We start from the raw sequence: 106,554 nt of genomic DNA, 5'->3' as shown, positions 1-106,554 counted from the left end.
ATGTGTAGGGCATCATTTGTACAGACACCATGCTGAATGTGCATAAGGAGTGAGGGCCAGAAGGCATGAGCATGGAAGATGCTGTTCCCCCTTTCCCTGCTTATTCAGAAAATGTCAGAATAGTGCCAAATGCCCCCCCCCGAACAGAACATTCCTAAACTCAAGATTTGTTACAGACCAGCACATTATCCAATTCAATAATCTTATTCAGAAGTAGCCATTTGTAGCAGCCATGCCCAAGACAGCCAGAGAGTTATAATTTTCTAGCTGTTTCATGATTCTGACACTTAATGCCTCAGCTTTTGCCAGGCTCATTCTGTTTCTGTTAGGTTCATTAAAGGAGGGAGAAAAGCCTTCTAGCTGTGGCTTATAATAAAGTTGGACTTAAAATTTTCTTTCCCAGACATCTGCTGAAAGTCTGGTTTGCTATTCTGGGCTCAGGTTCATTCAGCTAGACCCTCACTTAACATATGCGCATGTTGGGCCTGGAACACCAAATCTGCCACACAGAGAGAGACACACATTTTGCTCACTGCAGAGACTAGAGCACAACCTTATTGTTCTCAATTGTCTTTCGTCCTCTTCTTAAAATAGTATGATGTTCTGACATTCCAAATACTCACAAAACTTACCCAAATCTAGAGTAAAATAAACTTTTCACTAAAGCATCATGAAATATGCCCAGGATCAAAATGTAATAGGATTGCTAACTTTGCAACTAGCCCTTCCAGCTATGCCTTACACAGTGGTTAGATATGCAGGAATTAGCAGGTCACACTTCAGCTAACTGCTGCAGATCTGCCCTAATCTCAGTTGCCCAACCCAGCTGAAATGTTGACAAGTTTAGATTTATAAAATAAATCCCTGACGTGTTGTGCATCACACAATTACTTCCTGCCAATATAGAGGAATCCCACAGAGCTGGTTCTGATTATGCTTCCACACATGGGCATAGCCAAGAGGGGGCGGGGAACAGCTGCCCCCCCATCAAGTAAAACAATAGAAATACATAACTAACTGACTAATCACGTCGGTTCTGCCTCATTAACAAACATCTTGACTATGCCCCTGCTTCCACACACCCAATTTGCATACACACACTCATGTGAGTGGCCTGCTTGTTTGAACAGTATAACACTAGAGTGTTGGATTCACATGAGAACATGGCTCCTCTTCTGTGCATTGGAAAATGCAAGCCATTTTTCAATACATGGAGAAGGGTTGATCTCATGTGAGTCCATGGCTCTGATATAGTACTGCTTACCAAAGTAGACTGCATGGTGGGGTTTTGTGAGGTGTCAAAAGACAGCTGCGCTCTTGCTCTCCCATGCTCTCTCACTCTCCCTTACTCTCTCTCACACACATATACACAGAATTGACAAACCTCTTCGTATCAAGATGTTTTGCCTGAGGTCTCCTCTTGTGTAACTTAATCACATTTAACCCTCCCTTCTAAGGATTCACCATTTTTGTTAAATATGGTGGTGATTATTGTTTTTGTGCAGCCGGTATCAGGTCCCCTGTAGCCATCATTTGTAACACCCTGGCTGTGACCCACAAGCATGAATGACCAGGGACAGCCTTGGTGGCTGTAATTTAGAAATACGTTTATTCAATCAAGAGAGGGATGAATGGGTTTTTGGAATTGTGTATTCATGGGACCACTGCATTTTCAGATGGTAAAAGCTAAGGACCTCTTCTTCATTTTGAAATCCTGGCAAAAACTCACAGCTCCACCCCAGTTCATATTCAAAAGTATCTTAACTGTTCAGTCTTTTATAATCCTTTGGTTGCCAATGTTTATCTATACGTAAGCTCATTAGCAAAATACAGTCATCTTTTTTATCCAACCAGAAAGGCACCCTACTTAGGGCCTCCTTCCTGTATTATGGTGGGTTTTTTTAATTAAAAAAAAAGTGTACGCCTAAAAATGTATAGTGTGGATGTGATAAACAGGTGTTTGAAAATATGTGTTTCAGACGAAGTACACTTGTTAGAAGATGGTGGGTGAGCTGCAGCCTAGATGTAGCTTGAGGGCCATTTGAGTGTACACTTGGGGCCAACCACTATTTTGTTGCTGCGTAATGTGTGAAATGACCTCCTTGCGGGTCAGGCTTGATGTTCTGTAAGATACAAAAAAAAAAAAACAATCCTGATTCTGTGTACAGTCTCTCTCTCAGACCTCTGTGTAAATACCACCCACTGCTCATATCTTCCTTTTGAAATTTCCTCACCGGCATGGTCGCTTGATCGGAGCACTCACATGGTGGCATCCTGTTATTCAGATGCTTCCTTGAGCCGCCACCCCATGCAGTGGTTCCCTCCAACCTTGAAAAGACTGTAGGACATTGTTTTGTTGTTGTTTTTTTTGCTCCGGAAATTAACAAATCTGAAAGGGCTGCTAATTAATCCAGATAAATTTGAATTTATCTTAGCCTTTGGAAAGATAACTCTTCTGTTCCAGTAGTTTGCTTTAAAAGGGCAAGAGGAGCTGATACTAAGAGAATCGCAGGCCCACGAGCAGCATCCAGGAAGTGGAATTTCAAAGGCTTCTTCCTCCTGGCTGTGTTGCAGACTTTGCAGAAGCGCTGACTGAGGGGTTGGGAAGATGAGGTCATTTTGCCCAACATCAGAAAAAGACCAAACTTCAGTTTCTTTCATGGGGAATCATTTTTAAAGAGCTATTTTTTTTCCTTTTGTCTGATGAGTTTTGTTCTGTACAGCAGTTGTTGTGATTGTACTTAAATGTGAGTGAGCACTTGGTCACAAGCAAGGCAGAGATTATTGTTCCTTTCCTCTTCCCTGCTCCACCCCACAGCAATTTATAATTTGGTGGTTAAACTCATTCTCTTTTACCTTTCCGTTCCTTACATGACTTGTCCATGAGACATGGGTCTCTGAAGATGATGACCACATTTAAGTGAACATTTCACGGCAATAAAATCTATGTTGATTTATGCACTTGGAAATAATTTTTGTATTTGGGATTTCTAAGCAGAAATAACATGCTGTCCCTCCCTCTAGCCTTCTGTGTCTTTAACACAGGTGTGGGGAACAGGATCACATCAGCAGACCAGAGTGGGCCACTTTGACAGGTGGGTAGGGTCACTCACCAATTAATCATCTGATGTCACCAACTACAGCCAGAAATTCGGGAGGTGTAACTTTCCCCCATTACTGACTCTCTGTGCCACAATGAACTTCTGCCTGCCACATAGCCTTGGAAACACACTGGAAACATATGCAGCAGTAGGAAAATCTGGTTCTGTGCATATCTACTCGGAAGTCCTATTTAGTTCAATGTGTACATAGTTGTGTAGGTACCATCAGGACAGGACTCTGGGGCATAAGCCCAAAGTGCTACTCTGTAGAAGGAGCAAGCGGCCTCCATAGAATCATAGAATCATAGAGTTGGAAGAGACCACAAGGGCCATCGAGGCCAACCCCCTGCCAAGCAGGAAACACCATCAGAGCACTCCTGACATATGGTTGTCAAGCCTCTGCTTAAAGACCTCCAAAGAAGGAGACTCCACCACACTCCTTGGCAGCAAATTCCACTGTCAAACAGCTCTTACTGTCAGGAAGTTCTTCCTAATGTTTAGGTGGAATCTTCTTTCTTGTAGTTTGGATCCATTGCTCCGTGTCCGCTTCTCTGGAGCAGCAGAAAACAACCTTTCTCCCTCCTCTATGTGACATCCTTTTATATATTTGAACATGGCTATCATATCACCCCTTAACCTCCTCTTCTCCAGGCTAAACATGCCCAGCTCCCTTAGCCGTTCCTCATAAGGCATCTCCGAGTGCAACATCTCCGAGTGCAGTAGGACTGCCTTACCCCATCATGGCACTGTGCTGCCCTCCCAGGTGTGGCCATAGTGCTATTCACCGGGACTGGGATAGGACGGGATCAAATATTTATTTGATGTCACTTGCTCTGCCAAGATACAAAAAATAAATAAAATGAATGTATTGAAATACTCCAGCCAGCATGCGGCAGCAGAAAAGGCTCCCACAGTTCCTTTTTTGTCTCTATAGCTTTACCATAAAGAAGGCAAACCCATGTGTGGTTCCAGCCAATAGAATGTCTTTCACAAGATCACTGCTGTAAAACCTAGCAAACTTGTTCAGCACTGCTGTCAAATTTCTTTTCAGCTCTTTAGTATTCACTCCACAGGTGGAGAGAGAGCAGTTCATCATCTCACCGGCCTTTCCTGACCACAGCTACACTGCTGATCCCCAAGGCCACATTGCTCAGGGTGATCCAGGGTGATTAGTTAATGAGGGTGGCTGGGAATGAGTCACAAACATTCCAAGCATCACTTTATTCATCAACATATTGCAATAGCTACAGTTAAGCAGCTCCACCAAACATGCAAATAGTCTCCCTCAAAGTGATAAATTTGGGGGGAGGGTTTCTTACAATAGTGCTTGATGACTTTGCCTCCAAGCCACCCCACCAAAAAGAAATTCTGAAATTAGCCTTCCTTTATGGCGAGGTGGAGGAATTGTGGTCCACCAGCTGTCCAGGACTCCAGCTCATGGGGCTGAACCAGGTCTAGAAATGCTTCCCATGAAAATGAAGAATCAGAATCTTAGCATTGGAAGGGACCCAAGGATCATCTAGTCCAACGCCCTGCTATGCAGGAATCTCAGCCAAAGCATCCATGACAGATGACCATTCAATCTCTGTTTAAGAACCTCCAAGGAAGGAGAGTCCACTTCCCGAGGAAGTCTGCTTTACTGCTGAACAGCTCTTAATGTCAGAATTTTTTTCCTGAATGTTTAGTGGGACTCTCCTGTAACTTGAAGCCATTGGTTCGAGTCCTACCTTCCAGAGGAGGAGAAAACAAGCTTGGTCAACCTTCCATGTGACAGCCCTTGAGATATTTGAAGATGGCTATCATATCTCCTCTCAGACCCACCTTTCCAGGCTAAAAATACCCAGCTCCTTCAATCATTCCTTATAAGTCTTGTCTTCTAGACCTTTGATCCAACTTGTCAACATCCTTCCTAATTTGTGATGCCCAGAACTGGACACAGTCTTCCAGGTGTGGTCTGACCAAGGCAAAATAGAGTGGTACTATTACTTCACTTGACCTGGACACTATCCTTCTGTTGATTCAGCCTAAAATATTGTTAGGGTTTTTTGATTCTGCAGCATGACCCTGTGGATTCATGTTCAGCTTGTAGTCCACCAAGACCCCTAGATCCTTTTCACATGTACTGCAAGTAACCCAGATGTCCCCCATCCTATATTTTTGCATCTGGTTATTCCTGCCTTATATTTAGCTCTATTGAAATTCATGTTGTTACCTTGTACCCAGTTCTCCAATCTGTTAAGGTCATTTTGAATTCTGATTCTGTTTTCTGCGGCATTAGCTACCTCTCCCAGTTTGCTGTCATCTGCAAATTTGATGAGCGTCCCCTCAATTCCTTTGTCCAAATCATTTATAAAGACGCTGAACAACAACGGACCCAGGACAGAACCCTGTGGCACCCCTTTTTCCCAGGATGCTGAGAAACCATGAATGAGCATAGCTGTCAACTTTTCCCTTTTCTTGCGAGGAATCCTATTCGTAATAAGGAAATTTCCCTTTAAAAAAGGGAAACATTGACAGCTATGTGATTGAGTACTCTTTGGGTTCGGTCAGTAAACCAGCTACAAATCCACCTACCAGTTACCTCATTCAACCCACATTTTACCAGCTTCCTCGCAAGAATATCATGGGGGACTTTGTCAAAAAACCTTACTGAAATCAAGATACACTATGTCCACAGCATTCCCCTGATCCTCCAGCCTTGTAACTCTATCAAAAAAAGAGCAGAGATTTTCTGGTATGACTTACTTTTTAGAAATCTATGCTGTGTCTTAGTAATCACATCTTTTTCTAAATGCTCACAGACCGACTGTTGAATTATCTGCTCTAGGACTTTTCCTGGTATCGATGTCAAGCTCACCGGTTGGTAGTTACCTGGGTCTTCTTTTCCCCCTTTTTGAAGGTGGGGACAATATTTGCCCGCCTCCAGTCTGCAGGAAACTCACCTGTTCTCCAAGAATTCTCGAAGATCATAAATAAATGCTCTGAAATTACACCTGCAACCCTTGGATGCAGTTCATCAGGCCCTGGAGATTTGAATTCATTTAAAGTAGCTATGTGTTCCCTTACTACCTCTTTTCCTATATTGAGCTGCAGCTCGTTCACATTATTTATTCTGTTATCACCAGGTTGGGCATCACTTTCCTTTTGGGTGAAGACAGAGGCAAAGTAGGTCTTGAGAAGTTCTGCCTTCTCTCTGACACACAATAGCTTTTCTCTGTCTTTTCCGTGCACAGGACCTACCACTTGCTTATTCTTCCTCTTACTTTGGACTTTGCCAAAGAAACCTTTTTTATTTAAAGGTAGGTCGACAACATGACTGGACTAACGAGCCATATTTTAGTTTGCAGGTTAGAGCTAAGTAGGCTCTTTTCTGGCAAATGCCACGATCTCCTCAATTTCCCTATTGCAGGTTTACTTGGATTTCCAACATGGTGTTTATAATTAGCCATAGCTGAGGTAGCTTACAGTGCAACTGAATTGATTTCTAAATCAACCGCATATGAAGGTCTCAGCTCTCCTATAGCACCAAAACACACATATACATACATTATCGGCCTCGTTTTCCAACACCTCATTGTAATATAGCTATGACCATCTGCTCACTTTCTTCTCCACTTCGCTATGCAGTCTTGGAGGAGAACACTGCATGTACTACTGCCCTCTACTGGAATATGTAAACCACAACAGTTCACCTATACAGTATTGTCTGCAAGAACATTGCAAGTACACAGGCTCAGAAATAATAAGGCAAAGGACCCATCTTTGGCTTTAAATAAGGATTTGTTTAACTGCATTCAGTGATCTGAAACGGAAAAAGCACATTTAGTTTCTCACAGGGCAGGCAATCCCCTAGCTGAGGCTGCTGAGGTTGCATTTAAAGGCATAGTTTGGCTGTGGCTGAGATGAAATATAAACTGTATGATGAACTATACAGAAAATCTCCAAGCTGCCAATGGATCTTGCTTATATGCTTACCCACACATAAAGAGGAAAAGCGGCTTAAGCACTTCACCTTCTGTTAGTAATTGCAATATGTAACTTGTCTTTTTTGTTTTTTTGTTTTTGTGTTTCAGAGATAGTTGGATGAAAGTTCGCAAGCCTACTGGTAAAGAACTACCGGTTAACAACTTCTTTTGTTAAAGATCAAAGCAATTTTGGTAGCTTGTCAAAAACAAAACAAGAAAGCAGGCTTTCCTGCCCCTGTTGCTTTAACACAGGAGTGGGGCACATTGTCCTGTCTGAGGAGCACATTCCCTCACTGGGAACTTTCCATGGTCTGTGTGCCAGTGGCCAGAGGCAAACTTTGGTGGAGAAATGGATGTGACTCTGACCTTTGTATTATATAGACGATATTGCAGGACTGAGGTTTCTACACAACCATGGGCATAGCCAAGGGGCAGAAGGGGGGCAGCTGCCCCCCTAAATTAAGCAAATAAAAATACTTAACTGAGGTTCTGCTCCTCCCCCCCCCAACATGAAGCCTGCCCCCTAACATAAATCCTGGCTACACCCATGTAAGCAATATAGGGAAGCACAGCACATGTCATTAGAGTGTGTACACAGGGATTTTTGTTTATTTGCTTATTTATTTCAATGTGAAGGAAGTCGGGAGGGGAGAAATCAACAAGACAAATAAATAAGGACAAAATAAAAAAATTCCTTCCAGTAGCACCTTAGAGACTAACTTAGTTTATTATTGGTATGAGCTTTCGTGTGCCAATCTCCAATTCCCACCACCCTTCTGAGTAATACCCTTCCCCACCCTCTCGCTCTATATAAGGGTCTGGTGACTTCTGTTTCTGTGTATCTGAAGAGGTCTGCATGCACACAAAAGCTCATACCAGTAACAAACTTAGTTGGTCTCTAAGGTGCTACTGCAAGGATATTTTTAATTTTGTTTTGACTTCGGCAGATAAACACAGCTACCTACCTGTAACTAGAAATAAGGAAGAGGCAAAGAGGCAAAAAGCTGACATACCAACTACAAGTGGTCTGGGATCCAAAGCAAGATATTCTTCCTTACCAATAAAAAGACCTGTGTCCATGGGCATAGCCAGGATTTATTTTAGGGGGGCAGAAATTATGTTGGGGGGGGCAGAACCAAGTTATCTGTGACACAACTGGTCAGTTAGTTAATTATTTGTATTTATTGATCGGGCGGGGAGCTGGCTATGCCCATGCCTGTGCCAGTGTGCCCAGCTGATGAGACACATGGCACATCTGGAGGGTCAAGGGCAAGATGGCTCCCCTTCCTCCTCGCTTGTGCTCCACAAAAGCAGCTCCTGACTGCCACAGATCTTTTCTGCAGAGGACGGCAAGCAGAGATGAGATGAAAACAACCATGAGACAGAGACAGGTGCAGGCAGAATACAAAGATTGGAATAGATTTGCAGAGGAGGAAGTCCCTCCACCTCCTCCCTCACTGCCTCTGCTGGAGCCAGTCACCCATTGCCACTTATGGGCACAGGTAGAAGCTACATATCTGTTCCAGATCAATTCCAGCCTTTTTATTCTGCCTGCATTTCTCTCTGTCTGCTTCCCTCTATCCCCAGGTTTTTTTTAACATTCAGGTTTGTCTGGGCACACCTGGCGCACACCCTGCGCACACTTAGGCTATACACAACACACTCATACACACGTTTCCATCCATCCAAAGAAGACACAATTCAAAGGCATATTCTATCCAGACAAAAGCACCCAAGAAGTGTGAAGAGCAGGGCTATTGAGGGGTGTGGTCAGGGGAGAGTTCTGAGGGCTCGAACCTCAACTTGATCTGCAGAAGTCAGAAGTAAAGCTTTTGGATGAACAATATCACTTTCTAATGTCTGCAAAGCAAGCTAGGGCATAGCCAAGGGGCAGCAGGGGGCAGCTGCCCCCCTAAATTAAGTAACTCCATGACTATTATAGTAGTCTATTATTTAAAGGAAACAAAACAGAGTGTGAAGAGTTCATTTCAGGTATATATTGGCCAAAAAAAGGCCAAAGTGCAGAAAACATTCCTTCTTTTATTTCCTTTAAAGACAAGTTCAAACAGACGTGGACTAGCTTCTTCCTCCATAGTTACAAGGTAACCTTTTAGAAAATACTTTTCCTTTGTTTTCCCATATATATAATAATGTTCCTTGTTTTAGGAATATACTAATGATGGAACTGAATCCAAATGAATCCAAAGCACCTTAAAATTTCATTTTGTTTGTTTGTTTGTCTATTGCATGTGCTGTACAGAACACAGCAGAACAAAACATCAGGTCCAAGGCTAACAAAGCAGTGACAGCAGTTACTCTTTTTTAAAAAAAAGAATTCATTTTGATAGTTTATGTTATTTTCCAAAATATTAATATTTTAAAGTTTATTTCAGTTATACAAAATAAAGTGAAAAAAGTGCAACATATGCTATTATATATATGACTCTTACATATATACATATATACATATGATTATTAACCTACTATATTCTGTATAAACCCATTCCAAATATCAATATATCTACCCAAACAATGTCTAATCTCTAAGCAGTCTGTTCATATGCTGTGAGTGCTGCCATGTCTCCAGTCCATTGATTAAAGGGGAGTATATCTCTGTTCTTCCAGTTCATCAGTCCCAGTCTATTGGCCATCATTAGGGCACATAGGATCCATTATCGCACTGCAGTTGTCGACAGCCATATAAGAGGTAGATGATTCAAAAAATAGTTCCCTCTGAATTTTTTATATTTTCCTGTACAGTCAAGTTTATACAGTTCAACACTTTCTTCCAAAACTTAGTGAGACTATGACACTGCAAGCATGGGTGTAGCCAGATTTGGGGGGGGGCAAATGGGGGCAGCTGCCCCCATCAAGTAAATAAATAAAAGTACTTAAGTAACTGACCAATTGCCTCACAGATAACTCATCTGATGCATCTGAGAAATTATATGTATCTCCTAAAACACTATACATATAAAATTCATCTTTCTCATCTATCAGTTGATCCAAAGTCAATATGCCCTCTTCCATCCATTTTTTCTAAATTACCATCCTTTTTCCAGTTCATAAAATTGGGTTTCCCCACAAAGTCAATTTACCGTGTGAAAATGGATCAAACTGGTTTTTATTAGACATTGTATTCCATATCTTTCTGGCTTGTCTCCCAAATTTTCTAATATCTTGATCCTAGTATTGTCCAACCAACTAAAGCTGCTGTATTTGTGTGTTGCATAAAGTTGCCCAGATTGCCCAGGTTGCTGTATATGTTTGTTCTAAAGTTGCCCAGGTTGCATAGTTAATACCAGATACAGTGAAACCTCAGCTGTCAAATGCAATCAGTTCCGGAAGACTGTTCGACTTCCGAAATGTTCGACAACCAAGGTGCAGCTTCTGATTGGTTGCAAGAGCTTCTTGCACTCAAGCAGAAGCTGCGTCGGACATTCAAGTTCTGAAAAACATTCAAAAACTGGAACATTTAATTCCAAGTTTTTGGCATTCAGGAGCCTAAACACACCATAACAAAGGTGTTCGGGAACCGAGGTTTGACTGTAGTAGGTTTCCAATATTTAGTATTTGACAATAAATAAGCACAATGGTCTAGTTCCAAATTCAGAATACCAAATCCACCTCCATTAATTTGTACAGTAGTTTCATTTTTTGCAGGGATATTCTTGGAGTCATGTAAAGCATCCTACTAAAAGAACATATAGATTTTTCTCAAGTGTCCATCAAAAAATGTTCTGCTATCAGGGACCATGCTGAGGAAGGCTGCACTGAGGAAGAAGAGTGGGAGCCACCCCCTCCCCCTGATCCTGATCCTGAATTTCCCAGGAGCAAGAGGACAGTATAGATTTGGAACAGTGGTTTGCAGAGGGGCATAGTTCAGAAGGCAGAAGCTGGGAAATACTAGAGGGGGAACAGCTAGGAGAAGAAACACTGGGAGAGAGAGTTAACAGATTCACAGTCTCTGGACAGCATTCCTCCAGCACCCTCCCCAAGGTCAAGAAGAGCTCAGAAAGTCTCAGAACAGACCTTGAGCTTGTTTGGAGGTTCTAGCAGGGGAGCGCAGCTATTGTATACCCTTGACCGAAGAACGGTACACTCCTTCTATCTGGGATGGTTGTCCTCTTCCACCGAGCGCGCAGCTTCGGGAGGGACGCAAATGGAGCGGTGAGGGAGGAAGGGGACACCCGCCTAGCCAGCCAGATCAGCCGAATCAACCCTGGCGATCAATGGGGTGACAGATGTCGCAGCCAGATCGCCCTCACATCCTCACATATGAATTAAACAAATAGAATTTATGCTCATCTGTGTAAGTAAGACAGAGATATTGGGAGGATGGTGAACAGCCAGGTAAAATTTTGGCTAATTGATTAAAACAAAAGAAAGATAAGGCAATGATCCCAGGAGGGGAAGATGAAGTCTATAAGAGCTCAAAAGATATTAATGATCTTTTTTTATATAAAAATGGAATTATATACCATACCAAAAAATGTAGTGGATGAGATGATATAGAAGCTTTTTAAATTAAATTAATCTACCACATCTGGGTGATACACAAAAACAAATGTTAGTTGCACTAGTATCAGAAGCAGAGATTAAGCAAATAGTTTTTAAAATGACAAGTGGTTTTGAAATAAATAAAAGAATGTCATCAGCAAAGAAAATCAATTTATATTCAACTGAATTGTGAATTACTCTGTAGATCATGCTATGTTGTCTACTAGAACAAGCCAGGGGTTCTAAGCAATTATTTTTTAAAAAAAACCAAGGGTGACAAAGGAAGTTTTCTAATGCAAGCCAAATTGCCAGAGCATTACACATTTCACACTGTTTCCAGCAAATGTTTGCTTAAAATACCAGGACCAAGTGCATAAGTTCAAGGTCCCTGATAATGCGGAAGCCAATCTATTTGCAATCAAATCAAATCTTTGCTGTTTTGTTTTGTTGCTGGGGTTTGTTTGTTTTTTGGTTTTTTGGTTTTTTGTTAGCTTGCCTCTGCCACTAAAGCACACTAGCTCTTTAGGCATTTTTGGAAGGATGCAAGAAAAACATACCTTTGCTCCGTCTTGAAGACTCAGTCTGATAAGCTTCTTGATTTACTGCCAGCTAGAGAACTTTTTGCTGTTAAATGCTCAGAAGAAGCACTCTGAAAACTTTTACAGTGTAGAGAGGACCTTTTTTTGTGACGCTGACACATTCAGGAAGTCATATTTTTACTTTTATTTTCTATTCTTATTTTTCCTTTTTTATGGTATTTTGCTTACTATTTTTATTAATTGTTGCACTTTCCTATTTTTTCTAATTTTAGGTTTTTTCCTATTTTTCTTTATTTTTCTGTTTCTTTCCTTTTTATTCTTTTAAGGATCTTTTTTATACTTCTACTTTCCTTTAGTATTTTTTTATATCACATAATCATGTCCCCATTTTGTTGTTGTAGAAGGGGACAACAGAGGACGAGATGGTTGGACGGTGTTCTCGAAACTACCAGCATGAGTTTGACTAAACTGTGGGAGGCAGTGGAAGACAGAAGTGCCTGGCGTGCTCTGGTCCAGGGGGTCACGAAGAGTCGGACATGACTAAACAACAACAAATTATATATATATATATATATATATATATATATATATATATATATATATATATGCAGGTTTTGGTGTCCTCGGGTGTCTTCCCGTGTAAAAGTTGGGGTGTCTAGGCGACGTTTCGACGAGGTCTCACTCGTCATCTTCAGGCTGGTGCTTTCGGCTTCTTGTTACTGGAACAGAGCAGGATCTCAGTGTTTGAGTTCCTATAAATACTGTTGAGGGGGTGTGGTGTATAGCCTCCAATGTTCTGGGCAGAGAGGAAGTTCCCAGGCTAGTGTGCCTTTTCTTCTTTTGTTCCTTAATTACTTGAGGGATATCTTGAGTGATTTCTTGAGTGATATCCTGAGTACCACTTAGGTGGGTCATTAGGTGTGGATTAGTTGCTAAAGTCTTTGTGTCTTTTTTTTTTTTATAAAAATTTTTATTAAGATTTTTTACAGATACATATTTAACAAACAAAATAGGTTTCATAACATCTTTTCATTCTATTGCGGACTCCCTCACGTCTCCCGCTTCCACTCTCATCATTAAAAACGAATTTTCCAAGCAAATTATCATCTTGTTTATACTCTTAAGTGCAATATTTAGGTTAAACTCAAATAAAAAATTATAATTTAATGGTAGACAGTTATTTCTGCTCTGGCTTCCTTGTTAGGATTCAACCAAATTACAGTACTTTTGTAAATAAATCTTAAATTTCTTCCAGTCTTCTTCAACCCTCTCCTCTCCCAGGTCGCGGATTCTGCCAGTCATCTCAGCCAGTTGCATATAGTCCATCAGCTGCATCTGCCATTCTTCCAGTGTTGGTAGATCTTGGGTTTTCCAGCTCTTAGCAATAAGTATCCTTGCCGCCGTTGTAGCGTACATAAAAAATGTTCTATCCTTCTTTAACACGTTCTGGCCGACCATGCCTAGAAGGAAGGCCTCTGGTTTCTTGGTGAAGGTATACTTAAATACCTTTTTTAACTCATTATATATCATTTCCCAAAAGGCCTTCACTTTAGGGCAGGTCCACCAGAGGTGAAAGAATGTTCCTTCATTTTCCTTACATTTCCAACATTTGTTATCAGACGAATGGTATATTTTAGCCAATTTCACTGGGGTCATGTACCATCTATATATCATTTTCATTACATTTTCCTTCAGAGCATTACATGCTGTGAAGTTCAGCCCGATAGTCCATAACCTTTCCCAGTCCTCAAACATAATGTTGTGCCCAATATCCTGGGCCCACTTTATCATAGCCGATTTAACCAATTCGTCTTGTGTGTTCCATTTCAGCAGCAAGTTATACATTTTTGAAAGTACCTTGGTCTTAGGTTCTAGCAGTTCTGTCTCCAGTTTCGATTTCTCCACCTGGAATCCTAACTTTTTATCAATCTTAAACACTTCCTTAATCTGAGCATAGTGTAGCCAGTCTCGCACTTTATCTTTCATTTTCTCTAAACTCTGCAGTTTCCAATTGTCTCCATCCCTTTCTAGTATTTCCCAATATTTTGGCCAATTGGCCTCCATATTGGGTCTTTTTCGGGCCTTGGCCTCCAAAGGTGACAGCCACCTCGGTGTTTTGTTTTCTAATAAGTCTTTGTATCTTGTCCAGACATTAAATATTGCTTTTCTGACAATATGGTTCTTAAAGACCTTGTTGATCTTAACCTTGTCATACCATAAATATGCATGCCATCCAAATGCATTGTTAAAACCTTCCAAATCCAGCACATCCGTGTCCTCCAGAAGTAGCCAGTCTTTTAGCCAGCAGAAAGCTGCGGCTTCATAGTACAACTTTAAGTCTGGCAGGGCAAAGCCCCCTCTTTCTTTTGCGTCCGTTAATATCTTAAACTTAATTCTGGGCTTTTTGCCCTGCCAGACAAATTTGGAGATATCTTTCTGCCACTTCCGGAAGCACTCCGTTTTATCTACAATCTGCAATGTCTGAAACAAAAATAACATTTTTGGCAATACATTCATCTTAATAGCAGCTATTCGACCTAACAGTGAAAGTTTCAATTTTGACCAGCTATCCAAGTCTCTCTTAATTTCAGACCAACATTTTTCATAATTATCTTTAAACAGACTCAAATTCTTTGCTGTTATGTTTACCCCTAAAGTCTTTGTGTCTTGACCTCTTGAACTTTGTGAAGAGTTTTTCTGAGAAGATGGCTGTACTGCACTTAGTTGTGCTCTGGCTTGGCTTCGTGTATAGGGGCGAGCTGTGGTTTTGTGGCCTGTGTCAGCCAGATCTGTGTAGGGATTGCAGGGGGGTGCAGCATCCGGAGGTGCCACCATGGTTTGGCTACTGGATGGTGTCTGTAATTTATCTGTGGAGAGGGTCTGGGTTTGGGTCTGGTGTGGTTGATTGGTGATGGCGTTCTGTGTGCCTCTGGATCTGGTGTCAGTTTTTGTGGGGAGGGCTAATTTCCAGATGTCTGGCAAGCGGGATGTGTCGTCACGCTTGTTCATGTTGTGAGGGTGTTTCTCTATCTCGATGGCTTCCATGATTATTCTCTTGTGGTGATGTTCCATGTTAAAGAGCAATTTGGAATCTGCAAAATTAATTTCGTGTCCTGTTTCTTTCATGTGTTGGAAAAGAGAGGAAGTTTTTTCTTCTTTTTTGACGGCATTCTTGTGTTCTGCGATACGTGCATTTATTCGTCTGTTTGTTTGTCCAATGTACGTGGCTGGGCAGACTTTGCAGGGTATTTCATAGACCCCTTGGTTTTCCAACTGGATTTTATCCTTGGGGTTTCTGAGGATATTGGCTATTTTTTGGTTGGTGCAAAAGGCTGTTTTGATATTGTGTTTATGGAGGATTTTGCTAATTTTATCTGTAGTGCCCTTGATATCTCGAAGCCATCGAGATAGAGAAACACCCTCACAACATGAACAAGCGTGACGACACATCCCGCTTGCCAGACATCTGGAAATTAGCCCTCCCCACAAAAACTGACACCAGATCCAGAGGCACACAGAACGCCATCACCAATCAACCACACCAGACCCAAACCCAGACCCTCTCCACAGATAAATTACAGACACCATCCAGTAGCCAAACCATGGTGGCACCTCCGGATGCTGCACCCCCCTGCAATCCCTACACAGATCTGGCTGACACAGGCCACAAAACCACAGCTCGCCCCTATACACGAAGCCAAGCCAGAGCACAACTAAGTGCAGTACAGCCATCTTCTCAGAAAAACTCTTCACAAAGTTCAAGAGGTCAAGACACAAAGACTTTAGCAACTAATCCACACCTAATGACCCACCTAAGTGGTACTCAGGATATCACTCAAGAAATCACTCAAGATATCCCTCAAGTAATTAAGGAACAAAAGAAGAAAAGGCACACTAGCCTGGGAACTTCCTCTCTGCCCAGAACATTGGAGGCTATACACCACACCCCCTCAACAGTATTTATAGGAACTCAAACACTGAGATCCTGCTCTGTTCCAGTAACAAGAAGCCGAAAGCACCAGCCTGAAGATGACGAGTGAGACCTCGTCGAAACGTCGCCTAGACACCCCAACTTTTACACGGGAAGACACCCGAGGACACCAAAACCTGCATATATATATATATATATATATATATTTGCTTTCGTAGATTTTCACGGGTACAGGAATGCAGGTTTTGGTGTCCTCGGGTGTCTTCCCGTGTAAAAGTTGGGGTGTCTAGGCGACGTTTCGACGAGGTCTCACTCGTCATCTTCAGGCTGGTGCTTTCGGCTTCTTGTTACTGGAACAGAGCAGGATCTCAGTGTTTGAGTTCCTATAAATACTGTTGAGGGGGTGTGGTGTATAGCCTCCAATGTTCTGGGCAGAGAGGAAGTTCCCAGGCTAGTGTGCCTTTTCTTCTTTTGTTCCTTAATTACTTGAGGGATATCTTGAGTGATTTCTTGAGTGATATCCTGAGTACCACTTAGGTGGGTCATTAGGTGTGGATTAGTTGCTAAAGTCTTTGTGTCTTGACCTCTTGAACTTTGTGAAGAGTTTTTCTGAGAAGATGGCTGTACTGCACTTAGTTGTGCTCTGGCTTGGCTTCGTGTATAGGGGCGAGCTGTGGTTTTGTGGCCTGTGTCAGCCAGATCTGTGTAGGGATTGCAGGGGGGTGCAGCATCCGGAGGTGCCACCATGGTTTGGCTACTGGATGGTGTCTGTAATTTATCTGTGGAGAGGGTCTGGGTTTGGGTCTGGTGTGGTTGATTGGTGATAGCGTTCTGTGTGCCTCTGGATCTGGTGTCAGTTTTTGTGGGGAGGGCTAATTTCCAGATGTCTGGCAAGCGGGATGTGTCGTCACGCTTGTTCATGTTGTGAGGGTGTTTCTCTATCTCACTCAAGAAATCACTCAAGATATCCCTCAAGTAATTAAGGAACAAAAGAAGAAAAGGCACACTAGCCTGGGAACTTCCTCTCTGCCCAGAACATTGGAGGCTATACACCACACCCCCTCAACAGTATTTATAGGAACTCAAACACTGAGATCCTGCTCTGTTCCAGTAACAAGAAGCCGAAAGCACCAGCCTGAAGATGACGAGTGAGACCTCGTCGAAACGTCGCCTAGACACCCCAACTTTTACACGGGAAGACACCCGAGGACACCAAAACCTGCATATATATATATATATATATATATATATATATATATATATATAATAGTATTGAATTTACACAATAGGCTAAATGTCAATGGAAGACTTATATCTAAGCAGTGTTTTTTTTCTGGGGGGACACAGGAGTACACATACCCCTAAACATTTTGTGAATCTAAGTTTGGCCTCATTGAGGGAGGTATTTCAATATGAGTAGGAAAATGAGAGCACTCCTAAACATTTTTTTAGGGGAAAAAAGCACTGTCATTCCAAATTTTACCAAATCAGCCATGAATTAAGACAAATTTAATACAATTTCTCCAAAAACTGGTTTCCTGCACTCCATTCTTGACATGTCCAAACTTTCCTCTTGATGATGCTTTATTTTCCTAGTTGTTTCTAACTGACATTACATTCCTTGCAGTTAGCATTATATTACAATAGCTTTTCGTTGTTTAAGATTTTAGTTACCCTTAACCATCAGTCATCTTTGTGCTCTGCTTCTGCCACCAAAGTAGCAGGTCGGATAGAGATGCTGAGTCTTGAACTCTCCATCACAGAGACAACAGCCAGCAATAATCCACTCTGTCCCACTGGTATATCCCCAGCTGAAAAGAAAATGGCAAGGAGTGGGCTGTTTTCAAGCAAAGCACGCAGATGATTAAATACTCCTTTTCAGCTCACAAGAGCTCTGTGTTGCCTTTTTTCCACTCCCCAGAACTTCCTTTGATCTTTACATCTAAGATTTAACCAATTTAAATTACATTCCAAGTCCTCTCAGTCTTCTTCCTTTCCATCTTGTTTTATAGAAAATGGAGAGTAGGGGATTGGCTCTATATTTCCAACATAGTCCATTCAAAAATTAGTGTTTCCCTCCTCCCCCCTCCCTGTTGTTGTTTAGTCGTTCAGTCGTGTCCGACTCTTCGTGACCCCATGGACCAGAGAACGCCAGGCACCTCTGTCCTCCACTGCCTCCTGCAGTTTGGTCAGACTCATGGTGGTAACCTTGAAAACACTATCCAACCATCTCGTCCTCTGTCGTCCCCTTCTCCTTGTGCCCTCCATCTTTCCCAACATCAGGGTCTTCTCCAGGGAGTCTTCTCTTCTCATGAGGTGGCCAAAGTACTGGAGCCTCAGCTTCACAATCTGTCCTTCCAGTGAGCACTCAGGGTTGATTTCCTTCAGTATGGAGAGGTTTGATCTTCTTGCAGTCCATGGGACTCTCAAGAGTCTCCTCCAGCACCATAATTCAAAAGCATCAATTCTTCGGCGATCAGCCTTCTTTATGGTCCAGCTCTCACTTCCATACATTACTACTGGGAAAACCATAGCTTTAACTATACGAACCTTTGTTGGCAAGGTGATGTCTCTACTTCTCAAGATGCTGTCTAGGCCTGTCATTGCCCTTCTCCCAAGAAGCAGGCGTCTTTTAATTTCGTGGCTGCTGTCACCATCTGCAGTGATCATTGAGCCCAAGAAAGTAAAATCTCTCACTACCTCCATTTCTTCCCCTTCTGTTTGCCAGGAGGTGATGGGACCAGTGGCCATGATCTTCGTTTTTTTGATGTTGAGCTTCAGACCATATTTTGCGCTCTCCTCTTTCACCCTCATTAAAAGGTTCTTTAATTCCTCCTCATTTTCTGCCATCAAGGTTGTGTCATCTGCATATCTGAGGTTGTTGATATTTCTTCCGGCGATCTTAATTCCGGCTGGGGATTCATCCAGCCCAGCCTTTCGCATGATGAATTCTGCATATAAGTTAAATAAGCAGGGAGACAAAATACAGCCTTGTCGTACTCCTTTCCCAATTTTGAACCAATCAGTTGTTCCATATCCAGTTCTAACTGTAGCTTCTTGTCCCACATAGAGATTTCTCAGGAGACAGATGAGGTGATCTGGCACTCCCATTTCTTTAAGAACTTGCCATAGTTTGCCGTGGTCGACACAGTCAAAGGCTTTTGCATAGTCAATGAAGCAGAAGTAGATGTCTTTCTGGAACTCTCTAGCTTTCTCCATAATCCAGCGCATGTTTGCAATTTGGTCTCTGGTTCCTCTGCCTCTTCTAAATCCAGCTTGCACTTCTGGGAGTTCTCGGTCCACATACTGCTTGAGCCTTCCTTGTAGAATTTTAAGCATAACCTTGCTAGCGTGTGAAATGAGTGCAATTGTGCGGTAGTTGGAGCATTCTTTGGCACTGCCCTTCTTTGGGATTGGGATGTAGACTGATCTTCTCCAATCTTCTGGCCACTGCTGAGTTTTCCAAACTTGCTGGCATATTGAGTGTAGCACCTTAACAGCATCATCTTTTAAAATTTTAAATAGTTCAGCTGGAATACCATCACTTCCACTGGCCTTGTTATTTGCAGTGCTTTCTAAGGCCCATTTGACTTCACTTTCCAGGATGTCTGGCTCAAGGTCAGCAACTGCACTACCTGGAGTATACGGGACATCCATTTCTTTCTGGTATAATTCCTCTGTGTATTCTTGCCACCTCTTCTTGATGTCTTCTGCTTCTGTTAGGTCCTTTCCACTTTTGTCCTTTATTATGGAAATCTTTGTACGAAATGTTCCTTTCATATCTCCAATTTTCTTGAACAGATCTCTGGTTCTTCCCATTCTATTGCTTTCCTCTATTTCTTTGCATTGCTCGTTTAAGAAGGTCTTCTTGTCTCTCCTTGCTATTCTTTGGAAATCTGCATTCAATTTCCTGTATCTTTCACCATCTCCCTCGCATTTTGCTTGCCTTCTCTCCCCCGCTATTTGTAAGGCCTCATCGGACAGCCACTTTGCTTTCTTGCATTTCCTTTTCATTGGGATGGTTTTCGTTGCTGCCTCCTGTATAATGTTACGAGCCTCCATCCATAGTTCTTCAGGCACTCTGTCCACCAAATCTAAATCCTTGAACCTGTTCCTCACTTCCACTGTGTATTCATAAGGGATTTGACTTAGATTGTAAGTCCCCCCTCCCTACTTCATTTCAAATCACACACAGTCTTCATTGTTGTTATTTGTAATTTCATGTTACCCCCACTTCTTCCATCCTCACTCCTCTCTCTCTCTCTCTCTCTCTAACTGCCAAATAATAAATGTAGAGAAGAAACTTAGTGGGCTTTCCTCTCCCCAACCGACTTTCCCACAGAATTAAATCTTATCTCAGTTCAAACCTTAGAACCATGCAGCTGAATGTCCCGCAGTTTGTAATCGCATGTCCTCCAGCACGTGCCTTTACTTTAATTGCCAAATAAAATCCAGTTAGTAGGATAACCTCTGCTTCCAGAAGCAGAGTCGGGGGGTTGCAGCAGACAAAGTGTTCTTGCACCCGGTGCCTTTGCCTGCTCTCACATTCCATAGGGAAGCGAGTGCCAGAGCACATGCGGGTGAAATCCCATTCCTACCATGCCCCAAGAAGAATTCAGAGAATGGTTTAGCCCCCACCATTCTCTTTATCTGCGTCTCCCTGCAATGTCAAGGGAGTCATCCATTCCGTGTCCGCTTCTCTGGAGCAGCAGGAAAAAACCTTTCTCCCTCCTCTATGTGACATCCTTTTATATATTTGAACATGGCTATCATATCACCCCTTAACCTCCTCTTCTCCAGGCTAAACATGCCCAGCTCCCTTAGCCGTCCCTCATAAGGCATTGTTTCCAGGCCTTTGACCATTTTGGTTGCCCTCCTCTGGACACGTTCCAGTTGGTCAGTGTCCTTCTTGAACTGTGGTGCCCAGAACTGGACACAGTACTCCAGGTGAGGTCTGACTAGAGCAGAATACAGTGGCGCTATTACTTCCCTTGATCTAGATGCTATACTCCTATTAATGCAGCCCAGAATTGCATTGGCTTTTTTAGCTGCCGCGTCACACTGTTGGCTCATGTCAAGTTTGTGGTCAACCAAGACTCCTAGATCCTTTTCACATGTACTGCTCTCAAACCAGGTGTCACCCATCTTGTATTTCTGCCTCTCATTTTTTTTTCAATGGATGTACAACAGACCATCACTGATGATAATGGGTACTATTTACTTTTATGTGCTAAAATAGCAGGAAATGTAATGGCTATGCTCAATATTTATGCACCTAATATGGGTTCTCCTGATATGTTCTATGAATGTTTTAGAAATTTGAATGAGTGCCTCCTTCCCTTCAAATTAAAAAATCTTAGAGCAACCCTGAAAATCACACTTTTGTGTCTCATATATCAGTTGTTGCTGGACCAGTATTAGTTTTGAGTTTTCCACACACACCACAAACTTGAAGGGCAAGGCAGAAACATTATTGGTCCTCATTTTAAAGTAGGAAAGTGTAAGTAATTTCGGGGGGGGGGATTATCTTGGGCCTATTATACAGTCTACATTTGCACATACCTAATTTCTCCTTTTTATACTCTGTCCTTTACCACAGTACTAATATGGACATAATGGGATGCGGGTGGTGCTGTGGTCTAAACCATTGAGCCTACGGCTTGCTCATCGGAAGGTCGGCGGTTTGGATCCCCGCGATAGGGTGAGCTTCTGTTGCTTGGTCCCAACTCCTGACAACCTAGCTGTTTTGAAAGCACGTCAAAGTGCAAGTAGATAAATAGGTATCGCTCCGGCAGGAAGGTAAACAGCGTTTCCGTGCGCTGTTCTGGTTCGCCAGAAGTGGCTTAGTCATGCTGGCCACATGACCCAGAAAAACTGTCTGCAGACAAACGTCGGCTCCCTCAGCCAGTAAAGCAAGATGAGTGCCCCAACCCCAGAGTCGTTTGCGACTGGACATAACTGTCAGGGGTCCTTTACCTTTACCTTTTTAATGAGGACATATTACTTTCTGACCTCCTTTTTGGGAGTTCTCCAGTGCTCCCTACTGGTAACTTTGCACTGCTTTACAGTATCAACTTCTTTTTAATTAAATTCACAAACTCCTCATCCTCCTTCTTCTTTGGTTATCACTCATAGCTGAGGAAGATTGTCTTCCATGAACATGGTCTTATCAGTGAGTCTGTGGAGGCCAATTTTGGATCCATACATCCTTTGACAGTGGGGACATAGGTTTCCAGGTGGGAGTTGATCAAGGTGGGAGTTGATCAACTATACTGTAGTCCACAAACTAGAGGTGTGTGGGTGCTATGACTGAGGCTGCTTTCTATTAATATCATCCATGCTCACTTTTTACTCATCACAGAAACTTGGCAGCTGCTATCTGTTCATATCTGAGAAGAAACTGCTGTAGTGAACTCCCTGGAAATAGGACTTGGATTCTGTAGGCTATGGAAGAGAACCTGTTCCATTCTTTCAGCGCATCTTCAACTGCTGGCTTCCAAATTCGATTCAAGGGACTGCTTAGCATCTCTAAAGCCAAGTGCCTCTTGAGCCGGCACTTCTGACATGGGTTGACCCTAGTGGTAGAAGTTCCAAGTTCTGAAAGCAAGCTATACTGAGTTCAATAGGACTTGCTCCCAGGTAAGTAGGTATAGAATTTTAGCCAAACAGCACAATCCAATCCATCTCTCCCTCTGCTGCAAAGAGATGGCCTGTCTCTGTCTTGTTAAGGGAGGGAAGAGCCCAGTGGTTTTTACAAAGTCTTTTTTTATTCTTTAAAAATTCTGTTTAAAACATTCAGTTAAAAGCACTATCCTATGCATGTCTACCTGGAATGGGGCTTACTCCCAGGTAAGTGGGTATAGGATTTCAGCCTAAGTTCTACACGTTAATTTCTAAGAACATCATTGAAGTTATCAGACATGTTCTTTTTCAGAAAGTAGAAGTCTGAGAAAAACAGAAAGGACAGCTTGTAAAAAAAATTATCATTGGTCATAATCATTTTTCTGCATAAGTTACTTCAAGATTATATGGACTGATTGATTTATTCCACATACTCATCAGTTAGGCCACTTGCTGCTATTGGTAGGTGCAGATCTGTTGAATTCTGAGTAAATGAGCTCCTAAGAGAGAGGAATGTATGTATAATAGAATTATACATATTGGAGTTTCTGCTGGTTTTGTGTAAAATGTTTTGCTGTTAAGAATGGGTTTCTGTTGTTTTCAGATGAGGTAAGTTAACTGAGGGACACAGGTGGCGCTGTGGGTTAAAGCCTCAGCGCCTAGGACTTGCTGATCGAAAGGTCGGCGGTTCGAATCCCTGCTGCGGGGTGCGCTCCCGCTGCTCGGTCCCAGCGCCTGCCAACCTAGCAGTTCGAAAGCACCTCCGGGTGCAAGTAGATAAATAGGGACCGCTTACCAGCGGGAAGGTAAACGGCGTTTCCGTGTGCAGCTCTGGCTTGCCAGAGCAGCGATGTCACACTGGCCATGTGACCCGGAAGTGTCTCCGGACAGCGCTGGCCCCTGGCCTCTTAAGTGAGATGGGCGCACAACCCCAGAGTCTGTCAAGACTGGCCTGTACGGGCAGGGGTATCTTTACCTTTACCTTTAAGTTAACTGAAATTACATAAGTCATAAGAAAATTTGACAGCTTGAACTTGAAAATCAGATCTGCAGCTGAACTTTGTTTTTCATGTGGAAAATGTTAAATATTATTCAAGAATGGAAGTTATAAAGTACACCTTGGACAAAATGCAACAAGGTTGTATTTTAAATTATCAAACAAACAGATCACACAACTATGTGAGAGAGGACAACTGCCTGATCCTATACATACTTAAACTAAGTCCCACTGAATTCAATGTTCTGAATGAACAGGCCCAGGACAAGATTGTAAACATACTTACTTGAAAATAGGGCTCAATGACAGCTAGGCCCAGAATACCTTTTCTTAGTGCCAGAATTTAGCAAATGGCACCTATGTGTGAATAATTAAATGAGTGCTTTTGAACATGCACAGAGTGCATTCATTTATTTTTAATTAACAGGATTTACATACCAGTTAATAACCAAAGATCTGTAAGTAGTTTACATAAAAAGAAATAGGATAGTCAATAAAAATGCCAGGAAAAATCAAGTGTTAAAAACAAGTTAGTTGACCTAAAATTCATCAAAATATAAATAATATCAGTTTGAAACAAATTTTCAAAATACATAAAAAAATCAAATTATATGTTGAAATCCCATGTCTGGGTGGGCTTGCCTAAACAAACAAGGTTGTCAGTTCGAATCCACATGAGGGGGTGAGCTCCTATTGCTCTGTCCCAGCTCCTGCCAACGTAGCAGTTCAAAAGCATTCCAGCACGAGTAGATAAACAGGTACTGCTGCAGTGGGAAGGTAAACGGCGTTTCTGTGCGCTCTGACACTCATCACAGTCCTCTGTGCTCCAGAAGTGGTTTAGTCATCCTGATCACATGACCCTGAAAGCTGTCTGCAGACAAACTCTGCCTCCCTCAGCCTGAAAACAGTGATGAGCACCACACCCCATAACTGAATTTGACTGGACTTAACCATCTGGGGTTCTTTACATTTACCTTGAACTATTAAGGGGCAGGGAGTTCCAGAAAGCTGGTGCTGCTGCCCCAATGAAGTATTGATTCCTTACAAGTGCAGAATGAAGATTCTTAAATGTCCCAGTTTTGCAGAATGAAGCAGTGAAGTGGGCACCTATGGGGTTAGGCGATCCTTCAAGCATACCGGCCTCAAATAGTTGGGGCCTTATATACTAATAATAACATCTTCAACTGCACACCACTTTCAAATCAGACAGCCAGTGCAGATCTCAGAACAGGCATGTAACATGCTGACAGGACATCTCTCTTGTCAGCCGTCATCCTGTAGCATCCTGCACTAACTGCCGTTTCCAGATCAAGCAAAAGGGAAGCCCCACATAGAGAGCATTGCAGCAGCCCAGTCTTAAAGTTGCCAGTGCCTAGACTACTCTAGTCAAACTCTCCAAGAACAGCTGTTGCTGTTGTGGCAGCTGAAGGTAATAAAAGATGCTTCTAGTCACTGAGGCCACCTGGGCCTCCAAGGACAAATCTGGATTCAGAAGCACCCCAGACTGCATACCTGCTCCTTCCAGAGGAGGCAATTGTCCAGGACAGGCAATTGTTTGATTTCTCAGACATGGAAATGACTCATCTAAAGTGCTTCTGACTTGCCAGGATCCCCTCATCCAATTCAGCACTGCATCCAAGCCCTGACCCAGGGCTTGCACACAGTGGCGTAGCGTGGGTTGTCAGCACCCGGAGCACTGCAGTGAGAGAGAGAGAGTGAGCCAGGTAGGGGCTGCGAGTGCCCCCCCCCCCGATGTTGCGCCCGGTGCGGCCGGCCCCCCCTGCACCCCCACGCTACGCCACTGCTTGCACAGCCTTTTCTGATTCAGATGTTATAGAGAAATTGATCTGAGTGACCTCAGCATACTAATGACTCCTTGGCCCCCGATCTCCGAATGATCATTCCCAATGCCGTCATATGGATATGAAATAGCATTAGGGATAGACAGTGCCCTGCGGCAGCCCATATCCCACATTTCTGGGATTACATCGAAATGAGAGCTTTCAGAGTAGAAGCTTTTTTAAAAGGGGGGGGGTTGATCCCCAACACCTCTCATTTTAGAAGATAAGGGTTCCTTGGATGTAAGATGCATTGAAACCAATGCATCTTGGGAGCTGGGCATGTTTAGCCTGGAGAAGAGGAGGCTAAGGGGTGATATGATAGCCATGTTCAAATATATCAAAGGATGTCACATAGAAGAGGGAGAAAGGTTGTTTTCTGCTGCTCCAGAGAAGCGGACACGGAGCAATGGATCCAAACTACAAGAAAGAAGATTCCACCTAAACATTAGGAAGAACTTCCTGACAGTAAGAGCTGTTTGACAGTGGAATTTGCTGCCAAGGAGTGTGGTGGAGTCTCCTTCTTTGGAGGTCTTTAAGCAGAGGCTTGACAACCATATGTCAGGAGTGCTCTGATGGTGTTTCCTGCTTGGCAGGGGGTTGGACTCGATGGCCCTTGTGGTCTCTTCCAACTCTATGATTCTATGATTCAATGAGACAAGGTTCTAGGTTAGGAAGTTTAACCATTTCGACCAGTATTGTCAGTTTCTCCAAGGCAGAGTTTTTCAACCTTTTTGAGTCCATGGCTCCCTTATCCAACTACTGTCTTTCTGTGGCACTCCTGTGGGCTCAGAGGCCAGTTATGTCCCCCCTTGCCTGCAGAGCTGGCAGCTCCTCACCCCTTTTCGAACACCCTCCCTTGTGGAGTGTTCCCTCAGCCTCCTCTTCCCTCTCTTTAGGAGTCCTTTGGGCAAGTGCTGCTGCCATCCCTGGTCTCTGAGCTGCCCCCACTCCCAAAAGAGATGTGCCTCCCAGAGGCAACATTCACAATAAACAGCTGTGCAAGCCTTTGGGAGGCAGAGACAGGAGAAGGCATCAGAGGAGGGAGGGAAGGAAAGACAGAAAATGCCAGTGCTGCCCTGACCATCATCCCAGGGTCTCAAGGCACACTGGTTGAAAACCACTGCTCTAAGGGTTACGTTGTGGTTGCAAAATATATACAATCTGTGAGATGATGATAATGATGATTAAGTATTTCTAAGAATCACTTTAAAAAATCTGGAAAATGTTGCTAAATAGGATTCAGTTGTAAAGGATTAGTCAGGTGTTGATTCTGAAAGTAATAAAAAACAAAAGAGAGAAATTCAAGGCATACACAAAATTACAGTGGGGAGGCACTAAGTCAGGCATCCCTAGCCTGCGGCCCTCCAGATGTTTTGGCCTACAACTCCCATGATCCCTAGCTAACTGAACCAGTGGTCAGGGATGATGGGAACTGTAGTCCCAAAAACATATGGAGGTCCGAAAGTTGGGGGTGCCTGCACTAAGTTTTAAGATTATGGTGCTAACGTTTTATGTGTCTACCAGCAGAGGGCGCCGGAATAAATCGTTGAAAAAAGCCAAGAAGACAGCCTAATCCCAACACCTGCCATCCCTCGTTATCTAGATACACTTTGGCTTTAGCAGCGCGCGCATGCACGCGCACACAAAGCGTGTGAGAGAGAGACCGAGACTGAGGGACTCAACACAACTGAATGGGTATGCAACATCTCAACGAGACCTTGCAAGAACAAAGTGCTCTACTGGAAACAATATATTTATTATTTTAAGTTTTATTTTTTTTTTAAGCTGATGGAGCAGACGACGGTGAGGACGATGTCTGTAGTTGCAGTGGCCCCATGAGTATTACGGCTGTGTGTGGACCTAGCATCAGCTTTGAGTAAAGCCTTCTTTTATACATCAGGCTAGAAACACTTAATCAACATATAAATGAAAACAAGCCCAAATATCTGTATAATATTTGCAAAAGAATTATGTACGACTCCATAGTTGTTCACTTTATTTTCACTTTGGAATATCTTTGAAGCGATGCGTGGGACAACTCTTTATAGCTCTCTGCTTATTCATCACAAAGGTCCTCATTCTTTTTTTAATAAATTGAAAGACTAATCTTAATTATACTTGTCTCATCACTAAAGGGAAGAGCCGTATCGCCGCGGCGACCGCAAAATATCAGTGTCCTACAGAGGGCGCTGTTACTCTGCTGAATGATCGTTTTCAGCCTTTCTCTTTGCAAGCCTTCCATTAATAAGGGTTTTAGGGTCTCTATAAGCCGTCGAAAGGCAGCTCCCCTCGACTGCAGTTCTTCCAAAATGCTGAATGTTCCTGCTTGGGCAAGGCAGTTAAAAGTTACGTACACACGATCCTAAAACAACCCTCTCTTATGCGCCAGCCCTAAACACCATTCCTTAAGCAGAAGTCTGCAATTTGCCTGGACTCGCTTGCCAAGGCATAGGCTTGAGGCGGGAACTCTTAGGCCTCAAATAACTTGTTTAAATATTTTTCCGTGATATCAAATTTGCGCAATTTGCGAATCAGTCTTGCCTATAAAAGCGCGGTTCTTCCAAAAGGAAACCTGCTCATTTGCGTGGCTGCCCCCTCGTGCAAAATGTTCAGACCCCGCCACTCGCCAATTAAAGCCTCAATTTCCAAAGTCTCTATAGCTGTAAAGAGAAAAGATGATGGTGATGTTTTACCAGCAACCGCTCTTCTTGCACTTCTTTAGCTAAAATAATAATAAGGCTTTACAGCTTTTAGCTTATTCAATTCAGCGCCACAAGAACTTCGCCAAGTTCACTTGGTGAGTTGTGCATGAAGAGGAAGACTGTTCTTTGGGTTTGATGCGTAACGCTTGTGGTGAGGCTTTATTTTGACATCGCTAAGCGAGCCAGAAGCTCAGGGTCTTTAGTCGCGAAGGGGGAGTCTTTCCTGCCGCTCAAGAGAACGTGGAAAGCCCTTAAACTGTAGGCATAGAAGTGACAGATAGGTAGCCGTGTTGGTCTGCCATAGTCAAAACAAAACAAAATTCCTTCCAGTAGCACCTTAAAGACCAACTAAGTTAGTTCTTGGTATGAGCTTTCGTGTGCATGCACACTTCTTCAGATACCTTCAGATACCTTCTTCAGATGACACTTCTGCAGGTATCTGAAGAAGTGTGCATGCACACGAAAGCTCATACCAAGAACTAACTTAGTTGGTCTTTAAGGTGCTACTGGAAGGTTTTTTTTTTGTTTTGACTGTAGGCATAGAAGTGAGTGAGTTTGTGCGGATAGGCTTCCTTATATATGGTGAAACCAACTCTACGGCCAACAAGGGGTTGTTGGTGAATCGACCACCGGCCCCTCTTCCCACGCGTGGCATTTCCATCACATCAGAACCCAAAGTGGCAGCGCGCAAGAGCGCAGCCGAGAGAGGGCGAGGAGTGGAAGCCAGCGGCCAAGCTCCGAGTCCCAGAAACGTGGGCGTCAGATCCATCCCAAGCCCCCCGCGGAACTCGCTTCCGAGTCAGAAGGGCCGGCGATCTTCGGCCCACTTGACTCGGGAGGAGGAGACGCCACTGGGCACACGGCGAAAGGGACCTCCGTCGGATTGAGCTGAGGCTCCATTTGTGTGAAAAGTCCCCCCCCCCCCTTGTCAGATTAAGGAGGAAAGGGTAGGTGGGTGGGTGGAGTGCGCGCGCACCCACACCAATGAATATGCACAGCTCTCAAGAATGCATCCCGTTCTGTTTTGATTTCCCTTCCCTGGGCTCATTCTGCATTCGCTGCTCTGCCTGTGTAGGAAGGCTCCTTCCTAATGCTCTAAGATGCGGCTGCCCTTTCTTCCTCCTCCTTCTCCTCCTCCTTCTCCTCCTCCTCGTATGCCTCTCCCCCTTGTCCTCCTCCGCACACACCCCGCCACCATCACCGCGCAGCAACGCATATAAGGCAACCTTTGCTGCGAATTGCTCTTACCAGCCATTCTAACTTCCAAGCAAACGCCAACTTGCCTGTCTCCTCTCGTAAGACCAGCCTGCTTTCTGCGCCTTCCCAGGAGGAAGACCCCCGTCTCTCCAGCTCCTGCTGGAAACGGGGGTTAGCGAGGAATGAGGAAGAGGAAAAGTTGGCTGTTCCCCTTTATTTGGTGGCCAAGGAAGCCCAGGGGCAGTTCTCACCTCCCGCCCTGCCTCAGGTCCAAACGATCGATTTATTTCTCGATATTGCAAAGAAACTCTAGGGATATATATACATATTCTCCTACAAGGTCACATGGAGATGTAGGCAAACATGCGTTGGAGGGGCGGGGGGCGCGCTTTTAAAGAGAGCCTGAGATTCTAAGGCAAAGGCCTCCACATCAGAGGCTTTTATAAAATCTTTCCAAGGGGCAGAAAAATCGGTCTTGCCTGTTTGATCAAACTTGCTTTGAAATCCTGATTGCAAAATAATATTGAGCAGGGAAGAGCGAAGTCGCAGCTCAAACGGACAGACCGGCGCAAAAAAATAGAACCGAAACTATTCACAACCAGGGTATTTTGAAGAGTTTGTTGTCTGTTAAATACATCCAAATCGAGATGTTCCTAAATATTTGGATTGCTTCGTTTTAGTTCCGTGGGGGAGGGGGGCTCGTCTAAAATTGCCGAAATTAAACTCGTATGTTCCAAATGTACATGATCAGGTTTAATATTCTCTAACGTCCTGGTCGCCCTATCTCTGCGTTTATCAATGAATCGGTAGAGGATCTGTAAATCTCTACACGTCCCTCTTCGGGGTGGGAAAACATCTTCCCTCATCTCTCATTACAAATAATTAATACTCCTAAAGGGTAGGTTGGTTGGTGTATTTACCCCACTTTTATTGAGCCTAGTCTTAAGGAACCTATTCATGCACAAATCTGTGTATATCTGCATATAGCAGCCTATATTTCTACTAGTGTATCTATTTTAATAATAGCAGACATGTAAACAAATCAATACCTATTGCTATCTATTTTGCAATGCTTGCTCGTCATGATCAAAAAGTCCACATTAACATTGACTCTCTTATATGCATATACGGATGTGTGGCTGTATATTTATATATTTATATTTATCATGGGTGCGTGCGACTGTGTGTGCCAATACAGTATAGAGTTGTGTGTGCATCAGGGGTGTGTAATTATATGCATAATATATGTGTGTTCAATATGTCTATGTGTTCTGTATAAACTGTGTAGATGGGAATGATTTTCCTATCCGGCTGAGGTTTACTTCTCCAGCCTATTGTTTCAGACAACAGATATAAGTTGCGATGGGAGAGGAACGTCGGGTTTGGTGTCTGTCCCCCATTTCCAATTATAGATGGATCATTACAGACAGAGAAGTACTGAGAATCCAGACATCTGCTCTTCACATGAATGCACTCACCTCCTAGAGAACAGCCCGCCATCATGCTCTGGAAACTGGTCGAAAATGTCAAGTATGAAGATATCTACGAGGTAAGTATAGAGATAAGAAGCATGTTTTTGGTGAAAAGAAGGAACCTTAGATTTAGAGAAGTGGGGAAGTGCCCGCTTATACGTTTGGATTTATTTCTGAGAGAGATTCTGATGCAGGCGGGCGCCCAGACGCAGACACATGAGCCGCGTTCAGGGGCGAAAGGACTTGGAGAGGCTTGTTTTACGCCCTGTTTGTTGTCAAAGGGAGCTGCTTTTTTTCGAAAGAAGAAGCCGAAGAAGGAGAAGCAGACGAGATTTAGACATCAAAGCACGGAATGATCTGGGGGATGACAGAAAGCAACTTAAACGCTGCAGTTTGTTTAGATCTGGAAGTCGGTGTAATTCGATTAGATGCAGCCTAATGCCGTTCATTACATATATAATAGGATAGGCTTTCATTTTCTTCTTTAGTTTTCATCCCATCTTTTCAGTTCCTCAGTGGGGAGACCACCTAAACTGGCCCCTTCTGTAGGACTCTGCACAAGCCCAGATTCAGAAAGACTCTGGAGAAGAGCAGTGGTGGTGCTGGTGGAAGGTGTTCGCTCAGCTTTGGGTGGTTTTTTTTTCTCGTGAGAACGGTACACAGGGAAAAAAATCTTTCTTTCTTTCTTTCTTTCTTTCTTTCTTTCTTTCTTTCTTTCTCTCTTTCTCTCTTTCTCTCTTTCTCTCTTTCTCTCTTTCTCTCTTTCTCTCTTTCTCTCTTTCTCTCTTTCTCTGGCTCTCCCTCCCTCTTGCGTCTAGAAACATCGGAGATCCCCTCAGCTTCTCTTAAAATCGATGCTTGTCTCTCTTTTCTAGTTATTGCTTTCCATGGGAGGCGGACTGCTCTCTTTCCGAAATATCCGGGCTCCCTCCTAGCTGAGTTCCAGAGCAGGTTAAGGGAGAATTTAGTGGCGCGCTGGTCTCTCTCTTTTTTTCTGCCAGTGGAAGGAGACGAGGGAGAGAACATCGTCTTTCCCTTTCCGCCGTGGAAGTTTGGGCTGCAAGCGGGGGTTGTGGAGCAGCCTGTCCCCCCTTTCCCGACCCGGGCAGGGTTACTGGAGTGTGGGCCAGGAGGGCGGGCGGGCGAGCAGAGCCGCCGGCCGGTCTGCGGAGTTTCCAACTCGATTAAGAAAGCCAAGAGCCGCGTTTTGCCGGCGATGAGTTAATATTTAAAAGTGCAGCCGTCTGCGGAGGAGAAGGGTGGAGGGGAGACGCCAGGGCAGGCGAAGCGGGGGGCTACTGCCAGATAGGGCGCCGGGGGGATCCCGGTGGGTAGCCTGCGTCCGACGACGAGCAACGTCTCTGGGGCTGTGTAAAGCTCCTGTTGGGGTAATTATCTACTGAGCGCCGGCAAAATCCAGCCCGGTGTGGGGATTTCCAGCGCCCTCCTCCTCGGGTCCCATTTCTCCCTTCCACAGAGCTCGGTCCTCTCTTGCGCGCCCTACTCTCCCCTTCTCCCCAAACGTATTTCCAGTGATTCCCTTCAGGGCGAGCTCAGGGCGCCCTGGGGGGACCGAGACCTGCCTCGGAATCTGGCCCCTCTCGAGTGAAAGGGCGGCAGGGTCTCTTCTGTGAAATGGTAACGCTGAGCCTAAGTTGTGGCTCGCAAAGAGAGTCCTCGGCTTCTTACTGCGCTTTGACCGCTGGACTCCGGGCAGAAATTCACGCCTTGGGAAATTCGTGGCTATGAATCGAGATCCCAGGATTTGTCTCCGAATCCTGCGGGAAATATGCGATAGACCCGCTCCCAAGGCAGCTATATAGATCTGCGTGGATTTAGACATATATATATATATATATATATCCTTTTCTCTCTTAAAATAAAAATAAAAAGCCTAAAAGGTGAAGGAACACACGTCCACCCATTAGATCGGATGGCTTTTGAAAACTGTAAAAAAATATATATATATATATATATATATATATATATATATATATATATATATATATAAAAAACGACTTTTGCCCCTCAAAGAGACGCCGCTGCGGAGAAGTCAGGGAGCGCAGAGCAGCGCGGCCAAGTGAGAGTGGATTTAGGCAGGAACGTTAAGTTGAACTTTAACTGAAATGGCAGTCAGGCCAGTCGAACGGGTTCTGGGAACATCAAAAAGGTTCTTAATCGCCTCTGGCTTCGCCTAAGAACTATAAATCTAGTATCCTTGCAAATTCATTGCGTAGATTTTACATCTAGGTGGAAATAGAACGCTTTTTTGGCACAGCCAGAGGAAAGCTGTCTATACGTTTGAGATGTGTGTGTGCGTGCGTGTCACACACACAAATAATGACAGGCTAAATAGAAGCCAAGTGCTCTGCACCCTCTCTGTATAGCTTTTCAAAACGAGGGCAGTCTGTAATAACTGGTAGTATTTTAAGTGCTTTAATTACTTCTGTAAACAAACAAATTTCACTGGCTGACTTAAAAAAAAAACACTGCAGGATTAGAGAAGCCCTTTTATTATTTGCTTTAAAAATTAGAACAAAAGCACCAAGGGCAATCGATTTTCTTTCGTATTTGGAATGTATAATTAAATGTAAAAGAAGGAAATATGATTTTCCCCTCCCCTCTTTAGCCCCTGGCGCGGCTCCAGATCACTTCCTAGCTCCAAATCAGCAGTGCCTAGTTTACACGTCTTCCTCTGCTCGAGTTAATTGAAGTTCTGCCTCTTCCTCGCTCAACTTTTTTTTTTTGTCCCTTCCCTCTCCCCCAACTCTGCCTCCGCCAGCCCCCTCGTCTGATTACATCTAGTAATTCTCCACTGAATGAACGTCATTTACAATACTAGGGGAGCTCTCGAGCTGCCTGCAAAGCCTTCACGCTCCATTTGGTCCTGCATTCTCCCTTTAAAGTAGTCGTGTAATATTAATAGTCATGAATATCAATTATTATGAGGCGTTGTAGGGAAGGAAAAGGAGAAAGGGGCGCCGGAGCAGTCTGAACCTCGCCTTGGGTTGAAGAGGATTGCATTTGGAAGCTCAAAGGGCCGGGAGGGGGGACAAGAGAGCGGAGCCTTTTAAACACACACACGCACACACAAGCACACACACACACACGCACACGCACATAACACACACACACAGTTTTTGGGGCACTGGCTTTTTTCCTTCTTCGAATTTTTGTTTTGATGGATAGACTCGGAAATACCTCCAGCGGCTCTCCTGGGTGCTCCGCGTTCCCTTGCAGATCTCCTTGACACGTCCCCTCCCGTTGATACTGTTATTATATCGCTATTTTATTTTTAGCTGTTTCCAGACTTTTTTTCCCCTCCAGATGTTAGTCCACACCTATTCCGCCATGGTGAGTTGGCTCTGTGTTGTGATTTAAAATTGCCCTGTTCTCTCTCCCTCTCCTTCTCTCTCTCAGTCCCTCTCTCCCTCTCTCTCTCTCTTTCTTCCTTTCTCTCTTTGAACGCCTTTGGCTTGGTAATTTAGCACAATAATTGGAGGAAGCTCGCAGCTGCTTCTTCGGTTTTGCATTGTGTTCTCGGTCTGAGCTAGGGGGGGGTGAGGAGGGGGGCAGAGTGAGGGGAAACTTTTTATAAAACAAAATTGCTGTCGGGGATTTGAACGACTTTTTTCTGGAATAGATTTTATGCGTGTATGTGTGTGTGTGTAAAATCACAGCTTCACTTCGAATATAGAATCCACGATTCAGAAGAATATTGATTTGGATTGTGATTCTTTTTTTTAAATATAAATAGTGTTTCGTTTTGTTTTTTTACAAAAACTTTTATTCATTATAACGCCAAAAACATTTTTGTTAATTTTCTTTTTACAGGCGTGAATCAAATATTAGAAAAAATATTAATAAATTATATTCTGAAGGCCCTCGCTTCACTGGCTTAATCCTAACTTTTCCCCTCCGATTTTGAGATCGATTTTAATAGGAAAAATGTTGTTTCATATTATTTTCCATACAATCTTCCAGAACGAACCTAGAATCGCATCTTTCCAATTCTGCCACGGGCAAACGAGCGGGTGGCTTGTTTATTTGTTTTCATCATAAGCTCTTCCTAAAGCGATACAGTGTTGAATAAATGTATATTTGGCCGTGCTCTTGCGAGATTATTCGTGGGAAGAACCACGGAATGGGTGGAGAAATTCACCCCAGTCCTTCGTGGTAGAGTTAAGGGGTTTTTAATTCCTCCACTCTCTTTTAAAACCAGACTTTTTATTTCATTTATTTTTTGCCATTGTCGCTTGCAGTCGAGAAGTTCATGGGAAGTTTTGGAACTTAAGGAAAGGAGACAGGAGTTATTCTTCCGTTTTCCTAATTTGTTGATTTTTCATTCTGCTTTCAATTATACACAAACCATAGGAGAAGCTTTAAGAAACGCCGGGCAGTCTCTTCGCCGCTGAAAACGAGCGGTGCCGTGGGGTGATTAATCTGAATAGGAGCCGTTTTGATAGGCACCTTTTAAACTGTATTTTTTTGAGAATAATAAATTGGGTGTTAAAATCCCTTTCCCAATCTCTCTCTCTCTCTCCTCTCTCTTTTCTCCTTCCTCTCCCCTCCCTCCGGTTGTCCACCTTCCAGGACCGCCACGATGGCGTGCCCAGTCACAGTTCTCGGCTGTCCCAGCTGGGCTCGGTCTCGCAGGGACCCTACTCGAGCGCCCCTCCGCTGTCTCACACCCCGTCCTCGGACTTCCAGCCGCCCTACTTCCCGCCGCCCTACCAGCCGCTTCCCTATCACCAGAGCCAGGACCCTTACTCCCATGTCAATGACCCCTACTCCCTGAACCCTCTGCACCAGCCCCAACAGCACCCTTGGGGGCAGAGACAGAGGCAGGAGGTGGGCTCGGAGACCGGCTCGCTGCTGCCCCAGCCGCGGGCTTCGCTGCCTCAGCTCTCGGGACTGGACCCCAGGAGGGACTACCACTCGGTCAGGCGGCCAGACGTCCTGCTCCACTCGGCTCACCACGGCCTGGACTCCGGCATGGGCGACGCGCTTTCTCTCCACGGCATCGGGCACCCGGGGATGGAGGACGTCCAGGTAATGCGCTCGGGAAGGAGCATCCAGCTCCCACGCACACAGGCGGGGGTCGCGGGCGGGGGGGGGATGCCTTCCAGCGCTGGAGGTTTTGCTGTGCTATAGAACCTTTCCCAGGATTATTGCGAATGTGATCGACCTCTACTCAAGGTCTGTTTTGGAATAGTGCGCCCCCCCCAACCCCAGGAGGCTTGCATGCTTAGCAATCTCTGGGGCTTTTGTTTTCTGGAAGACGGAACACACCCAGAGTTTATTCCACTCTTTTCTATCTCTGGTAATACGCTCCCGGCTGCTTCAAAGGACTTGAAACAAACTCTGTCTGGCAACTTCCCTCAGTGATGCTTGGAAGTCAATGAGTTGTGAGTTGCAGCCATCAATGATCAGCTGAAGGTTGCAGCCCCAAGCTGCCAGACAGCCAGGGGCAGCGAGAGGCAGACTTCTCTGGGATGAAAGTCCCACCGAAATCAATGGAATTTATTTCCGTGTAGACAGCAAGGGGGGCAGCTGGGGGAGCCCCAAGAACTTCGATGGAAGTCATGTGAGTTCCCAGGATACACACCCCGCCCTCCTCTTTGCAAAAGTTGAAGAAAATTTCAGAGACATGTGCTAGGCAGAAAGTTGGAAATAAATCCACGCACACAATGCACTGCTCCAGATTTTATTTTATTAATAATACTAAATACTAAACTAAAATACTAAACACGTGTTTCAGAGAACTGGATGACGCGCTAAATTTCTTTTCTCCTCCAGTTCGAAGAGGAGATCAAGGGCTACTTTTTTGTTTAAGACAAAAGCCTCGCACAGTGTCTTGAAAAGAGGGGGCAGTGGCCTATAGGATTAGTTATTTGGGGGGCTACATTCTCTTCCGGCGGGTGGGCGTTCTTTTCTGCAGATGTCATCGTTTCTACTAGTGCATTTATTTTATTTTGCACTGAAGACAGACCCTCTGAACGCAGAGTTATCTATGTCGTGAACCTACGTGATTTCTGAATTTATTCCAAGAGAACGTAACTCTAATCAACGATTTTCCATTATAGTAAATAATGACAGTACAGAAATTGCTCCAGAACGAAGTAATTGTTGGTATATAGATTGAACGAAATCCGTTGGGTGTTTCGTTAGGAATTCCCCAATTGGACGAAAGCATGATGGAGCAGAGAGGGTTAAAACGCATCTGATTATTTTGGGCGGTTTGCGTTTATTGCCAGCCTTTATGAACTAAGGCAGAGGGGCGTCAGATTCCGCGCGCATCAAGCGTTTATGTGCATGACGCAAACGATCCGGAGGAGGAGAGGGACTTGGCAGGCCCGATCCTGCGTTTTTCACTTAAGCGACTCTCCCTCCAAATACGGTCACTGAGGGGGCAGAATGTATGAGTTTGTGTCCAGTGACCAATGGAGAGAGAATTAGAGGATCTGGGCTGAATGGAGATATTTCATGGCGTGATCCGTATTCAGCTTTGAAAATGGGGTTATGGTGGGGGCCAAACATTTATTTGAAAATGGCTCCTCTGAATTCGAATGCAAAGGAATGAGAACTCGGGGCAAATCGCTCAGCTATGGGAAAACAAAGGAAAAATGCAGAGCATCAGTCATAGGAAAGGTTATGGCCCAGGTTTTAGCTGAAGAAAATGTGCTAGGTGTGCGGATTGTTTTGTTCCAAAACAGACCTATTCTAGGCTAGGAAGCAGCTCCCTTGAAACCGCCTAAGAGGCAACAGCTATTCTGAGGTATGAATCTTGTGAGTAATGTGCAGTTTTTGGGAGACAGAAAAAGGCAGGTGGAGCAGAAGCAAGTGACCCTGATGGAGAGGAACTTTGCTTTATTTGAAATGCATTTGCTTCTAAGGGAGAGAGAGGGAGGAATTGTCCAGTCTCCTTCCCTTATAACTTACTCTTATTTGGGATGGGGGATACACCATAGAATTCATTCTAAACTTTGTAAGAATAATCCAGTTTACCTTGTACACAAATCCAGAAGTTTACAAAAAAATCACACGCATCGGTTTTATTCAGTTTCTCGAATAACAAGAAAAGGGTTATGCAGAGGGGAAACGGTGCCTGCGTCCCCGCCTCCCAATTTCTTAAGCTGTCTGGACAGAAATGTGGTTAACTGTAACTGGGGGGGAAATAAGGCAAGTAGAGACAGAAAGAAATTAGGGAGAAAATATATAATTATAGAAATACAAACCGAAGCCATGTGTAATCCATTGTTCATGGACAGAATTAAGCGTTTCTTGTAACTGGAGAGTTTTCTGTTGCAGTGCTGTAAACGTGTTGCTGTCCTTGAGAGCGTTAAATTCTGCACTTGGTCACGTGCGGCCCGATTCTATGGGTGTTTGCTCTGAAGCAAGTACCGGTAAATGGTCCTCAAGAGAGGAGCCACGCAGAGGGTAGAGAATGTGGGCGGGCAATTGATGTAGTCCACAACTTTTACATGAACACCTCTCTAGTAAAGGGAGGGAGCGTGCCACCTCCGTCATAAGGAATGACTAACTATATGGGAAGATTTCCAGACTGTCCTTAAAAGTTCAGCATGCTCATATATTCTGGGAAGTTCTGCTGAAATCAGTAGGGCTTGACTTCCAAGGGGAAGTGTTTAGGATCTAGGGACCAGTGACTGAAGGCCAGGGATGCCAGGGTAGCTGAATAGTGAGTGGATGCTGGTAACCTTTGTCTACTGCAAAGATTTATTTAGGAAGATGAGGGATCCATCAAACTGCGTGGGCGTTCTTCCAAATCCTGGCACAGTTAGGCAGTTTTAAGTCCCTTTGACTTCAGTGCGAGGGGTGAGCGTACATCTTTGCATCAATCCCACTGGAATCAGCAGAAGTTCTGCTTAATTGTAGCTGGATCTTAGGTGTATATATTGTTAAAGGGCGTGCAAGAGTGCTCAATAAATCCATTTCCTCTTAAGTAATCCTATTAGATGTGAATGTTATGGAATAAGTGAAGAATGTTCTGCAAGGGATATTCTTAATGGCATGTTTGGAAAGCTTGCACATCTTAGCGTGCGAGTCTACATGAAATTGATATCTGGCTTATTTGAATTAATGGAATCTACTAGAGCTAGATAGATACGTCTACCAAATTTTGATTCTTCGTTTCCTTGGCGATGCATTTCCTTGATAAATAGCACCATTGAGAAACTATTTCCTCAGGAATACTTTATGAATTATTAGCAGTCATTATCTATTATTAGAGCGAGGATACTTTCATTTGGTACATTCTGTGTACATGTGCAATTAATGTGTACCGCAATGTAACTAAGGTATCAGGTGGATGATAAGAAATTTGTTTCTTCTTAATGTCCTTAATAAATTAAGATTAGACAGAGAGATCGATGAAGAAATAGTTATGATATATTCACGGCTGTGTGCCATTAATATGTCTGCAGTTGCTCCCTATCTTTAATTGAAACTCGAGTATTCGTGATACCAAGTATGATATATTGCAGCGCTTTATTTTTCATCTCCAGTAATATATTACGGGTTAATATTTGATGTAATGTTTTCTTGAAACACCTTATTGTTCTCTCATTAAGCACATCAGTTCAGGTGTTCGCAGGCGAGCAAACTCACAGTCCAGGGAATCTAAAGTATTCGGATTAATGCAGTTTAAACGCTGCTATCGTAAATAAAACCGAAATCAACCAGAATTGCTTACAAAGTCGTGTTGATCAGAACAGGGGTATTTCGCTTGAAATTGGCGGCTCTGAAGCCTTTTCAGTAAGATTGCTTCGGCTTAACTGGTTTCTATATCAGATTTGCTTCAGGGTTTAAGATTCAAAACTACTCTTCCTCGCAGCAATCCTGAAGGCGATCCTGTATCCTTCTTACGCATCTGTGCGCAGAAGCCAGCCCCTTGAGTTTAGTGGGACTTCTCCAGTTAAGTAAGAGCACGCAGGCAGAGTTACACGGAAACCGGTCCCATTGTTAATGGACGGGGCTGACTTCCGAGGCACGTATTAAAGGCAGATCACGGTCTGGCTGAAATCAATGCGCATTCGTTCCCCGTAAATCCCTTTCGAACTGAAGTGAGACCTGCACTGCTAGGCTTTCCTTCCTTCCCACCCCCTCCATTTATTGCTCTCGGGATGTCAGGCGGAGATTGGAAAGGGTTAGCTTTTTTATTTAAAATAAATAAATAAATGTGTGCAGTTTATAGCGGGGAATGTCCAAGACTGGATTCCACCCCCACCGTCTCTTCTGAGAGGCGCTGGGGATCCAAAGTTAACTTTGCACCCATGCAAAGTAACCCCTGGTATCACTTTTAACTAAAGAAGTCTAGTAATTAAAAGTCTGAGTTGTGTGTGAGTGTGCGTGTGCGTGTTTCCGCATGCAGTCCTAATTAAATCTTTACGATCCTCTCTGTGACTATTAACTGCCAGCATGCTGCGCGAATATCCTGTACAAAAACCCAGCAGGCGGCCGTAATTAGATCGAAAATCAGACAAGACTCTTCTCATTAACTACAACAGCTCAGGCGCGCTGCTGATGAGGAGGCGAGCAGCGGAGGGTGCGAGGAACAGGTTTCCAGGAGGAGCCCCGCCACCGCCACCACCCACCGCGCCTCCCAGGAACTGCGCCCCTAGAGCACAAGTGCCTTCGAGGGCACTTAATCCGGATCAACGCCAAGCCCGCCCCTTTACCTGAGCGAAAGAGGATTATAATCCCTATCCCTTGCAAGAGCTGCAGATGAGCACCAGGGGGTGGGCGCTGCCTCCAATGTTCTGCTCGCGAGCTTCCCAGCGAGAAACAAGCATGGCCACTTTTTTTGGGGGGGGGGGTGTTCTTAGACGGCCAGCCGGGGTTGTTCAGGTGGGGGAAGAACCGTTCCAAGATAATTATTTTTTGTTTAGGGATTAGGGGCTGGTGACACCCTTCCCTTGCCCCCAATAAGGACGGAGAACATGCCCCGGCAGGTATTTATTCCCTCTGGTTGCCTCTGTAAGGTGAGAGACGCGGTCCAGCCGCTCGCTCTTTTACAGAGCCATCCTCGACGCGTTTTACTTTGAAGTAAAGGCACTGAACACGAAGCGAGATTTATGCCCGAGGAAGCGTGCGCAGGCTTGCCGCTTGGAAAGGGGGCGAAAGGAAGAAGCAGGACCCTCCTCTCCTTTTGTCTAGTGCTCTGCCCTGCGGCTACTTTTGAAGCTGAGGGCTAGCGGACGCTTCTCTGGCAAGCTCTCAGTGCCACGACCATTCGCGAGGACCCCAATTCCAAGCAAACGCGCTTAGCACTAGAGTCAGAGTGAGAGTGGCTGGCAAGAGACCGCTTGACCCAGTTACGCAGAAGCCCTTGAATGCAATCCTTCGCTGAGGCCAGCTTTAGCAGAAGAGTCGGAAATGTTTGTTAGGTCGGTCACTCTTGCTTAGGGATAGAGACCCCTAGGTTCTGTTCGCTCTAGACACCCTGGCCTAGACTCAACAAGGTCCTCATGGGGAGAGCAAGTGAAATCATCGAGTTAGGCGGCATCAGCTCCGCTGAATTCAATAGGTCATACATCCGAGTAGACCTTGGCAGGACCACTCTGGTAAAACCTATGGGGAAACACCGACATTTAAACCCAGGCTCTGTGAAGTGGGAGGGTATGCAGGGAGGCAACCTCAGCCCAGTTTTGCTATACATTTTATATGAACTGATGCAAATTTATTTTCTTTCATTTGTCTTGGAAACCAAGTGGCTTTTGTTCGTCTGAGTAACGGTGAAGGAGGGGAGGAATCTTCTTCCTTCATAAGGGGTTTGAAACGCCTTATAGGACTCCCTTTATCCCATGGACTGACTTGTAGATGCGCATCGTGGTAGCTGTGATGAGGCGGAACTCCTCTGCTGCTTTGAAAATTATCACAATATTTCCACTTACTAAGACTTACTAGGGTTGGGCAACAGGTAAAATTATCTTCAGTGGGGTGGGGGAATAAAGGCTGCACCTCCATGCATGCTAACTGGGAAGGAAATCCCATTAAACTGAGGCCCATCTTTCATAATACAGAGGACAAACTCGGAGGCCTGGTCGTGCTTTGGACCGTACCACTTCAGGCTGCGGGGGGGGGGGGCGCGTGTTCCTATCCTGAAGAGCAACTCCCGCAGATAAATTTGTGCAGTGGAGAAGGATTCCAAGGTAGTCGTCTCCCCGTTGTGCTAGTTTTTTACGTTCGGGGACTTTTTCTAATGAAGGGACTTTAAATATGCGGCACACCGCTACCACCTGTTGCCTTAAAGAGGTATGGTCCAAACACGGATTTGGCACTCTTATTCCAGAGAACTAGGCTTCCGAGCAAGCAGTAAGCAAAACCCAACCTTTTCTGCCCTTTGAGCCCTAATCGGATCATGCAGACACACAATACAAGAGCCTTCTGCAGTACCTCCTTCGTGTCCAACCATGCTCGCTCCTGGGCCAAAATATTGTTTTTTTTAGTTGAAGGAAGACGTGTCATGATTACAGGTGTGGCTCCTAGATCATAGCGGGAAAGAGAAGGCTAGAGGGCCATAAAAAAAAAAATTGGCTTCGGTAGACAATCTATTTTAATTGCCTATCAGAGTATCAGTAAGTTGTTCCCTGCCCCATCTTCGTTTCCTGCGATTTGCCCTTCTCCTCCTGCACAGGTAAGGAAGTTGTTCCAACAGAAGAACGACTGAAAGCGAAGATCTTGACAGCGTGGGCTTTAAATTAAACTTACTATGTGCTTTACTGATGGCGCTCATCCTTTACTTAAACTGGCAACCTAAAGCACGCTTACTCGGAAGTAAGCCCGATTGGGTTCAATAACATTTACTTATAAGTAAACCTCTAAGATCGGGTTGTTTCGAGATCGTCGACTTGGCTAAAATAGACCCACCAAGAGTATGTATTCCTAAATTCCAAGCAAACTCGCACAGAATTATTATATTGTGAATGTGCCCTATTTCAAAGGGTCTTATTGTCTAACTAGGGCAAATAAAGGAATTTTTAAAAGCTTGAAGGAATAAAGTCGGTGTATTATTTAGCTCTCTTTTTTTTAAGCAATAAGGAAGAAAAAGAAGCCCAGGTGTTTTGCACCTCTTTCTATTAGATCCTCTAATCTGGGAGCGCTTCATTGCCCTGTCGATTTCCCTGACGCCTCTCTTTCCCTAGTGAATTAATATAAATGGTAATAACAGGAATTCCAGAAGCTGGGCTGACGTGATGTCGTGCGCGCGCGCGAGTGCATATGTTTATACCTACGTGTACGTTGTACCCTGCCGGCCAGTCAATTTGAATAGTGATACCCCCTCCCCTTCTTTTTTGTATTCATAGTCAGTAGAAGATGCCAATAACAGCGGCATGAACTTGTTGGACCAGTCTGTCATCAAAAAAGGTATGGAAAACATTTCAATACTGTGTGTACGCGCGCGGATGTGTGGCATTTGTTTCACCGTTTGGGGACAATCGATAGTCCTTCCAAGTAATGAAAGTCCTTTTCCTACCTACTTGGAAGTACTTATTCCACTGGGGCTTACTCCCGAGTAAACGTGGATAGGATTGAATCGCACGTTTCACGTGGAAGAGACAAGAATACGTCAGTAAGAAACAAAGAGAACGGAGGGATTAATTAAGGCAGATTTTTATTAAGGAGGGGAGGGTAACGGAAGCAAAACTCCCTACTGATCATGTGGACCACACTTGTAATCAATGAAATTTGCTTCCTGGGAACCACAGCTGTGATCCTAAGAACACGTCATGAGCCTAGGAATGTGCCTGGGAAGCAACCAGTTTAATTGCGCAATGGGGCTTGTTCTCCAGTATGTCTGCGAAGAATCCTAGCCTCGAGCTCTGTGCACATTAAGTTGGGAGCGAGCCCCATTGTAGCCGTCGAAACTTCCGTCCCGGTAAGCATTCATAAGACCTGACTGCTGATTGGCTGTACTGTATCTCTGAAATTTCATGGAACCATTTTGTAGGCAAACGTTTTGAGGATTGTGATGTAAAAGAGGAATGAACGGATCTTGCATCTAAGTGAGGTTACTTCCCTTGGTGTGGGAATGAAAGGTTTCCTAATTCTGGGATGTATCCCCCCTCCTCCACTCAGAAAGGGAAAGTCCAGTTGTGAAACGGCCAATAATCATTTCATAGCTTCCACCCCCCACCTCAATTCTCGTTTTGCGTAGAACAATGGCTCTGGCTAAATAACAAAATTCCCATGATCCTTGGCGGTTGCGATTCGGGCCCCTTGTTTATGTTGCCTCCATGATGCTTGCCCAATGGCAGCCTTGGTTTTAAGGCTGAGCCTTCTGCACAATTCACCTGGGAGTAAGTCTCATTGAACCCAGCGGACAACTCCTGAGTAAACGTGCACGGGTGTGGCAAGAGCTTGGTTGTAAGGGGTTTTCCCAGCCTGTGGACACGCACACACAAACACACACGCACGCACGCCGGTCCTTCGGGAAAACATGGGATGGGGAGGGTTACGAATCGCACATGCTCCATTAAAAAACAAATCTACACATGCATACATGATTTAGTGTAAGTGTAGCTTCGCCCCATACTGTTAGAGGGAATGTGATATTAACAAATGTTTGCAATCTCTTGTACAGCTGTAAGCAAAATAATTAACTAATTAAACTAATTAAATGTAATTACAATAACTCATTTTGGGCGTATTGCAGCTGCTTCACCCTTTCCCCAGCTTCCCCCGCCCCCCGTTTGAATTTCCCTGACAGACTCTTGAAAACGTGGGACGATTACGGCGATAAGGCAATAGACCTTGAGCAGACCCTACTCAACGAAGAGAGGGGTGCCAGATTTAATGATCTCCGGAATTACTATTGCTAGATCCAGTTCTGAACTGCGCAGGATGGGCGTGGTAGCACTGGCTCTTCGGTGTCCTAAATGGCAACCCCAATTGCCGGGGCTCGCCTTACCGTTAAGAACCACTCCGGCGAGCTCCCTAACAAAGCTCCCCCAGCCCTGAGCGGAAAGGGAAACAAAAAGCTGTCTTTAGACCTCGATTTTGAGAGTTCCTCTGAAACTCAAGGCTCCCGTCCCAAAATCTGCTTCTATAATCAAGGGAAAGGGGGCTTAAGGAACTAAGTTTAGGAGGAAGTATGTACATGTGCTGAACGTGGTATCCCACTGAAGAAAGCTGAATAGAAAGGACGTGATTTGTTTCCTTAAAATCAAATCTGTGTGGCTCCAAGGTGGAGGTGGATTAGCGGCGGAGAGAAGAGCTTCGGGCCCTGTAATTTCTGTTGCTTTCATCGTGATGCAAGGCTGCGTGTGGGCGCAGTCTCCCTGGCATAGGAGCCAACTCTGAGGGGCCTCGGCCCCCACAATAAAATATTTGAGGGGGCCGGGCCCCCACAAAGCTGATGGACATTCCCATTCAAATGGTGTGTGCGCGCACACTGCATTATATGGTCGATGATGTGGGGCGGGGCTTACCTGGGCCCCACAATATTTTATTCAAGTTGGCACTCCTGCTCCCCAGTAAGTCAAAATCCCGATGGGACCGGATCCTACTGGTTTTAGTGCAGGTGACAGAACTCGGCCCCACAGATGCGGGCGGGACCTGCTCCGGAGTAAAGGTCCATAGAATTACTGCTGCCTTTATGGGAAATCCTAAACTGGAATGAAACAAAAAGGAAGGGCACAGTTCTGCTCTTGATTTCAGGTGGCACTTGGGAGCAGAGCAGACAGCCCCCTTCAGCTGACTGGCTTGGGCAGGAAAGGTAGATTGCAGGTAGATTGGTCTGCCACCATGGAGCTCATAAACGCGTTGCTTTTTCTCGGGTCCTCTTCGTTAACTGATAGCCCAGTTAAGTACTTGCTTCCTTCAGCCGATACTCTCTTCCATTGCCTTGAATGGCAGTAGGATCTCTCCTGGGTTGCACCGTTACAGCCCAGTCTTATAGCATAAGTCTCCTCCGAAGTCAGAGTACTTATTAATAACTTGCTCGGGAGGGAAGTAACTGCATGTTTTATAGAACGGCGTCGTATAAATTTCGATAATGAGCAAGCCAATCAATTTAAGGCCGCGGCGCTCAACAACCGAAGCCAATGAAACAACTAAGTAAATGTGATTGAGGTTGAGGGATGAGGGTGAGACTATATATCCTCCAAATGTTGTTGGACTCCCTCTCGCATCGGCCCCAGCCAGCATGGCCAATGTCTAGAGATGATCACCATCATTTATGACTTGTACCGCTGCGAATTGGAGTCGGGCGGCATCCGCGGACAACCCCGGCTATTGTCGCCTTTTGCTAGCGAAGTCAGTCCAGTCGAACTTAGTCCTAAAGAGTTATTCCGTCCTGCCCCGGTGTGTGCGCGCGCGTGCGCTGCATAATATTGTCTAACAAATCTCTCTACATAGGAGCCAACTCCTAGAGGTCAAGGAGTATTTGCTCCCTGCCCCCCAAGTTGATTGGCATTGCTTTTCAGAGGGTGTGCGTGCACCGCGTCATGTGATCGATTATGCAGGGCGGGGTTTACTTGCCCCCCCCCCAATATATTTTATTCAAGTTGATTACTGGTAGCACGATCTTAAGCATTTCCGGTTATATTGCCTTTCTTGTCACCTCTACTGAGAAGTGAGCTTCTTGAGTTCAGTGGGGCTTAGTAACTGCGTTAGAATCACTGCCCAGAATCCCATTCACTACTCTTAGAAGAGCGTCCTGTTTTTAAAATCAGATGTGTGGACGACTCCCCACACTTTCTGCACACACAATTCAAAAGTCTTGGGAATTCAGGGTTTTCCTTCCAGCAGTGAGCCTTGTCTGAAATCCATTCCCAGAAATATGGCTGGGCAGGTTTCTAGTAGAAAAACAGCGAAAGGCCTGGGGGCATTTGTGGCTGCCTGTCCTTAAGCAGATCCTGGGAAGAGGGAAGCTGCAGGGCCCGCGAGGTGTTTGCGCAGATAGCTGCAGTATCTGTGGCAGGGAGAAGGCCGCTCTCTTTCTTCTGGTTGGAACCTAATGCCGAAGGGATCGTTGCAGCTGCAACCCTCTCTGCTACGTGTGAACGGATAGAAAAGTGGAGTGACGCTTCCTATTTCACACAGAGCGGTGCCCATTTTTCTAGGCAAAAATATCCCAGTGACAAAGGAGATGCGATATGGAGATAAATTATTAACACACTCAGCTCATCCCTTAGCGCCCATGTCTTACGATCTTTGAGGCCTATGAAAGTAATGGCGATATCTGTCATCTTTTATTGCCACGCTGGTCCCAGTGTGTGACACTCCCCTCCTTTTTTTTTTTTCTTAGCGTGAGAAGGGAGGAGAGGAAAGACGACACGGTAACCCTCTTCATTCCCTCTAGCCGTCTGTTTAAAACCTTGGTACCAACCAGAATAAAATTCAGTTCACATCTCCAGCTTGCACACATCCGGCTGGTGGCAACCTCCACGGGAACTGGGTGGCTGAGAGAGGAGGTTCGCATGTGCGTGCTTGATTCTGAACTGCTGGGAGGCCTGGTGGAAGAAGCCCCTGCGGACAAATGGCGCATCTCTCCCCCAAACACGCAGTTCCTTTTCAATTCAGGCAGTTCACACGTGCAGCTGCAATAATAATAATAATAATAATAATAATAATAATAATAATAATAATAATAATAATTTATTATTTCTATGCTGCCCATCTGACTGGGTTGCCTCAGCCACTCTGGGCAGTTCCCAACAACAAACAGTAAAAGCTCAATACAACACACACTGAACAGGGCTGCAAGGCAGAAAGCGTGGCGTGAATAATCAAGCAATGTATTTGAACGAATGAATCAGTCCTCAATACCCAATAAACCTGCTTTCGGATCTGGGTTCGAAACTCTCTGCCTGCTTGCCTAGTTTCTTTTGAAGCAGTAGCAGCGGCAGCAACAACAAAAACCAAACCTGACCTGCGTGTACCGTCGAGCCTCTGTTGTATTACGTACTTCAGAGTCCGATGGCTGGTTCTGCTGAAGGCCCCATGAATTTAATTTAATTTGCAATCCTAACCCCGTTTGCCCGGCTGAATTCAGTAGGAAGTAGTAGACATCGTCGCTTCCATAGGGATTTCAGCCTTAAGCAAACTTACTAGAGCGCGAATCCCACTGAGTTTAGTAGGAGCTTACTTTGTAGTAAAAGTGCGTTGGGTCGAATTGTTAATTTAATCTAGGACTACTTTTCATAGTCAAGTTCTGTCTTCCTCGCGTGTCGTCTTTTAATTGTTTATTTTTATTTCGTCCTTGCTTCCTTCTCCATCTACTAATCTTGAACTGAAGTAAACAGATGGGTTGTCTATACTCCTCTCTCTCCCCCCGACCTCGCTGTTTCCTGGCTGAGGCGCTTGACTCCGTCGCAGAAACACAATATGTTGTGAGCTGCACACTGTCTCCCTCCCTCCCTCCCTCCCTCTTCTCTCGTTATGTTTGCGATCTGGGCTTCCTTGACATTTCTGAGGTAATTTAGTTAAGAGGAAATGAGTTGTTCCCAGTAGAGAGAGCAAACGAGTGGAGTGGAGGTAGCCAGCGTGATAAATGGCTCTTTCATTTGGAGATCTCCAGAGCTCGTTTAAGGCTAATTTTCTGTATTAGCCCCCTTTGAGCTATTAATGCAATAGGCAGGGACCGTGGCCCCTTGTCTCTGAGCTGCCCCATTAGAGCCAGCATTAAGCTGCCAAGCCGGATCTCCGTTGCTGGGGTGCTGGTGAGGCTATAATGAAAGGTGCTTTCTGCAAAAAAAGGAAAAGAAAAGAAAAGAAAGACAAAAATGAAGGAAACGGGGGGAGGGAGAAGCAGTTCCTAATCTAAAGTGGCAGAGGGTGGTTAATACGATTTGAAGGGGGCTGGTCAATGAGCAATCAATAAAGTAATAATGAGAGGGATGCGCTACATTAACAGGCTAAAAATCCAACGAGACATTAAAAAATCATTCGTAACTCTTATTTCCATTAAGGCAGGCGGAGGGAGGCGGCGGCGGCAGTAAGCGCAAAGGGAGAGCAGTAAGCGCAAAGGGTGACAACGCAGAATCCTCTCCACGAAAGTGGAGTTTGGGATTCCGTCGCGCCCTGCGATGTTCTGCAGTCAAATTCTCAGCAGAAAACCCTGCTGCTAACGGAGGCCCTCCCAAGTCACACACTTCGGGACTGCAAGTTTTGCGACCGGAGGGTTTGCACATTGAGCGAACTGCTGGCAGCCCCTCCCACCCTCAGAGGAGAAATGCGAATTGGAGGCCATTCAAGTCCAACTCCAGAACAAGCAACCCTGGAACACCCATGAGCAAACTTCACCACGTCTTTTAACTCGTTTTACTTTATAGCGAACCTAAGTGTTTCTCAGTAGAGCTTACTTCTGATTTGGAGACTACTTCCATAAGGTTAAGAGTAACTAAGCATTTTAGGGGGTTGGACTAGATGACCCTTGGGAGTCCCTTCCAAACGCTTATGATTCGATAATCCGGGTTACCTGAGTTGCCAGATCGCACGCTTTCATTGGGGGGGGGGGAGGTGGAGATGTATGAACCTTTAGCCCTGGCAGACATTAAATATTAGCAACGGCCAACGCGGAGCAGGATCCCCCAGCGGCTCGAATGGCTTTTCAAACCCCGGCATTGAGGGTGGGGCACGTTGGCTAAAAGGCTGGATGAAACGATGTTTTGATTATGCACGGAGCGGTAAAGCGGGGGCGAGGAGACTCCCTGTCCCCGTCGCCTCTGGGTGGAGTCTGCCGGAAGTGCGGAGCCGCGTTGAGGGAGACTCGCTGCAAGGCTTTCCTAAAGGATCGCGTCGCGTGATATGGATTCTCTCCCATCTCTGCAGACTTCATGGCTGGTCCACCCTCCTGACTTTGCTGAACCCGAGGGCTTGGTAGTTTATTAGGCTGTTTTGGATGTGGCTGGTAGGAAGCCCTCTCCCACTTGAAATTGTCACTGGCAGTTACTTCGGGATCAATATGTAGATAATTGGACCTCAAAGCGGCAAACGCATCCCAGCAGCAAATGCGTGGGATCGTATCCTGACTCCCCACGGTGGGCAAACCCCTGGGAATCCAACGGGGAACCGTCCGCCACCCCGCTCGCATTTTCTTCCTCTGCGTGGCGAGCGCAACTGTAGTTTTAAACACACAGACACATATAATCAACGTACATTCAATGCACGCAAGAATCCTGGCAACCTTAGACTTACAATCCACAGTACCCATAGCAAACCATAGTTCCCAGGATTCTTTGAGGAAAGTCGTGCCCTTTAAATGTGCGTTGGCTGTGCTTGATTTATGGTGTAAAGCGCAATAAGAGGGACCTGAGCAGTTGGAAGCCATTCTAAGAAGGAGTGTGCAGGGATGGACCCTGTGGTTGGTCCAGCAGTGGTCAAGACTCTCAAGAAAGAAGTCCACACATTATATGTATAGATAAGATTAGATACCATTTTGCAAGGAACGGTAAAGGGAAAATACTTTTCTGGGCCATCGGCTAGTATTAATTCTCCTTCGAGAAAAATCGCTTTTGAATGCAGCGGGGCAGGTACGGCGGGTCAAAGCTTAACTCTTTTTGCCCGGGAGACATTCCAAGGCTTCCTTTTGGGATCCAGTTGAATGCAGCGCTTTATGTTGACGCCCTTGTCCAACCCGTGTGAAAAGGGCAAGGGGCGTCTTGAACTTGCCGATTGTAGCGATTTATGACTTGATATCCGCCCCCCACAGGAACGGGGAGGCGGGTTTGTAGGCCTGCCTGAAACCTGTTTGCAGGAGTAGCACCACGCCTGCCCAAAGCCCAGAGCTAAAGAGCTGCCAGCTAAAGAGAAGGGAGAGGCAAATTTGGAGTACAGTAGAGAGAGAGGGACAGAGAGAGCTGACCGCATCGGGCAAATATTTGCTAAAATCGCTTGAGCTTTTTGCCAGTCATTTCAACGAAACTCAGAACATGCAAAAACTGAGCTGAGTCGAGAAGGAACTTCCTCCTTTTTCTTCCAGCTGTTGAGTAGTGCGGTTTAAGGCCGCGTGAGATCCTCGGCAGGTCTTTACAGGGGGCTAAATCCCATTGCGATATTCTAGGCAAGTCTTTAAGGATGGCACTATAAACTGCTTAAATCGAAGTAACGACAGTTTACTGTAATTCGAGAGCGTGTAGGATTCCATTCAGTGAAGATGGGCTTAATATTAAAGTTTTCCGGAGCTGAAGCTTTGTAGCCTCCCAGGACTGGACACATACTTTGTTTGGTCCTAGACGAGACACAATAATATAAAATAGGGAAATAAAGCTCTCTGTGTCGTTAGATGTGAGGAAACCTACCAGCAGATTTACAAAGGGAAGCAGGGTCGTCGGGTATGGTTTCAAATTGGATGGGGAACCCTGTATGGATGTTCCTGCACCACAGGGGTTGCGCCAGATGACCTCTGGAGTCCCTTCCAACGCTGCGATTCTATATTTATGTGTTGTTGCAGCTTGGCTTGGAAGTAAATGTTTATTTACACCGAAGAAATGCTTTCCATCAGGGCTGTTTAGCACGTGCCCTCCAGAGGCTCCCAGCACCCTCAGCCGCGGTGGCCCGTGGTCGGGTCTGCTGGGAGTTGTAGCCCACAGCCTTTGGGGGACACAGCCTTGGTTTCCTTGGGCCTTGCTGGAATATTTTCTTCCGAGAAATGTGTGTGCCACGTGGCACTGAAGGCCAAGCCGTTGCTGCACCTTTGAACACTTAACTGGCCGTTGAAACCCGCGGGACTCACTTCTCAGCAAGTATCCAAAGGACCGACCTCCAAGTACACTTGTCTATTCAAAAGAGGGGAACTTTCGAATTATTGCGCGCTCATTACTCGACACAAACAGATTTTAAAGAGACTCCCAGATAAATCCGCGCAATCCGCTTGCTGGCTACTGGCCTGATTTATTTTAAGAGGATTCCTTGGGAGCAAATGGGTCGTGGCTCTGGGTGTTGCTCCAGAAAACACCCACATTACATAAGAACAATTCCACGATTCCAAACCCTAATTAAGTGCGGTTGTGGTTTTTTTTACGTATGATTAATATATAAAACAAAAATAAACAGAAACTCAGAAGCGCCATAAATCTAGGCTTGTGATCCTATCACAAGGTATTTGGGAGCCCCATTGCTCTGGAATCGCCCCCCCTTTTAGTTTGTTTGTTTGTTTGTTTGCTCTCTGTTGTGTGGGAGCAACCCAATGGAGAACCGATTTTCTTTTCTCCCTGCCCGCCCAGCCTTAATATATGCGTGGAAAATGGTAAACATGTAAAGAAGCGAAAGTTTCACGCTGGGTTGCTGCACGCTCCATTTCCTTGCCGTTTCCTGCTGTCGTTTCAAAGCGCTCTTGCTCGACTAAGAGCTCCCGTTTTCGGGAACAGGATTGTCGTTCATAATTACTAGCAAACCAAGCGGCTACTGCGGCTCCCTCGCTCCTATTGATAAGCTCAAGAGAAAGGGAGGAGGGGAGGGAGGAAGAGGGGGAGCGAAGCGGGGAGGGCAGTCCCTTCCTTCTGTTAGAAATTAAAACAAAAGCACCCACCTCGGTTATAATATTACCCCGGAGTGGCAGCGGGTGCGGGATGAAGCGCTCTTAAGGAGACGAGAGAGGAAAAGGCTCTTGGGTTTGAGAGAGGAGCTGACGGGGGGGGGGGTGTCCCTTGCCCTGTACAGCAGCCCAAGCAAAGGATGTAGCGGCTCAAGGACGGGGGGCGGGTCGCTGTAAATCGCCTTGAGACCTTGTCAGGGGAAAAGGCGGGGTATAAATAAATATGTGATAATGATCATGATAATACGTAGAAGAAAAGCTGCAATTACTTAACTCCCCTCCCCCACCCGCTCCCCAATCCTAGTGACTTTTACTTGGGAGTAAATTCCATTGACTTATAAAGAAAGTAGATGACTAGCCAGGAACATGGATTTGCTCGGACGGAAAGACCCCGCTGAGTTCTGTGGGGGCTGTTGCAAAGTGTGTCTGGGTTGATGGCCTTACGGAATGGGGTGGCGGATTCAACTGGGGAGTTGCAGGTTAGGGTCACGTTTTCGGACGCCGCTCTGGTGGCCGGCACAGTTCCTTGCCGCTAATAATGTTGGCGCTAGGAAAGAGACTGTGCGAAGCATTCTCTCTCTCTCTCGTGTGCTAGTGTACCCAATGCAGAACGATGGGGTTACTTTGGGGAGCATTCAGAAACGGCACACCCAGCCACACCTCGGCAATTGAAATGACACCAGTCCGGAATTCCAGTTCTTCCCTCCGTATAAAGTGAAGAACGATCCTTAATATTTTCTGGGAAGTAAATTCTATTGCATTCGATGGCTACAGAGAAGTAAAACAGATGTTAATCGTACTTCAGACCCAGCGAGGAGCCAACTGAGCTCTGTCCATGCTCAGAGTCACTCTGCCTCTGAAAAGTTTCGGGGCTGAGCGCTAGCGTCAGAAACAGTCAGTAGTTTGAGCTAACAGAAGAGCCCTGCTGGATCGGGCCCAAGGCCGGTCTAGTCCGTTATCCTGTTCTCATACTAGCCAACCAGATGCCTATGGGAAGCCGGCAAGGAGGACCAGAGCACAAGAGGTCCCTCCCCATTTGTGGCTCCCTGCAACTGGTGTTCAGGGACAGTGGAGGTACCATGGCTGGGAGCGTAAAATCGTTGCTACGCTGAACTCAAGAACAAAATAAAGCTCCTCTGGATCATCGTAATCATCATCAACAACAACAAGTGGAGGAGGCATTTAGGTTAAAATTCATCATGAGCTGTGTGCTTTCGCTGTTCGTTGTGCCGCGTAGGCCCCCGCTCTTGTGCACCTAATGGGTATATCTTGAGTAACTGAAATCTCCAAACTGCATTACATTTTGCAGTAGCTTTAACAGAAAAGTAATTATACAGATCTGGATAACTCGATCCCTATGGTTTCTTCCATGGGAGGCTCACTTTTTCCTTCCCTTTCCTTTTTCCCCTTCAAAAAGAGAGAGGAGAATTAGGTAATTTACAAAAGATGGACTGGAGATTAGAGCGCACATCTCCGGAGCTATGAAATTGCAATGGATACGGTTATGTAGAGGTTTGCAGGAGCTCTCCGTGTATTTGGAAACGTTTGCCCAAGTCATCTCGCCCTTTACTAAAGGGCTGCTTCTTTCAAAGGGACTGTAGCAAGAAGAGGAAGAAGCAGGCAGGCGCCATAATACCTGTTAGACGGTACCTACATGGGGAAATGCTATGAAACGCATTCGCTTCAGTTATATAAACGGGCAAAGCGACAAGTGCAATATCTGTTTAAACTCCCCTTGCACTCCAGTCCCGATCAGATCTACTTAGAGGCAAGTTCCGTTCATTTTAATGAGGGTCCCTCTGGTGACTTAGGATCGCAGCCTCTGACTCAGATGAATATTTTCTTTACATTAAGTAGAGTGTGTGTGTTCTTGTTTTGTTTTTTCCCCCTCATGTCCAGCCCGATCCTATGTATGTTTACTCGGAAGTAAGTCCCAGTGTGTTCAACGGCGCTTACTCCCAGGTAAGTATGCACAGGGTTGCAGCCTTGAATGGTCTACTTACTTGGAGGATGGGTTTGATGAGACACTGGCATCCAGATCCACCGCCCAGTTGGCTGCAGGACACGCGCTCCGACCTCAACACATTTAATTGGAAGCACATCCCCACGTAAGGAAAGGGTGAAAAGGATCCTGGACGTGAGAATGGTCCCAACCAAATTAAGCAACTGGGGAGAAAGTGCGGTTGGGGTTAGGGTGGGATTAGGGCGCCTTTTGGAGCCCTTGCTCCTCGGAGACAACTTTAGGATGCAGGCTGCTGGACCCTTGGATCTGGTCTTCTGGTCACTTATTTTAATTTAACCGCCCCCACCCCGCAAAGTAAGTCCCATTGTCTTGGACTGACTTCCAGGTAAGGCTGCAATCCTGTGCATGCTTCTCTGGTAGCAAGTCCTATCGAACGTGGTGGGACTTGCTTCCGAGTAAATATGTATAGGGATCAGGCTTCGTAAGAGTACTCAGTTCCAACGCAAGTCCTCTTAAAGCTGGAAAAAAAAACTGTTTCCTGAATGTATTCCTTCAGCCACAACCCAAGAAATGTAGGATACCTACAGCTAACAGTTATGGCAAGATACTTCCAGATTCCACAATGCAGGAAAGATGAGCAGCGTTAGGAATAGGGCATCTTTCTAGTTTTGCTATGGTCTTATTGTAAACCGCCCTGTGATCCTCGGATGAAGGGCGGTATAGAAATTTAACAAACCAACGAACCCCACCAGCAGCGTCCTCGTAGTAGCGGCAGTCCTGGAGACAGGCAGCCTCTTTCGGCTGAAGACAAGGGGGCAGAACTGTATCTCAGGCTCTTTCATTTACATCCCTGTCCTTCTAAAACTCTTCGGGGCAGACGAATGGTTTGTTGGCAAGCGCGTCTGAGAACATTGGGGCCCGAAATGACTCAGACCTATATAGTTGGCTGCGATTCCAGCTGTAAATATTTTTCAGCGCCTATTAAAAATGCTTCTCGATCGATAAAAGGGAGGGGGAGCTGCCACTTGTAGAATAAGGTTGAGGACCACCCCCGCCGCCGCCGCAGTAAACTAGTGAGGCTTGCTTGGGAGTAAATCTGTGTAGACCTGCCCTGTAAGGGTGCGGTTTCCTCGTGTGAGGATACTACTAAAAAGCAAGTGGTGTGTAAGAGGGTCGTCTTCGTTTTAAAAATGGGACCCCTTTCTCTTGGCGTGACCATGTTGTTGCGTTGCCAGTGAGAGCTGCTGTGACTTCCTAGCCACGCCAGTTAAGCGGCCGGGGGCGACGGAGGCTGAAGGTGGTTAGGATGGGGGTCTTTGCAGAGGAAGGCCAGCAAAACTCACCCCCCAGCAGTGGCGTAGCGTGGGGGGTGCAGGGGGGGCCGGCCGCACCTGGCGCAACATCTGGGGGTTAGGGTTAGGGGGCGCAAATCCACGGGTTAGGGGGCGCGCAAATCCACGGGTTAGGGGGCACAAATTACTTGCCTTGCCCCGGGTGCTGACAACCCACGCTACGCCACTGCCCCCCAGACATGTTTTAGGCCTGGTCAGCCGAGATCCCAAAGCTGCTGCTCCCACTCTGTTTGATGAGATTGGACCTTTTTCGTTTCTTTCTGATTAAATGCCTTCTGTGATCTGATATTTTATTTTCTGGTCATGGAAGGCGTTCAGGAGCCCTGACAGACCGAGGAGCTAATATAAAAATTTCTAAAATGCAGAGGTATTAAAAGGGAGGGGAGGGAGATTCATTCTAAATACATCTCTTGGAAGGAAGTTCTAGTGAGAACTTAAAGAATGCTAGTAAAAATCAAGTTTGGGATCCAGCTGAAAGATTTATGAGACCCCTAGAACTTGTTTTACAAAGCCGATACTGTAATAAGGTCTAGAAGATGCAGATTAATAATGACGATAGTCCCTTTGAGCATGTGCAGAGTACATTCCCCTTATCCGCAGGGCGCAGTTAAGCCACAACTGAGTCACTTAATTGGGACTGATTTCACAGATAAGCCCCTGCAACACCTTGCCCTAGACAAGTCATAGATCGATTAGATAGATAGATAAATAAATAAATCTCTATGGACTTTTAAATGGGGGCGGGGCGGTTTACTGTTTTAGTTTGTTGCTATGTTATGTATTTTTGTGTTTTTATATTGTAAACCGCCCTGTGAATCTCGGAAGAAGGGCGATATAGATATATATTTTTTTAAAATAATATAAATAATAAATCGAACTGCGTCAAATAAGGAAGATAAAATATATGAGCGGGAAGAGCAAACGGAAGCCGAGCCAGCTTTCGCTTCCCATGAGGCAAAACCACTCAGTCGTTTACTTTGAAACCTCCGTCCAATCCACACCAAGCAGCACGGATCTATGAAATCTAACACGGGCTTGGGACTTCTGTAGTTCTTACAGCGCTTTAGTGTGGGATTCTGGTGTGGAAGGAAATATTTTGTAATAAAACCTGGACGAAAGCTTGTTCTGTCTACTCCTTCCCTTGAGGTTATTGACTTGCCAATTTCCTTGCTAAGCCTAGCCCGTTAAGACACTCGATCTTACACGTTTGGGAAGCTCGGGAGATGATGTGTATATAATCAATATATATGCAACGCGCGCACACCATACTCCCGCCCCCTTTGCCACTAAGAGTATTTTCATGAATGGGAGAACGATCCTTTTCCTAGGGATACAAAGCTGGGAATAAAGAGTCCCCTTGACATAGCTCAGATTGTACTTCACACCTGGACGAAACTCTAGCGCCAGTATATGATGATGATATTAAGAATCCTTAAGGAGTTCTTAAAAGTTGGCTTTCCTCTCTCCTAACCAATTATAGATGCGATTCATTTTGAGGGATGAAAGTGTCATAGAAAGCTGCGACCTGGTTCTCACAAATAATAGTTGTGGTAGCCTCCTTAAAGGAGTGTACCACTTCAGGCGGCTCAAGCGGTGCAGTGTTTTGGCTTTTGATAACATTCCTAAGTGTAAGAAATCTAGCATATCAGGAAAATGGCTAGGTTATAACCCTTTCCTCTGACATTTAGTTTTCTATATCCAGAAATCCCCCCCCCCAAGAAAGCATTCACCAAAGTGGGACAGTCCGGACACAGGTTTACCATTTCATCTGCTATATAAGAACGAGTGGAAGGTACAGAATCTGGACTTCCCATATATTTGGCTTCCTGCAGGGCATGTTTGTAGAATCCAAACGTCTCCTTCTCTCCCTTTTGGAACTCGAGACCTCGCTTTGTCTATTAAGGTAACACCAGCCTGCAGTGATCTCAAGGAAGCAGCAATAGCAGCAGCTGTCCGCCCTTATTAACTCTTGCATGAAGCGTACCTTAAGTATGGTTTGTTCTCAATTACAGGCAGCAAATGAAACAACTGGGGGAAGGATGCAGTAAGTCTCTGTATAAATTACAGTGATTGGTTGATTGATCAGTGCACCTGCTGCAAATCAGAGGGATCTTTAAAAAGTTCAGTAGCAAGCAAAATACATCATTAATAATTTCCTTCTATTTGTTTTTTTGGGGTGTGTGTGTGCCCTGTTTAATAACTTTATACCCAGGTTTACTTATAGTTGGTGAATTTGCTCTAATTCTCTTAAAACAGCGCTCATTCTTGAAATAAATTGTTTGAGCAGCTTGGAATCTTAGGGAAAAGCAGCTTTTCAGTAGTGAGCTCCATTTTCATTTGGAATTAGAATGATTTGCTTTTTTTTTACACACGCAGCCCTACCAGCCTGTCTGTTAAATAAAAAATAATGCTTTCATCAATTCCAAGCCAGGATAAAGGGTAAAAACCCCCAAATATACAAGTTTTTATGAAACCAGTGCAAAAATGATCCAGCTGCTAAGCGTACCAGTTTAGCAATTCATTGGATTCCTTTCCTTTTTATATTTGTGAATCAGTACAAAAAAATTGAAACAAATATTTATGAGTAATAAGTATTTATTTATACAGTGCACAAAGTGTCTTACAGTTTATACATAGAGAGAGAAGTTACTGACCAGTCTAAACTCTGAGTGCTCATTCCAGCAAACAGGAAATGCTGGACTTGACTGCTTTTTCTGGACATCGCACAAATATTATTAAGAACACTGATGCCCCCCTTTGCATTGGCTTGTCCATAATAATCTACGGAGCTACACTGAACAGGTCAAAAGCTTACTTCCCTCTTTTTAAAAACTGTATTTATAGATGTGATCCAGGAACAAGTTAAACCAAAATGTGTTTTTTTGAATGTGATGTCCCAATCACTTCATGGTGCCTAAATGAGCTTTCCATACAGGTTTCTCTGGCTCAATGGGTTAGTGGGTCAGGCTGTAGATCTCTAATTGCCCTTGTTACATATTCTGTTTTACCATGTGGTTGTAGTAAAGGCCGCCTGCTGTCTCCAGCTTCTACATAATTACAAATATACTTAGAAACACCAGGGCAACTTCCCTAGAGATAAGGAAGAATCTATGAAGGGTTAATTGGAGTATTGTTGCAACTACCCTGGGATTAAACTAATAGATTCATGGGTTGGTGTTCTAAATATCTAATCTGTGAAAAAGCTTGAAACAGTCACTGGTCCAGAGAAAGATATACAATTGTTGGTTTGAGAGTTAGAGAGACGACTGGGTGACTAAATACAACAGGGAGAGGCTTCCCCACCCTAAATATCGTGCAGAAAATTAGCTTCAGCAGGTGTGGCCTAACATGCTATTTAGCCCGGAAAAGACAATTAAGAGGTGGTGATATGACAAGCATCTTAAAACATGGAGCTAATTTATTTTCTGATGCTTTAGGAAAGGACCTGAAGCAGTGGGTTGAAATTACAATATTGGTGATTTTGACAAAGTGTTAGGGAAACTCCCTTGGAAGATGGAGGCCTCTCCTTCACTGGAGGTTTCCAAAGCTTAATTGCCACCTATCCAAGATGCTGTAGCAACAGCAGCAGATTAGATGATCTCTCAGGTCCCTCCAACTCTATAAATCTAGTAAAATGCCCTTCCCACTCCATGTAAGGGTTTAGGGCATTGGCTCCATGTCACCCTAAAAGAGAGTGGAAACTCAGAGTTCATGAACTAATTAAGATGAACACAGATTTAAAAATTAACGAAACTGGGACACAACAGCTGTACTCTGCTGAACTCAAGTCGACCAATAGAAGCTGGCTCCCTTCATAGACATCCACCTGTTAAACCTGGCTTCTCAGTGACGAGAGGGGTTCCTCACCCCCCTCCACCACTGCCATTCCTGTGCCTATTGTGTTTTTATGTTCTACCCTGACACACACACACACACACACACAGTGGATTATGAATAATTAAGCAAATAAGTAAGTAAAACTAGCACCCAATAGGTAGATATAAAATGATCAAAATCTTGTCCTGGCATGGGGGGGCACCCTTAATCTATTGCATTTCTGACTATTATGTAGGTATTTACTAGGAATTGTGCAAGAAAACTAGTTGGCAGCTTCTGCTTGTGGAGAAGGCTTTCCAGCCCAACCCCATGGCAGCTGAATGTTTTCTGATAGACATGTAAAGGCAGTATGCCAACTTTCAGTGCACCCCTTCCTTCTTCTGAGTTTTTAGGTGATCCCTTTTGGAGATCTTAGAATGACCCATCTTTGCATTATACTGGAGACTTAGTATCTAGGAGAACAAAATATGTGAGCTATTAATTGCATAGGAAACAGTGATGTTAAGTCTGGTAGTATTGTAGGTATTGACTTTTTCCATATGGGTTGTGTTCCCTTCCCTTCCAAGTTCACCTTGCTGTCCTGGGACCCATTGCAGCATGTCTCCTTTCACTACTTCCATGGAAAGAATTTGCCATGTGGTCCTTTTCCATAGGCAATATGGGACTCTTGCCAACATCACCTTCAGCAATGTGGCTTCTTTCTGTGTTGTAGGAAATGCCTAATGTCCAAGACTGACTCCTCATTATTATGCCACAGTTGCTCCTTCCTGAAAGAAGAGTCACACTGTCCTGGAAAGGAGCTCCTCTGCCCATAGCTTAGTCGTAGAGTGACTTCCAAGCATTACTGTGAGCCGTAAAGGATGGAGTCAGGCTGCATGGCAGGTGCTCCCACTCTGTTCACTGTCATTCTAGATGGGGTCCTTTGGCCCCTCTCAGTTTAGCAGCTCTCGTGTTCTGAGGATAATGCCCAAAGGGTCTTTCTATGTGAAACACTGCTGATGTGACACTGGGGCCTGTCATGGCAGCTCTATAAGAACCATCCCTGTGATGGGATCCCCCATATGACTCTGAGCAGTAAGCTATCCAAACAAAAGGTGCTGAATCAATGGGACTGACTTCTGGTTGAGCAAATGTGGTCTTATGACTGAGCCGGTCCCTGAAGTGTGCTGTTTCCCACACCTACTTTTCTGTCTCCCCAGTTCCAGTTCCTCCAAAATCTGTAACTTCCCTGATGATGAACAAAGACGGCTTCCTTGGTGGCATGTCTGTGAACACAGGCGAAGTATTTTGTTCAGTACCTGGGCGGCTCTCCTTGCTCAGCTCAACTTCCAAGTACAAAGTAACTGTTGGAGAAGTTCAAAGGCGCCTCTCACCCCCAGAATGTTTGAATGCCTCACTTCTTGGAGGAGTACTTAGAAGGTAAGCCCTTGGGATAGGTATATGTGTGCTTATGTGTGAGATTTATTACATGGTGTTACAGGGATCAGCTATGTGAGTATCTGTTGATGTTGATGCATGTAGAAGACCTCATAGGACATATACTTAACGGTCTGGCTACCACTATGCATGCATGGGCCTCTGAGGACTTCTTGAGAAAAAAACACCAGTTGGCTGTAAGGCTTTTGACTGGGACTGGTCATGTGCAACACATTTCACCAGTTCTTAAAAGACTGGGCACAATTCAAAGTTCAGGAGCGTATCCTTTAAAGCAATATACAGCTTGAGATTCAAGTACTTAAAATGCTCCCAAATGAATCTACCCAAATGTTAAGATCATCTTCTGGGCCTGGGTGGCTGTGCCTTTGGAGATGAGGAACGTAGCAACTGAGAAAAAAACCTCTTTTCAGCTGTTGCACCCCATCTTTGGAGTGTTCCCCCAGTAAGGCTTGCCTACGACCGAGTCTCTCATGTCCTTTTGGGACCTTGTCCTGCTCAGGTGCTCTTTGATTTTTGTTTCCTGTGATATGTTAATTTGTTGTTGTCAATAACCATGAATCATGGAATCATTGGGTTGGAAAGGGTACCAAGGGTCATGTAGTCAATTCCCCTGCAATACTGAAATCTCAAATGTCCTATTTTTGCTTTCATCTATTTTTTAAACATTGTTTTAAGTAAGTTTTACTTGAAGGGTAGGGATGATAAGAGAATGTATGCATATTCAGCACTTTAGTTGTTGTACTGTAATAGCCTAGAGTTAAGTTCTAGTTACAGGTAGGTAGCCGTGGTGGTCTGCCGTAGTCGCAACAAAATAAAAAAAATTCCTTCCAGTAGGACCTTAGAGACCAACTAAGTTTGTTATTGGTATGATCTTTCGTGTGCATGCACACTTCTTCAGATACACTGAAAAAGAAGTCACCAGACCCTTATATATAGTGAGAGGGTGAGGGGGGGTCTGTTGACTTGTTTCAGTGTATCTGAAGAAGTGTACATGCACACGAAAGATCATACCGATAACAAACTTAGTTGGTCTCTAAGGTGCTACTGGAAGGAATTCTTTTATGGAGTTAAGTTGTGAGCCAGGCATTCTAGGGGTCAAAATACATTAGGTGGCTTTCGGCCAGCAGTGGCTAGCCTGGGCTCTTCCAGATGTTGCTGAGCTATGAGCATAGCTGTCAAAGTTGACAGCTATGGCTATGAGTTCTATCATCCTTGAACACTGGCTATGTTCACAAGGGCTGATGGGAGTTGGAGTACAACAACATGCTGAGGGCTGTAGGTTAGCCATCTCTTTTAGGCAAAGCACTCACTTTCAACCTTGACTTCCCCCTCCATGAATTCATAATGCTGGCTTATTTTAAAAGGTTGTTGTAAGAATTGCTAAGGCACATGGCTGGCCCAAGACATTTTGTCACACGAGGCAACCACAAAATGCTGCTTCCTCCCTCCTGCCAGGGAAGAAGGAATGAGTGATGATCTACCAGCGGTGAAGGGTGCTCCCACTGCTCCTGGGGCGGACACATGTCCCCTTGGATGCGTGGGAGCGGGGCGGAGGGTGAAGAAGCCCACTGCGCTTGGCCATCCCTCACTCCCAAAGCAACACCAGCCATTGGAATGACACACTGCTCGGGGCTGGTATCACTTCAGTGGTGAAGGCTGGCCTGCCACAGCTGGCTCTGTTCGCCCTCCATGCCCCTCCATGGAAATATAGCAAAGCTGCTTGAGGAGTGTTTCCATGGTGGGGTGTGTTGCTCCAGTGGTAAGGGCTGGCCTGGTGCAGGGGCTCTGTTTGCTCTTCACACCCCACCATGGAAACACTCCTTACTTTCAGTTAATGTGGTACATCTCTTCAGTAAGGGCTTCATTTGAGCCTGAACTCTGGTTCTTTAAGAATGCCATTGAATAAGTGTACAGTGGTAGATATTGCGTAACTCTAGCAGTCATGGAATCGGAGGATGGTTCCTCTGATGGTACCTGGTTAGAGAACAGGAAGCAGAGAATAAGAATAAATAGACAGTCCTCATAGTGGATGTTTCAGGTGTATAAGACCTCACAGGTATCTGCATAGGGACTGGATTATTTTTTTTATGGTTTATAAATGATTTAGAGTTAGAAGTGAGCAGTGAGGTGACCATGTTTGCAGATGGCAATGAGACTGCAAGGAAAGAGCAATCCAAATGATCACTGGGTCACAGCAACCCACCTGGGAGTAAATGATACCGTGTTTGGGGCTTTTTAGTTTAGAAAAGGGTGAGTAACGAGGAATATGAGCGAGGTGTTCACAAATATTTATGATGTGGAGATAGTGGATAGAGATGTCTTTTCGCCTCTCCCATGGTACTCAAACAAAATGAAGCAAGCTTCAGGCAGACGGACGGAAGTCATTCTTCACACAGGCCAAACTGAAGCTATGGAATTCACTGCCACAATATGTGGTGATGATTTTAAAAGGGGATGAGACCAATTCATGGAGGGCAGGCCTATCAGTCGCTACAATACATGATGCCTCTAGAATCATAGAATCATAGAGTTGGAAGAGACCACACAGGCCATCGAGTCCAACCCCCTGCCAAGCAGGAAACACCATCAGAGCACTCCTGACATATGGTTGTCAAGCCTCTGCTTAAAGACCTCCAAAGAAGGAGACTTCACCACACTCCTTGGCAGCAAATTCCACTGTCAAACAGCTCTTACTGTCAGGAAGTTCTTCCTAATGTTTAGGTGGAATCTTCTTTCTTGTAGTTTGGAACCATTGCTCCGTGTCCGCTTCTCTGGAGCAGCAGAAAACAATCTTTCTCCCTCCTATATGTGACATCCTTTTATATATTTGAACATGGCTAAAGAACAGTTATGGCTAAAGAACAGTTATGGGGAAACTACCAGAGGGAGAGGGCTATTGGCCTTGTCTGCTGCTTATGTACTTTCGATTGGCATCTGGTTCACCACTTTATGAAATGGGGTGTCTAGGTATATAGGCCAGGAGTCAGCAAAGTGAGTGGTGGGCAGTAGTGTGTGTGTATGCGCACACACGCATGCGCAAACACTATTTCCGGGGCTCCTTCCATCGCGGAGGAGGCCTGTGCAGCTTCCCATTGGCTGCAGGAGTTTCTTGTAGCCAATGGGAAGCTGGCCAGCATCGTGGAAGGTTGTCCCTGCTCTGCTCCGCGCCAGTTTAGCACGGCTCACTGGAACCAACCAAGCAGGTGGCAGGGGTCCCTTAGGGGGCGGCGGGGGTCCATGGGCCAGTTAAACGACCCCCATGGGCCGCTTGTGGCCCATGGGCCTTAGGTTGCCGACCCCTGATATAGGCCTTTGGCCAGACTCCACAGTGCTGCTTTTGCAACTGAAGCCTAACATGGTGTCATCAGGATGTTGCTAGACTACAACACCCATCATCCCTGACCCATCATGCTGGCTGGGACTGATGGTAGTCCAACATCTGGATGGCACCACACCAGCTAATATTAAAACCTAATTTGACTTCAGGAAAAGGAATAAGTACCCATGAGTTGAGTATGCAGACAACCTTCTAGCTTTCCTGATAGATCTTCTCAAGCTGGCCTAGGATCCTAACATCTCTTTCTTTACATGTAAAGAAAGGGTGTGAAGCTCTATTTCACAGGGTGGCTGGTATGTCTTTCAGAAGAGAGGGTGGGAAACAGTGCAGAAATCACATTTCTAATGTAAGATGTTCACAGTTGCAGAGTAAGCCCTTTCCTTCTTATCGTCCCCTCCGACTTTCCCCCCTGTAGTATGAGACAATGTGTCATTTCTAGGTGGGTTAATAGCCATGGATATTAAAGGTAAAACTGAGGCCTCCTCAGTCTGTGTGAAGCTTGGGCATGTGGTCTTCAGCATGCATCCATCTATGCACACATGCATCCTGGCCAATGGTTGCCATTTGCTTGATGAAGAAGTGAAGTCCAGAAGTAGAGGTGGGGTCTTCCTCTGTCATTGCAAGACGAGAGTCTGTGGCTATTGTCAAATGAATGGAAAGCAGCAATCTTTTAATTGCTAGATCAACTGGTGAAAGCTTCCATTCCTTCAATGGGGCCCACTTTTAATTGGAGAGGACTCGTTTTTAAAAAGCAGGCCTGCCAGTTCTGTGGGCTTTTTTGATTTGTGGTATGTTGCGGAAATGGATAAGAGGTCTTTTTCTAAAAGGAATGGTAGATATTGTTAAAATGTGCCTGCAATACCGAGATTTCAATAATAGGCAAATATATTTAAATTGGTCATAAGGTTGCCAGCTGCAATTAAAAGACACACACTCAGAACCAATACTAAACTTTGCGTTGCTGAGGGCAGTTGTACAAGCGGTCACTCCCCTCTCCACAGCCACCTGTATCCTGGAAGTCTTGATCTCCTACTTCTCTGACCTTTCCACCTTTCCAGTTTTAGGGCCACGGAGGTGTTTCTCAAGGCTAGACATTTGCTTTTCCTCAAAACTAATAATCTACCCCACGGGCGTAGCCAGGATTTTTGTTAAGGGGGGAGGCCGGCCTTTTGCTGGGGTGGAGCAGAACCGCAATTAGCTATGTATTTTTATTGATTTTTTATTGATTGGGGGCAGCTGCCCACCAGCCCCCTGTCTCCCTTGGCTATGCACATGATCTAGCCATTTACTAGGAGCAAGTCACAATGAAACCGGTGCTCAAATAAAAAATCATGGAATCGAGTTGCTGGTGCCTTGGTTGGGGCTACCAGCCCATCTCCCTTTGCTTTCCTGGTGCAGAGTCCAACCAGTACCAGCGAGTCATGTGTTTCGGGGGGTTGGACTAGATGACCCTTTGGGACACCTTCCTACTCTACAATTCTGTGATCCCTCAGCATAACTCGTCCTCCCTCCCCTCCCCTCTCCTTTCTCCCCCTCCCCAATGCCCATCTCTCGATTTGTCTGTCTCATTGCTTCTCTCCCTCCCCCACTCTCCCCTCCTTCTCTCTCTCTCTCTCCTTCCTCGTTACCTGTCTGTCTCTCATTACTTCTCTCTCCCTCCCCCCTCCCAGTTTCTCAATTTTGTCTGCTAGAACTTCCTCAGTCAGCTGCAATTCAGACACAGTCACGCGCGCTAAAGCCCCTTCCAGCTCCGGGGATCTGCCTCATAGTTGCTCCCCCCCCCCAAAAAAAAGTTTCTTTCCTGGGAACATTCCTTCAGCTTCGAATCAGCACCTTCTCCCCCCCCCCATTTTGCCATTGCAGAGCCAAATCGAAAAACGGGGGCAGATCGTTGCGAGAGAGGCTAGAAAAAATCGGCTTGAATTTGCCAGCCGGCCGGCGCAAAGCGGCAAATGTCACCTTACTCACCTCCCTGGTGGAAGGTAAGCAGACACGGCCCGCGCGGATTCCCCCCGCGGCGCCCCCGGGCGGCTCTCGAGGGCGGGGGAGCGGGGACATTTCGCACGCGGCTCGTGCATTGAGTGGAAATCGTTGCCGGGGTAGCACCGAAGCTCCGGCACGCAGGAAGCAGGGGTGCTTAATAAAGAACAAAGACCTCAAGCATCATGAAGCTCGGCCCATATCTCCACTCTGGTGTAGATCTCGCCATCCGAAATGGCTTGACTTCAGCCTGTGCTTCGGAGTGAGTCCCACTGAGGGCAGCGAGATGTGCTTTGGAATCAGCACGCCTCTGATCGGACCAGCCCAGGGGTCACAACCGAATTCATCCCAAGAGGTGTTGGGAACTGGCATTGAGATGCTTCTGAAAGGCAACTGTGCAGACCCAAGAACAGTAAATTAATATACCAAGAGGTGCCGTGTGAACGTTTGAGTTAAGCAGCAACTCTTCCTCGGGGTGGAGGAGAATATAAAAACAGAAATTTTAAACATGGGTGGAATTTTTTTGGAGGGGAGGGTGGGGGAAGGTTGTCTTATTATGAAGTTAATACCAATGGAACTCCATTGATGCTAGTGGGAGCTTTCTATTGCAATTGCGCTCTCTCTGTGTGTGTTTGTTGGGGTATTATTTCAGGGTTGCAGAGGAGAAAGGGGAGTTGCTGCTAGATTCCAGACAAAGCTCCCAATCTTATGCATACTTACTTGCAAGTAATCCCTTCAGTGTTCAGTGGCTGGGCCCCAGTCAATGTGGATAGAACTGTGCTTTGTGGAAAAATTAGTTCTGGGTTATAGAGAGGCATGCTGGCTCAGAGAAGAATTGGAGGCTTCCCCTTGACAAATACTTGTATCTGACACTAATAAGGATTCACAGAATTCTTTCAAAAGCAGAATTAAAAAAACACCACTGGGTATCATTAGTATACTATATGTAATTATTGACTTGAGGGTTCCAAAATCTGGTTATTTGAATGTGATTAAGCTGTAAACCTGAATGAAGCCATTAGAAAAGTCAGCATACCTACTTCAGGAATAAAGGTATTGGTACCAGAGGCCTTTGCTAGTTACTTGACAAAATTCTGCTTCTGTTTGGATCTGCAAGATATCACTCAATTTCCTGGTTCCTAAGTTATTGTTAAAATAATGATGATGATGAAGGTCCATTTCAGGAGAGACATTTAATGAGAAGTGAAGATATTTTGGAGTTTATAAAGTAAATAGGAAATGATCACAGAAAATGGAGAGGAGAGGTCCCTTAAAATTGAGATGGACAGCAAACTTGCACATAATAAACTGCTGATACTGTATGATTACAGTTCATCATGCATTACTCAGGTGTCATTTCTGTGTTGGACCATGATGTAAGAGTATAACTCCACCCAAACCCTATTCAAGTGCTTCAGGAATTCTCTCTCTTTTATTAAAAAATAATTTTTATTAAAATTTCCATTTTAACAATCCAATCAGATCATATTAAGTATTCAAAATTATACAAATACATATCATATAATCCAAATATTCTGCCAAATTATAAATTTTTGTTGGGGCTTCCCATGCTTCAAGTTCAGTGGGGCTCTAATCATCTTATGTTTCTACTGCCTTGAGTTTCCAATAGTTCCTTCTTTAAATCTTCCTGTTATTATCCTTCCTTCAGGAATTCTCAAAGTTAACAGGGAACTAGAATTGTGCATGCAACTATTAGAGTGAGATGCATTTGTGTTTGTGAATATTGGAGTGAGATGCATTACAAAATACACAAAATTGTTGCTGAGCAAGCCAAACAGTTTCCCTTAAAGAACTATATCTTGGCCTATCCTACTGAATTAGCAGCTGCTTCAGCAATATCCCACTCTCTTCCACGGCTCTTCCATTTTATTGCCTGTGGCAAAAATGTTTCATTCATCACTGTTCAGGATCCACAAGGGGCAGGGAGTCTGGTCTTTATCTTGTAAGTTTCATAAGGAGAATTAAACATCCATGGTGAATGGAGATTTGATGAAGGTCATCTTTCTCTCCCACTTCCTTTGCTTTTCAAAATAATGTGTCATTAGGATTATTAGACATATTTGTTTTTATAGGTAACAGTCTCTGGGGTCGCCTTGATCCTCCTCTTCCTCCACTAGGTTTAAACTACAGTGTGGTATCAGTAATCAGAAAAGGGACAGGTATTTGAATTTTACAATAACTTATTTTATAATATTATAATTGCCCCAATACCATAGCTATAATCCACTGACTGTGGTTGGACTTAAGGATTGTTTGTAAAACAGAACATTCCCAATTAAATGATGGTATTTTGATAAGGACAGCATTGTGCAGATGTTGTAAAGCTTGCATCCACAAGCAGCAACAAATCCACTATAAATTCCCATGTCAACAAGCCCTTACTGTTCCTGAATACATGTACACAGAATTTTATCCTACATGCTACATTTTGAGGGAGATGTAGTGAGTGAAGGTATCTATTTTTTATTTTTCAGTGGCAAAGGGATAAATTTCAGTGGGATGCAAGCACCAATTGATGAAGTACATGATGTTTTACACTGGAACACAGTCAAAAATATCAAAATACAAAATGAGAACACAAAATACATAACAAGCAACAACAACAGAATGTATACATGTGTTGACTGTCTGCTGTTGTATTTTTTGGTAGCTTGTTTAGGGGTTCAGTTCTGTTTAGGAACCCAGCCTGAGACTTGCACTCTGCTTCCTTAGGGTAGGGCTCACTCATGTTAACAGGGTGCTTTTCGACTTCTGTTGTGCATAAAAAGAATTGATGGTCCTCCACAGCCACATTTGAATGTAAATACAGCCTTCACATCTCCCTCACCTAGGAGATATGGAGACTCTTGATGGACAGTTTTGGCATCCAGTTGAGCAAGGGAGCTGTGCAGGGAAATTTTCTAATATAACACTAGAGGAACAGGAGGTTTGGAGAACTTTGTACTATCCATTCCTGCATATCAACAGAATGCCCAAGTTCACTTGCAACAAGGGAGGAAAAATGCGTGCTACAAATGTCTTGTCCATTTTTCATGTAGTTCAGGACTGAGCATTTGTGTTTGGAGGCTAGACAAGACGTAGCTCAACTTGGAGCCCTAATATAATGCTAGCATCCAATGATCTAAAGCTCCTGAGTCCTTATCCTTTCTAACTGCAACTCAGTCTGTAACTTCTTACAATAGCATTATTGCTTTGTATTTATGATAGGCGGGTGTCTTGAATGTTCTCCAAGTTGTGAATGTTAAGTGACGATTTGCTCAATCAGTATCCAAGTCTTCTACCACAGGGGAAGAAGGAACTCCTTTTTTTGCTTGAATTTCTCTTCCAGCTCTACTTATTAGAGAACCTACAATGCTATGAGAGTCTAGAACACTGTTTTTCGCTTCCTGGACTCTGGCCTATTAAAAGAAGGTGTTACAACAAGTGTGCAAGCCTGTTTGTTTTCAATTGTTTGCCAATTAATTTTATGGGAAGGAGGGCAACGAAGGTAGAGAAAGCAGTCTGAAGAAAGTGTACATGAAGAGCTCAAAAATAATTCTTGGGAAAGAGAATAATAAAACCCAACTGTATTTTTCCCCAGCATTGCACTCCAAAGGTACAATTCAGTCAAAAGTAAGCGCTATAAAATTGGACTGCTCTCAATAGAAGAAATAAGTGTGCATGTCAATCTCTCCCATTGAAATAAATGGGGCTTCAAAGTGCTTAGCTGAACAGCTCTTTCCACAGTATTGCCAGCACAACCTTGGGGAGTAAAACTACTTCTTATCTCAGTCTTAGTGTAAGGCTGACCCCACTACTAAGTGATATCATTATTATGGCACAGTCACAGCTTCCTTCAAAGAATTCTGGGAACTGTAGATTTATTAGGAATCTTTAGATTCTCATCATAGAACACCTTTCAGGGGATGGAATTGTTGGGTTGGCCAGGGGCATGGACAACCCCCAGGCAAACGACAGGAATGTTTCCAGCCTGTCCCTCCCATCAGCGTGCAGCTCTAGGGAGTTCTGACAGCCTTCCCCGACGATTTATAGTGACTCAAGTCTTGGAGACATTGAGCACACATCCAGAGTCCAGCAGAGATAAAACGCAGTCAGAGCTAGGCTGAGGTTGTGAGCACTAAGCTGCTTTATTAAGCATAAGGCAGAACAAAATTAAACATGTCTCCTCTCTCTGGTCTTCCTCGGAGAGAAGGCAGAAGTGAAAGCAAAAACAAATGGAAACACAGTAAAATACAGTAAAACATCCGCTCTCGTGATTCCAACCGTCGATGCTGGAATGCATAACACAGACATGTGATGAACCAATCTTAAACAATATCTGCACAGTGAGAGGAATAGAAACCCAACAGGAATAACTAATTCAGGTTTGCTGTGTAGACATGCACAATGTGCATTTCCCTGTTTGTGTGATTCAACCTGCTTGCTAACAGCTTCAACCAGCATCTAGTTGAGCTGATGTGGTTATATTGGCTACCCTTTCATAGCCCAGATCGCAGACATTTAATGCTCTAGAACTCTACTACGTTCAGTATGACCAATGGCTTAATGCAATGCTAAGGATGAAGGTGCAGGACATCTGCAAATGACTGAAGAAGAAGATCGTGATAACTGAAAAGTTAGTTTTTGGTCTGACAGATCTAAGGATCTGACTATATGCCAGTCTCATTCAGTTAGTATTCACTTGGCTAAGAAGGTTTGTGTCAATGTGGTTGACCTGTGATGATCAAAGCTGCTCATCTTTCCCCAGGAGAAGCTGTACATTTAGCTCGGGATTTTGGATACATCTGTGAAACTGAGTTCCCAGCCAAAGCTGTTTCTGAGTACCTGAACAGACAGCATACAGACCCTACTGATCTCCACTCCAGGAAGAATATGCTGCTTGCCACAAAGTGAGTAGGAATAACTCACTTAATATACTTTGCTTTCAACATTCTGACCCTGAAACTGGTTGTTTCATGTTGATACTTTAGCAGGTTGTTTTTGTGGGATCAGTAGATCTTAAATTACAAAACAGATCACACTGTCACAACTTTTGCTCCCTGTGGATTTTATCCCCTTGGTATAATTTTCAGATTAACAGATACGTTGTGGTAGTGTTCACATATCAAGCTCAGTTCAGATTTGTCTACTGCTGGGTTATTTATTACATTTGATATATTGCTTTCCCTCCAAAGAGCTCCAAGTGGCTTATATATGGTATCCAGGAGGTCTCTCATCCAGGAAGCACCCAAGGTGGAACAATATTTTATGTTACAGCAAACTAGTAGCGTGAAGGCATCCCCTCCAAAACATGAAAGGTGGTGTGGCCAGGACTCTGGGAACATGGTCTCCCTTTCATTATTAGAATCCTACTGGGGTTGAAGGCTTGAATAGGAAGGCTCTTGTGACTTAATGAGCATGTGTATTGTATACAGTACCATGCGGGCTCATGAAGACATCTGAAGGCAGCCCAGTATTGGGAAGCTTTTAAAGTCTGCTGTTTTTTCGTGTTCATTTATATTCTGTTGGAAGTCACTCAGAGTGGCTGGGGCAACCCGGTCAGATGAGCGGGATAAAATCAACAAACACAAACAAACAATTTTCTGCAATACAATCCAAATGTATTGTAGGGTTTTGTTTGCTTAGACATTCTTTTCCATTCTAAAGTGGTTGGCTGAGGTGCTCTAGTGTTGGCCGGGGGTGGAGGTGGAAGGAAGGCACAAAGCCAGTCAGAAGGGTCTCTATAGTAGCAATTGACTGACTTTCTCCGGTTCTGGATAGAAGCAGGGTTTTTACAAACCAGATGAATTAAGGGAGAGTCAGAATGAACAAAAAGGTAAAACCGGAAAAACAAAAAGCTGTAGAAGAGAGGTTCCTAAGACCAGGAGCGCCCTATTAATGTGAAATAACCAGCAACATCTGTGCCTTCAGGTTTATAGGTTTATAGTATATTTGCATTATGGAAGCTATCAACATTCAAAACAGTTGGCCACAGGCTCATTGCAATGCATCAGACAACTTTTTCTGTGTGTGTTTTGTTTAAGAAGGTTGTGTGGATTGAATAAGGTAGCGTGGATAAAATTGTACATAGTGAGTTGCTGCATGCAGATGTGTCTCTCTTGAAGGCAGCTTCTGTGATTTGAAAAGATGTTTTCGTGTGGAAGCCATATTTTGGTTTTGGTTAGTGTTGTCTGCGGCTGTTAGAACTGACATTAAATCCATCCAGCGTGTTTTTCCTTCACCCCCTCCCTCTCCCCAGTTCTGATCTTTAGCGTATTTACTTAGAAACAAGCCCCTTTGACTTCAGGGGAGATAATATATGATATACACAAAACTTGAAAGGTCCAGAGGTGAAGCCCTTTCAACTGGATAGCTCAGTTGGTTAGATGGTGGTGCAGGTTCAATCCCCATATGGGACAGCTGCATATTCCTGCATTGCAGGGGGTTGGACTAGATGATCCTCAGGGTCCCTCCCAACTCAACAATTCTATGATTCTACCCCCAAGTGCTGTATAAATGTTTACCTTCTGAGGACTTGACTTTGTGAATCGACACAGTTGGTCTTCCATATTTAACAATCAATTTCAGGCAACACAACATTTTGACAGATGGTATCATTTCCCATTCATCCCACCCCCAGAAATACATGGAAAACCAATTCCAGTGGGCCTTCCCCACACATGCTTATGAAATCACTTCCAAAAGTCATACTATTTACCCCTGAATTCTCAATGGGTGTTAAATACAGCATTCTCTGTGCTAATTTGCAATTTCTTTAACAACCCACCTGTACTTCCGTATTCCTTGGGCTCTAATAATTTGAATCTTCAATTCTGTGAGTGGATTTATCTCTACGGTGGTTGTGTAGCTGTTGCTTTGCTTAATTTCCCCCTCCTGATGTGGTCCAAAATAACAACCAAAAAAATCAATTCATATTTTTGCAATAGCTGCAGTGAGATTTGATTCCTGTGCTTCCAAATTTCTTCCGAGTGACTCCGCTGTTATCTGCATGTGTACATTTTCCCATTTCATCTGTGTTCAGATAAAGTTAATTCAGGATGGTGTTGCACATTCTTGCTGTTTCATCCTGTTCTGTTTGGTTGCGCAGATCTGTCCACCTGGAGATGTGATACTGTTAACTGGGTGGGCCTAGTAGTTGTGTGTTGTTGTTTAGTCGTTTAGTCGTGTCCGACTCTTTGTGGCCCCATGGACCAGAGCACGCCAGGCACTTCTGTCTTCCACTGCCTCCCGCAGTGGAAGACAATAGTTGTGTAGCCATGGTGAAAGCGATTGTGTGAGGGCTAGACACAGTCCTTTTCCTGTGGTGAAAAAACTAAGGACTGACTGTTTCTGTATCAATGCATTAGTCACTTGCTAGTGGCCTCTTCTCTTGCTGTTCTAGAAATATGTGTGGGCAAGACGAAAGATGCCAAAATGTTGCTTTCTTGTCTGATTGATATTTGGGTTAGAAGGAAACAAATAATTGGCCAGACACAGTTCCTGCATCCAGGCATTGTCAGATCCATGTGGATGGGGGATAAAAGTTGAAGATGGTGCCAGCCATGAGTTTTGTGTGTAGGGTTCCTACAGTGTTACTTCCTACAATGGTGGGGAAGCTGTGGCCCTCCAAATGTTGGACTCAAGTTTCCATGAGTCCCTGCTAGCATGGCCAATGGTTGGGGATCATGGGAGACATAGTCCAGCAACATCTAGAGGGTTACAAGTTCCCTAGCTGTGCTCTAGAAACTATGCTGCACTCAGAGCAACTGCTCTAGAAAACCCACAGCAATGCGTATACCAGGGACATCCCTTCTTGTCACTGTAAGAGGCTGAGCTGATGACATTAAGGTCCAGGTGCAGTTTAGTGTGGACAAGGATGTGTCTTAAGCTTGACTTCTGGGGTTTTGGCCTTGATGAAGGAGCTGGCATTGGATTGTGCCGTCACTTCAACCTGAGTGAAATACACCATTCAGCTCACACTTATTGCATGGCTGCAAGGTTGCTTAATGGTGTGGGAGGAAATGTACGTTGTGATGGATCAAATGGTAAAACTGCATTACCATTCTCATGCCAACAGATGAAATGTACTCGTTGCATTAATTTTTGCAAAATTGGTTTGCCAAAATTGGCATAACATGACTCCCTTCTTTGTCAACCCATCTTTCCCTATGAAGGGTGACCTTGGGCCTAACCCCCTGTCAGCAGAAAATTCTTAAGTTGATTTCCATAGGATTCTTGGCTATCCATCCAAGATGACAAAAAATAAATTTCACCCCACGCCTTCCAATGTTTACTGTTAATCATCCATATATCTGACGCTTTTACAGCAGCAGCTTGGGGGGCAGCAGGGGGGTGGAATATTAAATCTGCTGCTATATTTAGATGTCTCTCTCTAGCTCATTGAAACTTTTACAATAGCTTTTCTATTTGTTTGATTTATGCCTCCCTTTGGCTCCTGTGCCATATTGTTTGGTGTTTTATGGCAGGCTTAGGCCTTTAGTAGTGTAGGGCTGCCTGTTTCCCCCCCACACACGTTCTTTCTTGCAGGCAGGCCTCAAACAGATCTCATTTATTTCGTGCCCTAGGATGTGGCTTTCTCCGTTGACAGCGTAATTTAAAGAAATATATGGATGGCTGAAAAATCATTTGCTCAAATTTGTCCAGATGTTTTTTAGACGTGATTGGAATTTGATTGCCCTTTTCCGCAGGGTCAAAAGATATTAATGTCCCAGAACTTTAATTGTTCACAGAGCCTTTGCTCTTTGAAGATGGAAAAATATTTGGCCTGCAAATTTGACATTTCTACTTTTCTCTCCTTTTGTTTCCTAATGGATAAGACGCACATACAAGAACTTTTTCCATCATCTGAAACATTTGATCTGCTTTCAGTTTCAGGACTGCACAGCTGGACCATCCTATTATAATATGGCTCTGTGCCTAACATAACTACCTGACTACTTCACACCATTTATGTCTGATTGTGAACTCTTCTCTCATTTGTCATGAATTGGGGCAAATGTTTTTTGTTTAATCATACAACATTTCTTGGCTTAGCAATGCTAAGAAATTTGTGTTAGCAACAGACTTCTTTGTGAATGGCTGCTGTCAATTACCACAATCTGTATTTTCTGCATTCCCCCCCTTTTGACATGAATGTTTACAGTTCCACTCCACTTGTGTATGTATACTTCACGATAACCCTTCATGCATCTGGCGAAGTGGACTGGTGCCCATAAAACCTTTTCCCATAATGAATTTATTAGTTTTAAAGTGCCACAAGTTCATCTTGTTCTGTTTAGAAGGTCAATATGTATTCAGCAGTCTTGCACTTTATTTCTAACCATTTGTATGATAAATAGATTTGGGTGAAATCCATGGGCTTTAAAGGATCATGGTGTGGGAATGTTCAGGAAGGTAGGAGAGGATATATTGTTTTGATATTATCCCTCCTCACTCACACTAGTGAGTAAACAGCAGAGCACATTCCCTTTGCAACTTATTGGAAGCAAATTGATGATTTGTTAGAATCCTTTAATTAAGCAATCCAGTCTGGTTTGTCCAGTCTGGATTGTTCCTGGTAAGTTTCTCCTCTTAAAATAATAATAACACATCACAGTCTTCTTTAAAAGTAAGAATAAAGTGTTACTCACATTCAGTTCACAGCAGTAATCCAAAGGCAGACTTTATCACGTGGTTACAGTGAAAAGAAGTCTGAGCTGCATATCAGACTTTCTGCTTGTGGGCTCCATCCTATGTGAAGGTTGAGCCATGCACTGGCTAAGAGCCAGAAGAGCAAAAGTCCAAGAGTAAGAGAGTACAAGTCCAAGAGAGAGATGGTTGCGTAGCCAGCCCTTTTATCTGGTCAGCTAGGGCCCTGCCCACCTGCCTGGTCACACACAGGGGAGGAGAATCCAGAGCAGGTACGACAGGAAGTCCTTCTTGTCTGGAGCCACATTCCCCTGTGTGTCCATTCTAGGCAACAGGAAAATATGGAACTTGACTGCTCTAGCAATAATACACCCCACACACAGTACCCTGCCTCAGTAAATAAGTTAGATGGGATTTCATTCCAGATTGTAGATTGTATCCATTTGTCTGCTTTAATCAAACATGTGTCATATATTCGCTAGCTGCATTGCATTTAGAAAAAGGGTTTAACTTTACTTGTCACACACTTTGCTACTGTACCTGAAGTGGATCTTTGTCAGTGGCCCCAATGTGGCCAAATAGTGGTGTATAGAAAGGCAAGGTTGTAAACATCTGTGTGCCTACCTATCAGCTAGTGGAGTCTTAGAAACAGGGGATGGAAACTAGCGTTGTAATTTCCGCAGAGGTGAGGATTTTTTTCTCCTATATAACAAATAAATTAATTAATAAAATGTGCCCGCCTTTCCATTAAAGGTATGGAAACGTAGCACTATACATAATGTTTTTTCTTGAATGTTCTTTGGTGGTTTTGGCTTTGGAACAGCAAAATGATGACGGTTTTCAGAACATATATTACTACGGCAAATGCAGCAGACAGTCCAATTTGATGAGGGATTTGTACTCTTGCCCCCCCCCGCCTTGTCACCCCACATTTGCCATATTTTTATGGGGCTGCTTCCTATTATACCATAGAAGTCTTATACAATAGAAGAGCTTACCGTTCTGAACACGTTTAATTATCTTCCCATCATCTTGCCCATAACTGAACAATGAATAAAATATCCCCATGGTTTTAAAATCTTTTTTTCATCATGTGCTAAAGCATTCTTCCTGGTTTATCCTGGTGTGGTTTTTGCTTTCATGCTCTATAGTGGTCTGTGTAGTAGCACATAATGTTCACCGCACTGGACTTCAACTGTGTCCTAAGCTGTGTTGGGCATTGAGCCGCATCAGAGTTAGCACTGCTGTTTTACTTATTTGTGTGTGTTTAGTTTCTCAGAGACAGAAGAAAAATAGTGGGAGTAGGGAAGAGAGGAAAAGTAATGAAAGGTAGATGTGTAGTGTTACAAATGTAAAAGCAAAATGTAAATGTAAAAAGGAAATGTAAAAGTGTTTCCTGTCAACAGACAGTAACTGAAGCTCACCAGGGATCTCAGGTTGATGTACAGTGATGTTGGATATAAAACACCTGTCCCAAGACTCGGGGTCCTGGGATGGACCCTTAAAATAAAGTCTGAGCAAAGTTGGTGAAGCAGCAAAGGTTCATTAATTGCTTGCAAGGATGGGTGTCCAAAGCAGGCACACCCAAATTCAGCAAAACACAAGTTTATATCACCTTCCTTTGAGTGAAAAGTTCTCTCCCCTGTCCTCCACTGGGTTACAGCCTATCACAACCTCCTAATTTAAATACTAAAATCTCCTCCCCTGTTGACATCTCCCATTCCCCTGAATTCAGGGACCATTACCCTTAATTACTTTTGCTGAAATAAGGAAGCGTGTTCCTATGTTCTCACACATCTACCCAAGCAATAAAGCCGCATCCCGACCACCCCTTAGGCATACACGAGTCCTACCCTACTGAAGTGTCTAGATAAACCACATTCTAGCAGCAAGCCACCCTGTTTTCCGGTGTTCTAACCCCAAGCACCCAAGCGAGTCTGCAGTTTTTTAGCTGTTGCAACCTTCTACCCAGGTGTTGCAACTGTTTGAGGCCTTCTGACCTTTTATGAAAAAGCGACATTTTCCTTTTCTTACAATTGACAATCTTATTTTCCTCTTCCGACAACCCTATGAGGTAGATTAGTAGGCTGAGAAGTAGTGAATTGTTCAGAAGAATTCATGGCTGAGCAACATTTTGAATGAGGGTTCTTCACATGGCAAATCAATACTCCAGCAGCAGCAGTGCCACATTGCCTCTCCTATCAAGACATCCTAGAGTACACCACTTGCATCACATGCCCTCAAGAATACTTGTACCACTTGGGCTGCTTATTCATAAAACGTGGTCACGGGCCCACTGTAAAATGTGGGCTTGACGGAATGGGTGCTGGTTATTTCTGCATTTGTCAAGGCCTTTGAAGACGTGCCCCCCAAAACTAGGGCTCTTAATATATTTATTTTTATGTGTTCATTTAGACTCTAGACTGTAGGTTGTAACAACGATGGTGAAGAATGACTACAATTGTAAAACTAAACTAAATTTTCAGATTTCTACTGTGTGTGTGTGTGTACACACAGAAGACCTTTGGGGCTTGCCCTGGCAGCTGGCTTATTTGCATGTTCAGACCCAGAGACCTCCCCCCTAAATAAAGTCACACTTGTCTCAAATTTTAGTTTTGGTTTTGGGCAGAATTTAGGCCACAACTTTATTGATTACAGAAGGTGAGTGGCTGCATAGGCTCCGGTTTGACTAGCTCCCTACACCCTTATAGGCAGCACTGACCCAGGGCACCAGCAAAGGCCAGCCATGGGTGAACACCTGGGTAGGTGAAAAGCCGGGAACAGACTATGTTCACCACCCAGATGCCCCCCTGGACTCAGGCATGGGCACAACCCCCTCTCGGGGGTTGACCAAACCAGTTGAGTCCCTGGATTCCTTTAATGGAATACCCTTCATGTAGGGATGGTGAGACCATTCTCCCATCCCTATCACCTGAACCAGAGCCTATCCGCAACCTTACAAGTTGTGACGATTTGCTACCCAGCAGGCGAAACCCAAATGGCAACAGCCAATCAGCCAAGTGGGAAAAATTCCTGCCGTGCCCCTGTCCCAACGACAGACGACACACAACAGCATAGCAAGGTCAATCACAAAATTGCCCTAAAAGTAGGGAGAGGTGGACAGGTGTTCTGAATGCACAAGCCGAAAGAGGAAGTTCTGGGTCACGTGCATAGGTATATCTAGGTCCCTCAATCTGTTTGGATTGTGCCCCATTGGCCAGACTGAACCCAACATTGAGGGACTTACCAATGGGGTGTTGTGGCTGTCCAATCTTACCCACCCACAACACAGGAGTTTGGTCTCCAGGTCTCACCGCAGCACGTGCCCTCCTTTAGGGAGGACACGATTTATTGATTTTATACCACTTAATATATAAGAATATCGCTATGTGTTGTACAGAAAATCAAAGCAACAACATACAACAAATTTTACAATATTAAAATGTTACTTTGATACAAAATTACGAATACTATAAACCGATGTCATCTCCTCTCTGATTCCTGGCTCTCACCCAGGGCCCAAACAAACTCATATCTGTCCCACAAAAATCTCATAAAGAGGAAGGTTCCTAGAAACTGCTGCTGACATTGCCTAGTCTTTTAGGCTTGTTTTTTATGGGCAGACCCAAGGTGGATGTAGCATCCCCAGGCTGCCCACCACCGTATCCTTTTCAGCAGCCAGCTATCCTCTCCACACCCAGTTCCAAGTACAGTGGTACCTTGGATTAAGAACTGGAGGTCCGTTCTTAACCTGAAACTGTTCTTAACATTAGCCTCCCACTGCTGCCGCGCCACCGCTGCACGATTTCTGATCTCATCCTGAAGCAAAGTTCTTAACCCAAGGTACTATTTCTGGGTTAGTGGAGTCTCTGACCTGAAGCGTATGTAACCCGAGGTACCACTGTACAGCAGCTTGATGAGTTTCCAAGGGTGGGGAAAGGATGCTTTCCCACTCACCGTTCTTTTTCCAGCCTTTCCCCTCTTCTCCTTCAGCTGCCTTTTAAACTAAGCTTATAAACTGTGCAAATTATAATGCTTCTTAGTTCAATGGGAGATGAATAGCAACCTATGATTGCAGTTCTGAGGTTACAGGGAACTAGGCCTTCTCGGTAGTGGCAACCGTCCTGTGGAAAACCCTCCCACCAGATATCAAAGAGAACAACAACTACCAGACTTTTAGAAAACATCTGAAGGCAGCCCTGTTTAGGGAAGCGTTTAATGTTTGATGAATTACTGTATTTTAATATTTTGTTGGAAGCCACCCAGAGTGGCTGCTGAATTATAATTAATTAATTTATTATTATTATTATTATTATTATTATTATTATTATTATTATTACTACTACTACTATGCGTGGCAGCATGAGTCAGGGTATGGCGTCAAAAGAGAGTGTCAAAAGAGGTACATTCTTTTAAATATACCTGAGTGTACTGAAAGCTCCTTAGACTTTGAAGCTTCAGTTCTAAAAATGAGAGAGGGTCACACACACTCCAAGTGTATATCTGTTTGCTACTTGCCTCCTTTTTTTCTCCTGGCTTCACAGCAGGTAATCATAAAGGGCCACCCAATAAAGAGAACCACATAAAGGTCTGGTGAGACAGAATGGATCCCTGTGGGTTAGACCTGCTAGTGTTCAGCTTCTGTAACCTGTCACCCTCATGTGCTTCCTTGATTGTATGCCCAGAATGCCACACCTGAAGGCATGTCTGTGACAATTCTCCCCTCCCCTTTGAACTCTGTGTACCCCTTGAAGATATTTCATGTTAGGTCTTGCACTACTGGGTTGCTATGGAAGTAATTATAAATTACTACCTCCCATTATATTAGATCAGGCTTGTCCAAAGTCTGTTTGGGGGGCCTAATCCAGCCCGCTGGTCAGTTTAATCCTGGCAGTTCCTTCCCAGGGTTCTTTAAAAAAAAGTCAACAACTTTGGGGTAACATCCTAAAAAGGTCAACAACTTCAATCCTAAAAAAAGGTCAACAGCTTCTTTGGTCGGCCCTCATGCATGTTCACTTCATCAAATCTGGCCCTCTTTGAAAAAAGTTTGAGCACCCCTGTGTCAGATTAACACTAGTGAGAGAGCAACAAATCCCAGGCTCAGTGTGTGGATAAGCCCTGTTGTCACACACAACAAACGTGGTGATGAGCCCATGTTTGGGTTTTACCACTTTTGACTGCAGGCCTAGGCTTCCTTCACCTTGGGCGTTTCTGCTCACAGAGGGTTAGCTTGTCAGAAAGAAGGCTAAGTAGAATGGTTTGCTCCCTAGTTTTCCGCACCACCAACAAATGCACAGAAGACAGTGGGATTCTGCAACTTGTTGCACTTAATGTGTAGTCCATGACTCTTGTACTAATTTGATAACACATTTTTGAAAAGAATGGGTTGGGAACAGCAATTAAAACAGTTTGACTTGCTAAGACTTCTCTGCTGGCATGGTAACTCCAGCTGAGCAGAATGGATCAGGTATGTGATGTCATGCGAAGGAAGCATTGTGAGCTACTGCTCTGCTTCCCTAAGGTTGGTGTTTATTTCAGAGATATGTGGCTAGCTACTTGGGTTCATTCCCTGGTCCTTCCCAGTTCAACTGTATGATATTTTGACTGGGACAGATTTGACCAGGAGACAGACTCCTTGCTTACTCCATTCTATGTGGCAACTATTATACTTTTTTGAAATTTGAATGAGAGATACCACTCATGCAGTTTAGGAATGTTTTTATTGAATTAGGGAGGTTCACTGTTGCAGACTTTGAGAATCCCTTGCATTTTATGTTGTGAATCGCCCTGAGATCTATGGAGGAAGGGAGGTATACAAAATTAAATAATAATCATTGTAATAGATAAGAGTAGCTGCTGTATTCAAACTACTGCTCAGCCATGGGCATCTTGGGTAAGCTTGCACAAATCTGTGTTCCTGATCTGTAAAATAAAAACTATAGTGGCTTCCCCCTCTGAGGGTTTGTTTCGATGATCAATCACCCTGAAAATTCTTCCACTTCCACTTCCTCCTCCTCCTCCTCCTCCTCCTCCTCTTCTTCTTCCTCTTCTTCCTCTTCATGTGTTAAATCCATTGTAGCTTAGTACCATAACCACTGATCAGCATGTGTGCGCATGGCTTGCTTTCTCAATAAGTTTAAGAATTTTGATGAGGGGAGGGATTACAGTATGTGTAAGGAACATATCAGTTCCAGTGCATGGCTTGATTTTTCTCACTAATGTTATCTTCAGATACCTTTCCCTGCAGTGCACTGCTGTTCTGCTGGTGGCACACTGGAGATCAGATTGAACAGGCTGTTTGAGGAGGGGAGGACTGGTGTGTGAGTGGTGTTGCCTTGAGGAAACTATTTGACTAAGTTTATTTCATTTAATCCATTTCATCACCACACACCCACACATCCAGTCTTTTGCTCTGGGGGCTTTTGGCCCCTTCTAGCAATGGATTCCCCTTCTAGCAGAAGCTCTGTGAAATGTACTGGAGTTGACACAGAGCTCTGGATTAAATGGCATAACTCCGGCACCTGCTAGAAAATGCTGCACATTTGCAAGTTCAGGTGAAATATTGGCAATGACACTTGTAATGATCATGTACAACACAAAAACGGAAAAAAGAACAAGTCAATGTTTTGAAATGACTATAAAATGCAGGTGTGTAAATCCTTCAGGATATGTCAGACAGAGGATAACTGCTGCAAGCAGAAAGCCAGCAGGCAATAGCTCTTTCCCCTTAGAACAAAAAAGCCCCCTGAGGACTGGTGTAGCAGAGTGGACTGCGTGTGGGCATGGAGAGGGCCTGGTTCAGATCCCACAAGGAATCCTGGGCTTAGCAATTTCACTTGTTTATTTGTTGATATTATTATATGGTTGGATGCTTAAGATGTAAGGCACCTTGGCAGAGTATCACTTGGAAAAGCATCTTATATATGTTTCTTTAAACCCAATCAGTTCCCTGGCATGCATGAGGCTCACTGTGGGTGGTGGACAGTCCTGGATCTCCTGCCTTTTAATCTGCCTATAGAGTCATTGAGTCTCCCACAATCTTAATTTGCCCAGAGACCCTTGGTTTGATATAAGCAGCAGTTTTTGCTAACAAACTGCAGGAGGGGTGTATCAGGCCCAGGACATCCTGTCTTCACCCCACAGTTTACAGTAAGCCCTGACGGCAAGTTTTTATTGTACTTTTATTTAATCTTTATTTGTATTAATAATCTGTTTGCTTCTTTGGTGGACTTTGGACCAAAATGTGGCCCCCTGCATGTCTGCCTATATGTACCTCTATAGTATACATATAAATGCATACGTAGGTGTTATGTCTATGCCACTGAATGCCAGTAGCCAGAAAACACAGGTGGAGAGAGTACTGTTGTGCTGAGGTCCTACTTTTAGTCTTCCCAGGGACATCTGGCTGGCCATGGTAAGAACAGGATGATGGACTAGATGGACTTTTGCCTGGTCCAGGAGGGCTTTTTCTTGTATATTCTATGGCGGGGTGTCCAACAGGAAGGCTGCGATCTACCTGTTGATGGCGTGATGTACCTGGTCGATACTGGTCGATCGCAGGACCCTGATTGTCCCCCAAAGAAAGCTCAACAACTCCAGTCAATCCAATGGGTAGATCACTGCCAGTTTATTTATAGTGGGAGTAGATCACAGTCTCTTGGAAGTTGGACACACCTGTTCTATGGAGTCTAAATATATAAATTAACACATGCTACTTGCAGCCATATTTTAAGCAGCTAATAAGGCCCTATCAGTCTCTCAACCTGGATTGTTTGAAATAGGACTCTCCAGCTCCTGAGCTGCTTGGTGGAAGAACATTTCCCTTACATGCTGAGAATTATTTTTATAATTGTAAGGTTGCGCTAAACATGTCTTACAAACTGTTGAAAATGAAATGGTCTGATCCTGATCAACCTTGGCTCTTGCCGTCTGCTCTTTGTCTTCCTCCTCTGCAGGCAACTTTGTAAAGAATTTACGGATCTCTTGGCCCAGGACAGGACACCCATTGGCAATAGCAGGCCCAGCCCCATTTTGGAACCTGGGATTCAGAGCTGCTTGACTCACTTCAGCCTCATCACTCATGGCTTTGGGTCCCCAGCCATATGCGCTGCCCTGACTGCTCTCCAGAACTACCTGACTGAAGCTCTCAAAGGCATGGACAAGATGTTCTTGAACAACAACTCTGCTAACAGGCACACCTCTGGGGAAGGACCAGGTAGTAAAACTGGAGACAAGGAAGAGAAGCACAGAAAATGAAAAAAACAAAAACAAAAAACAAGGAAGCTAATGAAATTAGGGGAAAAATAAATAAAAGGAAAAGCAGAGAGAGAAATCTTTTTAAACAAACATTTTAATTTTAGCTTTAAAATATTGGATTGGGCTTTGGAAGAATTATACTAGGTAGGTCACACCCACATTATTTTATTTTAAAGGAAGTAAGGTCAGAGACGCACAATGGAAACAGGAACACAGAGGCTCAGTGGCTTTTGCAAAGGAACTTTTGAAGACAACTTCAAGGAATTTCCACTTCTGTTCTCCTGCAATCTTTTTGTGATAATTGGGGAGGGTGTGTGTGAAAAATGTCAATAATAGGTAAAAACAATCAATAACTTATTGGAAGAATCTTTTTGATAATGTTGATATGTTGGCCGAGATACATAGTCTGTTTCTGTATAATTGTTATTTTTCAAAAAAAAAAAAGTCTATCTAAAGTAGAAAAATCAAAAAAACTAAGGGATAGATTTATTTTATATGGGACTGTCCCATTCAGAGCAAAGTGTCCTGTTTGTAGCTCAGACCAACTGTAGCCCCCTGACTTGGGTGATGTCTTGCCATTGCCACTCTGTGTCATCAGAATGCCCAGGCCTAAGCTCTACCAATAGTCTCCGGCTTGCAGATTTCTTCACAGTGGGTTGAGGTAGCAGGAAATGAGAGCTCTGGGTCTGTTTAGACTAGAAACCATTATGGGGAAACCTAAAGCAGTGCATTTGCATCTAACAAGTTCACATTCTGATGAAGTTAAAATGATACTTACTTGGAAGAGTATTTCAAATAATGTTAGCTAAAAAGACAGTTATCAAGTGTCCCCATTTTAAATATAGACTACCTAAATTTCTGGGTTTACTGAAAACTAGATACTTTACATATTTATTCCTAAAATTCTGAAGCTGCAACTTTGCAAGTTTCACTGGCTGTTAGGATGTGTAAAGTTTGCATACAGGATCCAATGAGATTTTGATAACAAGGCGGTGAACTAACTTGGAATTAGGTGGTAACCTCCAGCATAACATTTTTTAAAAAATGGAGATGTACTTGTGAAAAAACGTTATACAGGAATGCAAAACCTCTGAACAGAAGAGGGGAAGCATACTACATTCTCCTGCTTCTGGGTTATTCTTTTTAAAACCAATATGCACATTTTGCATTCATATATAACTCTTTTTTATGTACTTCTTCTCCATGAAGGTCAAATGCTACACCAGAACTGATCCTATGTTTGAAATCAATATGACCTATTTCCAAGTCCAGTTGCTGCAGTCTGACAATCCCTTGTAGATGCAGGACTTCGGATGTACACACAAATCTCTCCTGCTTGCAAGAGTTTCCTTTGCATTGCAATGAAACCACCTATCTCATTTGAGCAGATAGCTCAGTGGGCCCCGCGAGAATTGTACATGGAGGTGCGCCACTGAAGTGAACGGGAGCTTCTTGTGTGCATTCAAGTGCAGAGAACTGGCTGTTCTAAGACTGGGAACAATATGCTTAAGACAGAGGTGCCAGTCTGCTAATTGCTACTCTGAATGGATATTGGCTAATTCTCAACAATTCAGTTTGCTCTTTTTAATATGTCTCAGACTGCTCTCTCTCTCTTTTTAAAGAAGTATTAGTAACAGGAATGTCTTGATGAGTATGTGATTTCCTTCTCAGGAGTATGTACCCTTTTTATTTTCTTCTGTTTCCCAAAGCTTTGCCCGCTTGGCTTATGAGCTTCTTCAAAGAGGACTAGAACTCCCTACACATTTCATCAGGTACAGAGATGAAAATCCACAATTCTGACACTTTTCTTTTCAAATCAAAGCCAGTTGTTTTGGAATTCTGTGGGTATACTTCTTTAAAGAAGCTCAAAGGGAATAGATTAAGCAAGGCAAAGGCAACTGAATGGGCAATGTCATATTGATAGGCAAATGCTAATTTATCCAATATATAGAAAAGATTTGGGGAGGGCCAATAATATTCGATGCACAGAATAACACAGGTTTGCTAAGTGTCTTTAGAGGAGAAGGAGGGGACTGAAGGTAATGAGGATGCTTGAGCATTTCCAGTAGCTTTGTTTAAGGAAATCTCTTTTCCCCAGGTTATTAAATGAGTTTTGCAGTTCTTGGTTTAGAAAAAACAACACATGTCTTGGGATGAGGGAAATCAACCAAATTCCAAGCATTTGCAGAAATTTAAGTGCATTACAGTATATTTTATAAATGAGATTTTTAAAAGCTCCCCCCCCCCCCGTTTGGAATACCTACTAAAGTTATACTTCAGTGAAAGAAGATGAATTTCACCTTGCATGTTATGAGTTTGGAAATACCTTGTTGACTTGGATAATGGCTATGGTGTTCCATGCATTTTGAAAAATCATTTCCCTTTTGTCACAACAGCTTATGTCTATACATCATTTTGACTTAACATACTGAATTCATGCTAGGAGATGAGGATAGGATAAACACATCACCATGGCTGTAACTTCCATTGTTTTTGGTAGAACTTTGTTCTACTTAAGCGAACACTTATGGATGGGGTCCATCTATTTCACAGGGTAGTGTTTTACATTTGGAATTCAGTTTTCAAAAGCAATTTGGGTCCTTGCAGTTTCTAATTTTAAAAATATGAAGGGTTATTTCTCACAATGTAAACTTCAAGAGTACAAGAAGTGACCAGTGCCCCAATTGAAATGGCTGCACATGTCTGTTTCACCATGTGTATAAATATTCAACACATATTCAGCATGCAGCAGAATGATGCAGCCAACTGTAGTTCTGTATGGCATATAGGTAAAGGTAAAGGTACCCCTGCCCGTACGGGCCAGTCTTGACAGACTCTGGGGTTGTGCGCCCATCTCACTTAAGAGGCCGGGGGCCAGCGCTGTCCGGAGACACTTCCGGGTCACGTGGCCAGTGTGACAAAGCTGCATCTGGCGAGCCAGAGCCGCACACGGAAACGCCGTTTACCTTCCCGCTGGTAAGCGGTCCCTATTTATCTACTTGCACCCGGAGGTGCTTTCGAACTGCTAGGTTGGCAGGCGCTGGGACCGAGCAGCGGGAGCGCACCCCGCCGCAGGGATTCGAACCGCCGACCTTTCGATCGGCAAGTCCTAGGCGCTGAGGCTTTAACCCACAGCGCCACCTGCGTCCCTGTATGGCATATACGCACAGTGAAATATGCATGTGTAGTTGCTTGAAACATGAAGACGTACATTCTGAATTCATCACCTACTGTGTTCCAAACAGTATCATGCACAATGCAACTGCTGAATTACGTACACTGTGTTTTAGAACGGGTCCCTAAGATCTCATTTCCAACCTTTATAAACCACAAAGTACTTGAAATTAAGCCAATACTTTCCCATTGGATATTTCTGCCGGCACCGTGAAGTAAGCTGTGTGTTGTTATTTGTAATCAGACATATTCAGAAGGTGATTAACTTGGAGTACCTGTATATTGGATGTGATCAATTATATAGGAAGCAAGTTTAATCAAAATGAGTAGAACTTCCAATGGGCCTTGGTCTGAATCTAAGTATTTCAGTTCAGCTGTGAGTGGAGCTTTACACACTGATCCTAAATGCACACCTGTATGCATGTGAATTTGCAATATTGCCAAGTTATGGTGCAGGTCCTCAAGTTGCTAATTTTAGAATGTCACTAGAACAAATTATGCAGGAGAGACTGAGCATAGTACTCTACAGCAGTATTGGAACCCAGACTGCCATACAATTCATGGAATGAATTGATTAATCATATGAGTTTTAGTTGATTCATTGATTAAATGTTGTCCAAAACAATTGCCATGAAGCAAGAAGCATAGGTTTGCTTTTAGATAGTGGACACCATCTTATTTGATGCATTTTCTCCTATTTGAGAGTAAAGCAAGAATTAAGATGATGTTTAATATGGTGTATTGTTTTAATACTTTCCAAAGAATCAGGAAACGTTTAAAATATTAATTGATTAAATTCAGGCCCCCTAGTTGGAACTACTATCAGTGGGGCTGCTTTAGTTCAGTAACTTCAGGCACATCCAACCAAAGTTGGTTCCATTTAGTTTTGGGGAGAATCAAGCATATGTTTAACTATCCTATTGAAATCAATGGGACTGTAATGTGCTTAATGTTGACTAAACCTCACCCCATACTTTTTTGCTTCCTATATTTCTGAAATCTACATTCTGCCTGTGTCTTTTGTACACTGTACCATCTCAAAAGAGGGAGGAAGACAGTAAATGCACCTTTATTTGCAGTTGTTACCCCAAAGGGCACTTTTGAGGAGCTGAAGACAGCTGTGATAGTAATTAATGCTTTCCTGTTCTCATATTTGTTAGCTCTGACTCCGTACACTATCTTGGACAATTTATAAATGTAACAAAATCACCTTTATGCATCACAAGAATAATTTACTATGTTTCAGTCCACTGATCTGAACATGCCTGCACAAGAAAGAACCCAAACTTAATATCTTTAAAAAGGCCACCTGAAGAAATATTTCAGTGACTAAAAATAAAATAAAATCTAGGATAACTATTAACACTGAACTAAGAAAAACATTGTGGCACAAAAAGCAGAAAATCTACAAAGTTAAATGAGGAGATGTTTTGTCCTAATAGTAAATAGGGAGCAAAATCTTTCTAGTTTATACCGCAGACATGTTCACCCTCCAAACTTAAACTTGCAAACTTTGCGGACAACAATGCAAGGAACCCTAAGAGAGATATTATACAGAAGTCTGAGCTCTCTTCAAAACTGTATCGACCAAATATATTTCTTTCTTTTTGTTAATCAGCAGCCAATTGTAGTCCAACTGTCCTTAGGATGTAGGTACTGAGGCGGCCCCTGTGGTGTCCCCTCCAGATGCTGTTGGAGTGCAACTCCCATCAGTCCTGATCATTGGCCATGTGGAGTAGGGCTGGTTGGTTTAGTAGTCCAGCCACAGCTGGGAGGCACCATGTTGGCTGCTCATTGGTTACAACACATCACAAGATGGAAGCAAATCTCAGGGTTCTCCTGCCTCCTTTCATTTTGTCATTTTTTCCCAGTTAAAGCATCTGTGTTTACAAATTCTTCCTTGGCATTGACACTAGAATAGAGCTTAGAATCCTAAAATCATGGAGCAGTGTGCACATGCTGACCGAAAACCATAGGGCTGGTGTTGCCAATATGGCACAGAAGTGCCCTTAAGAAAAGCCAGTGGCACTCACAAAGACTCTGAGACCCCTCCCCCACTGACTGTCCTCTTTGTCATGAGGTGGCATAGCTTATTACCCTCCCTCCTGCCACTTGAAAAGCCTACAGAAGAAGGAGGATGTTGGAAGAGCCTTAGCTCTTTCCTATTTCTGTTTCAGCTCCATGTGCTCCATGTTGACCTGAATCAACATGTGAACAAAAAGTCGAGCAACCAAGAAGGCAGGAGGGAAAGGAGAGCCATCTGGGAGACGGGGGCAGGAAAGGAGAATAGCCAGAGGGGATAAAGTGGTGCACCACAGGAGCTGGGAGAGAAAATGCCACAGCATGAAAGCATGGACCCTAGGCATGGATACTCATATTTTTACACCTTTCAGAATGTGTCCACAGCTGTGTTCTGTGATTTGGGTGTGTTTGTTGGCATCCTGTGTAAAAACCGTGAAGATCTGTGCCTTCAATGTTTTTGTAGTGCTGTGTAGTCTACCACTGTAAGCTTTCACTTCTTGACTGTGCTTTTTGTTGGGTAAATTCATGGAAATTCAAAAGGCCCTTTAAAAATTCTGCTGGAACCAACTTTAACTCTGACCTGGAGAGACTGAGCCAGGGAGGGAAGGAGAGAAGCAGCCACAGAGGATGTTGCCCACAGAACTCTCTCAAAATCCCCAATGTGCCTGTGGACCCAAAAAGCTTGGTGATGCCTGCCCATAGGGACATATACCAATTCTGAGCATTGCTCCATTTAACTCACTACTGTCTACAGCAGCTTTCCCAAAACTGGTGCCCTCCAGCTGTTGTGGAACTATAATTCACATCGGTCCTCATTGTCAGCCATACTGGCTGGGGGTGATGGAGAGTGGAGTCCCACAACATTTGAAGGACACTAGGTGAGGCAATACTGAACTGTACGGACTGGCAATCTCCAGGGCTTCAGACAGGATTCTTTCCCAGCCTTCCTGAAGATGACTGGGATAGAACCTGGGACCTTTTGCGTGCACCCAGCATGCACTACCAGTGAGCTACATCTCTTCCCTACACTTTATGATAGTTTTATTCCTTATTTCCCAAGTGTGCACTCAGTTGTCTCTGCTGCTAGAAGCTGATAATCTGACTCCTCTTTCTCTAAAAGTTATGTACCATATTTTTTGCTCTATAAGACTCACTTTTTCCCTCCTAAAAAGTAAGGGGAAATGTGTGTGCATCTTATGGAGTGAATACAGGCTGTGCAGCTATCCCAGAAGCCAGAACATCAAGAGGGATCGCTGCTTTCACTGCACAGCGATCCCTCTTGCTGTTCTGGCTTCTGGCATTCAGAATATTTTTTTTCTTGTTTTCCTCCTACAAAAACTAGGTGCGTCTTATGGTCTGGTGCATCTTATAGAGCGAAAAATACAGTATGTTGTTTTTCCTCAAAGAAACCATATTTATCCAGTTTCATAGATACCTTGAGTCTATGTGGAGAGTCTATATAGTACCTGGGGGTAAATGGCTGCCATCTTAAAGTCATTCATGAATAAATTCCATTGGTCTAAATGAGATTTATTCATGGATAAATGATAACTCTTGGTACTTTTTTATTAAAAAAACAAGCAAAAAACAACAACAACCCATGAAGTGAATTAAGCATCTTCAGTCTCTGCAAACAACATGGCACCTAAGCACAGCCTTTCCAGTTCTGCTGACCACCTAAAAGGATTTACATAGCACCACCAATTCTTGGGTCTTGCTTCCTACATTTCAAGGGATGTTGCTAAACCATTCATTTGGCTGCCTCCATAAATTGCATTTATGGCATCTAGTGGTGGTGGAGAAGGAGCATAAGGAGTTGCCTCTTCCACTATTGTCCAGGCAGCTGGTAAAACCTGAACATTTTCATTTTAGAGTGGAGAACCTAACTTTGATTGCCAGCAATGTCGACCAAAACATTAAGTTCTAGACAGGGATGCCAACTGAGCAGAACGCCCCCCCCCCCAAAAAAAAACCCTACTCTGGCCTGCTTGTGAACCCGTAACAGTCACCTGGTATGCAGGAATGAGTAGAAGTGTGAGAAGATGAAACATATCGCTTATTCATTCTCACATATTAAGTTGCTACTAAAGGCACAAGTACTAGGGCTGGTACAAAAGCTGGCAACCCTAATCCCAGATAATGATTTCTACTTAAAAGTAATGGAATTAAAAGCTATGATTTACTTACACACACACACACACACTGTGGGGATAGCTGGTAGAAGCAGATAGCAACTGAAAATCTGTGCCTGTTGATTAATGGAAATCCAGAATGGGAAGTTTTCCCTTTGCTGCAGCTGCCTGCTGGGGATACTTTACCTGCTCAATTTCTACCTGCCTCTATCATTAATGGGGCTATTAAAGGAAGGGGTGGGGAGAGCTGACCAGGTAAGCGTCTTATAAATTTTCATATTTATTCAGGGCCTGTAGAAACCTACGTTTCTCATGAAGTGTAGAAACAGGTTTTGCCCCTCACTGGAGAGCCAGAGTTAATCTCAGTGGCAAAAATGGTTTTATTGTTGAGTAACAGGTAAAATGGATCCTAGTTTCCAAAACTTGAAAGTGCTGCATAACTATTCATAGTGCAATCTTACACATGTCTGCTAAGAAGTAAGTTGCACTGAGCTCAATGGGACTTGATCCCAGTTACACATGTATAGGATTGCAGCCAAAATTACCATGCCTTTCCAATGTCCTTTTTACACTCCCCCCCCCAACTCCTGGTACACAATTTCCACTGTCCCTTCTTCATTTCATTAACTTCTGACTTCCCTATTCTTTCCATCTCCTCTGAAACGTGTGCATATATATATATGTTTATATATATCTGCCATTTTAGGCTTACGCTCCATGCATTTGACAAAGTGAAATTTAGCCCAGGAAAGCTCATGCCATTAAAAGAAAGTTGGCCTTTAGGATGCCACAAGATCCTTCATTGTTTTTGCAACTCAGTAGAGGACACTTTTGCTATCGCTGCTGGGAAAAGCTGTGCTGGTTGGGTTTTTGCCAGTTATACAACTGTCAAATGTACAAAGACTCCATACTATGGGAAAACCCTAGTGATCAAGATTGCCCTGCTGTCATATTGGAAGCAAATGGATAAATTGTGCCTTTTTAACCAATGAGAAGTAAGGTTGTACTGTTACTTTTGCATCCAGTCCTAAACACCTTTCACCTGGGAGGGATTTGGTTTAAATAAAAATTCATTTCAAGGCTATGCATTTAGGATCATGATGTGCTCGTGGACAGTAGTGCAATGATCCTGATCTTAGTAATCAAACTACCTATTATATGCAGGCAGTGTGGTTTCTTACCCCCCCCCACCCCAAACTTTAAAAAGAGAGAAAGAAAAGGGAAATCTTATGGGGAGGGGGTGAATAGAAAGGGGCTATTTAACCCTTTGCTCTTATGACAATTTTCCATTCAGAATTGCCCCACTCAAGTGTCTCTCCAACGTTAATTAGGTAGTCTCCATTCTTCACTAGGGAAAGAAGTCAGAGAGGTAATTGCTTGCCCCAGGCCAGAATGAAGGAAGTTGCACTTGCACCTCTCACCCTTTCTCCTTTCCTGCTCAGCCCTTTTCTCCTGCTCTTCTTGGCACCTTCCATTAATACATCTCTCTAGTGCCATCTTTGCCAATCTGGTGTTCTCCAGATGTTTTGAACTACAGATCTGGGCCACCACAGCCTGGGGCAGATGGAAGCCGAAGCCTGAATTATCTGGAGAGCACCAGTTGGGGAAGGGTGCTCTAGGAGGAGAGGCCTTGGAAATAGTTGGAGAAACAAAGAACCCTTGAAGAAGAAGAAGCGCATATGCCCTTGCCAATGCCGTTTGCCCCTTTAGGAACAGAAACAAGAACAGCCAAGCGCCAGTGTCCATTCAGCTTTCCTTTTTGCTAGATTATCAGTTAGGCTGCAGTCTTATGCCTGCTTTCACTGGGAGTGATCTACTTGCATTTAACAGAGTAGGATTTACTTCTGGCTAGGCATGTATACACTTAGATTGTTAGTTCACAGAGCACCAGTTCAGGGCTGAGCATTACCAATCCTGTGTCTGGTTGCTAAGTGACTTGCTGTCTTAGGAGTGTGCAGGATTGCAGCTAAACATCTGAATAAACACACTTTTAGTTGATGCCTAAGGTGCTTTCTTGACTGTTTGGCCAACGTCCACCACCAGCCTCCCTCTGAGAACAATCTAGGCCTCCCTATGTCTCTAATCAAATGCAATTTTTCTCTTCTGAGTCATGATGAAAATAATTTCTATTCCTCTTTTTTGGAGGGAGGGGTGTTCGTAAAACCCGTCTTGTTGAATCAATGCATGTACATAGTTTGTTTTGGGATTTTTATTTTTATTTTGAGGCCATCAGCACTGAATACCCTTTTCTGAAGGACAGCTCTGATTAAAATCAATCTTCTACTCTTAACATTTCAATATATGCAATTAATGAATTAATGTTTTAATTGCACTGATGAATGTTCTTGGCCATGTTTATAAAATATTCTTTTTCCTGGTTGACATTTATTCCAATATTATATCATGCTCATGTGTTGTTGTTTTTTTAAAAAAAGTTTAAAACAATCATGTGACTTAGAGAACTGCAGATGGCTAAAGTCAACCCTTCATAGTGTAACCCTTTGTGTGCCAGCGTGTCTATCACCACTCTGTTAAGCTCATTTATGTGACAGTAAATCACGTTGCATTCAGTGGGTTGCGCGTTCCAGCAATGAGTTTTAGGAAGCAAGGTTTGAAGCTGAAATTATAAGACAAATAGATATACCGAATATAGGAGTGTGAAATCTACAGTCTCTCCTTTCTATGCCAAAATCGAGTTCTTTATTTAAATCAAAGCAAAACCAACATCTACTCTTCTTGAATAGTCTTTCCATAAAAATGAAAAAATGTCATCGGTTTTAGCGACTCTCAGAAAAGAAGGGGGGGCAAACGCGGAGAGGCATTCAATGATGAGTTTGTATATATTTATTTATGCTTAATTTAACGGGATTGTGTAAATATGGCGAGCAAGTAGTTTTGGGGTTATTTATCTGTGACTATACCTCTGTGAATGGGTGGGGAATTTAAACCAAGAAGAAGAAAAACGATCAAAAAGACAAAAAAAATTACAAACGCTTGACTCTAGATAGTACCCAATCTGATCTTTTTTTCTGTTCTTTATAGACAAGCTGTTATGGTAATGGGTAGAAATTGGTTTCTTGTCCAGTGATGACCTGATTTACATAAATAATAATAATACGAATTTAAAAAAAAAAGATTGTTGTGTTTTGTTGTATTTTCCTCTTCAGATATTTTTTCCCCTTTTTAAAAAACTATGTTGGTGCTGCTTCATTTCTGAAGATGGATTTACTTCCGCAGCCAAGACAAAATCTTTTCTTTCCCAATCTGGACTTTGGGAAATTCAGGACCCGGTTCTACAGTGGAAAGAAATAAACGTTGCTTCTCAGAAGTGCTGCCCCGTTGACTGTGTCTGATTCCTCTCCCAAGTCGCCTGCGACCCTAGGCCGCTGCCCCCCGGCTGCCCTCCTCCCGCCTCGCCCCACACCTCGGCTTTCCTGTCGCCTCCGCAGCGCAGACTTGCCTGGAAGGCGGCTCTTCGCGAGCGCGTTGCCTTCCAGGGATCCCGGGGAACTCCGGTCCTCGCTCGCTCCAGGCTCGGGGCGCGGCGGACGCCAGCTGCGCTTTGGACGCGCGCTGGGCAGAAGCCGGCGGCGCCCGCGAACTCCTTTGGCAAAGGAGCAGGCCGGCTCGCTCCCGCCCAAAGAGCTGCTTCCAATCTAATGGACACCTTTTCATCCTCACCAGCCAACGAAAGCACCGCAGATTAGGAAGGCAAACCTTCAAACACACACAGCCGGCCCACCCCGAGGCAAGGTGAGGCAACCGCCTTAGGCGGCAGCAGATTGGGCTTCCAATGAATGCTTGGCCTGCTACCACTGCCCTTAGGGCAGCAACAGCTGAGGGGAGCTTCTTGGAGGCCGGATTCCTCCGCAGCCCCTCATCCCCCTGCTGTCTCTACAGCGCCTCTTGGCGAAGAGGAGCCACTGCCGGTCTCCTCCCACCCTGGTTCCAGATGTGGATCTTCACTCCTTCTTCCCTGCTAGGGGAGAAGCGCACCATTTTGCGGTTTGCCACACGGCCACGCCCCCTCTCTCTCTCCCTCTACCCCTCCCTCCCTCCCCCTCCCCACACAGAAGAAAGCCTACTCCGAAGCAAGTACCATTGAGTTCAATGGAATTTACCCCAAGTCAGAGTTTCTGCATTGCCGCATTAGTTTCCTAAACGCTCCATTCTTCATCATGCCTAAAAGAACAAACTGTAAACACAAACACACAGAGATACCTATAACCATACAAACAGCACCCCCCACTCCCAGTCCAGTGTGAAAGGCTTTGTCAATCGAAACAGAAATATCCTCGGAACTCCACTCCAGACCCTAAAAAATATGAAATAGAGGTCCAATAGTCTTATATTGCTTCAAAGTACGCTACTCAGTTCTGTTTGTTGGCCTGATGGCACAATCGACTGAGCAGTTGATCCCTTTTTTCCCCCATTGAAGTAGCTTGAATATACTGCAGCCTCGTCCACGTTCTGGAAAAGGTTCACACGGTCGGTCTGGATTCAGCGAAGCCAGCTTATCCCTCATTCGGTCCCGTTCAGTTTTAGAGCCAGTCAAGTTAAGGGAAGGTTAGAGAATTGATTGAAAGCGTTAACATTTTCCAGCCCACGAAGAAACTCTCTCCCTTTCCCCCCTTAATATTCTCCATTATTCTGTAGGATGACTTTATTGCTCAATATTCAAAATCTCACGCAGAGAGGGGGGGGGTCTGGGGGATTCTCTCCAGTTTTATGAGCCTGAATCCGAGCAGCGGTTTTTTGTTGTTGTTTTGTCCCCGCCAAACATCCCCGCGGCTGGTGTCACGATGTGACCTACTTTGAAGCCTCTGGAAAGGGCCACGTTTGCATTTTGCAGCTGCAATGAAAAAAGACATATATTGGGAAGAATTCTGTATGGTAGACAGTGGAAGGGAGCGATTGCTAGGCGAAGGTAACCAGGTGAAGCCCAAATATTCGGACTTCAATCCATGTGCTTCCCGATTCTAAACACATTTGCCAGGAAATGCGATCGATTTCCATGTCAATGCTTAGAATCAGAGAGAGGGAAAGGTCTAACCGATGCAGGAAATCCGCTCTGAACGATGTTGACCACCCAACCCCCGAAGCAGAATTCTTCAGCGTCCGAGGCAGTTTGGCCCACAAACACAAATACCCGCCTAGGAAAGGCTAACGCAGGTTCCTGAATCTTTCTGATTTCTGTTACACTGTAAATGCGTTTCCTCTTTGCTAGTCTCCGCAGAGCTTCCTTCCAAATATGGTTGGTTTCCTAGGCAGCGGCCTGGAAAGGCTGAGATGGATCCTAACCCTGCCGTGCCGGTCTCTACTATCGGCGCGAGACTTGTTTCCAAGGGGTTCAGGCGCCCCAATTAAGGTGCAAGGGATGCGCTCTCCTTTTTAGGCTGAGCTCTAAGAGCTGGGTACACACGACCTTCAGAACACATTTCAAGCACACTGGAAGAGTTCTGGGCACTGTAGTTTAGCCTGCACAGAGTTCCAATTCGCAGCAACCCTTAACAGGCTACAGCGCGCACAATTCTCTGATGGGCTCCGAATGCGCTTTAAAGGCACCATGTGTCCGCAGCAAGGAAAACAGCCGATGGCGTCGCTCTCGAAAGCGAGAGACCCAGGCGTCCTTTCTCATTCCTGTTTCCCGCCTTGCAGCAGGAATGGTTCTGAAGGGAACTTTCTGAATAGAACGCCCCCCCCCCCAAAGCCCCCAAAGGACGCTGCGCTCCAATTGGCTGGCAAGCACGAAGGGAAGTTTGGTTTGTGAGCGAAGGAAGGGGTAAAAAGCGAAAGCAATGGATGAGCTGCCCAGTCCACTGTCGTCCCTCCAGAAAGAAAAAGGGTGCAGCCGATTCAGAGAGTAGACCCATAGAAACCCATAGGCTTAAGTTGGTCGCGATAAAGCATCGCAATAACAATTTAATAGCGTCGGCACGGAGAGGGGAATATTCTTCCCCGAGGTTTTGTCCCCCACACTGCCCCACGGTTACACTAAAGTTGGTGGGAACCTGAGCCTCGGCACCACCATCAGAAGCACCTCATAAATGCGCATATCTGCGCATCAGTAAGCGCCTCTCATTTTAGAGTGACTAGCCCAGCCGCCTAGACTGGTGGGCGGGTAATAAGTCTGAAAAAGTAATTGAATCAATAAAAAAATAGTGTCATGACTAATTTTGAGGGATCTGGGCCACCAGTGTTTGACAGTTAGGAGAACTGGTTTTTCATCTTTCTTTCTTTCTTTCTTTCTTTCTTTCTTTCTTTCTTTCTTTCTTTCTTTCTTTCTTTCTTTCTTTCTTTCTTTCTTTCTTCCTTCCTTCCTTCCTTCCTTCCTTCCTTCCTTCCTTCCTTCCTTCCTTCCTTCCTTCCTTCCTTCCTTCCTTCCTTCCTTCCTTTTTTTAAAAAAAGTTATTGAAAAAGTATGAAGGTATTTTCTTATTTTAACCTGGCAGTACGTTCCACTGAAATAAAACAAAAGGCCCCGATCTAGCCATTATTTGTGACCCGAGTCCTATCGGAAGCAATGGAGAGCAGCAAGTTCCTGGCAGCCGACTTTGTCGCATTGTTTTCTATGGGACGGTCACGACTAACTTAAGTGGACTGGAGCTACGTGTTTATGATCCGGATGTAGGATCAACATTAGAATGAAACGTAGAGGTGAGCCGCCCTTCTCTTAATAGGAAATCCAGTCTTCCTTTTCATCCTTACGGCTCTGTCCCGTTTCGTTTTATGTTATGTTGATAGAACCCCACCAATAACTTACGTTTGTCCGGAATTGTTTTCGGGACTGTACTAAATTTCTATTTTCCACACTGTCCCCATAAAAGATCATTTACTTTCTCTGTTCTGAATTAGCAACTGGCAGCGCAGGCCTAACCACGTCTACTCAGAAGTAAGTCCTACTGAATGCAACGGGGCTTACTCCCAGGATAAACTGGCTTAAGACTGCCGCCTCAGACGTTTTCCTATAGCAAGCCTTCATCTTGATTCGTGCAGTATAAACAACGTATTGTGTCGCCGGTTTGAAATACATCTGGCGTTCTGCTTCTCTCTGAATTTCTGACTCTGCCTATTTGCATACTCTTTGACTGAGTGGCCCATCCTCCGGAACTGGGAAACTAGCCCAGTAGCAGTGAAATCGACGGCAATGGTGATGCGTTTGGGACGCGGATGAGAGATCCCAAGCCTGACTTCATAGTCATTTTATTAAAGAATTCTCCGAAGAGCCATCGCCTCATTATTGATTAAGCTGGCTTTTAAAACCGATTAATAGGTTCAATTGAAATGCACCTGCCTATTAGGAAAACCTAAATTTATGTTTTCTTCATTCTCCCCCAAAGGTATGAAAGTAACACCTTTTCAAGAGAACGAAGAAAATGTACTCCTAGGAGTAAAAGGGGTCGGGGTAGTGTTTAGCCTCACTCATTAAAATTGCCCTCCACGGATTAATCAATCAAAATGTATCCATAATTTCGAACATATAACTCTCCCTTCCTCCCCAAGAGGAGCCCATGGCGGTTCACAATAGACACATTAAAACAATTTAAAACGACACTATGACGTAATGATTACAGACAGCAGTGAAAACCAGCAGTGTAAAAACAACATTAGTTGCCTGTTACCCTCCCAAATGAAAGGACTCAAGCTTGCACCTGTAAAACAACAGCAGCAGCAGCAACAACAAAACCCATTCAGGTGATTATTTCTAGTTTTACATTTCAGTCATGAGCCTCACACTCGAATGTCCTCGTGGTCACTAACACACTTCTAAAAGGTCCAGTCGTGGCGACTCTGGGGTTGCGGCACTCATCTGGCTTTATTGGCCGAGGGAGCCGGCGTACAGCTTCCAGGTCATGTGGCCAGCATGACTAAGCCGCTTCTGGCGAACCAGAGGAGGCACTGAAACGCCGTTTACCTTCCCGCAGGAGCGGTACCTATTTATCTACTTGCACTTTGACGTGCTTTTGAACTGCTGGGTTGGCAGGGGGATTCGAACCACTGACCTTCTGATCGGCAAGTCCTAGGCTCTGTGGTTTAACCCACAGCGCCACCCGCGTCCCTTCTAAAAGGTAGATGACCCTTTAATGCTTTTCAAATGCAACTACCCCACAGCCCCAGAACGCATTGGCTTCATTCAGGCAGCGATAAGTGCAAGAAGGGGCTGGCGGATCTCGGGGCGCCATCCCAGCCCACGATAGACTGTGGGCGGCCACCTCTGCTCCGTCTCCGGGCTCTGTGGTAGACACAGTATGCTTCAAAGCACAGTTCGGAGCACATTCTTTCCCTAGAATTCTGGTCGCTGTAGTCTACCCTCCACAGAGTTGCCCTTCCCAGAAGCCCTCAACAAACTGCAGTGCCCAGAATTCTTTGGCGGAGAGAAAGCGCGTCGAATGTGCCTTATAAAGCCATAGCGTGTACGCAGCCTTCGTTACTGGATCTGGGTGACTATTTAAACACAGAGACCTTCAGGATCCCATGCGAGGTGCCTGAGGAGCCAGAACCATCACTTCCACTTCCGTGTGGAACAAAGCCAAACACTGAGGACAGAAATCAGCTATAAACAAGCTTGCTAGTAGCTGGCCCCTTTGGAGCAAGGCTGGGGAGGCTGTAGCTCCCCAAATGGGGCCCTACTGGCCGTGTTGGTTGGGGCGGTAGTTCTGTCCTCCTGCAACGACCGATGCATGTTTCCTGCATTGCAGAGTGTTGGACTAGATGACCCTCAGGGTATCTTCTAACTTTATGATTCTATGATCGAGCTGCCCGCTCCAGGTTTAGCTCCTGGTCTGCAGGGACAGCCTGGAAAGTGTCGCACTTCCGGGTAATGCTTCCTGCGTGCCAGTTCAGCAACTCTGATAATTGCGAGCGAGAGATATTATAATCTGTCTGGAAATTCTATTCGATTTCCACGGAGAGAGAGAGAGAGAGAGACGTAACACCTTTTAGAGATCTAGAATACCAGGTAAAATCTGTTTTTTGGGGGGACTCGGAGACGATTCTTTTAACGAATGCAAGCAAACGTCGGGAACTGCGGAGTAATTACTGTTGAGGTTTCTAATTGCAGCGGATAATACACTCTTTAAATGCTCCAGGCACTAATAAAACGGCCTGCAAGACAATTAAGCCGGTCCTTGGATTTTTTAAACCTAAATCCCATTTGATTTCCCGAAAAGCCTGCTTCACGCTAAGCAGCTGGGTATACTGCACGTCAGCGTGTTTAGGGTCTAGGTGCAAATCCAGTTAAAATAATCTCCACATCCGAAACTCACAAGGTAGTGGGATTTGCTTCTAACTAATGCGATAAGGAGGAGGAGGAGGCGCCTATTAGTTGAAATCGAGATGAAGAAGCTTAAGTGGCTGGAGGATCCATGCAGATTTCAACTCCCCGCGCCCCTTCAGCTAAGATCTGCTTTGGATGAAACCGAATTTAGGATCCAAACTTTTAAGTGGCGGCAACAGCATCCTTGGATATGATCGTTATTATATTCGCGCATTCTATCCAGGTTAGCAATAAAGTGGCCTGGATAAGAGGGAGTCCCGCTTACGCCTTGATCCTGAATATGCCACACCGATCCTAAACTCACAGAGTTCGCCACTTCGCGCTGGCAAGAGATCTGCCTTTTGCACTGAATGGAAAACTATAGCAAATTCCGAATGTAGGTGATAATGGTAAATAGCAATAGTGACCCAACCAATAAATCTCTATAAATTGCTAACGTTACCAGTGGAAAGACATTTAGGAATCCGGGTAAGAGATCTCCACCTGAGCAAAAGATGGAAGAATATAGAAGGGTCTGGTGACTTCTGTTTCAGTGTATCTGAAGAAGTGTGCATGCACACGAAAGCTCATACCAAGAACTAACTTAGTTGGTCTTTAAGGTGCTACTGGAAGGAATTTTTTTTGTTTTGACTATGGCAGACCAACACGGCTACCTATCTGTAACTACTCCTGCTCCAGTGACACAACAGCAACATTCAACTAGGTCAGACTCCGAGGAAGCCCACTGAAATGAGTGTACTTAAGCCTACTGGTTTCAGTGGGTCTGCTCCGAGTGTGACTTGGTTGGACTTTGCCCAATAGTCTAGGCGAAAGTGATCGGCTTTGTAGAGCTTACCTCTGACGAATGAGGCACTGTCGTAAGACTACTATACGCTTGGTCACTGGGTTGACTAACGGTATGAGGCGAGAAGTCCCTGGTTCGAATCTCACTGAGCGGCCGCCTCTAAATTGCAGACCACCCTGCTCCCCTCCTCCATTTCCAGTTTGGGGAGGATGCTAAATTAACTACACCACAGAAGCCCTCCTAAAGTTCCCTAGATACTATACAAACAATCTTGTATTTGTAGCCCTGGTGAATGTACAGGAAATGCCGGCCCTTGCCTCCCGCATGATTAGACTTGCAGGAGTGTGAAACTGAGGCCCTTTTGCTGTTATTTCGGGTCACGAAGAGTTGCCTGTACTCAGCTTATCAGCTGACTTCTAAATCCAACCGCCCGCCCCCCTTGAAGAAGAAAAAACACATCACCGAGTGAACGTGAACACTAGATCGCTGCCGCCTTTTCGTGTAGGCGTTTGTGTTTACAACAAATTCGTTTTTCTGTAGCTCCCGGAACTTCGTCTTTTTCTTACGTTTTGTTCCCTTGAAATGCTTCCCCCGCCCCATCTGCGGCCAACCTTTTCTTCTTGAAGGAATCCCCTTGAAAGAATGATCGGACGTATTAGCTGGAACAAGGTGGATTTCCCTGGAAACCCACGCAGGACACAGTTATTACTCCACGGCGGGTGGGAGGAGATGATGCCGGAAGACTGCAGCCTAAGCCTTCAGGCTAAATCTATCCCGAGCCGGGACGGCTATTGCTTTGCCGGCGCCAGTTGGGTGTGAGCACTACCAGCCTGCCTGCAGACATTCTTCTGACTTTTGGGCAGCTCATGCGTTCCAACCTGTGCGCACCTGCTTGGAAGTCAGTTGTGATCGGTGGACGCGGTTGGGTGCTTTAAGTAAAATCTCTCAGGGGGTGACGAGGGGCGCCCACACTCTGTGTATATCTTCCCCAATCGATGCCCCTCTGCTGACTTTCCACGGGCAGGGTTTGTGGGTGAAGGAATGTGCGCAAGCGCCACATAACTTCGCCATATCAAAGCGCACCCAAGCCAAATAATTCTGTGCGTAATAGTTGCAGCTCCCCGCTTTTTATTAAATGGAGTCAGGATCAAGCCCCAACGAGAAGCGTTGCTTTGTATCTAGGCACTCATTCGTGCATTCAGCAGCCACATATAGCCCATAGCATTTTCGCATATAACCCAAGCCGGATTTACTGGAAGTGAGCGTCAAAAGTCGTTTGGAGTCCCAGAGAGAGCGAAAGCCCGGGACGGATTCCTCCCCCTCCCGCGCCCTCCGCTTCCCTGCACCAAGGCTCGCGGTTTAGGCACGATCTAGCCAAAAGGAAAGCCCCGCGGAGTCTCCTTGATCTGAGAGCGAGGGGCGAAGCGCGCGTCCTCCCAGCCCAGCGAAGAGCGCCGAAAGGCTGTCTCTTTTGCGCAGGCTCTCGGGTGGAGGGTCAGAAGACTTCCAGAACGGATTGGGGGGGGGGGAGGGAAATGCAGGGCGTAAAGCACGGAACTTGGCGGTTGGTTGACTTTTTAAAAAATTGCTCCTCGCCTCTCTGTATCTTTTTAACGCTAACTTGCAAAAAAAAGAGGAGAAATGGGGTGTGAGAATAAAATTAAACATTAAAAAAGAAAGAAAAAGCGGGGAAGGGAGGAGAAAAGAAACTCTGTGGATATGCATTTTGGGCTCTCTGGTTCCTTTTCTTTTCCTGCTTCCCAGCCTTCCAACTCTTTGGACTTTCCATCCTTAATGTTTGCATTCCGTCCCCCTGTCTATTATTCAGCAGCCCACAAGGTGATAACTAGATTGTCCTGCCGACTCCCCCTCCCCCTCCCTCCCTTGCCAGCTCTCTTGGGCTCCCCCCGTCCCTCCCCCCAGTCCATTCTGTCAGGCAATAGGCTGTATAATAGTTATCCAGCCCAGCAGACAGGCAAGCGCCGTTTGAGAGTAATATTTGCCCCCAGCGTTCCGCCCGGGGCAAAGCAAGCGTGCTCTCTAACTGATCAACCTGGATATTTCATTATTCATTAATTTACTGTTTAACCAAATCCCACTCATTATCAGAGGCAACGCTTGGCAGAGCCCAGCGAACAGTAGCAGTTGGTGTCAGGCGTGGAGAATTGGCCCATTTGATCCTGGGCTGTTTTATTATTCAACACCACCGACTGAGAAAAAGGCCCATGAATAATAAAGAGCCCGAGCGTGTTTGAACTGAGAAGCATGACACAGCCTTACAAAACAGCACTTAGGAAACGAAAGGCGAGGTGGCCCAGGCTTTTGCATATTGTGATCTGGCGGTGGGCACATTCAGGGCCCAGGCAGGGTGAGGGGGTGGCCAGGAGCGCGAGACTTTTGAGAAGAACTGAGAGAGCGCAAAAGGACCATCGCTGATCCTAAAATTGATAAGTCCAAAGCTAATATCAGTCTAATGGAATGACTGCATCATCCTATCAATGGCTTTGCCCTTCTCCAGTTATACTGAATCCAACTTTACAACACAAACTACTATTACATTCTCATCTCACTCCTCCCCCGACTACTTCTGTTACTACTATATCAGATCAAGTCTTCATCCTGCTTGTTTTACCTCCACCTCTTTGACTACTGCTATAATGACTCCTGGGACTACAACTACAATACATCCGGCTATTGCTTTTACTATGATCATATCCTCCCTCTATGACAGCTACTGCTCCATATCCAATTACCGTACAACCTACAACTGCAACAAACTATCATCCTGTTCTTAATGCCACGCTGCTCTTTGGGCTCCTATAATAACAGCTACATGCTAACGAATCAGCACCACCACTCTGCTGCTAGTATTTGTCACAATCAGTGTTCTTGGTGCTGTATATAACATGGAACAGTCTCTCTACCCAGAGGACCTACAGCCTAAGTGAGTCAGGGGGGAAATGTCAATATTGCCTAGTCTCAGTACTGGTTTTCTAGAGAAAGAGGTGCCATGAATGCCTCCCTCGTTCTCTTATAATGGCAATGGCGCCCACCTGAAAGGTGCCCGTGAGTTACTGCTGAAAAAAGGCTCACCTGTTCTTAAAAAACAAAGAAACAAATCCACTACTTCTCTCTAATTGATAATCTCAGTAATCCTTACAATAATTTTGTAAAACAAGTCTCCAGCTTTTCATAAAAGTCACCCATAACCTAGTGTGTGTGTACATGCGTACTTCCAAATCTAATATAGCAAATAAAATATAAGAGAAAGGGTACTGATGCTAAGTGTACTGAAGCAGTCACGAAGTGTCAAGAAAGGACTGAGGAGTTTAAATCACCACTCAGCATATGAAGTTCGCTGGATAACCTTGGTCCAGCCACGATTTATCAGCCTAACCTACCTTTACAGAGTTGGTGTGAGGACAAAATGAGGGTGTGTGTATGTAAGTGCTACGTTATACCAGAACTTGAGAGAGTTTGGAGGTGAGGGAGGGATTGATCAAAAGCCAATGGGGAATGGATTAGGAGGGAAATCAGGTGGCAGTGAAAAAGGCGCTTCTGAACCTGAGGTACCACTGTACTAGTTTTCTAGAGAAAGAGGTTGGCCTAGGGTGTGGTTGCTTGTTTGTGATTGGCTGTGGTGAACCTTGTTTTCATGTGTGAGTGGGGTGGGCGGGTGTTTGGATCAGGTTAGCGATATTGATTCATCTGCTGTTGGTGGATTTTTGTTGTTTTCTTGTTGGGCTGCGTATGTGATAAAGGGGAGCAATACCAGGGTGAAGGCGTCTTCTTCTATTTGTCCCCATGTCAGTTTAAGTTTATTGGTTCGTTTTTCTAGTAGGGCTGTTTCCCATACTATTTGGTACCATTGGCCCATGCTTACTCTTGACAGGTCTCTCCAGTGTCTGGTTATGATGCTTCTGGCTGCTGAGAGTAGGTGGGTTATGAGTTCTTTGTGATGTAAATGGGCGTTATTGTCTTGGAAGATGTTTAGTAGGGCCAATTCTGGGGTGATTTCTAGTACTTGCTTAGTTATTTTACATATTTCTTGTATGGCTGTTGTCCAGAATAGTGTTCAGGGATTGATCTGAAGACTTCTAGCTCCAACAGCAGTTAACAGACTGCCACAGATTACAGCACTGAGATCAGCCTACCAATATCCAGTATACCACTAAATCTCAAAATAACACAACGCTCTAGTGAGAGGTGCACACTCATAATGCACCATAGCAGCAGAACAAGAACATAAAATATCCAAGATGTCCATCACTATATGGTAACATATAGCCAGAAAACAAAGGAAAAACAGACTCTGGAGAAATAGACTGGACAACCAGCACGCATCAAAATCAGAATGACTACCATCCAGTAAGTTTAAAGTTAAGCTAAATGGGGACCTGACCAGTGGGAAAAAAAGAAAGAATAAACATACGTAGCATGTACTTGTCATTTTTTTACAGGTGGCATTATTTATTTCCCCCATCATTTATGAAGAAAGCATGGAATGCAGCCATAAAAACAAAGCAGCCGCCGTCAAAACCTCACCATTCTCATGTCTAGGAATGTGACAAGCAACCCGATATATGCTGACTGTGTGTGTATGTGAGCATGAGAGATGGACAGTTCTGGAGGTGTAGTGTTACTGTTTTTTGAATTGAATGTGAATAGGAGAGAGTGATTGTAATTGTGTGTGGGTTGCTAATGCAGCATTAACGGGAGTGTGACAGTGCAGTTGTTGTTAAAGGTGGGTGGTGCATTGTGAGCATAACAAGATGTGAGTGCTGCAGAGAGTATATGTAACTGAATGTGAAATTGTCCGAGAGAGTATATGTTAGTGATGGTGAGAGGGGGTGATGTTAACTGAATGGGAATGTAATATTTATTGGGAGTGTGCTTGACTTATATGTGACTCCCAATGGGCTTGTGATAGAACACCAGCAATGAATGGAGGTATGGAATGGTAGTTGTGAGAGAGCATCTGGAGCTGATT

The 106,554-nt window shown here is 44.5% G+C and overlaps 1 protein-coding gene across 7 annotated transcripts; it reads left to right on the top strand.

The window, feature by feature from the left end:
* The first annotated feature begins 29,686 nt into the window (after window positions 1-29,686).
* TFAP2B (transcription factor AP-2 beta) lies at window positions 29,687-94,831 on the top strand. 7 transcript variants are annotated; one of them, XM_081906377.1, is made up of 10 exons: window positions 29,687-30,943; window positions 35,460-35,918; window positions 43,193-43,253; window positions 54,265-54,327; window positions 60,717-60,936; window positions 66,155-66,273; window positions 71,040-71,181; window positions 83,875-84,134; window positions 85,885-85,947; window positions 94,671-94,831. In XM_081906377.1, exons 1-9 carry the CDS (start codon window positions 30,863-30,865, stop codon window positions 85,923-85,925), a joined length of 1,446 nt encoding a protein of 481 aa, XP_081762503.1. In that variant the 5' UTR covers window positions 29,687-30,862; the 3' UTR covers window positions 85,926-85,947; window positions 94,671-94,831. The 7 variants fall into 7 exon arrangements, 4 of the variants coding, with proteins under 4 accessions (XP_081762503.1, XP_081762505.1, XP_081762502.1 ...); XR_014166937.1 differs by lacking the exon at window positions 94,671-94,831 and adding an exon at window positions 87,346-87,523 and having other exon boundaries at window positions 30,725-30,943; window positions 85,885-86,970; XR_014166938.1 differs by lacking the exons at window positions 54,265-54,327; window positions 94,671-94,831 and adding an exon at window positions 87,346-87,523 and having other exon boundaries at window positions 30,735-30,943; window positions 85,885-86,970.
* The last annotated feature ends 11,723 nt before the right edge of the window (window positions 94,832-106,554 follow it).

The sequence above is a fragment of the Podarcis melisellensis genome (assembly GCF_964234715.1).
Source record: "Podarcis melisellensis genome assembly, chromosome: 3".
Taxonomy (NCBI): domain Eukaryota; kingdom Metazoa; phylum Chordata; class Lepidosauria; order Squamata; family Lacertidae; genus Podarcis; species Podarcis melisellensis.
Note: the sequence above shows the minus strand (reverse complement) of the source record. Positions and strands in the feature narration are given on the sequence as shown.

Bases quoted from the DNA above. Each gene is read 5' to 3' on its own strand.
- TFAP2B (XM_081906377.1), top strand. From the start codon at position 30,863: ATGCACTCACCTCCTAGAGAACAGCCCGCCATCATGCTCTGGAAACTG. The intron at 35,919-43,192 runs GTAATGCGCTCG...TTGTATTCATAG, and splicing joins CGGGGATGGAGGACGTCCAG to TCAGTAGAAGATGCCAATAA. The intron at 54,328-60,716 runs GTAAGTATGCAC...CTGTCTCCCCAG, and splicing joins TCAACGGCGCTTACTCCCAG to TTCCAGTTCCTCCAAAATCT.